The following is a 144,179-nucleotide window of genomic DNA, read 5'->3' as shown; positions in this document are numbered from 1 at the left end:
ATGGGGGTAAGTATAACAAGTTTTATTTTTTTTAAATACAATTAATTAACTAGGAGTGGGGGGAATCAGAGATGCACGGGGGGGATGAGAGATGCACATGGGGGGGGTGAGAGATGCACATGGGGGGGTGAGAGATGCACATGGGGGGGTGAGAGATGCACATGGGGGGGTGAGAGATGCACATGGGGGGGTGAGAGATGCACATGGGGGGGATGAGAGATGCACATGGGGGGGATGAGAGATGCACATGGGGGGATGAGAGATGCACATGGGGGGGATGAGAGATGCACATGGGGGGGATGAGAGATGCACGGGGGGTGAGAGCTGCACATGGGTGGGATGAGAGCTGCACATGGGGGGGTGAGAGATGCACATGGGGGGGTTATGTTTACATAACTTTGTTGCCTTATGAAGGGCAGGGGGGGCCCCCCAAAATTTCTTGCACAGGGGCCCACTACAGTCTGTGTCCGCCCCTGGTCTATATATACAGTGTGTGAGTGTTAAAGGTTCCCTTTTGCACCTGTTCTGTTGACCACATTCAGACCTGACTATATACTAAAGAATCAAGCAATGTATCTACAGTGCATCATAATCATGACTTTTCTGTTTGTCATAAGCACTTCACTTCCAGCATAAGTCGTCTAATTGGACACCGTCTCTTCTTACCCTGACACAACCATCTGTCTACACATCATTTCCCCAACTGCCTCCGTTCCACTAATACCTGTTCTATTACAATCCCCAACTAAAATTTCTTCTGTTGCTTTCTCGGCCGTGAACAATACACTTCATATCATGTGCTGGATACAGATGAAGTGGATCATTAGATGAACAGGTTTTTTTTTTTATTCTTTGGAAGTTTTATAAATGTGTGATAAGAGTAAAACTGGTATTCTGGATTCTGCAGAAAATTCAGAAAAAGCCTCAGAAAAATCAATGACATGTAGTCTGAATCCCAGTAGCCAATTCCCTGTCAGATCAGTCTTCGGTCTTTCTCTGTCCTCACCTAAATGCCCTTCAAAGCTCAATTCTTATTTGATTTCAGTTTAATTGAGCGGAGATTCATGTTCAGGAGAGGAAAAAGAAGGAACTGAAAACGAGAGAGGTGGCTATGAGGATTGAGACTGAATAGAATCGAGCTGCTTGCATGGTACTGTAATACATGCAAGCTGCAGAAGAGTCACTAGGTCAAAGTATAACGCATCACATTTTCATAATACTGCTTGGAAAGATTGTTAAATCAATCCATTCTAAATTTTTCCCAAGGTGGGGTTATACATAAATAACTGAACTCTTTCAATAAAGCGAACATAAGATTTGTTTACTATTCGGTGAAATATGTAAAAAATAAATAAATAAAAAAACACCAGAATTTCAGTGTTTTTGTTTCACTCTACTCTACAAAAAGTTTTTTTTTTTTTTTTTTTAATTTTCAATGCAGTATATTTAAATAGTGCCAATAAAAATACAATAAGTCCCTCATACAGCAATGGAGAAGTAAAAACACTATGGACCTTTGAAGGCAGGTCTGAAAAAAATGAAAGCAAAAAAAAAATGTCCGGAAAGGGTATAGAAAAGTTGGCATATATTGAATACTGGAAAAAAAGGTTACAAGTACAGTATATTGAATATAGGAAAAAAAGGTACTCCATGGGATATGCCATAAATTTATTCATAGTTACCAATTTTGGTGTTGGCAGTTTAGGAACGATTTACTTTCACCCTCAGGATAGCCCCAATGTTGCCTGGAAACTTCCATTTGTGGGATTGGAGGCTAGGTGCAGACGAGCGCGTATTCTCTCATCCGAGAGAATTGGGTCAATTATATTAATCACACTGATCATAGAATAATCCGATTTTTCTCGGAGGAAAAGATGGAGAAAAAAAAAAATTCGGTCTTCTGCATTCTGTCAGTCTGTGGAAATCGGAGTGCACTCAGATGTCATCCGAGTGCAGTCCGATGGTTTCCACGGACTCATTAACTTGCATGGCTGAGTGCAATCCAAATATTGGATTAAACTTGTACATGCTGCAACTTTTTACTGAGATAGGCACGGTCAGAGGAAATAAAAAACGGGCATGTGCACGGCCCCATAGAATAACATTGGTCCGAGTGTTTTGTCGAATCACAAATACGCTCGTCTGAACCTCACCTAAAACCAGCTCCTTTCTGGACCAGGACACCATAGATTTGTCAGGACTTTTTAAAAAAATCAGGATAGGCCTGGCAAAGTTGACATGTATGTGTATGATAATCTATCAACGCTCCGTTGCGTGCTGCTTTCATTGGAGAGATCAGGGCGGCCACTAGGAATTTCAGGGCCCCATACTGTCAAAATTTCCAGGCCCCCTTGAGACTCCGCCCAGGCTCCACCCCAGCTCTGCCTCCACCCCTCCAACCTTCCACAGTCCCACCCCCCACTCTTGGAAAATCTCCACCACGTCATCACCAATCACACAATAACAGTTCCCATTGAACCAGATCACTTACATAGCCAGCAGCTTTTGTTTTGGAAAAAGATTTTTTAAGCCGCCACCAGGACAAGGTAGACTTTTCTGGCCGGGACCTACTGTACTCTAACCTATTAAACATTTCTTAAAATATCCATAACTCTTTTTTTTGGTATATTTTATTTTATTTTTTTAAGGGAATGTGTCACATACATTTTTTTTTAACTAATTGTAACCAGATTGTGATAATTTTTTTTTTATAATCTGTATTTCTGATTGCAGATTCCATCAATCCACCGAAATGTACAGTACAGACCAAAAGTTTGGACACACCTACTTAACAAAAAAAGTGTGAAACAACTGAAAATATGTCTTATATTCTAGGTTCTTCAAAGTAGCCACCTTTTGCTTTGATGACTGCTTTGCACACTCTTGGCATTCTCTTGATGAGCTTCAAGAGGTAGTCACCGGAAATGGTCTTCCAACAATCTTGAAGGAGTTCCCAGAGATGCTTAGCACTTGTTGGCCCTTAGCACTTGTTGGCTGCGGTCCAGCTCACCCCAAACCATCTCGATTGGGTTCAGGTCTGGTGACTGTGGAGGCCAGGTCATCTGGCGTAGCACCCCATCACTCACCCTCTTGGTCAAATAGCCCTTACACAGCCTGGAGGTGTGTTTGGGGTCATTGTCCTGTTGAAAAATAAATAATGGTCCAACTAAACGCAAACCGGATGGAATAGCATGCCGCTGCAAGATGCTGTGGTAGCCATGCTGGTTCAGTATGCCTTCAATTTTGAATAAATCCCCAACAGTGTCACCAGCAAAGCACCCCCACACCATCACAGCTCCTCCTCCATTCTTCACGGTGGGAACCAGGCATGTAGAGTCCATCCGTTCACCTTTTCTGCGTCGCACAAAGACATGGTGGTTGGAACCAAAGATCTCAAATTTGGACTCATCAGACCAAAGCACAGATTTCCACTGGTCTAATGTCCATTCCTTGTGTTCTTTAGCCCAAACAAGTCTCTTCTGCTTGTTGCCTGTCCTTAGCAGTGGTTTCCTAGCAGCTATTTTACCATGAAGGCCTGCTGCACAAAGTCTCCTCTTAACAGTTGTTGTAGAGATGTGTCTGCTGCTAGAACTCTGTGTGGCATTGAACTGGTCTCTAATCTGAGCTGCTGTTAACCTGCGATTTCTGAGGCTGGTGACTCGGATAAACTTATCCTCAGAAGCAGAGGTGACTCTTGGTCTTCCTTTCTTTGGGCGGTCCTCATGTGAGCCAGTTTCTTTGTAGCGCTTGATGGTTTTTGCAACTGCACTTGGGGACACATTCAAAGTTTGCCCAATTTTTCGGACTGACTGACCTTCATTTCTTAAAGTAATGATGGCCACTTGTTTTTCTTTACTTAGCTGCTTCTTTGTTGCCATAATACAAATTCTAACAGTCTATTCAGTAGGACTATCAGCTGTGTATCCACCTGACTTCTGCACAACACAACTGATGGTCCCAACCCCATTTAAAAGGCAAGAAATTCCACTTATTAAACCTGACAGGGCACACCTGTGAAGTGAAAAACATTTCCGGTGACTACCTCTTGAAGCTCATCAAGAGAATGCCAAGAGTGTGCAGAGCAGTTGTAGCATCGGCGTCTCTGCCCCGTACTAGGCAGAGACGCCGTCCCTCTCACCTCCCCGCTCCTGGCGCGGCGTCCTCCAGCGCTTCTCTCCCCGCTGCTTCCGGCACGCGCTCCTTCCCCGGCAGTGTGCTTAGGGCGCGCGCGCGCTCCCCCTCTCTTAAAGGGACCGCGCGCGCCGTCCTAAGGAGTCCCCGGCCAATTGCCGGAGGACTTCCCATATTTAAGGCACCTCCTCCAAAATGGAGGTGCCCGAGCAATGTTGTTGCAAAGTCTTCACTCTGCTTCAGCCCTCAGGTCCCGTTACCAGTTACCAGCCAGTCACCTGCCAGATTCCTGCTTGTTACCTGCCAGTCACCTGCCGGATTCCTGCCTGTTACCTGCCAGTTACCTGCCAGATTCCTGCTGGATTCCTGCCTGATATCCGTTTACCTGCTTGCAAGCCTGCGGTCCGACGGTCTGCTTTCCGACACCTGTCAGTCTGTCTATGGACCAGCCTGCCCGCTCACCTGGGAGCGCTCATCTGCTACCTGCCTGCTAGCCTACCTGGAGGCTCCGCCGTCACTTGCCGTGACCACCTGCCTGTCCAGAGACTCTTGCCTGCTCACCTGGGAGCGCTCACCTGCTACCTGTCTGCTAGCCTACCTGTAGGCTCTGCCGTCACTTGCCGTGACCACCTGCCCGTCCAGAGACTCTCGCCCGCTCACCTGGGAGCGCTCACCAGCCACCTGCCTGCTGTCCTTCTACCCAGAGACTGTCCCTGTCACTTGCCGTGAGTACCCGTCCTTTTACCCAGAGACTGTCCCTATCACTTGCCGTGACTACCTGCCCCTCTACCCAGAGACTGTACCTGTCTCTTGCCGTGACTACCTGCCCCTCTACCCAGAGACTGTCCCTGTCACTTGCCGTGACTACCTGCCCGTCTTCCCTGGGAGCCACCCGCTTCCTTACAAGGACTGCCCCCTTGTATAGTTGCACTGAGGTTCCACCTCCCAGACCCGTTACAGTTTGCTCGGGCCATGGAACCCGGTGGCCCCCAGATCTCCGATCTGCACCAGGAAGTCTTACGTCAGAAAACTCAGCAGGAGGTGGTACTGTCCTATCTACGGTCCGTTAACTCTTGTCTAGGCGCATTGTGTGACTTGTCTATGTCTACCTCTGGTCCAGCCGTGCCCATTCCTGCGGTACCGCAATCCAGTCCCTTCATGGTACCCGACTATGGACCTCGGCTTCTGGCACCTCCACGCTTTGCCGGCGAACCTACTTTAGCTCGGGGTTTCATAAACCAGTGCACCCTGCACTTTGAGCTATTGGCATACCAGTTCATCTCCGACCGGGCCAAGGTGGCCTTCATCATGTCCCATCTTACTGGGTAGGCACTGGCATGGCTAAATCCCCTGTGGGAGAGAGGGGATCCCCTGGTGTCCGACCTGCCGTCTTTCCTCGCTGCTTTCCGGAAAGTCTTCGATGAACCTGGACGGAAAACCTCTTCTGCCTCCTCACTGCTACATCTCCGCCAAGGGAGTCTCACCGTGGGCCAATATGCCATACGGTTCCGCACCCTCGCTTCTGAGCTTGCCTGGGAAAATGAGGCTCTGGTGTCCGTCTTCTGGGAGGGTCTTTCCGGTCGGATTAAGGACGAGTTAGCTGGTCGGGACATTCCTACCACTCTGGATGACCTGGTGTCACTAGCTACCCGGATTGGCATCCGGTTCCAAGAACGTGCCAAAGAGACTACCTGGGAGAAAGACTTTTCTTGCTCTGCTCCTACTTCCCTGAGACCTGCCTCTCAATCAGTCACTCCGCGGGCGCCCTCGCCTGAACCTATGCAGATCGACCAGACCAAGATGGTCAAATCTCGCCAAGAATCTCGCCGAGCCGAGGGAAGCTGTTTCTATTGTGGCAGTATGGAGCACTTCATCCGTTCCTGCCCGGAGAAGCCGGGAAACGCCAGTGTCTAGGACCGCTCGGAGAGGTCGTCCTAGACAAAAGTAAGCCCTCTCCGTCTCTGACTTTACCGGTCTCTATTGCTTGGGGAGAAAACCGTCACTTTGAACTTGCCCACCTGGATTCTGGAGCTGCTGGAAACCTCATATCCCAGTCTCTGGTAGAGAGATACCGTATTCCCACCAAGTCCCTGGCTGAACCATTATCAGTCGCCTCCGTGGATGGAAGACTTCTCTCGGAGACCATCCTGCTCGTCACTGAACCCATAACCCTGCAGGTAGGAATGCTGCACTCTGAGGAAATCTCATTCCATGTGTTGTCCGGACTTTCTCACTCCCTGTTGCTAGGTCTACCTTGGCTCCAGACACACGAACCCGTATTGAACTGGCGATCCGGTGAAGTACTCCGATGGGGTCCAGACTGCCATAGGACCTGCCTGGTTCCGGTCCGCCCAGTTCGCCCTCCGCCTACTCCAGCTAATTTACCAGGTCTCCCGGCTCCTTACTGGCCCTATGCGGACGTCTTTGGTAAGAAGGAAGCAGAGACGTTGCCACCCCATAGGCCATATGACTGCCCGATCGACCTGGTACCTGGCACCACTCCTCCCCGTGGGCGTATCTACCCGTTGTCTGCAGCCGAGACCCGGGCCATGTCTGAGTGCATTGAAGAGAATCTGGCTAGGGGATTTATCCAGAAATCTACCTCCCCGGCTGGAGCCGGATTCTTCTTTGTCAAAAAGAAAGACGGCTCGCTACGCCCCTGTATTGACTACAGAGGACTCAATCAGATCATGATTAAAAATAAATACCCCCTTCCGCTCATCTCTGAGTTATTTGATCGTCTTAAAGGCGCCAGGATCTTCTCCAAGCTGGATCTACGTGGAGCTTATAACCTGGTCCGTATCCGTCAGGGAGACGAGTGGAAAACAGCATTTAATACCCGGGACGGACACTATGAGTACCGTGTGATGCCCTTCGGTCTCTGCAATGCTCCCGCCGTCTTCCAAGAACTGGTCAACGACATCTTCCGTGACCTTCTTTACTCCTGCGTGGTGGGATACCTGGACGACATCTTGGTCTTCTCTCCGGATCTTCCCACACACCGGAGGGATGTTCGTCAGGTCCTGCTTAGACTCAGGCAGAACCACCTCTATGCTAAATACGAGAAGTGCCTTTTTGAGCAGACCTCTCTTCCTTTCCTGGGCTATGTTATCTCCCAGACAGGCTTGCGAATGGATCCCGAGAAGCTCTCTGCTGTCCTAAAGTGGCCCCGTCCGGAGGGCTTGAAGGCGATACAGCGATTCCTGGGCTTCGCTAATTACTATCGTCTCTTCATTCCTCACTTCTCGTCACGGACTGCGCCCATATCTGCGCTCACCCGTAAGGGAGCAAATCCCAAGGTATGGTCATCCGAAGCTGAGGAGGCCTTCCTTTCCCTGAAACAAGCCTTCTCCTCTGCCCCTGTGCTGCACTGTCCGGACTGCAACAAACAGTTCTACCTGGAGGTTGATGCCTCCTCCTCTAGAGCCGGAGCGGTGCTCACCCAGAAGTCTTCCTCCGGGAGAATGGTAACCTGCGGCTTTTTCTCTAAAATCTTCTCCTCCTCTGAGCGCATTTACTCCATAGGAGACCGAGAACTGCTTGCCGTTAAATTGGCGCTGGAGGAGTGGCGTTACCTGCTTGAAGGGGCCCTATACCCGGTGATCATCTATACGGATCACAAGAACCTGGCATATCTCCAAAATGCCCAGAGACTTAATCCACGTCAAGCCCGGTGGTCTTTGTTCTTTGCCCGCTTCGATTTCATCCTTCATTTCCGCCCGGCGGACAAAAATGTCAAAGCTGATGCCTTGTCCCGATCCTTCCTGTCCTCCGACCAAGAGGAGGAGCCTATGCACATTATCGACCCCTCCAAGGTGATGAATGTGGCCCCCTTGGATTTGACTCGTCTTCCACCCGGCAAGACGTTCGTGGCGCCTCCAGACCGTGAGAGGGTTCTTCGCTAGGGTCATTCTTCTAAACTAGCTGGCCATGCCGGCCAAAAGAAGACCTTCCTACTCATTTCCCGGCATTACTGGTGGTCTACCCTGCGTAAGGATGTGGTAGACTTTGTCTCCGTCTGTTCATCTTGTGGCCGCAACAAAATTCCCAGACACTTACCAGCTGGTCATCTCCTGCCGCTTCCCATACCTGTTTCCCCGTGGCAACACATCGCTATGGACTTCATTACCGATCTTCCTGTCTCTGCCGGGTGTACTGTCATTTGGGTGGTCGCGGACCGCTTCTCTAAAATGGCCCACTTCATTCCCCTGCCTGGTCTTCCGTCTGCACCTGAGCTGGCTAAGGACTTTATTCGCCATATCTTCCGTCTCCATGGCCTACCCCTCCACATCGTGTCGGATCGAGGGGTTCAGTTTACCTCACGCTTCTGGAGAGCCACATGTAAACTGCAGGAGGTCACCCTGGACTTCTCCTCCGCTTACCACCCTCAGTCCAATAGTCAAGTAGAGCGGATCAATCAGATCCTTACCAGCTATCTCCGGCACTTTGTTAATGCCCACCATTCTGATTGGGTGGACCTCCTTCCTTGGGCCGAGTTCTCTTATAATAACCAAAAGAGCGAATCCTCTTCCAAGTCCCCGTTCTTTATTGTCTATGGCCAGCACCTCCGGATTCCGCTCCCTGTCTCCGTTTCTGTGGACAACCCTGCTGCGGAGTCTCTTGTCAGCGAATTTTCTACTATTTGGGAGAGTACCAGGTCCGCTCTTCTTCTGTCCTCTGAGCGGATGAAGAGATATGCTGATAAGAGACGTCTGGATCCGCCTCAATTCCGTCCGGGAGACAAGGTTTGGCTCTCGTCCAAACATGTGCGGCTCAAAGTACCCTCCTTCAAGTTGGGCCCTCGATTCATCGGTCCCTTCGAAGTCCTCAGGCAAATTAACCCTGTGGCCTACAAATTAAAACTCCCGGCCACCCTACGGATTCCCAACTCCTTCCACGTATCTCTCCTCAAACCCGTTGTCTTTAACTCTTTTTCCAATAATCCAGGTGCCCCTCCTGCTCCGGTTTCCGCTGATGACGTCTTTGAGGTAGAGAGTATTCTGGCCTCCAAGAGGGTAAGAGGAAAGACCTTTTTTCTGGTAGATTGGAAGGGGTTTGGTCCTGAGGAGAGAACTTGGGAACCCAGGGAGAACATCAACGCCCCGCTTCTCCTTGAAAAATTTCTTTCTGGCCAAAAAAAGAGGGGGCCTAAAGGGGGGGGTACTGTAGCATCGGCGTCTCTGCCCCGTACTAGGCAGAGACGCCGTCCCTCTCACCTCCCCGCTCCTGGCGCGGCGTCCTCCAGCGCTTCTCTCCCCGCTGCTTCCGGCACGCGCTCCTTCCCCGGCAGTGTGCTTATGGCGCGCGCGCGCTCCCCCTCTCTTAAAGGGACCGCGCGCGCCGTCCTAAGGAGTCCCCGGCCAATTGCCGGAGGACTTCCCATATTTAAGGCACCTCCTCCAAAATGGAGGTGCCCGAGCAATGTTGTTGCAAAGTCTTCACTCTGCTTCAGCCCTCAGGTCCCGTTACCAGTTACCAGCCAGTCACCTGCCAGATTCCTGCTTGTTACCTGCCAGTCACCTGCCGGATTCCTGCCTGTTATCTGCCAGTTACCTGCCAGATTCCTGCTTGATTCCTGCCTGATATCCGTTTACCTGCTTGCAAGCCTGCGGTCTGACGGTCTGCTTTCCGACACCTGTCAGTCTGTCTATGGACCAGCCTGCCCGCTCACCTGGGAGCGCTCATCTGCTACCTGCCTGCTAGCCTACCTGGAGGCTCCACCGTCACTTGCCGTGACCACCTGCCTGTCCAGAGACTCTTGCCTGCTCACCTGGGAGCGCTCACCTGCTACCTGTCTGCTAGCCTACCTGGAGGCTCTGCCATCACTTGCCGTGACCACCTGTCCGTCCAGAGACTCTCGCCCGCTCACCTGGGAGCGCTCACCAGCAACCTGCCTGCTGTCCTTCTACCCAGAGACTGTCCCTGTCACTTGCCGTGAGTACCCGTCCTTTTACCCAGAGACTGTCCCTATCACTTGCCGTGACTACCTGCCCCTCTACCCAGAGACTGTACCTGTCTCTTGCCGTGACTACCTGCCCCTCTACCCAGAGACTGTCCCTGTCACTTGCCGTGACTACCTGCCCGTCTTCCCTGGGAGCCACCCGCTTCCTTACAAGGACTGCCCCCTTGTATAGTTGCACTGAGGTTCCACCTCCCAGACCCGTTACAGCAGTCATCAAAGCAAAAGGTGGCTACTTTGAAGAACCTAGAATATAAGACATATTTTCAGTTGTTTCACACTTTTTTGTTAAGTATATAATTCCAAATGTGTTAATTCATAGTTTTGATGCCTTCAGTGTAAATGTACAATTTTCAAAGTCATGAAAATACAGAAAAATCTTTAAATGAGAAGGTGTGTCCAAACTTTTGGTCTGTATTGTATAAGCTCCAGAAGACTCCTGAGCGCGGCCGCCTGATGTTGTAATTCGTCATTTGGTTTTGCAGCAGCGCTCAGGGTCATCCAGTAGCTTATAAGTTTTGGTTGTGGGTTAGAAGAGGGAAGAGGAGGGAATGTTTGTGTGGCGCCCCTGAGGGTTCGGTCGCCACAGAGGTACTGCATCTCATCCAGAGGTGTGGTACCTCACTCTCAGGTAAGGAAGGAGTACAGCTCAGGACCCTAACACCAGCATTCACTATACCACATTTCCGGGGGGACAGGGCGAGATTGCTCCTACGGGAGAGCACAGTCCCTGGCTGGAGTGGGGGGAACCACCTAAAGAGGGGGAACCATGTAGTGGATGGGGTGGAGGAAGTAGATCCTGGGAGCACTTGAATAGGAGTATATAGAGGGAAGCCATCTTGGGATGTGGGTCCAGACAGTCTGAGGAGAAGTGGAGAGAGCAGGGGCTCTGTAGGAGCTCTGCTCCAAAAGCGGGCCTAGTCAGTGAGGCCCAAGCCTGTAAAGGAAGAGAAGTAAAGAGGAGAGGGAGCAGGAAAGGCTCCAGGAGTAGAAGAGAAGGGATCCTAGGGGTACGGGCAGTGCTGGAGGCCACCCGTACGCCCGAATCTACAAGACAGTGGAAGGATCAAGCCGCAGAGGGGACCGGCCCCTTAACTAGCACGGATACTTCAAGTCCATCTAGCAACCGGAGGTGGCTGTACTTTCAGGGTGCAGACACCCACTACCACAGTTAATACTCGCCGAAAAGGTGGCTACAGAGGGCCCAGGGGACTGCAGGTCGCCCGCCAAGACCCGAGACCACCCGATTGGGACACTGACTGTGAGGCGCAGGGCAGGAGGGAGACAGCCAGCGCAGGAAGACGACTGAGGAAGGCACATAGAAAGGGGTCCTGTTAAGTGCTCTGGAAATACCTGAGGGTGGACTGAGCCCCTCACTGAGTAAGCGCAGCACGCCGAGGGAAGTTGCGCTGGTACCTGTAACTTGAACTGCAATAACCGTGAGTAAAGACCCTGGGACTGCACTATACTGACTCTGTGGTTATTACTGACACCCTGCACAACCACCATCATCCACATACTGCCCTGAAGCTAACTCTTCCTGTGGGGAGTTATACCACCCTTGCTGCAAAACCACCAGCTTCAGAGGACTGTTCCGCAGTGGCAGACTCCATTAGCCGCATTCCACAGGTGGCGTAGTCGGACATTAAAACCTATACATATAAATTTCCCTTGGATTGACCGCCCTGGGTCACGGACCGGGTCACCGCCACAGTGACTACAACCCCCAGCATCCACCGACCCGGCACCGGGTACCCCACGGCCCAGGGGGCACGTCATTTGCATCATACAATCACATACTGAAATGATGGACAAATTAATACATGGACTTAAGTTAGCTACTCACATAGCCAGTGGCACCGCCACCGCGCCCACCGCCCAGTCAAGAAGAATCTAATGGCCGCCTCAGCTTGCCCACCCCCACCACCGCCTCAGCCTGCCCGCCGCCTCAGCCTGCGATCACCGAATTAATAAATGTAAACAGGGTATATTATTGCATTTATATTCACTGATTATACACTATTAAAAATATATTTATTGGTATTCATTAAAAACCTATAAATTCCAGAATATAAATACAAATACACCTCAAAACATGATAACTCAAAGTGATAATATAAAAAAATTATCAAGCAGTCAAGAGTAAAGGGGGAAGGGGGGGAATCCAATTTAGCAACTAGTCGTCTCTACCTGTCTCCCTTCCTTCATCAGCATCCCCTCAGCAGCCTCCCCTCCCTCATCAGCGTCCCCTCATCAGCCTCCCCTCCCTCATCAGCGTCCCCTCATCAGCCTCCCCTCCCTCATCAGCGTCCCCTCAGCAGCCTCCACTCCTTCATCAGCATCCCCTCAGCAGCCTCCACTCCTTCATCAGCGTCCCCTCAACAGCCTCCCCTCCCTCATCAGCGTCCCATCAGCAGCCTCCCCTCCCTCAGCAGCCTCCCCTCCCTCATCAGCATCCCCTCAGCAGCCTCCCCTCACTCAGCGTCCCCTCAGCAGCCTCCCCTCACTCAGCAGCGTCCCCTCCCTCATCAGCATCCCCTCAGCAGCCTCCCCTCACTCAGCAGCGTCCCCTCAGCATAGTCCCCTCAGCAGCCTCCCCTCACTCATCATCCCCTCAGCAGCCTCCCCTCCTTCAGCAGCCTCTCTTCCCTCATCAGGGTCCAGTCAGCAGCCTCCACTCCCTCATCAGCGTCCCCTCAGCAGCCTCCTCTCCCTCAGCAGCCTCCACTCCTTCATCAGTATCCCCTCAGCAGCCTCCCCTCCCTCATCAGCATCCCCTCAGCAGCCTCCCCTCCCTCATCAGCGTCCCCTCAGCAGCCTCCCCTCCCTCAGCAGCCTCCCCTCCCTCATCAGCATCCCATCAGCAGCCTCCCCTCCCTCAGCAGCCTCCCCTCCCTCATCAGCATCCCCTCAGCAGCCTCCCCTCACTCAGCAGCGTCCCCTCAGCAGCCTCCTCTCACTCAGCAGCGTCCCCTCAGCATAGTCCCCTCAGCAGTCTCCCCTTACTCATCATCCCCTCAGCAGCCTCCCCTCCTTCAGCAGCCTCTCTTCCCTCACCAGTGTCCAGTCAGCAGCCTCCCCTCCCTCATCAGCGTCCCCTCAGCAGCCTCCTCTCCCTCAGCAGCCTCCACTCCTTCATCAGTATCCCCTCAGCAGCCTCCCCTCCCTCATCAGCATCCCCTCAGCAGCCTCCCCTCCCTCATCAGCATCCCCTCAGCAGTCTCCCCTCCCTCAGCAGCCTCCCCTCCCTCATCAGTATCCCCTCAGCAGCCTCCCCTCCCTCATCAGCATCCCCTCAGCAGCCTCCCCTCCCTCAGCTGCCTCCCCTCCCTCATCAGTGTCCCCTCAGCAGCCTCCCTTCCCTCATCAGCGTTCCCTCAGCAGCCTCCCCTCCCTCATCAGCGTCCCCTCAGCAGCCTCCCCTCCCCAGCAGCCTCCACTCCATCAGCATCCCCTCAGCAGCCTCCCCTCCCTCATCAGCGTATCCTCAGCAGCCTTTCCTCCCTCATCAGCATCCCCTCAGCAGCTTCCCCTCCCTCATCAGCGTCCCCTCAGCAGCCTCCCCTCCCCAGCAGCCTCCACTCCTTCATCAGCATCCCCTCAGCAGCCTCCCCTCCCTCATCAGCGTATCCTCAGCAGCCTTTCCTCCCTCATCAGCATCCCCTCAGCAGCTTCCCCTCCCTCATCAGCGTCCCCTCAGCAGCCTCCCCTCCCCAGCAGCCTCCACTCCTTCATCAGCATCCCCTCAGCAGCCTCCCCTCCCTCATCGGCGTATCCTCAGCAGCCTTTCCTCCCTCATCAGCATCCCCTCAGCAGCTTCCCCTCCCTCATCAGCGTCCCCTCAGCAGCCTCCCCTCCCCAGCAGCCTCCACTCCTTCATCAGCATCCCCTCAGCAGCCTCCCCTCCCTCATCAGCGTCCCTCAGCAGCCTCCCCTCCCTCATCAGCGTCCCCTCAGCAGCCTCCCCTCCCTCATCAGCATCCCCTCAGCAGCCTCCCCTCCCTCATCAGCGTCCCCTCAGCAGCCTACCCTCCCTCATCAGCGTCCCCTCAGCAGCCTCCCCTCCCTCATCAGCGTCCCCTCAGCAGCCTCCACTCCTTCATCAGCATCTCCTCAGCAGCCTCCAATCCTTCATCAGCATCCCCTCAACAGCCTCCACTCCATCAGTGTCCCCTCCGCAGCCTCCACTCCATCAGTGTCCCCTCAGCAGCCTCCTCTCCATCAGTGTCCCCTCCGCAGTCTCCACTCCATCAGTGTCCCCTCAGCAGCCTCCACTCCTTCATCATCCTCCCCTCAGCAGAGCAACGCACCGCGCGCACACACACACACACTTACACTTACCACCCGCCGCCATCCCCACAACACATGTGGCACGCTGCTGCTTTGCTCCTGATTGAACATGAGTGCGCAGCGTGTCACATGACCAGGACCATGATGCACCCGACCGCGGATTAAAGGTACAGTGCTCATTTCCGTCCACCGGGTGCATCATGCGCCGAACTGCTGTCTCTAAGGGCACGATAAGCAGAAGCATAGATCTGGTCACAGGGCCCCATACAGCAGTAAGGGCAGTAATGCCCTGATGGCGGCCCTGGGAGAGATGGCCACGCAATGAGCAGCTAGAGAATTCTTGTAATAGATTCACAGATCTACAGTTTTTTACATTTTTGGACCTTCTCTGGTGCACTCTACTCCAAAATAGGGGACTTGAAGGATGAAAAGGAGGAGGTCGATGTTGTAGATCTAATTTTACCCTTCTTAATTTTTTTTCCTTGCCTCTAAGATGAGTTAATGACTCCTTGGTAAATTTAGAAGCTTTGTCTTCATGACACCAGTTTCAATTTGAATATTATTTTAGATGTTGTTCTCCATTTTTACAAACCCTCAGAGTTATTATTATCTTCATCACGTCAGTCTGAGTGTTCTGGAGAGAGTTTAAGATTTCATAAAAGGGGATTCCAAAACATGAAAGTACTAGCGGAAGAAGAATTATTGTTATTATTATTAATTTTCCATGCCTTGTATTTTTATGCAAATACATCTTACATTTATCAAAATTTTATGCGCCCCCTGATGAAACCTGAATTTCCTTTACGGTACATTTCCTCCATAGTCCTCTATAATATCAAAGAAAGTATCAAAATATCTTAATGGGGTTTTAATTTAGTCTTACAAAATTAACCACAGGGAAGAAATGGTGTTAAAAAAAATAACCTATACCCACCTGGAAAATCACCTGCAGATCCTATGACAGCCCCTTTTACCAACATGCCAGCTGCAGCCAATCACTGGCATCACCTGTGTACAGTAGAAAACTGATGATGCCACTGATTAGCTGTAGCAAGCATGTGGGTAATCAGGGAGATCATCAATGAAATGCAAAAAAAAAGTTTTAAAAAAAAAACAGTCAGAATTGCTGAGTTTATTTTTTGTTCACAAATGTTAAAAGAAATAAAAAAAGTATATATTTTTTTTGTGAAAAAGTAGTAAAGCGCCATGGAATTATAGTGCCATGGAAAAGATGGCACTATAACAATATTAGTAATAATAACAAAAATAATAATAATCATAAAATCGAACATTACAAAGCCACAGAATAATGGCAATATTGTGTCATTTATGCTACATATATAAATTATATATCACATAAAAAAAATCTTTTTTTTTTTCCAATGCCCCTTAAAAAAGAATAAAAAGTTATTGCTTATGATATTCTGTATGTACCTCAAAATAGTAGCATTGAAAAAAAAAGACTCGTTCTGTAAGAACAGTGATGTCAATGGAAAGATATAAAAGTTACAACTTTTGGAAGTTGGAGATGAAAAAAGAAAAATATCACCTCTGAATGCCAAAATAGTATAATATTGGGTCATCAAGACCACTAAATGCTTCTAACATGTAATGAAAAGATGAGAGTACCACCAGTCTGATGAAAAGTTTGGTGAATGGATGAAACTTTATTCCTCTGCATCTATGGAAGAATTTGGATATCTTACAATTCAGCTATGGATGTAAACACTATTGGAAGTTTTTTTCATAGTATGTTTGCGAGTAAGTCTGCCATATGCTCCACTAAAAAAGCATGTTAATTACCCAAGATAAATTACATCAAAAGGATTGCAAACTGCTACAGATTGACTGAGCTGTTGATCAACAGGACATTACTCTGGTGCTGAGGGAATATTCATTTCCATATCTGCCGAAAATGTACAATCATTTTAAGTAGACTTAATTTAGAAAGATAAATCAACAGATAACTGAAAAGTATAGCAGCATTTAAAATCTTTAACATCTTCAAAAATATATATCTTCAAAATGAGTAACAATGCCAAAAGCAGAGATGCCGCTATTGCACACTTGCCAATTCTCCTGGAATAAGTGGAGAGGCTTCTACGATCAGGCAACTCCATCTATCAGGTCCCAGGAGTGTTAATGCCTTCACCATTTAAACCCTGAACAGGGATGTCAAGTTACACAGAGTTCCTGGGTTGAGTCCTTGGAGTAGTTGCTGATCGATGGAGTGGGCTGGCAGAAATTGTCAAGTTGCTGGGTCAAAAACAGATAGGAAAAAATGTCTGGTGGGGCCCCTTCTTGCCACAAAGAAGAACTGGACAATTAGTCCATAGGCCTACCTACAAGTAATTATTTTAAAGGCCTACTAAAAATAACATGCTCATCCAGGGGTATAACTATAGGAGGGGCAGAAGATTTAGACACAGACAGACCTATACTATGGTTGATGTCTGATTGTTGCCTGGCTTTGTTACATATGTTGCATTGGATCTTTGGAAATGCCATTAAAGAGTATTTAGTGTCACATCAGCCTTTCATGGCCAAAATGGGACCAACTAGCCACTAGAAACGGGATCACCCTTAAAGGAGATACAAAAACAGCTAAGAGCAGCTGTGCTACTCTGTTTGCCTAACCCCATTAGTGAATGGGAGGAATCGAAACAGAACGGCAAAGGGATCTACGTTGTCGGCTTAACTCCCAAGTTGCAAAAACAGCATCGCTCACTGTTCTCCGCTGATTCTGTAAGTCCCATTAATTTTTATGGTGTTATGTAAATAGTGTAGCGCACCTGCGATCAACTGTTTTTGTTGCCCCGCTTCTGGTGGCAGGCACATAGAAGCTGGTATTCAAACCTTAGCCATGAAAGGCTGACGTGGGAAAGACCCTTTAAAAGGTTTCCTACTAAATATAGTTATTGCCTACCTATAGGATAGTTGATACATATAGGCTGTCTCGGGTTCCAAGCATTAGCTCCTCCAGCGATCTCCAGGACGGGGTCTCAAATTCCTCTGTGTGAATGGAGTGGTAGTGCGCATGATCGATTACTGCTCCATTCACTTTTATGGGACTCTGGGAATGACTATCATCAGTTCTATAGAAATGAATGGACTGGGGGACAGGCTTGAGCACTACTGCTCCAATCACACAAAAGACCGTCGTTCTCTAAATCACTGGAGGCCCACGAGCATGCATTTATCCTCTATACTATTACTGTTGATAGGTGGAACTAGTCTGTTGATACACTGGAGTAGGGTAATTATTAGAGTTGGTGAGAATCAATTTGCAGGAACATTGGGCTCTATAATCTGTGGCCACTGAGCAGAAGCTGTGGAAACCGCTTCCTACCTACGGTTCTTCTTCTGATTAACCAATATGGCGCCATGTCTTGTGCATCCCAGGCCGGCTAATCAAGGGAAGAACCACAGATGCGACAGATGTCGGGATGTAGGAGATGGTTTTCAGGGTTCCCTTCCAGCGGTCATGGAATACCGATGTGACCGATGAACCAACTCTTGCAAAACAATTTGCACCAACTCTAGCATTTATGAATAAATCTTTTAAGAACTGTCCTTAGAAGAAAGGGGTTTGCTTCAAATCAGATTCAAATAGTAATGTCATTCGCTAAATCTTTGGGACTTATTACTTCGCCCAAAGAAAGTTCATTTGGCACTCCGTTAGGCCACTCTGACCCTACAAATGACAATTGTGTATATGGAGATGGAGATCACGATATCAGATGTTGATAATTATTTAATTTATAATATCTACGGGATCTGTCCGGTGTGATGTCATCATAGACGACATACGACATAATCGGCGGGTAGTAGAAGGTTCTATAAGCTTTGCTCCCCTGTTCAAGATTACCTGGGCCAGACAAAGAATGAATCAACTAATAGGAAAATAACAGTCATGGAAAACATTCCAGCAGTAAAAAAAAGTAAAATTGAGATTGTGCTTGGCAGATAGAGGCAAGCAGCTGCTGAAGTGATAGAGAGAGCCATATGTTTCATGCTGTAAATGCTTCTACATTTTAGCTGACTGCTCTGTGGAGGAATTTACATATTAAAAGGTTGTTGACTTACTTTATACTCAGCGAGACATTGGGCAAGATTTATCAGCCTACTTAGGCTACGGTCACACATGCGTTGTACACTTCTGTGCGCTGTCCGTTTTTATTTCTCGAACAGTACATTGACCCATAGACATTAATTGGTCCATACACACGTCAGTTTTAAAACTGATCCCCAGTCTGTGAGACTCAGAGCAGGTCCTATTCTCATCAGTTTTACAGATCAGACTCAGTCTATAGGGATCCGTATAAAACGGATGGAACACTGGAGACATACATTGTACTTCAGCGTTCTATTCGTGTTCCAACCATTTTTACCTGATCCATTGTTAAGAGTCAATGGATAAATACATGTTTAGACTGTCTACCTGCTTCAGTGAAAAAAAAACGGAAACATCAAGAAGACAACATAGACGACATACGAGATAAAAAAAAAGATACATTTTCCCATGAATGTATATATCGACACAAATGTGTGAATGTAGCCTAACTCTGGTGGAAATACTTCAAGAATCAAAGAATAAAAACCATAATTAACAAGCCCTTAAAAAGCTGGCAATGCAAAAGATAGCTGTCTGCCAAATATTCATTCATCAGGCAGCGATCTCTAGTGACTCCCCCAGACATATGAGGGCTCAGATTGGCTGAGTCTTCATATGTTTTCAACGGGAGAAAGACCATGGCAAAAAAAGAGGATCGGCTGCTGAAGCTAACGGTCCGATCCTACTCTCTCCTAAGATCATCTGTAGTATCGGCGTCTCTGCCCCCTGTCAGGCAGAGACGCCGTCCCACTTACCGCGGCGCTCCCTGCCCGGCGTCCTCCGGCGCTCTTGCCTCTGTTGCTGCCGGCGCGCGCAGCTTCCCGGGCACCGTGCTTAGGGCGCGCGCGCTCCCTCTCTCTTAAAGGGGCCGCGCGCGCCGTCCTAAGGAGTCCCCGGCCAATGGACCTCTCATATAAAAGGCACCGCCTCCAAAATGGAGGTGCCTGTGCAAGGTTGTAGCTTTGTGTGTTAAACTCTGCTTCAGCCCTCAGGTCCCGCTGCTAGCCTGATTACCAGTCCAGCCCGCCAGCCTAACTACCAGTCTAGCCCGCCAGCTTGGCTACCAGTCCAGCCCACCAGCCTGACTACCAGTCCAGCCCGCCAGCCTGACTACCAGTCCTGCCCGCCAGCTTGTCTACCCTCCAGTCCGACAGTCTGTCTACAGTCCAGTCCGCCAGTCTGTCTATGGGCCCTGCCTGTTACCTGCAGTGCCTACCAGCCAGCCTACCTGGAGGCTCCAACTTGTTACCTGCCGTGCCTGCCAGCCCACCTACCTAGAAGCACCTGCCGTGCCTACCAGCCAGCCTACCTGGAGGCTCCTGCTTGTTACCTGCCGTGCCTGCCAGCCAGCCTACCTAGAAGCACCTGCCTGTTACCTGCCATGCCTATCAGCCCGCCTACATGGAGGCTCCTGCTTGTTACCTGCCGTGCCTGCCAGTCCATCTGCCCGGATCACCCGTCAGCCTGCCTGCCATGCTCACAAAAAAGACGTTTCAGCCTGTCCAAGGCTTTTTTCAATTGACAATTGAAAAAAGCCCTGGACAGGCTGAAACGTCTTTTTTGTGAGTTGTGGAATAAACCAACTAATTATCAACACGTGAGTGCCGGGATTTTCTTTTCCTATAGACATTGTTTTCCACGTGCACCACCCTAGCTACACGGAGTGCCGACTATTTTCTTTTGATACTGATTGCCTGCCATGCTCATCTGCTGTACCGGTCAGTCCCTGCCTTCTGACCCGTGGGAGTCACCTGCTCTCATACAAGGTCTGTCCCCAGAGTAGCACCTGGTCCCTCTGCTCGGTCCTTCCTTGATCATGGAGTCGATTGAGCCACCGTACGACCTTGGTTGGTCCGATTTGATACCTAGCTACGCCCCTCTTGTCCCTCCTTGCACCACAGCACAGCGGTTCCACCACCCGGATCCGTAACACATCTATCTGGGAAGAGTTAGTAAACCCCAAATATTTCATATGGTCATTGGATTCGGGCCACTTTCATCGAATGTGTATGAGAGCCTTTATTTTTTTCCACATGTCCATCCTGTCATTTGTTTTTATATCATCACTTCAATCATCCAAGGTGGAGATAATAGTCACCTATATAGTAATGTAGCATTTGGGTAACAAAATGTCGTAAGGATGAAAGAAAACCTGTCTCATGATCTATGGAGACATAAAGACAATATATGGATATATATATAGAAGGCTGGGTCCCCCACATGAACCTTTATTTTAAAGGTAGGTTCACACAACCGATTTCTCCACATCTGAGAAAAACGGTCCGATTATTCTGATCAAACTTTGATCGGAGTAGGATCAGTTTTTCTTAGACGTGGAGAGAAAAATGAAAGTTTCTCCGCCCTCTCCATTCTGTCAGTCACTAAAAATCAGAATATACTCGGATGTCATCCGAGCACGATCCAATCTTTTTTCATGGACCCATAGACTTGCATTGCCAATTTTTATCCGACACTCAGATCAAAATCAGACATAGCTCCGATTTTTTCTGCGGATCACTCGGTCTCAAGTAAAAAATGTGCATAGCCCCAAAGAATATCATAGGTATGAGTGCTATCCATAAAAACAACGAATAGTGCTTGGATGAGAAAATTGGTCTTGTGAACGAGCCCCAAGAGCCAGATCATAGAGGTAGAACTGGTGGACTCGCAACATCCATCTACTATAATGGGATCTATTAGGGAAATGTCAGATGATTCAACTTGGCAAGGTACCATGTTTAAACTGCACCTATCCAGGGCTATATGTCTCCTATTAACTCCAATGTGAAGTCCTCATAGGTTCCGAATAGGGATAGATACTTTTATCTTCAGATGCCTTACTCGTTGGAGGCCCAGATTATAATGAACAAACTTTGGTATTGTTGGCCCTTATGAACAATTTTGGATAGGAGCGCATACTGTGAGGTTTCTCTCGGAATATGTCTAAAGGCTGCAGATTCCTTTAACACTTTGTCCAATGTCATCATATGTGAAATCATCGGACATCCCAGATAACTCACAACTTATAGAGAAACCTGCAAAATGTTTTCTTACAAGGATGGACAGGGCAGAACCATGAATGAGTATTTATCAAAGCTGTCCAGTTCTGGGCACCACAATTAAAAAAAAAACATAAAAAAACTGGAGCAAGTTCAGAGAAGAGCTACCAGGATGGTGAGCGGACTGCAAACTATGTCCTATGAGGAACGGTTAAAGGATCTGGGAATGTTTACCTTGCAAAAAAGAAGACTGAGAGGAGACTTAATAACTGTCTACAAATATCTGAAGGGCTGTCACATTGTAGAAGGATCATCCTTATTCTCATTTGCACATGGAAACACGAGAAGCAATGGGATGAAACTGAAAGGGAGAAGATACAGATTAGATTTTAGAAAAAACTGTTTGACAGTGAGGGAGATCAATGAGTGGAACAGGCGGCAACAAGAGGTGGTGAGTTCTCCTTTAATGGAAGTCTTCAAACAGAGGATGGACAGAGATGGCTTAGTGAATCCTGCATTGAGCAGGGGGTTGGACCAGATGACCCTGGGGGCCCCTTCCAACTTGAACATTCTATGATTCTAAGGACAGTATGACTTCCGGTTCCCCATGGTTAGACGTTGCTTTTCCCAGTCTTTTCTCGTCTTTCCTCCCCTATGATAAGCCAAACTGTGACTTCACTGCATGAAAGGTCCCAGAAGGGCTCTAGTGAAGCTTCTTCTTTTGCAGAATCTGCTGAAATGAAGAAAATAGATGTCATGTTGTGCAAAATATATTAATTATATCATGGTAACCAACTTGACCTAAAAATATACAAAAAGAGCAATTTGAAGACAGATTAAGGCTTTTTTGGTTACAGTCTTGTGTTTTAGTCTTCAAGTTCAACAAAACTTGAAACCACAAACTTAACTAGATAGACTTTTTTTTATGACGATGTAGATATACAGAAATACAAATGCACAAACCAACCTTCCTCTTCTAGTGGTTTACCTTAATTTTCATATCCCGCATTGTGCATTTTACTTAAACTCATCATGTTCCTCTCCAGGGAAACAGTCGTATATTCTTGTGATGTAATTATCATAACAGTTACAATCCTCATGCATTTCTGTAGCGGTGATCTAGTTCTCTAACGATACATCTATCATAAATATATTTTATTTCCGCCCACTAATCCTTGGTGACTAGTGAATGCCATACATTGGAATGATGCAGGGAGCTCAGAGGTTTAGAGAGGAAAATCTGTCACCACCGCAGTAAATGGGTAAAATGTTATTGGAACAGGTGTGTTTTGCCTTTGAAAAAGCATTCAGGCATAAGAAGATGTTATAGCAGCTGCTAAATGTAAATGCTGAAATTATGCCAAAACGGGTTCTTTTTTTCTATTTTTTAGTTTTATTCTAATACAAAGTTACATTGACCAGATGAATATTCTGCTTTTCTCCATATCACTATCCATATTATCTATTGTCTCTTATTGTGGGGTGATCATGTACAGATTTTCTGATCCCCAAAAAAGTGCAAAAAGACAATATGTCGATTGGTAATCATTTACCTCCATGGGATCATTCATTCACATACAGTTTAATTTTATTTAATTGGCGGTCATGTTTACATGGGCCAATGGTCCCGGAACCAACATTCGTTCCCCCAATACTTCTGGAATCAACATTCGTCACCCCGATAGTTCTTTAATCAACATTCGTCCCCCCGATGGTTCTGGAATCAACATTTGTCACCCCGATAGTTCTGGAATCAACATTCGTCACCCCGATAGTTCTGGAATCAACATTCGTCCCCCCGATGGTTCTGGAATCAACATTCGTCCCCCCGATGGTTCTGGAATCAACATTCGTCACCCCGATAGTTCTGGAATCAACATTCGTCCCCCCGATGGTTCTGGAATCAACATTCGTCACCCCGATAGTTCTGGAATCAACATTCGTCACCCCGATAGTTCTGGAATCAACATTCGTCACCCCGATAGTTCTGGAATCAACATTCGTCCCCCCGATGGTTCTGGAATCAACATTCGTCACCCCGATAGTTCTAGAATCTACATTCATCCCCTCAATGGTTCTGGAATCAACATTCGTCACCCCGATAGTTCTAGAATCTACATTCATCCCCTCAATGGTTCTGGAATCAACATTCGTGCCCCCGATCTTTGGTCATTGTAAAAAGGACTTATGTTCAAAGAATAATCATTGTTTTAATTTTTATTTCATAAATCAATAATACACATGAAAACAAGCAACTTTGTAATATATCTTATCAGAGAAATCTGCTTCTTTCTCTGTCAGGACTGATATTTTCTCTCAATTCATGGGTAAAATCTGTATTTAGTGAAGACAGATTTCTCCATTACTGAGATAAGAGATGATAGCTGGTGCTTTTAAAAATCCATGGAGAGACGAGGAGAAAGGGATAGAGGCAAACACACATTCTGCTGTAAGTTATCCTGAAATAACAGTTACAGTTCTCCATAGAATCTTTTAAACACCAACTGTCTTCTCCTATCTCACGAGAAAGTCTCTATCCACCGAAGACAGATTTTACCCGTGAATTGAGTATTTTGGGAATTAACAATCTGTCGAGTAGGAGAAAGAAGACAATTTATTGAAAAATATATACTGTAAAATATATATACATATGTTACAGTTGATCAAAGAGTTTTGCACTACCCTGGTCTGGCATTTGCTTCGGAGGTCCATGGCAGTCGGGCTGTACTTCCTTGGCCAGCACACAAATGCTGGCATCAAGAAAGCCTCTGTATTTACTAAGCCTCCACAAGATCATGTCATTGTGGTGCATCCTACATCATGACATTGCAGGGTCCAGTGGTCACATGAGGCACCCACGGTGCTGGCATTCAAGTGTCAACCATATAGTAAGCCCGTACTGGGCCCTGTCATTAAAGGAGGCCGGCATGACAGGGTTTAGGTCGGGAAATTAAGTTAGGGATTTCCACTAAGGTGCAGGTGGGGTTAAAAAATATGTGGGTGAGTTGGGATATAGGGATTGGAGGGGTGGAATTAGTGGGAGGAGAGTTTGGAAGGGGGGCTTTATAAGGTCCTAACCAGGAAGGACAGGCAGCCATTTTAGGTTGACCTATTGAGAAGAGCAATCTCCCAGAAAATAAATCATCCACTTACCGGGCAAGATGGAAGCTGCACTCCAGTAGCTAAGGAATGCAGCAGTGGTCCTGGGTCCAGATGGCCTGCAGGCAGCGGTACAGAGCAGCTCCAGGGGGTTGGGGGTGACAGTGTCCAGTCACCCGTTGCTATTTGTCGACCACGGAGGACTAGGCCTCCGGCACTCCTGAGCCCGGAAGTTACCCCCAGGGTCCAGCGCCACGTTAGGAGCCCGTCCAGGGACCCTACAGCCAGGGCTACAGGCCAGCGTGCTGCCTCCCACCTCTCCAGGCCTGGGAGGAATCCAGGTATGCGGCGGGGCCTACAACAGGGGGAGGAGTCATTTTTGAAAACAAATTTTTTTTTTTGTTTCCCTCCCAAATCATGTGCTTAACTGTAAAATATCCCTTATATTCTTAGAGGGCTGGCTCAGCACCTCACTTTTTGAAAGTGTACTTTGCCAAATACATCATCGGGCACCGGAGTTGGAGCGGCAGGTTCTGAGGAGCCGCAAGGACTCGCTTGGTGAGGTGAGAGTGTGGCACCCCAGGGGTCTGGGTTCCACAGTAATAGCAATATTATGTCTGAGAGCAGGTGGGAGGTCTCTTGGTCAGGAATCCTATGCATGCCACACCTCCTGCCCAGTCCTGGGAGGGGAAGAACTTCCCCTATATAAAACTGGGGCTGAGGCAGGGTTAGAGAGTTAAGAAGAGGAGTCCCAGACAGAGACATAGTCTGGTCTGGAGAGGGGCAGCTATACGAAAGAGAGATCAGGAGCTCTGGGGAAGTCGCGCTAAAAGGAATCAGGGGCTGGCAGCTGTAGAGCTCGCCCTGATTGAAGAATTATCACCGGACCCGGAGTCCGAGGCTGTGGGGACTAATCCTTACCCAGCAGCAGAAACCGATCGGCAGGGGATTTCAGGTCCTCTGGCCAAGAAACCCGAAGGTACGGTCACACGCGTGGGACCAGCACCGCCGTCGTGGAGCGGAAGCCACTAGAAGGCCCCGAGTCACCGGCCATACGGGTGAGCACCACACGGTACACTCAGGGACGTGGGCTACTTTTACCCGCCTCTAGCAAGGTAGCCAGAAGAGTACAATTAGTTGGGGAGGCCTACAACTCCGCCTGGCCAGGGGAAATCCCATCTGCTCAAAGACTGACCAGGCCCCGATCGCTAGCCAGTACTCCGGGAGGGTCTATCTTTATCACCAGTAAAGACCCTGAACTACACCGCATCGTCTCTGAGTGGTTCCTGCTACCCCCATCATCCACGTCGGCTGCCCTGAGGCCATACCCCTCCCGTTGGGGGTTATACCATCTACGCTGCACAATCGTACCACCGGCCTCAGCGGTCTGCCCTGCAGCGGCAGCTCCATAGCTGCATTCAACGGGTGGCGTAGTCGTCCAACATCTACTGCTAATACTCAGCCACACAGTTTGACTCCCTGGGCACGGACCGGGTCACCGCCACGAGACTACTACCCCCAACAGGCCCGGCTCCGGGTAGTCCCCGCATGCGCAACGCTACACCAAGCAGGCCCAGGGGCGCGTCAAGAGCAGCGGTCTGCGCAGAGCTGGGAGAGAGCGAAGGTCCCAGTCGAGGGCCTCTCAGCTCCAGGAGGAGAGCAGGCGGTAGCCAGCCGGCCCCGCAACCAACAGCCTCACCTCGGCTGCATAAGCGCAAGGCCACAGTCCAGTGGTTGCACAGAGCAACACTTCTGATGGCCAATACACAGCTGGTCCCGACCCCAGTCACTACAGCGCTCCATCCCTGTCCCCTTTGCTTAGTCTAAGGAAAGAGAGAACTGGAAAGACACAAAGCGCAAAATAGGGTCTTATCTGGGTAACAATATTGAGAAAATAACTTATTAGTGCTCACCTGATCGGGTTGTGTGCACACAACCACTAATAACGCTTAGGTGGTTGTCCTGAGGAAGAAGTTTGTATATTTCGAAATGCGTTGACTAAATAAACCACTTAAACTCAGATTGGCATCCCTCATCCTTTCTACATGGCAGCACAGAATTAACCCATTGGTTTCTCCATTACCTGCCCTTTGCTTAGTCAGGCGGCGTTTCAAAATGCAATTTTAAGTGGGCAGCATCCCGCTGGCCCTGCACCCTCCAATGTCCCCTGAGATTATCAGTTCACCGATAGAAGAGGGCAGCATTCGGCTGGCTCTGCCCCCTTCATTCCCCCCTTAGATCTGCTCGCATCGAGCCCCCCCACTGGTAGTGGGGGCTCTGCTGGAGCTGCAAGAAGTCCTGGACCTGCGCCGGATTGAGGACGACAGCAACAGGCTTCCAGATCTGCAGCTGCTGGGAACACAGCACTCAGGCAGCTAGGTGAGAATCCACAAAATTTTTTCAATAGTCCTCCGCTACCTGTAAATAGTGGGTTAAGGGATATGTACGGGGGATTTGGGTCAGGGGTTGTTCAGGGGGGCATTGGCGGAGGCATTAACATGTTATTACAGTGGCTAAAAGAATTGGCGTACCTGGGGGGGATCAATAGTGGTGCTTCACCTTCAGCAGTATGGGTGGCCGTTCCAGGTTTATGTTTAAGTGGAGGACCAAGGACTTATAGTTCAGCTTTAGGGGGCACGGGCTTGGGGGTGTTAGCATCAGCACCAAATTCAGGATCGGGGGCAGGTACTACGGGTACAGCTTTGAGTGGCACGGGGTTAGGCGCGTCAACATCACGATAGGAGAGGCAGCAGAAAATAAAGATGGGGGCACTGCTACAATTTCTGTACCTTCAGGGCGGGGACTGAGAAGGATAACACAATTAGGCTTGATGATTCAGCAAAGGGCGAAGTGTACGTGTGTTTTGAGGGGCCACTGAGGGCGCTGGAGCGCTTTCATTTAGACAGGCTGAAGAAAGATGACTCAAAGAAAGAGGATGAGGAAAAGAGAATGTAACAATTAATTCCGCGTACCGTCTCTAATTGGTTACAGGCATATGCGATTTTGGCCAGCGTTATTAGGGAGAAGGCGCCAGAAAATTGTTCAGCACTGTTCTGTTATATGATTGATATAGGTGAGGCTTATAGGGTGTATGTTGGGCAGGGATGGTTACGGTACGACGAGCAATTTCGTCAGCGTAAGATGGTCGGTCCAACATTTGTTGGGACCATAAAGATATTGCCTTATGGCTAAAGGTTAATGCTCCCAGTAGGTCGGGTCAAGGGAACCAGTCCTTTCCAGGGAACACCGGGGGTTCAGGACAGTCTGGGCACTCAGCGGCTATGCAGAGGGGGTTGTGCTTCTCATTCAATGAGGGGGCTTGTAGATTCGGATCTAAGTGCAAATTTAAGCACGAGTTCTCCGCTTGTGGCTGAAATCATGGTACGTCAAATTGCTTTAGGGGAGGGAAGCAAAAAGGAGGAGATAGTTCTGAAAAAAGGGGTGACGCCAGTTCAGCTGGCAGAGATGCAACATTTTCTAAGTAGATGCCCAGATAGAGAGATGGCGGTCCTGCTTGAAGAAGGTTTTCGAGATGGTTTTAGGATTCTGTTTGTGGATCAAAAAGTTAGGTTTTCTTCAAAAAATTTGAAGTCAGCTTTGGAGTTTCCGGAGGTAGTATCAGAAAAATTTAAAAAAGAAGTTTTGTTCGGTCGCATGGATGGTCCTTTTTCGGTAGTTCCGCTTAAGAATTTTAGGGTGTCGCCATTGGGAGTAGTACCCAAAAAGGAGCCAAACAAATTCAGGCTAATTCACCACTTGTCCTTTCCAAAGGGCATGTCGGTGAATGACGGCATAGACTCGGAATTGTGTTCTGTAGTTTACACTTCTTTTGATGCAGCAATTCAGTGGGTGAGGTTGTTTGGAAAAGGGGCACTGTTAGCAAAGACTGACATTGAGGCGGCATTTAGACTGCTTCCGGTGCACCCCGATAGTATGCACCTGTTGGGCTGTTTTTGGGAAGGGGGATTTTTTGTTGACCATTGTCTTCCGATGGGATGTTCATTGTCGTGTGCTTATATTGAATCATTTAGTACCTTTTTGGAGTGGGTAGTAAAGGACGTTTCAGGGGTAAAATCCCTCATCCATTACCTGGATGATTTTTTGTGTATAGGCCCGGCAAATTCGGGGGAGTGTTCATTGTTGCTATACACTATGGAAGTAATAGCCTGAAAGTTTGGGATTCCGTTGGCAGGAGAAAAGACAGAGGGCCCAGTTACGGAGTTAAGTTTTTTAGGCATAGTTATTGCGCCATGGAATGTAGGCTACCACAAGAAAAGTTAATGGATCTCATGACGGAGGTTAGGAAAGTTAGAGAACTGAAAAAAATAATGCTGAGAGAGTTACAGTCCTTGCTTGGCAAATTAAATTTTGATTGTCGCATTATGCCGATGGGCAGGGTTTTCTGTCGAAGGTTAGCAGCAGCTACAGCTGGAGGTAGGGCCCCACACCATTTCATAAGGCTAAAAAAGGAACTGAGAGATGACTTGCGAGTCTGGGCAGAATTTTTGTCAACATATAATGGAAAATCTTTGTGGATGGAACCGGTGGTTAGTGCTGGTGAGTTGGAGTTATTCACAGACGCAGCGGATCACACCGGTTTTGGAGCATACTGCCAGGGCAGCTGGGTTTTTGACAAGTGGCCAGAAGCATGGTTTGCTCAGGGCCTTGTGAAAAACCGAACGTTACTCTGTTTCCCATTGTAGTCTCGTTGTCAATTTGGGGTGACAGATTCAGGAATAAAAAATTAAAATTCGTCTGTGATAATATGGCGGTTGTGTCCGCGATCAATTCCTTATCTGCGCCATCTCCCCCAGTTATCAGAGTCATACAGCGATTGGTATTATTGGGCTTGTCTTTGACCGTATGGGTGGTGGCAGAGTTTTTTCCAGGATTGCAAAATACGATTGCTGATGTTATCTCTCGTTCACAGTGGGAGAAATTTCGGAAGTTGGCACCTTTGGCGGAGATGTCGGGCTTCAAATGCCCAATGGAGTTGTGGGATCTGCCATTCGAGCAACAAGGGTATTGATTTCTTCATTGTTGGCAGGCAGGACATCGTCAGCGTATTCACTGGCGTGGAAGGTCTGCGAGGAATGGAAGGTATTCCTAGGTGATAGTGTTGGAGAAGAGGGTTCGTTATTATTACTGGTAGGTCACTGCTGTGAGGAAGGGTGGTCGGTACCAAAAATCAACAGGTTTGTGGTGGGTCTAGCATTTGGTTTCAAGCTCAGGGGTTTGAATGATTTGACAAAATCTTTTCTAGTTTTACAAGCACTAAAGGGATGGAGGAGAGGCTGGAAGGTATCCGATAGAAGACGGCCGGTGTCATATGAATTATTATTACTCCTGGGTAGGCAGGCGGAGGGAGCTTGTAGGTCACAGTGGGAGATTCGATTATTCAAACTGGTTTTCTCTTTGGCTTTCTTTGCAGCTCTGAGGTTAGGAGAATTGGTCAGCCCCTCAAAAACGAAAAAGTTGGGTTTGTTGAGAGAGGATGTGGGCTTGTATGAGGATAGGATTGAATTAGTGATCCATTCATCAAAAATAGACTAAAGTGGTAGAGGCCACAGGTTAGTGATTTTTCGTGTTGCTGGGTCAGCAATGTGCCCAGTAAGGTGTTTGAGGGAATTAGGTCAAACCGGTGGGGGACCTAGTGCTCCTTTGTTGGTACATGAAGATGGATCATTTTTGTCTCGCTTTCAATATGTCACCGGTGGCACCGGTGGATTATAGTGGTCACTCATTCAGAATTGGGGCGACTACTGAGGCTGCGAGGAGAGGGTTAGGTGAGGATGTGGTGAAGCGGATTGGCAGGTGGGAATCTGCCAGATTCAGGTCTTATGTGTGGCTAAACAGTTTGTCAGTTTTTTTGTGTTAAAAAAAAAAAAATTCTTGTTTTATTTTTCATAGGCTCAGGGCCCCAGTTAGTGTGGATCATGGGCCATTCCTTCATTTTTTGGGCGGTGTTGCGGGCGTCGGCATGGCCGTCGGACAGACAACTGGGGTTTCCCAGGGAAGAGGCTATTATCCGGTGGATCGGTAATCGGGGGATGGTCTGGAGTCAATTCCTTCCCGAATTTCACCGTTTTGTGAGGTTAGACCAGCCCCCGGATGTCTTGGTACTGCACATTGGGGTAATGATCTGGGTAGGAGGCTAGTACGCAAATTGATAAGGGATAAAAAATTTGATCTCTTAAGGCTGTGGGCAATGTTTCCCAAGGTAATCACTGTTTGGTCAGACATTGTGACGAGGAAGGTATGGAGAGGGGTGAGATCTGTGGTGAGGATCAATAAGGTAAGAAAGAAATGGAACAGAGCGGGGGGTCGGTTCATGGCCAGGAATGGGGTAGTCGCTATGCGACACGTGGAATTAGAATCAGGCGAGGGGGAATTTTGGAGACGAGACGGGGTGCATGTTAATGCGGTGGGTCTGGACATGTGGTGTCTAGTCATTCAGGAGGGCATTGAACTTGGTTTGAAATTGTGGAGGGACATAAATGTTTGAGGAATTCAAAACATTTATGTGGATGGCGTAAGGGGGAATGGTCCTCGAAGTTGGCGGTTGGTGGAAAAAATCGGTGGGGGGGGGGGACGCATAAGGTTCTGGACCCCCCAAGTGGACATAAGTAGTGGCAGGTAGTGGAATTCCCGCCTTAAGGCTGGAAGGGCCAGCCTTAGTAGACTATGAGGAAAAAGTTGGGTTGTTTACCAGGTGCCTCTGAGCTGGTGATATACAGCTAGAGGTAGAAGTCAGCCTTAAGCAGTTGTGGATAGGCATATGTGGACACTGCCCATTGCAGGTCTGAGGCTTCAAGGACCATCCTCCAATGTCAATAGGTTATATGCTACATTTTGTTTAAATAAATGGCTGCTGTGGCCAATTTAATCCACTTCTGGTGTCAGCCTATTTATTTTGGGTAAGGGGGGCAGGAACGGTATAGGTTTAAGGTAACCCAACGTATGACTCGCCAATACTCATTGTCAAGTGTTTATGTATATATGGCCGCAGTAGAATATATACACATCAGGGGTGTAATGATCGTGGTCACAGAGGGTGTGCCCGGTCCCGTGGGGGAGGGGGGCCCACTGAGGCCAGCACATATTTCAGCTGGATGTGCGTCCGAGTAGGTACATTCTGCTGAAGTAGACCCACCGACTTCCTGCAGTGTAATACACGCCACTGGCTAATTAGAGGCCAGCAGTTGACGTCTGTGTGCCAGTCTCGAGTGGGACGCATTGGCAGTGACATCATGAGCCACCCATGGCTAACACATCGAAGCCAGCTGCAGGTTAGAGAAGAAGACGCCGCACGTCATGGGAGTGGAGGAAGGTAAAAAAAATTTATATTTATTTTTTCATGTGTTGAAAAAGAGCAGCAGAATAGACATTATATCAGGAAGGGGCACAGGATGGGGGACATTATACAAGGAAGGGGCCCAAAATGGGTGTCATTATACCAGGATGGGTGTCGTTATACCAGGAAAAGGACCAGTATGAGTGACATTAAAGCAGAAAGGGGCCAAAGATGGGTTTCATTATACCAGGAAGGATTGTTACAGGAAGGGGTCAGAATGGGGAATAATATTATTTTAAGGGCCCCAGGACAGTGGACATTATACCAGGAAGGAACTAGGATGTGGGACATTATTACTGGAAGGGGAACAGGATTGGGGGCATTATACCAGGAAGAAGGTCATTATATCAGGAAGAGCCCGGGATGGGGGACATTATTATAGAAAGTGGCCCTGGATGGGGTTCATTATACCAGTAAGGGGCCCAAAATGGGGGTCATTATACCAGGAAGGAGCCCAGGATGTGGGACATTGTTACAGGAAGGGCTCAGAATGGGTAGCAATATTATAGTAAGGGGCCCAGGACAGGGGACTTTTTACCGGGAAGGGGCCTAGGATGTGGGGCAATATTACAGAAAGGGGCTTAGAATGGCAGACATTATACCAGGAAGTAGGTCATTATACCAGAAAGGGGCCTAGGATGGGGGACATTATTACAGGAAGGGGCCACTGCAGCCACTCAGCTACAGCCGCACTGCACTGCAGCCAGACAGCTACACCAGCACTGCACTGCAGCCAGACAGCTACACCAGCACTGCACTGCAGTCAGTCAGCTATATATCAGTACTGTACAGTAGCCAGTTGGCTGCACCAGAACTGCACTGCAGTCTCTCAGCTACACTGGCACTGCACCCAGTCAGTTGCACCAGCACTGCACTGCAGCCAATCATCTGCAGCAGTACTGCACTGCAGCCAGTGGCAGACACAGATGGAAAAGGGCCCCTGTGCAAGAACAGTATATGGACCCTTCCTAATATCTATGACAGGCCCTGCTTGCTGATTTGGAGATGGTGGTAGCCCCTTACCTCTTTCGCCCCTGTTTGGCTGCACACATTGCACCAATGATATGTCCGCTCCTGACTGCAGTCATTCAGCTGCACCAGCACTGCAAGCATAAAAAAAACACTAAAGGCACAGTAGTAGTTCTCAGAATCGGTGCAGTTCCCAGAGGTCGGACTCGGACCCCCAGAGATCACACAGTGGTGGCACATCCTAGCAATATAAATAAAGACAAAATGGATTCGCACGGACAATAGATTGTGCTCAGAGGGAAAAGTAACGTATATATATTAGATACCCTCGGCACAAAAAGAGATTACTAGTATAATGTCAAAAAAGTGGATTGCACTGTTTTCCATTTTTTGGGTCGCTCTGAATAAATTTTCTTTTTTGACATTATACTAGTAATCTCTTTTTGTGCCGAGGGTACCTAATATATATACATCCTAGCAATATGCCACCACTTTGTGAGACTGGAAAACCCCTTCTGTCTTCTTAAGCACTATGTGCACAGGATGCAGAGCTAAATTTTTGATTCAACTTCTGTTTTTACAGCCCAGAGGTAATATATATATACATATATATATATATATATATATATATATATATATATATATATATAATGTGGTACGTTTATCTACAGCCCTATGGTTAACCTCTAAGAACTCTTCGGTATGAAATGAGCCAAGAGCCAAGTGACAAACTCAGCTCTGCTGCATCTGTAGTTACAATTGCTGCCAAAAAAAATCAAAATCAAATCTTTTAAAGTCACAATGTAACAAAGAGGAAGGTAATGTGATACACGCCTTTACTTCTGCTCTAACTTTGCTAATAAAACTCAGTTGTAGGGTAATTTGGCCGCAGTCAAAATTTTAACATATTTGTAATATTAGGTATTCTAAGAAAAAAAAATGTGTATTTCTAAGAATTACACAGCATATTGGGCTAAGATACTGAAAGCAATTGGTTGATATGTGATACAAATAAGGAAGCTGATGCTGGGGATTCCCCCTGGAAGTTCCCAGACATTACCAGCTCTCAGCCTCTGCACAGGCCGGTGCACTGGCAGAAAGTACACAGGCACAGCAGCCAGGCCCAGTCCTGGATCCACATAGGAAGAATATTCTCACATGGAACCTGCGAAACACCGGATAATAAGGTAAATATCAAATGGAACACCTTCTTATTAAGTCGTCTTTACTGATCATTGGAGTCACTGACATCTTGAAAAGTGCAGTTTTGCATTTCGGAACTCACAACTGGGGCAGTGATATTTCATTATGGGGGTAAAAAATAATTAAACTATTAAAATAAATGGTCCCAGAATGAATTTTATATATTACAGCATCTGCATGCAAAAAAGTTTGTACTTGTTTTATTTACATGATTATATATATATATATATATATTGAAATCAAGTAAATGCATAAAGAATATATCAAAAATAAACTTCAAAATTGCAGGAAAAAAATAAAATACCGCTCAGAATTTTAAAAAGTGTTATTTACTAATATTGCAGAACTGGCCGATGTGACATCAAAAACATTAAATGTTATAGTGCTGCGGAATATGAGGGGATCATATAAATAGATATTATTATAACAAAAAAAGTAATAAGAGGATGTAATACGATGTCTGTAGAAATGTACCACACCTCAGTGTCACCAAATATCCAGAAATTCCTGGACAGTCCATAAAAATAGGGCACATTTTCCCCTCTCCAGAAAAAAAAATTGACACGTCCATGTTTGTTTTTTAACCTTGAGAAACTTCTACATATTGTTATAACTGTAATTATCAACATTTTACAGTGAATGCAGCTGATGTCTAGATATCAGAATAATGGGCTGTGGACACATGTCACTTATAATTCTATTGATTTATTAGGGTTTTGCAATGATTCCGTAAAACATATTGATGTCCGTGATTTTTTCACAAGCTGTCCAGAAATGGTAAAAAAAATCCAATTGACAACCACCTATTTCATATGTCGGAACACAGAGTGTTTTTTTCTGGATTCTGTCGAAATCTGACAATAAATTAAATGCCGTTTTGCTATGCTTTAAAAGTTTTTTTTCGGCCTAGGAAAGAAAAAAAAAAACATGCAGCAGATATGAGAAAAGTCATACAAACTATAATCAACTCTTCTCTCCCGGACAATCCAGTGCAGAAGCTTCGGGGGTCCCCTCTGCGTTGTTACAAGTGACGGGTATGAGATTTTTGCAGCCAATAAAGGCAGGGGAGTAATTATGATGGGTGCATGGGCTGCACTTGCACCCCCACCCTGGATCCTAGGGGCGCACAAAAGGTCCCTTAAGCCCATATAAGAAAACTAATATTAGTACAGACCCCATGATAGTTGAGAACACTATTGAAGTTTTTGCTCATGCATTGCATCACCGGGGGACAGAAAATGTGAGTATAGCTTACTTTGGTGTTCTATCATACCTTCGGCAGTTTTTAAATTTTTTTTGAAAGGCAAAATAATTCTTTAAACTATTTATGTAATACGGTGACATAAAGTGCCTCCTTATAGTAGCAGACAGAGAGTATCGACATAACCATCATAGGATTTTATATACCTCTGAACAAGCTCTGTACACAGCTCCACAGAGTACATAAGGATTTAACCCCTTCACACCACAGGCCTTTTCCATTTTTGCGCTTTCGTTTTTTGCTCCTCTTCTTCCCAGAGCCATAACTTTTTTATTTTTCGGTCAATATGGCCATGTAAGGGCTTGTTTCTCGCGGGAGTAGTTGTACTTTTGAACGACACCATTGGTTTTACCTTATAGTGTACTAGAAAACGGGAAAAAATTCCAAGTGAGGTGAAATTGCAAAAAAAAGTGCAATTACACAGTTGTTTTTTGAGGGTTTTTTTTACCATGTTCACTAAATGCTAAAACTGGCTCGCCATTATGATTCCCCAGATCATTACGAGTTTGTAGATACCAAACATGTATAGAATTTTTTTTACTTAAGTGATGAAAAAAAAATCCAAAGTTTGTTAAAAAAAAATTACGCCATTTTCCGAGACCTGTAGCAACTGAATTTTGGGGGGATCTGGGACCGGGCAAGGGTTTATTTTTTGTGCTTTGAGCTGATGTTTTTATTGATTCCATTTTGGTGTAGATACGATGTTTTGATCGCTCGTTATTGCATTTTATTGTTGCAGGGACCAAAAAAACATAATTCTGGCATTTTGATTTTTTTCTCGTTACGCCGTTTACCGATCAAATTAATTATTTTTTTATATTGATAGATCAGGCGATTCTGAATGCTGTGGTGCCAAATATGTGTATATTTGATTTTTTATTTTTTTTTATTTTGAATGGGGCAAAAAGGGGGTGATTTAAACTTTTATATTTTTTACATTTTTTAATATTGTAAACATTTTTTTTTTTTACTTTATACATGCTTCAATAGTCTTAATGGAAGCTGCGAACTTCAGATCGCCTGTGCTACACACAGCAGGGCCCCAGCCCTGCTGTATGTAGCAAAAATGCTCACATGCTGTGAGCACCGACCGCTGAGAGGTGCCCATAGCATCGCGGCAATGACAACCGCAGAGGTCTCCTACAGACCCCGGGTTGTCATGCCAACCCATCGGCGACCCGCGGTCATGTGACACGGGCGCCGACAGACGGGATTAGGGACGCGCTTCCAGTGCGGCCATGATAAATGCCGCTGTCTGAGTTTGACAGCGGCGTTTAACATGTTAACAGCCGCGGGTAGATCGCGATTCCACCTGCAGTTGTTTAGGGGTACATGACAGCTGATCAGATCAGCTGTCAAGAGCCGGGAAAGATGCGGGCTCAGCACCGGAGCCCGCACCAAAGGGGAAGACGCGCCATGCAGTACGGCACATGTCATAAAAGAGTTAAAAAGTAATCGCTGTTTTCATCTTTATTTTATAAATCAATAGTACACGTGAAAATAAGAAACTTTGTGATATATCTTCTTTCCCCTCCTGGACTCCCCTTCTGCTTCTTTCCCCTCCTGGACTGATTTTCCATTCTTAATTCATGGGTAAAATTTGTTTTCAGTGAAGACAGATTTTCCCATTACTGAGATAGGAGATGACAGTTGCTGCTTTTAAAATTCTATGGAGGCTGGAGGAGGGAGGAGCTGGAGGCAGACACGGGCACTCTCCTTAAACGGTAGCTGCACTTTAAAACAATAAATTAATCAGAATTATCAGATCCAATTTCCTTTTTAAATTGTTTTATTCATTGTAGAAAAAATACATGAAAACAATCTTCCTTTTAAAATGTGAATATTTTTATTTTTAATCATTATGAATAATTGTCATATACTTTAGGTATCATGAAAATATTACTATTATTAAAATTTTTACTATTATTATTAGTAAGTCATAGTAGAAGTAGTAGTGGTAGTGGAAATAGTAGTCGTAGAAATAGCAGTAGTAGTAGGCGGCAGTGGTGGCGTGGAATTAGTATTACAGTTTTATGTATTTTTTATGTGTTTTTATTTCCAAAATGCTTTGTTCCTATGTGCCCATGACATTATATATACACACGTGGTCAAAATTGTTGGTACCCCTTAATGAAAGAAAAACCCACAATGGTCACAGAAATAACTTGAATCTGACAAAAGTAATAATAAATTAAAAATCTATGAAAATGAACAAATGAAAGTCAGACATTGCATTTCAGCCCGGCTTCCACAGAATTTAAAAAAAAATTAAACTCATGAAATAAGCCTGGACAGAAATGATGGTTCTTCTTAACGTAATATTTTGTTGAACAACCTTTTGAGGCAATCACTGCAATCAAACGATTCCTGTAACTGTCAATGAGACTTCTGCACCTCTCGACAGGTATTTTGGCCCACTCCTCATGAGCAAATTGCTCCAGCTGTCTCGTGTGTGAAGGTTGCCTTATCCAGATGGCATGTTTCAGCTCTTTCCAAAGATGCTCAATAAGAATTAGGTCAGGGCTCATAGAAGGCCACTTCAGAATAGTCCAATGTTTTCCTCTTAGCCATTCTTGGGTGTTTTTAGCTGTGTGATTTGGGTCATTATCCTGTTGCAAGACCCATGACCTGCGACTGAGACCAAGCTTTCTGACACTGGGCAGCACATTTCTCTCTAGAATCCCTTGATAGTCTTGAGATTTCATTGTACCCTGCACAGATTCAAGACACCCTGTGCCAGATGCAGCAAAGCAGCCCCAAAACACAACAGAGCCTCACAGTAGGGACACTGATGTTCCTTGAGCTTGAAGTTCACCTTTTAATCTCTTTAGAAGTTATCCTGGGCTCTTTTGTTACCATTCGAATTATCCATCTCTTTGATTTGTCATCAATTTTCCTCCTGCGGCTACGTCCAGGGAGGTTGGCTACAGTCCCATGGATCTTAAATTTCTGAATAATATGTGCAACTGTAGTCACAGGAACATCAAGCTGCTTGGAGATGGTCTTATAACCTTTACCTTTAACATTCTTGTCTATAATTTTCTTTCTATTCTCCTGAGACAACTCTTTCCTTTGCTTCCTCTGGTCCATGTTGCGTGTGGTACACACCATGTCACCAAACAGCACAGTGAGTATCTGTAGCCCTATATACAGGCCCACTGACTGATTACAAGGTTGTAGACACCTGTGATACTACTTAGTGGACACAACTTGATTTAACATGTACATTTTGTCACATTATTTTCAGGGGTACCATCATTTCTGTCCAGGCCTATTTCATGAGTTTAATTTTTTTTCAAATTCTGTGGAAGCAGAAAAGCAATGTCTGACCTTCATTTGTTCATTTTCATAGATTTTTAATTTATTATTACTTTTGTCAGAGTCAAGTTATTTCTGTGACCATTGTGGGTTTTTCTTTCATTAAACGAGGGGTACCAACAATTTTGACCACGTGTGTATACACACACACATACATACCGTGCATATACACACGCTTAATACAAATAAATCGAGAATATATGTATATATATTATATTTATATATATATTATATGTATAATATATTCTATTAAATTACATTTAGATATTTATGTATATTTATATATACACTTATATGTACATTTTTATAGATAGCTTTTATAATTGCATAGCATCACTGTCTTCTACTGTATGTTTGTAGGGTTAAGGTGCATTTGCCCTGTCCACATCTGAGTTAGAGGCTTCTGTGCGGAAAACGACGGACATTATGCCAAAATCCAAACAGGCTCCATTATAGCCAATGGGGCCCATCAAGCGCTGTTGGCGTCCATCATGTGACCGATCCCAGACTACTGGTAGAGTTGGTGTTCTGCATCTAGAATGGAAGTATAGGGGGAGCGGAGACTGTAATTGCTCTTAGATGCAGGCGCCCGAGGGGACCAAGAGGCCACATAAGAAGATACTAGTATCAGGGGCGGACGTACCATGTGTGCAACCGCACAGGGGCCCAAAAAGTAAGGGGTCACTACCATCTCCAAAGTGGGTGCAATTGTACATTCTGATGAGATATTGGGCCCATATTTTTTTTTTGCACAGGCGCCCTTTTTTGTATATGTCCGCCAGTGACTTTTATTATAGATGGTGCTCGATAGGAGGGACTTTACAGTTACATTTTGGCATTTGAGACCCTAAAACTTCAAATTACATTTTTGGGAAGAGAAAATATTATTTTCTACATTTCCATTTTCGTTAATAAATTTTCTTCCTCTTACATTTTTTTTTTTTATCTTAAACACTATGTATTCCTAGGAATTCCTGCCGGTTCGGCTCACGCGTAGCCGGACTAGTTCCTGTTATCAGGATGTTGTAGTGACAGTAGGAAGTGTCTGGTTGTCACCTTTAAATTTCCTTCTGAGAAGCTGTAAAAATGTCACTTTTTGGCTAAGTTCACACATGAGCGTACGTGTGGTATGAGTGCTGTTCGGGAACAAACTGACGTCACACGGACAGCACTGGGACCGATGTTAATCAATTGGGCTGTTCAGATAAGTTGCCCAAATCTGCGCATGAAAAAAAATGCAGCCTGCACTATTATCTTCCATATTTCGGATAAGATTCACCTTTTCAAGACTACTTGTGCACAAAAAAAAAAAATCTACATCGATCATCCACTTTTTTGAGTTAAAAATCTGATTTTTTTTATACATTCACGTGAACTGAGGCTATTTCAGAAAGTAAAACAAATATGACCAGCGAACATCCCATTTACTAGTATATGATTGATAGGTCGACCCCTACCTGCTATACTCTCCTCGAAACACAGTTGGTAAATGCTGCTGCCTTTTTTCTGATGTTTTTTGAAAATTTGATGTCCTTTTAATGTGTTTTTACACCTTCCTGAAAATGGGAATTCCATCAGGAAGTGTAGCCCTTTGATCATAATAAGAAATTATGGTAAGTTGAGTGGATGTCACAGGTACAGTAACATATGGTCAACATCCAAAGGCTGAGACCTGAAATAACTCAAATTCTGGCCAGCAAACCCCTTAGATGCTGTAGTCAATAGCAGTGAGGGGAGCTGTATAATTGGCATAATATCTAGAAGTATAACAAAAAAAAAAGTATTCACATAAAATAAGAATAAAATCTTTTCTTCCATAAGGAGAAGACAAAGTATGGTGATGACGACAAGCAAGTCACAAAAAATGTGAACCAATCGTATTTTTGGCAACTTGTTTGTCATAGCCGCAGAACCATATTCATCCGAAGTAGCAACAGCAGTTACACCCCAGCGTTAGTACCAAAATAGGCTTAAACCTGAAAGAGTTAAAAAAAAAACATTAGCAAGGCTTGAAAGGGCAATGCCTGACATAGGGATTCTGTTTCTGGTGTTTTTTAATCTTTTTAATTTAATGAGTCATGCACTGCTCACTCTTCAGTTAGAAGAGGTGGTTATCTCTTTTGGGTTTCCCCTTTAGTTAAAATGAATAGCCTGGGTAGCTTTTGGCATTGGAGGAGTGCCGGAATGACTTGCATTTACATTCAATGTCTTATCTCCATCAACTATTTAAAACAAAAAAAAAAGCAAAATTAAAGTCTGAATGGTGTCATAAAAAACATAATCTTGGAGACCTCCAGCTTCCAAATGTATGCTTTAACCAGGCAGTTCTAATCATCCAACATTCCTCAGTCAACCATTGTTAACCTCATTATTAGCAGCCAAGGCTGTATATGCTGGGATTTCTGCAAGTGGCATTTAGACTCGATACTTAATTACGGTAATCAAAATGTTTAGAAAATTTTGTTCACACTTTTTCATCATTTGCAGATCATTAACTTGTCTATCCATCCTGTGATCTTCAGAATTCCACAACTTTTCCTCCTTGGTGTTGCAATTTCACCACTCCACACAAAAATTCCAGGAGTAGGACTGGTGAGACATTCCATCAGAAAAGCCTCTTCATGGCATTACCCTCATCGTCTCCAGACCAATCTCCGGCTATCATTGCATCTAAGACAATAGCGGGACTCATCGCTAAAGAGGATAGACCTCCATTCCAGCCTCCATTGCCGTCTTGCTCTGCACCACGATAGCCCTGGAGAGCGGTTGCTTGAGGTCAGTGAAGAAACCTTCACGGGAGAACATCACACCAGTCCTAATCCTGGATTATGGTGTGGTAGCTGAACCCCTCTAGTCTTCATTCCAAGTACGCTAGCAGATCAGCATTACATTGAATTGGTGGTAGAACTAGTGGTACGGTTATTTCTCCAAAGTGTCCCAGAAGACATAGTTCAACGGGACAACATCAGGCCACGTGATGCTTGTGCTGTAAAGGTGGAGAAGTCGTCTGAACATCTTTTCTGAAGACCTCATATATTATTGCATTGACCTGCTGTCTTATGCGATTTATTCTCACGTGGCTGCAGTTTCCTGGTTAATTAGAGATGAACAGGTTAACTGTTAAAGCTAGTCCAGATTGGGAGGAGTTAAGTGGGTATGTACAAACTTTGTTCATGTTTGTTAGGAGTTGGAGAGAAGCTGCTGAAGAAGAAGAAGGAAGTATTATGTTCTGTTGTCTAGATTATAGGCCACAAGTGTGTTAAGCAACAAAAGATCTAAGGATAGAAAGTACTAGAACAACTACTACTGCAACTGATTTCTTACATGGCCGGAGTGCAGAGATTGGGAAAAGTAGAGTAATCAGGTGATATCTGACACCCCTAGTGAGTATGGCAGCTAGCAAATAGAGCTGAGGGAGGGGCAATTTACCTAGGCAGCTAGAAGGAGTGGGCTACAAGGAGGCACAGTGTTAGCCAGTTCTGGAAGTTTAGAGAATTCCTACTCTGCCCAGGGGACATGTGGTATTATTGCTATTACACATGTTTTGTTATACACATTTTTATTCCATTTGTGTGTATTGGAACAACACAAAAAAAAAACTAGAAAAAAGGCAAATTGGAAATAATTTCACACTGAACCCCAAAAATGGCCCGTACTAAATTGTTGGCAGCCTCAACTCAAATGTTGCACCCCATTTGGAATAAATAACTGCAATCAATCGCTTCTTATAACCATCAACAAGCTTCTTACACCTCTCAGCTGGAATTTTGGACCACTTTTCTTTTGCAAACTGCTCCAGGTCTCTCATACAGTACAGACCAAAAGTTTGGACACACCTTCTCATTTAAAGATTTTTCTGTATTTTCATGACTTTGAAAATTGTACATTCACACTGAAGGCATCAAAACTATGAATTAACACATGTGGAATTATGTACTTAACAAAAAAGTGTGAAACAACTGAAAATATGTCTTATATTCTAGGTTCTTCAAAGTAGCCACCTTTTGCTTTGATGACTGCTTTGCACACTCTTGGCATTCTCTTGATGAGCTTCAAGAGGTAGTCACCGGAAATGGTTTTCACTTCACAGGTGTGCCCTGTCAGGTTTAATATGTGGGATTTCTTGCCTTATAAATGGGGTTGGAACCATCAGTTGTGTTGTGCAGAAGTCAGGTGGATACACAGCTGGTAGTCCTACTGAATAGACTGTTAGAATTTGTATTATGGCAAGAAAAAAGCAGCTAAGTAAAGAAAAACGAGTGCCCATCATTACTTTAAGAAATGAAGGTCAGTCAGTCCGAAAAATTGGGCAAACTTTGAAAGTGTCCCCAAGTGCAGTTGCAAAAACCATCAAGCGCTACAAAGAAACTGGCTCACATGAGGACCGCCCCAGGAAAGGAAGACCAAGAGTCACCGCTGCTTCTGAGGATAAGTTTATCCAAGTCACCAGCCTCAGAAATCGCAGCTTAACAGCAGCTCAGATTAGAGACCAGGTCAATGCCACACAGAGTTCTAGCAGCAGACACATCTCTACAACAACTGTTAAGAGGAGACTTTGTGAAGCTGGCCTTCATGGTAAAATAGCTGCTAGGAAACCACTGCTAAGGACGGGCAACAAGCAGAAGAGACTTGTTTGGGCTAAAGAACACAAGGAATGGACATTAGACCAGTGGAAATCTGTGCTTTGGTCTGATGAGTCCAAATTTGAGATCTTTGGTTCCAACCACCATGTCTTTGTGCGATGCAGAAAAGGTGAACGGATGGACTCTACATGCCTGGTTCCCACCGTGAAGCATGGAGGAGGAGGTGTGATGGTGTGGGGGGTGCTTTGCTGGTGACACTGTTGGGGATTTATTCAAAATTGAAGGCATACTGAACCAGCATGGCTACCACAGCATCTTGCAGCGGCATGCTATTCCATCCGTTTGCGTTTAGTTCGACCATCATTTATTTTTCAACAGGACAATGACCCCAAACACACCTCCAGGCTGTGTAAGGGCTATTTGACCAAGAAGGAGAGTGATGGGGTGCTACGCCAGATGACCTGGCCTCCACAGTCACCAGACCTGAACCCAATCGAGATGGTTTGGGGTGAGCTGGACCGCAGAGTGAAGGCAAAAGGACCAACAAGTGCTAAGCATCTCTGGGAACTCTTTCAAGATTGTTGGAAGACCATTTCCGGTGACTACCTCTTGAAGCTCATCAAGAGAATGCCAAGAGTGTGCAAAGCAGTCATCAAAGCAAAAGGTGGCTACTTTGAAGAACCTAGAATATAAAACATATTTTCAGTTGTTTCACACTTTTTTGTTAAGTATATAATTCCATATGTGTTAATTCATAGTTTTGATGCCTTCAGTGTGAATGTACAATTTTCAAAGTCATGAAAATGCAGAAAAATCTTTAAATGAGAAGGTGTGTCCAAACTTTTGGTCTGTACTGTATGTGAAGGCGCCTTCTCCCAACCGCAATTTTAAGATCTCTCCACAGGTGATCAATGGGATTTAGATCCGGACTCATTGCTGACCACTTCAGAACTCTCCACGCTTTGTTTCCATCGATTTCTGGGAGCTTCTTGAAGAATGTTTGGGGTCATTGTTGTTATGATCTGCAACATGAACTAAGGAAAGATAGGGGAAAGCTGTCCCTACAGTAAGACTAAGCTGAATCCCTACGATGTAGCGGGCTGCCTGTTCCTAGTGAACAGACCCGCCTTAGTCCTCGGCTAGTCTGAACTAAGACCTGTAGAATTAAGGGAGGGGTCCTTAAAAGAACTAAGGACGGACAAAATTGGGACACCTCCTAAACAGAAGTTGTTGTAGAACACAAAAGACAAACTGACAAAAATGTACTAGAGGTCCCAGAGGACCAAGCGAACTGACAGAGATAGGCACCGAAGCACCAGGCTAGCAAAACAGTTAAACAACACTGAAGTCCAGCAAAGCCAGAAGGGAGGAGCTGGAATATAAAGGCAGATGGTCACGTGACCGCAAAACACAAGATAGTAAAAACTAACAGGAGGGTTCTAACAGTACCCCCTCTTTTATGAGGATCCTCCGGATCCTCCAGGCCCAGGCCTATCCGGAAACCTCCTGTGGAAAGCTTTAAGAAGCCTAGGAGCAGAGACATCATCCGTCCTTACCCAGGAGTGGTCTTCGGGACCGAAACCCTTCCAGGAGACAAGATACTGTAATCTCCCTCTATGCCATCTAGAATTCAAGATATGCGAAATTTTAAATTCGCCGTCTTCCACCACAGGGGGAACTGTGACAGTGGCGTCCCTATCAGATACGTCAGCCTTTTTCAACAAGGAAACATGAAACACAGGATTACTCTTCCAGGAAGTAGGGACATCCAACCTGACAGCAGACTGGTTAACAATCTGAAGCACTTTAAATGGACCCACAAACTTAGGACCCAGTTTTTTAGAGGGAATCCTCAACCGCAGGTACTTCGAGGACAACCAAACCATGTCACCCACAGTAAACAAAACCTCTTTACGTTTCCTGTCAAAATACTTCTTGGACTTCTTGTTAGCCTCTTGAAGATTGCAATGTACATTAGTCCAAACTCTCTCCAAATCACCGGAAAAATTCTCCTCCTCCGACACCGTCGACCCTAATTTGGAGAACAAGCCAAAAGACGGATGTCTCTCAGTACAACAAAAAAAAGGAGAACACCCAGCAGAGGAGAATGTATGATTAAGAGCAAATTCTGTGAGAGGCAGAAACTCAGACCACACCTCTTGCGTGTCTGCCACAAAACAATACAAAAACTGTTCAACATCCTGGTTCTTTCTTTCAGTCTGTCCATTAGACTCAGAATGATTACCAGACGAAAATGACAAATGGACTCCCAACCTGTCACAAAAAGCACGCCAAAAGCGAGCCACAAACTGAGGTCCTCTATCAAAAACAATATCTGTGGGAACGCCATGGAGTTTGACAATCTCCTTAACAAACGCCTTAGCGAGTGTCTTGGCGCAGGGCAACTTAATGAATGGAAACAAGTGACACATCTTACTAAAACGGTCCACAACCACCCAGATGACAGTAAAACCCTCGGACACAGGAAGATCAGTAATAAAATCCATTGTGAGATGCGTCCAAGGCGCACTAGGAACTTCCAGAGGGCAAAGCAACCCCGCAGCAGGAGTATGTGAAGCCTTTGACCTAGCACACACAGTACACTGACGCACCCACCTGATGACTTCCTTATGCCATCCAGGCCACCAAAAACTGCGACTGATAAGTCTCTTAGCACTAGAACTACCGCATGTTTCATAATACCTAAAACTACCATTAGGGGTCATTTTGACCCCCATTCAAAAGTACTGACTCTGGAGTAAAAATAACTTTTTTTTGCCAACAAATTAAAGAACATTTATTTTAACTTAGTAGGAACAGTGTTAAGATCAAGTACAGCAGTTTAACGCATTTTCCTTTTACATGGTCATAGCATGCGGTGTCCAACAGTTAACACAAACAGTACTTTCTTCCACTTTCCCAGTGCATTTTCCACAAACTGGTTTGTTACAGCTTGCGCAACTTTTAATTGTTTTGTTTTCGTTGCATCTTCCAACTCCACATTTTCGACGCTTGCGGATTTCTTGTCCTTTTGTTTGTGGTTCAGACATTGCGGATGATGGGCCACTTCTTGATTCCAAATAATTCTTGCGAAGGTCTAATGCCAGCTGAAGAATGAACTCCCGTCTTCTAATTTGACTCCCAGTTGCTGTTTTATAGAGTATTGTTGCGTTTATAGCTGCTAAATCAAGTACATTACAAAACACCTGAACAGGCCATCGGCGGCTTCCAGATTTTGTGGTGTACTTTCGAGCCATCTGATCTACTGTGTCCACTCCAACCTTTGTTTTATTGTAAAATTTTACCGTTTCCATTTTTTTTTTCTTGTCGTTTCCAACTGCTACATCTGGGTGAAGACTACTGAGCAAAATGACATTCTTATTTGGTTTACCTTGGTAAACTGTAAGAGTGATGTCACCATTCTTCATCAGAGTAGTCTCATATGTATTTGTTCGTAGGTTTTTTTGCCAAACATGGAATCTCTTTTCTTGCACGGTTCATCGTTCCCACAATGCTTGTTCTCTTGGCTTTCAGTGTATTGGCAAGTTTCAATGAAGTGAAAAAATTATCTGTAGTAACATTTCTTCCCTTGTTCAAAAATGGATCCATTAGTTTGAGAACAATGTGTTGTGCAAGAGACCGATCAGCCGGTCATTGTTCATCTTTTCCCAAATATGGAAACCCATTGCAGAGGTATTTGGATTCTACGTCAGCTACCAGCCAGAATTTTATTCCAAATTTGTCCGGCTTATTGGCTATACATTGGGTGAAAGGACATCTTGATTTAGTTGGAAAAAGCTGTTCATCAACTGTCAGGTTTTGTCCAGGTTTGTAACACAGTATACAATTTCCAATGAAGCGATTCCACACTTCAGAAAATAAAGCAAACTTGTCATTCTTCAATGTATCAGATTGGGTGGATTTGATGTCAAATCGTACAAATCGCATCAATTCTTTGAACCTACTTCTCGGCATAGTGTCTTGAAAGAAGCGAGGACCCCAAGTACTTGACCACAAGGTTTTTACAGAAAGACCATTTGCATTATATGCGCCCCTCACATATAATATTGCAGTAAATGCATCAAGCTCGATTAGAGAAACTGTCCATTTATCATCTTCAAGTTTCTGACGAGCCTCCATTTCTGTACACTTTTTTATGTGGCGAAGTATAGGTTCATCAATTAGCAACCTCCATGCACTTGATACGTTCCCATTGATGATCTCCCGTTTGGCATAAGGGGTGGGTCCAGCTGTTTCTTGTAGAATGTTTTGTTGGGACAGTCGGCCAGTAGATGCTAAAGCAATTGGGACAACTTCCCACACAGTTCCATCGCGACAAGTCTCTTTATGACCCACAGCAGGTGGAATGTCCACTGTACCTTTATTTCTCCCTCCGTATCCAAAATATTGTGGTTGGGTCCCTCTTCCTCTACCTCTCCGCAATTGTGGTGTGGCCGTACATCTTGTTGACGTAGTAGGACGTCCATCATCCTCTCCAGAATCTTCGGTATCGTCAATTATATCACTGTTACTGCTTGAATCTGATTCTTCGGAAATATCACGAGGAAAATATTCTTCATCAGACTCTGAGTCTATTTGTTCCTGATTTATTTCTTCTGACTCATTTTCAGATAAATTCTGAAGACATTTCAAAATTTCATCACTTGTCAGACCCCTCTGCTTACTCATGCTTCAAATATACGTCGCAAAAAGGGACTTGTAAGATCGCAGAAGTAATAAAACGACACTGTACAAACATGCAGAGTTGTAGCTTCAACTGTAATGTTTGCTACTGAAGTGCAGACAGAAATCGCTAGAAGAGACATGGATCAAACATGTTCAGACAAGTTTAGACAAAACAAAATGCTGAATCATCCCTGATATGCAAAGACACAATTACACTCTACAACTAGGGAGAAGCACTGTGATTTTCTGTACTCTGTAATATTAGGTGACTTGCCTACTACTACTTTTATGTATGGGGTCAAATTGACCCCTTCAGTACTTATAGGTATGAATTGTAAAATCCGGGCCCCTGAAAAAATTACAATTCATTTTTGTGTCCTAAAATATACACTACCATGAATAAATAAAAGTCACAAAAACTCAGAACTCATTTGTCAAAATTTTAGAAATTATAGGAAAAATAAATAGTAAAGGGTCAAAATGACCCCTCCGGTAGTTCTAGTGTTAGTTTCCGAAATTCCTGGATGACCTGCCAACCGAGGCTCATGACACTCCACAAACAAATCTCTCCTAAAGGCTCTGGGCATGAACAAACTCCCATGGGGAGTGTTAGATGGCGCATCATCTTGAGCTTTCAGAATCCCATTCTCCAAAGCGGAGTCCAAAGCCGCCACCACAACTCCTTTCTGTAAAATGCTCTCCTCCTCCTCAGCACCGACCGTAGGAGAGAAGCTGCGAGATAAAGCATCGGCTTTAACATTCTTAGTACAAGGGATATAGGTAACAGAAAAATGAAACCGAGAAAAAAAAAGTGCCCACCTAGCTTGATGGGCATTCAAGCGCTTGGCTGCATCCAGATAGATCAGATTCTTATGATCTGTGAAAACCTGAATAGGAAATCTAGCGCCTTCCAAAAAATGACGCCAATGTTCAAATGCAAGTTTAATAGCCAGCAACTCCTGATTTCCCACATCATAATTCAGTTCGGTTTCCGAAAATTTCCTCGAAAAGAAGGCACAAGGATGTACTCCACCCTTGTTCTCCTGAGACAAAACTGCTCCGACCCCCACCGATGAAGCATCGACCTCGACCAAAAAAGGCTTGGTCTCATCAGGCTGCATAAGGATAGGGGCAGAACTGAACCTCTCTTTGAGATACTCAAATGCTTCAATGGCCTCAGTAGTCCACTGGGCCGTATTCGCACCTTTCCTGGTAAGATCGGTCAGAGGTTTAACAATTATAGAAAAATTCTTAATGAATTTCCTGTAATAATTGGCAAAACCCAAAAATCTCTGTATAGATTTCAAACCAATAGGCCTAGGTCATTCCTGCACAGCCTGAACCTTCACAGGGTCCATCTCAAAGCCCTCGCTGGAGACAATGTAGCCCAAAAAACTTATTTTCTGCACAGCGAACTCACATTTCTCCAGCTTAGCAAAAAGTGAATTATCACTCAATAACTGCAAAACTTCACGTACACTCTGCCAATGGGACTCCAGATCTGGCGAATAAATCAAAATGTCATCCAAATACACAACCACATTCTTACCAATCAAAGGTCTCAGGATGTCATTAATAAGGTTCTGAAAAAATGAAGGTGCATTGGTAAGACCAAAAGGCATCACCAGATTCTCAAAATGACCTACCGGAGTGTTAAAAGCAGTTTTCCATTCATTACCCTCCTTCACTCGTAACAAATTGTATGCCCCCCAGAGATCAATTTTGGAGAACCACTTGGCTCCCACTAACTGGTTAAACAAGTCAGGAATTAACGGCAATGGGTAGGAATTGCGTACGATAATCTTATTAATTTCACGAAAATCCAGACATGGACGTAAACCGCCGTCCTTTTTTTTAACAAAGAAGAATCCAACTGCCACCGGCGACTTAGAAGGTCTAATGTGACCAGCAGCCAGGCTAGTCTCTATGTACTCCTCCAAGGCCTTTCTTTCAGGGATAGTCAGATTAAATGAGCGACTCTTGGGAAGAGTAGCACCCAGAACAAACTCAATGGTGCACTCATAATCCCTATGAGGAGGTAAAACTTGCGACTCCTCCTCCGAAAAAACCCTCCAAAAATTTTGAATAGGTACAGATAATTCCCCTTTTTCCACAGCCGCAATGCGACTATTACAACATTTATCATAGCACTTCGGACTCCAAGACTTAATCACATTAGTAGACCAGTCCAGTAAAGGATTGTGCAGTTTTAACCAAGGCAATCCTAGAACAACTGGAGAGGGCAAATTATCCAAAACAACCAAGTCCAAAATTTCTTGGTGAACTCCATTGATAGTGAGAGGAAATGCAGCAGTCTTGTGAGTAATACATTTCAAAGGAGTGTTATCAATTGCAACCACAGAAATAGGTGATGACAAAGGTTTGGATTTCAATTTAAGGTTTTCGAAAAACCCTTTATCAATCACATTAAGTGTTGAACCACAATCCACAAATACCTGAAATTCAATCAAATCTCCCTGCAGAGTAGTACTCCCAGAAAGAAATACTCCTGCAGAGCGTAAACAAGCTATACGGGCGTAACTGACCTTTTTTTTTCTTTACTTAAACGACGCTCACAATACTTAATCAAATGGTCAGCTTTACCACAATAAAGACATAAACCCTTGGCGAATCTCCGGTCTCTTTCCTGAGAGTGGAGTGACATTGCCCCAACCTCCATTGGTTCTCCGCTGTCAGAGCAGATGTTCTGGGAACTAGGACCTGACGTTACAGGAGTTTTTACATCATTCACTCTGGACCTCAGTCTCCTGTCCACACGAACAGCTAACTGCATAGCTTCCTGCAGAGTCTCAGGAGCAGGGAATGCAATTAGCAAATCCTTAACCCTTTCACTCAGACCAGCAAGAAATAAACATCTCAGCGCAGAATGATTCCATTTAACTTCTGAGGCCCATCTCCTGAAGTGTGTGCAATAATTTTCAACATCATCTGACCCCTGATTCAAACGCCTAAGTTCTGATTCAGCAGATGAGATTCGATCAGGATCGTCATATAATAGCCCCATAGCAGAAAAAAATTCTTCAACAGACCTTAAACACGGATCATTAGGTTGGAGAGAAAAGGTCCACCCCTGTGGTTCTTTGCGCAAAAGTGACATAATAAAACCAATGCGCTGTGATTCATTCCCAGAGGATCTTGGTCTCAAACGAAAATATAACAAACAAGCATTTTTAAAGGAAAAAAAATCTTGCTGTTTACCATAAAAAACATAAGGCAGTCCTACCTTGGGTTCAACAAAATGCGCTCCAGAACAGCTACTCACATGTTGCTGGAGCTCGGCCACCTCCAGAGACAATCCCTGCAAGCGTTGAGCCAAATCCTGGACGGAAACCATACTGATCCCCGAATTTCTTTCCTTTAAGTTTTTTGGGCTGGACTTACTGTTATGATCTGCAACATGAACTAAGGAAAGATAGGGGAAAGCTGTCCCTACAGTAAGACTAAGCTGAATCCCTACGATGTAGCGGGCTGCCTGTTCCTAGTGAACAGACCCGCCTTAGTCTTCGGCTAGTCTGAACGAAGACCTATAGAATTAAGGGAGGGGTCCCTAAAAGAACTAAGGACTGGGACAAAATTGGGACACCTCCTAAACAGAAGTTGTTGTAGAACACAAAAGACAAACTGACAAAAATGTACTAGAGGTCCCAGAGGACCAAGCGAGCTGACAGAGATAGGCACCGAAGCACCAGGCTAGAGAAACAGTCAAACACTGAAGTCCAGCAAAGTCAGAAGGGAGGAGCTGGAATATAAAGGCAGATGGTCACGTGACCACAAACCACAAGATAGAAAAAACTAACAGGAGGGTTCTAACAATTGTCCTGCTGGAAGACCCACGACACAAACCCAGATTTCTGACACTGGGCACTACATTGCCACTCAAAATCCTTTGGTAATTTTCAGATTGAAACATGCTTGAAACAAAGTTGTTTACCCAGAATTTTAGTAAGTTGCCAACAATTTTGTTCGGCCCATTTTTCAGAGTTTCGTGTGAAATTATGTCCAATTTGCCTTTTTTTCCTCTGTTCTTTAGTGTTGCTTCAATACACACAAAGGAAATAAACATGTGTATAACAAAACATGTGTAATTGCAATAATTTTCTGGGTGCCAACACTTTTCATATATGTATATAGATGTTCCAAAGTAGTTATTTATGACGTATATAAGCATTTAGTATTAGTAAAACAAGCATATTGGCGGTGCTGACGGCGTATTTTTACGTGTTTAGTGAAGTTTGATCTTACCTGTTCTTAATATGACGCTTCGGCAATAAATGTGTCACTTGACCTAATTTCTTTCACGTCATTTAGATCTTTGTTGTGGAAGTTTCAAACTTTTTACGTTTCCTTTGAAGTGATAATTTACGTTGCCAAGCAATGTCGTAGTGAAACATCAATTAACAGCCAACAAATACAGTTTATATCTCTGTAATTATTTCCTTAGAATAGTTTCCTGTACTTTATGGGCATAGGTGGCGTTGGCACATGTAGCAATGGCATTGACTGTAAGAGGAAACAATACCCCATGTTTTATTTCTGTATACTAGACCTCATTACATTCATTCCATAAATCAAGTAGATATAACAAGAAAAAAATGTCTGTTTTTTTAACTCCTTGGACCTGCGCTACATCTGCGCATATGTTGTGATGGTATTCACTTGTATTGGGATAAGATATTGTACCAGACGCAGCCTGCGGACAGATGTGACGTTGTGTCTGGAAACAAAGCAGATCCTTCTTTTCTAAGGCTATGTGCACATGTAGCACCCTGAGGATTCGGCTGCTACAGGGGTATTGCACCTCAACCCAGAGGTGTGATATTCCACTCTCGGGTAAGGATGGAGTGTGGAACTGAGCTCGGTAGGCTGCGTGCACTACACACATCCCATTTCCGGGGAACAGACCAACGGTACTCCCACTTAGAAATGTGCAGGTACGACCGAGTCTGTTCCTGGCTGGAGTGGGAGGGGGGTGGTACATCCCAAGTAGTGTAGGGGCAGATAGGGGGAGCAGCCTGGGTAAAGATAGGAGCTCATTGGGTGCTGGTCGCCTGAGCTCACACATAGAGGGTGTATATAAGGTGGGCACCATCAAAGAACAGGGTCAGTCTGTCAGAGTCAGGAAGAGGAGCAGAGCAGACCCAGAGAGAGAGAGAGGAGAAAGCCAGAAAGACCCAGAGGGGGAAACAGAAAAGGAACTCTGAGAACCCAAAGTCCATCAGCGGGTGAAGAGTTGGCAAAAGGGTACCGGAACCCAAGCTGGTGGGGGCAAAAGCACACCCTAGCCAGAGACCGGAGGCCGTGGGCAGCGTCTGCCACGGCCACCCACCACATCCACCCCGAAGGCATACCACGTGGAGGGTCAGGGAACCCAAGGCCAAGGGTCTCCCAACAGAAGGCCCGAGGGAGCTGGACCTAGGTGGATCACTAGTGGGGACGGCCAGAGGAAAGGACAGAAGGAGAGCTCAGGGTCACGCTCCGGACTTGCTTGGGGGTTGGCTGGATCCAGGACCTGGTGGACGCAGCACGGCTCGGGTGGTCACTTGAAGCTGGAGTGACCGGAACATCAGCAGTGAGTAAATACCCTAAACTGCACAACCCGACTCTGTCTTCATTTTACATCTACGCTGCACCACCACAACCCGCATCCTCTGCACCTGACCCCCTGAGGCTATACCCCACCCGTTGGGGGTTATACCATCAAACGCTGCACCTACACCATCAGCCTCAGCGGACCCTGCTGCAGCGGCGGCCATAGTGACCGCAATACAACGGGTGGCGTAGTCGACAATAAAGAACTTAATAACATCTGTAGGACTGCCACATACAACTGAGTTTGACACCCTGGGCACGGACCGGGTCACAGCCACTCGGAAGACTACAACTCCCATCTGATCCGGCTCCGGATATTCCCCCTAAAGAATATGGCCCAGGGGGCGCGTCAACTTTGGCGTAGTCGGCAGGATTACGTGCCCGCAACACCCGGGTACTGCGTGCCTGAAGAAAAGAACGAGTTTACCTCAAAAAGAAGTCTCCTGCCGGTTCCGGAGGGTCCCCGCCATCGGACTCCATCACAGGTCGATTCCCGCCGGTTGTCCGCCATTAACAGCTTTTTCCCGCCATCTGCAGAGTTTCCCGCCACTGGGAAGCGATTCCCGCCATTTCCGAAGATTTCCCGCCTTGCCAGAGCGGACGCCATTATGGGCGTGCCAGAGGGTGGCGAGAGGCCACCTCCCATCGTGGGCCAGGACCGAAAATGGCGCCAAAAGTGGAAACCGCCCCCACCAACAGAGACTGTGATGCTAGAGGTGTCTGTCAGCGTGAAAGAACTGCCCCTGGAGCTGACAGTCACCAAGTGGCCCCGGGACCGCCCTCGAGGTGGGAGGAGACGAAAGGAGAGAACAAAGATGGGTGTCGCTTGGAGCAGTCTGGAGAGAGCGCACCCGGAGGCAAGAAGCCTGGAGAAGAGTATCGGAGGAGCTTACCCGGAGATGGCGAGAAAGCAGAGCAGCACCGGCCCGTTGGCCAGGAGCCTGCTAGAAACAGAGGAGGGAGAGCAGAGCAGCACCGGCCCGCTGGCCAGGAGCCTGCTGGAGACAACTGTAGGAGAGCAGAGCAGCACCGACCCGTTGGTCAGGAGCCTGCTGGAAGCAACGACCCCACTAGGCCTAGTGGAGGTCCTAGCACAGCTTCCCCGAGACCGGGAGTGTGCACAGACCGCTCTGGAGGGCCTCGCAAGGAGGATGGCCCGGGTGCAGCGAGAGACGTTGGCGGAGTGGAGCCGTGAGATGGCCCAGCAGACCGAGACCTGTCAGCGGAGCACGCCACCCGAGACGAGGAGACAGACCGCTTCTGAGGATGGCGCGGGAGGACTGAAGGCCGGAGACGGCGCCGAGAAGGGAGCCGAACGAGTGGAGGCAGGTAAAGGGGACGTCTATACCCCAAACCGGGAAACCGCGTACCTGCCCCAGCTCCCCGTCGCAGAGCCCGAAGTCTATCCTGCCGTGCCCGTCGCTGCAACGTCACCGCCGCAGACTAGGCCTCAAACGGGAGCCGCGACCCCTGTGACGTCACACGCCTCGACCCCGAGCGTGACCAAGCAGGAAGTACCACCAGCCTGGTCGCAAGGCCTAGTACCCCCGGGCGCCGCAATACCAACAGCGCCCCCTACCTCCGCGGAGCCCCCGGCCTGGTCGCAGGGCCAAGTAGCCCAGGGCGCCGCCGTCCTTACGGTGCCCTTTACCTTCCAGATACCCCAGGCCTGGCCGCAAGGCCCGGGCAACCCGGGCGCTAACACCACCGCGCCCATAAGACCAAGAGTGCCGCATCTGGGAGAGGACCTGTACGCCCAGCATACGTGCCCGGATGGGCAGCCATTTATATGGCCACCGGAGTTTCACCATCCCCGACTCCGGAAAGAGAGACCCCTGGATGAGCCCCTGATTCCGGCTCCGAAGCCCGTAAAGAGGATCTCGCCCCCGCTGGCGGAAGCGCAGTTTGAGTGGGACCCCACCGGAGAAGATCTCATGGGGTTCACTCAGGAGACTCGGGCAGCTGCAGCGGAGCGTGCTGAGTGCTGCCGCCAACAGCTCGAGGTCTTCGAGAGGGAGCGGAGAGAGAGGCGGGTCCGGGAACAGCAAGCTCAAATAAGGAGCGCGGAGCAGAAGAGCCGGGCCAGGAGAGACCCCCGTGCAGCGCATAGTCCCCGCACCACCGGGACTGTGATAAAGTTTAACATGCAGCATGGGTGGGGCTTCATCCGAGACCACCGCACCCTAGGCGACGTCTTCGTGACGAGGAGAGACGTTGAGTCCCACCTACCGGAGGGACACAGAGGTCGTGACCTTTACATCGGGGACGAGGTCACCTTCACCCGGCACAAGTGTGCCAAAGGACCCTACGCCCTCCATGTGCATCGCCTCACGGAGGAAGAGCTGCGGTGTGAGGAGGAAGAGCAAGAGGACCCAGACGGGTCTGAAGCCAAAGGTAACCATAAAGCAAGAGCAGGAGGACGCCGTCGTTAAGTACAGCGGAGCCGAAGCTGTATATAGTTGCCCGTCGGGGCACCGTGAACTGAAACTGTTACTGTTGCTAAATATAGTCCCCGTTGGGACCAGCAAGTGTGAACTGTTACCCGTATTTCCCTAAATCCCACTGACCGAGGACTGAGAGCGGTCATTCCTCCCTAATATCTGGCCGAGGTCTGAGAGCGGCCATATCCCCTGTAAATAGTTGCGCGTCCTAAAGCGCCCCTACCGGTTTTATAGGAAAACCATTTTTTTTCAAGAAAAGACTGTCGCACTGTACCCGGTCACACGTTGCACAGTGACCGGAGGAGGAGCCAGAAGCGACGAGAATGTTTTATATGAAAAGTTTTATGCTAATATATGTTGTTTTATATGTTTTATATGTTTATGCAAAAATTTGTATGTTTGGTGTTGTTTATGTCTTACAGCCCGAGGACGTGCTGTGATTTACCAGGGGGGAATGTAGCACCCTGAGGATTCGGCTGCTACAGGGGTATTGCACCTCAACCCAGAGGTGTGATATTCCACTCTCGGGTAAGGATGGAGTGTGGAACTGAGCTCGGTAGGCTGCGTGCACTACACACATCCCATTTCCGGGGAACAGACCAACGGTACTCCCACTTAGAAATGTGCAGGTACGACCGAGTCTGTTCCTGGCTGGAGTGGGAGGGGGGTGGTACATCCCAAGTAGTGTAGGGGCAGATAGGGGGAGCAGCCTGGGTAAAGATAGGAGCTCATTGGGTGCTGGTCGCCTGAGCTCACACATAGAGGGTGTATATAAGGTGGGCACCATCAAAGAACAGGGTCAGTCTGTCAGAGTCAGGAAGAGGAGCAGAGCAGACCCAGAGAGAGAGAGAGGAGAAAGCCAGAAAGACCCAGAGGGGGAAACAGAAAAGGAACTCTGAGAACCCAAAGTCCATCAGCGGGTGAAGAGTTGGCAAAAGGGTACCGGAACCCAAGCTGGTGGGGGCAAAAGCACACCCTAGCCAGAGACCGGAGGCCGTGGGCAGCGTCTGCCACGGCCACCCACCACATCCACCCCGAAGGCATACCACGTGGAGGGTCAGGGAACCCAAGGCCAAGGGTCTCCCAACAGAAGACCCGAGGGAGCTGGACCTAGGTGGATCACTAGTGGGGACGGCCAGAGGAAAGGACAGAAGGAGAGCTCAGGGTCACGCTCCGGACTTGCTTGGGGGTTGGCTGGATCCAGGACCTGGTGGACGCAGCACGGCTCGGGTGGTCACTTGAAGCTGGAGTGACCGGAACATCAGCAGTGAGTAAATACCCTAAACTGCACAACCCGACTCTGTCTTCATTTTACATCTACGCTGCACCACCACAACCCCCATCCTCTGCACCTGACCCCCTGAGGCTATACCCCACCCGTTGGGGGTTATACCATCAAACGCTGCACCTACACCATCAGCCTCAGCGGACCCTGCTGCAGCGGCGGCCATAGTGACCGCAATACAACGGGTGGCGTAGTCGACAATAAAGAACTTAATAACATCTGTCGGACTGCCACATACAACTGAGTTTGACACCCTGGGCACGGACCGGGTCACAGCCACTCGGAAGACTACAACTCCCATCTGATCCGGCTCCGGATATTCCCCCTAAAGAATATGGCCCAGGGGGCGCGTCACACACAGTTATTGTGAGGAGGTTTAGAAGCAGAAACTGAGCATAAACTCTACAAATCCTCCTCAAAAACTTGGAGGTTCTGCTCAGTTTCCACTTTAAAAAGACACTGTGTACACATATACACACAGCCTAATTTTGGACCACCCCTTTAATACTGTAGAAACACACTACATGTCACACAATACCACCAGATGGCGATACATTGGCATAAAGCAAAGGATCACTGCTGCTTTTTTCAGCTCCAAAGTACACCACCACAATCACTTTTTTTTAAACTTTATGGTTTGTCAATAAAATAGGACATAGCTGAAAATTTGGTAGAGGACCAACTTCTCAGACCAGGGGCGTAACGATCGCAGTCACAGAGAATGCGACCGCGACTGGGCGCATGCAGGAGGGGGGCTCGCCGACACCGGCACCCATTTCAGCTGGATGTGCGTCCAAGGGACCAGGATGGGGGTCATATATTGCAGAAAAGAGCCCAGGATGGGGAGACAATTATACCTGGAAGGAACCCAGAATTGGGGGCATATATACCAGGAAGGAACGCAGAATGTGGGGCATATAGACCAGCAATGGGGGCATATATACCAGGTGCTGGACATATATACCAAGAAGGAATGCAGGGTGGGGGGACATATATTCCAGGATGGGGAACATATACCAGGAAGGAATCCAGGATTGGGGGCATATATACCAACATGGCATATATACCAGGTGCAGGACATATATGCCAGGAAGGAACGCAGGATGGGGGACATATATTCCAGAAATGAACCCAGGATGGGGAACATACATACCAGGATGGGGAGCATACATACCAGGATGGGGAGCATATTTACCAGGGAGGGGACCAGTATGGGAGATATATATATCTGGAAGGGACCCAGGATGGGGGACATTGAAAAAAGGATGTGGGACATTACTACGTAATGGGGGGGGGGGGAATATATATGTCCTTTTAGGATTTAGAACACCTAAAGAGCCCATACATCTGACCAACATGCAGGTGGTGAAACGTCCAAATTTTGCATTGGGACACATTGGACTGTTGCTTCTAAGACCCCTGACTACTTTGAACCCCACAATTGCCCCAAATCTTTATGCCAGAAAGCATTGTGGGCATGGCCTGTTACCCTTTATAAACAGTAGCAGGAGCATCAGAAAGAGCTGAAGGTGAGTATTTGGCTCATTCATCTCTATGAAGAGGGACTGTTCTCACCTTGATGGGTTCTTGGCTACTCTTATTATCATCTAAAAATTGTCCACTAGATTTTTTTTTTTTAATAATCTCCAAAATTTATGCAAAATAAAACCACAATATAAGAAAGTTTTGTTCCATACAGTCCTCTGCAGTGTAAAAGAAAACACGCTGTATGAACAGCAATATGGTTCCATGTCGAAATCAATAGAAAACTAATTCAAAAACTATTTCAAACCATGTTTGAACAGTATCCGCTCTAAAATCCACCAAAAAATATCTTTGTGTAAATATACCTTTAGCGGAAGCCCAAGATAGACAATGTTAGATGATGCAGCCATAGTGGTGTGCAACTTAAAATTCTCTGTGCCCATAGGTTGCACATTCTGAACTCCTCTGTAGGACCAAAAAAACGAAAATCGTAGAAAAAAAAAAACAAAGGTAGAAACCAAAGTTAGCTAGCAAAACTCTACTGACCTTAAAAGGACCATAAAAAGCCACATACCAAAATATCATGGAGTCAGACTTTACCAAATTTTGTATACAATTTTTATTTGAGCCTTAAACTAAAACCACAGCGACTAATCCTTAATTTACAAGGTTCTGCGGAGTTGCTTAAGTTTGTTTTCAGCCACAATGTTGGCCCCGATTCATCAAAATGTTACGCCTGTAAAACACTTTGAACAGTTGCAAATTTTGGAGACTTGACATTTTTACGACAGTTTCGGCCAGCTCTGCAAAAATGGGTGGAACTGGGGCGAGATGGGGGCAGGACAGGGCATAGCGATGCCCACTCATCTAATTCATGACGAGCTGCAGCGTGCAGTATGCCACAAATCTTACTCCAGTCTCTGACTGGAGTAAGGTTTTTGACACTTTTAAAATGTGCCGGATTTATCAAAACCAGCATGAACAATGGCAATCTTAATAAATCGGGGTCAATATGTTCCATTTCCAGTAGGACAGTGGCAGGTCTGGTAAACAAGTAATTGAAAATGTGTCCCCAAAAACTTGGACCCCTGAAGTTCTGCTCTGCCTGATAACTGTCAGAAGAACATTCACTTCTTCATACCACCAACCATTCTGTTTTTTGTTTTTTTTTGCAAAATAGACAAGACTTATAAATTTGCATGAAATTGAGTGTTCCTGTGATCTTTTGTGGGTGTTCCAAAGTGGGGCTTAAAAGTGTCCCGTGAAAAGGAACACAAATATTGGGCTTTCTGTTTTATATAATGATTCCTGATTGCCTCTTTCTTCATTAATTCCAAATATTTCAATTGGGAAAAAAAGAAAAAACAGAATCCTTGTTTTTCTTTTAAAAATAAAAATACCTATAAATGGTGTTCTTCCCTAATCGGTGCCCTGGGCAACCACCTACACTGCCCAACCCAGGTCCTTCCGCTGTAACAGAAGATCACTGACACTGCAGTATACTGCTCAGACCTCCACCCGTTGCCATCTGCCCACATAGTTTCTGTGGTAAAAGGATAAATGACAGTCGCTATCACAAGACACACCAAGTCCCTTCTTCTTTTATCTTATCTCTGGGTCTTAAATCATCTTAAGAAACTAAGTATAACTTTGAAATTCTCAAAAGAAGAGAGTTTGAAGAGCGCTACTGAAATTGTAGAAGATAAAATTTGCATTTTACCTATTATATTAGAGCCCTGTGCTGAATCTGTGGTCATCCGGAGCTGAGCTGTGCTAGATCTGAGGTCATCCGGAGCTGAGCTGTGCTGGATCTGTGGTCATCCTGAGCTGAGCTGTGCTGGATGCTGTGCACAGGTTAGCCAATAAGTCAATATATATCCCCGGCCTCAATGCAAAATCATGGCATGTGCCATTAGAATATTTATATTGGGAAAGGACTGAAACAATGATGGTCATAGGCAAATGTTACACATGTTTTGACCAAATCAATGCCCTGTACCATATAGGAGGATGAGTGGAGAAAACCAGCTGGACGTGTCCTGTAAAAAATGTTGCATTTCATGGGCACTATGGCAGAGATCCACTCCTTGCAAAGTACCCGCTTTTCTGTATGAAATCTTAGGGTATATGCACATGACATCTTTTAGACGCCGGTGAACCTGCATTGCTTTTGAAGCAGAAGACACTTCAAGAAAACACCGGCGGCGTCCAGGCATTTTTTTTGCCCCCAGCAGCATTTTTTTTTTACTTCATATATAAAATAATGGCAGAAGAAGAATAGACTGACTGGTCGTTTCTTATTATCGCTTCAGAGGCTTTCAAAACCTGAAGCTGTTGAAAGAAGTGACATAGGAAAAGTGATATAAGATGGAACGTATGAACAGCACTTGATATTGGAGTGCATATGTTCATTATTTTTGTAACGTTTATTGAGCGTTTTTTTTTTGTGAAATTAGCCTGAAAAAATAAAAAATGCCATGTCCACGTACCCTAAAAGGCAATGCTGCCTAGGAGAAAGAGTGTGCAAATTAGCTCTGTTTCAGCAGGAAGCTCTCTGTCTAGCCCACATTTAAGTAGCTATGAGTAATCAATGTCTTATCCATTAAAAGAATCGTCCACAACTCTTAAACTTTATTAATTGGCCCAGGGTGGAGCAAAAGTAAAAAAAAATATATATATATATATATATAAATATATATATATATATTTATATATATTCTCCACTACCGGACCTGCACAGCTTCTCCATTTATCTGCCGGAGTCTCCTTATGTGTTCTGAGCTCAATGTCCATTTACACTGCACAATATAAAGCACTAAACGACCGCCCTTCAGATTTGCACTGAGCAATCAGTAATAGTTCTTTCAGTGCAGATAGGTCATCACTGTTCTCTGCAGCAGAGTTTCTGCTTACACAAGATGGTGCACTGCTGAGAACGACGATCTTTTGTGCAAACCAAAAGATCATTTCACCCAACGAACAAGCGTTTTGCTTGTTCATCGAGTGGTTGGCCGCCTATTAAGACTTCACGATGATCAGGAAACAAGCATTCCTAGGAATGATAATGAGATAGTATTCATACAACTTTACTCCCAAGGGAGTAAACTTCTGGCAATCATCCCCCCCCCCGAACTAGAAGAAAAGCTGTTTTCCCACTCGGATGGAATGTCAAGGCTGCAGCCGATCAGCGGCCTGAGATTTCTGCAGTGGTCGTGTGAAGAGTCCCTGCCGGAAGAGAAAGTCAGGAGCTCAGTAGGGGACGTTGGCAGCAGAATAGATGAGCAGTTTTAGTCCAGTAGAGGAGTATTTCTCTTTTGTTTTGTTTTTTTAGGCCACCCTGGGCCCAGTGCTAAACTGTTTAAATGTAATGGACAACCCCTTTAAAGATCCTTGATAAATAACTAGGTATATCAGAAAAAAAAAAAAATCCCTTCTATAGACAGCTGTTTCAGAGTTTTTGTTCCTTATTAGTACACAATACTGTCCTGGCTGGTTGAGTGAAATGCTTTTGAAGGTACTGCTAGGTACAACTATGGAGTCTTACAGGCAGTGCTCCATTGACAAAAAAAGAATTGCTCCCTTTGGAGTTTGGAGTAGTATTTGGCTATTGTTGTCTCCTTTCCCCTTTATATTCGAAGTATACACTTAGGAAGTCTCCTAATATATGCCCACTAGTGATGAGCACAAGTGCTCGTTACTCAGGTTTGCCGAGGGTGCTCTTGTATGCGGGTGCTCGAGTGACATATTCGTGTCCCCACACCCTCATGTTCTGCTGCTGTTAGCAGGGATTGCCCGTGTTTGTCAGGCAATCCCCGCATGTTTTGCAGCTAAAAGCCGCGAAACATGCAGCTGAGAGGACGCAAGCATCTCACTTGAGCATCCGCGATACTCTGTGCATACCTGAGCACCCTAGGCAAACTCAAGTAACGAGCACTTGTGCTCATCACTAATGTCCACTTACCAATATTACTGTTGGTAGTTTAGGGTTGTCTCATCACAACCCGCCCCGAAAGGCCCACTTTTGAGCTGGATTTGAGCACTTCCTGCCTCTTTTTTGGACCGGGACTTTACAAATTTTGCTTGACTGTGTTTGAAAGATCAGCAAATTCGGACTGATGGAAGCTATACATATGCAGTAAATCCATAGGGACCCATGAGACTTTGCTCATCGATGCCAAAGGGACCCACTTTTGGCATGTAGGACCTGGTCTGTTATGAGCTCTGCAGGACCTGTATTGATGGTCTTTTTGGGTGTCACCCTACTTTTCCAAAAATCTATATAAATGACTGAATATAATTTGTTACAATTAGAAGACAACTTTTGTTTTAAGTTCTGTTATCACTGAGATCTGACACCATCTGTGGATGGAGACAGTGTACGACTGGTGGATGAAAGAAACAGCATGGATGATACTGCTATGTGTAGGTGTCAGACAGTTGCTTGTACACCACAACCTCCAACAAACAGAAGGGTGAAACTTCCTCAAAAGTCCTGATGGTGATGGGGCTTGAGGATGCTTTTTACTATTCAAATGATTTCCATCCGACTTTGTTTGCAAACTTTGATTTTTTTTTTTTTTTTTTACAAGGTCATAATATATTAACGTCATATCTGAAGTCATGTGGTGGAATCGTGCATAATGTTATATTCACATCTGTCCTCAAAAGGACTGACCCGCTCCAGCTGCAGAAACACTACCAGCTCATTTCTAGATGCTAATCTGTAGAAACAGGATATTTATCATGAACTCTGACGCTCAGTTTCTCTTTTGATATAACTTGTTTTCTACTGTGTCAACGTGAGAAATTTTATTTCCCATTATATATAGCACTGGGCAAAAGTTATAGTCAGTTGTGGAAAAAATGCTGCAAAGTAAGAAGCTTTCAAAAGAAGAAGTGTTAATAGTTTATTTTTATCAGTTAACAAAATGCAAAGTGAATGAACAAAAGAGAAATCTATTGGAAAACTCCTTTAATGAAAAGAACAGCTGTTTTGGAGACTTAAAACTGGAAGAGAAACAACAAAACGTTGCCACAAAGGTGATATTGTGGAATACAGTGCCATATCATAGGTCATATACCATGGTAAGACTGAGCACAGCAACAAGACACAAGGTAGTTATACTGCATCAGAAAAGTCTCTCCAAAGAGAACATTTCAAAGCAACTTGTGGTTTTCAAGTTCTTTTGAAGAAACACCAAGAAATGGAAAACATTCTAGACCGTAGACGCAGTGGTCGGTCAAGGAAACTTAATGTAGCAGATGATCACTTCCCTTCGAAATTTCGAAAATGTCCAGCAGTGTCATCAACTCAGAAATGGTAGCAATCAGTGGAACGCAGTTATACCCATCTACTGTTCAGAGAAGTCTGGGCAGAAGTCCTCTTCATGGAAGAACTGTGGCCAAAAAAAAAGCATACCTTCAACAAGAAAACAAGACAAATCGACTCAACTATGTATGAAAATACAGGACTTGGGGTGCAGAAAAATGGCAGCAGATGCTCTGGATTGATGAGTCAAAATGTGAAATATTTGGATGGAACAGAAGAAGTTTGTTCACCGAAGGCCGGGAAAGCGACACAATAATGAGTGTCTGCAGACAGTAGTGAAGTAGGTGGAGCGTCCTGGCAAGTTTGAGGTGGCATTTTAGCAGATGGATTGGATATTTTGTCAGGATTGATGGTGTCTTCAATGCTGAAAAATACTGGCAGATACTTAGACATCATATAATACAATCAGGCAGTAGTCTGATTGACTCCAAATATATTTTGCAGCAGAACAATGACCCCAAACATACAGCCAATGTCATGAAGAACTATCTTCAGAGTAAAGAAAAACAAGTAGTCCTCGAAGTGATGATATGGACTCCCCAGAGCCCTGATCTCATCATCTTCGAGTCTGTCTGGGATTTCAAGATGCGAAAGAAGGATTTGCACAAGTGACATCCACAGAAGATCTGTAGTTAGTTCTCTGAGATGTTTGGGACAACCTCCTTGCTGAGTTCCTTGAAAAACTGAGTGCAAATACAAGTACCGATAAGAAGTAATGAAAGTAAAGGGCCGTCACCAAATATTCATTTGATTTAGATTTCCCTTAGGTTCTTTCTCTTTGCATTTTTTTTAATTGCTAAAAATAAACAATTAACACTTCTATTATTCAAAGTATTTTTCCTTCACAGCGCTATGTAATGTATGCATTATTCCCTTGTGTTGGCGCTGCAGAGGAATTGAACAATGACAACGAGGTTCCATCATAGATTACAGTTGATTGCTGGGGATAAAATCGGCATTAATAAAACTGCCCTAGTGCGGAGGAAGAGGAACCCTTGCTCTAGTGATCAGTCGGAGTTCTAGCAGTTGAAGCCCCAATGTAATTGACGGTAAATTCCTGAACTTGTCAGCAGATTCATGCTGCCTGATCTTCATGGGGTTCGGATTGTATGAAACACGCAGCTGGTTCTTTTTACTGGGTGGTGACACAAAAGACAAAATCTTATCATTAGCGGTCCCATCTTGAGAGCCCCAACTGATCAGTAGAACGGGGATCCTGACACCCCTGATCCTCTTCACTCTACGACAAAAGCGTTTGAATGTAGTGGTGGCCACCATGCATGCGCCCTGCTCCTCCAGTTATAGTAAGCAGTGAGAGTCCTTGCTGTCCTTTGGCTGGGTGATAAATGTCCTTTGTGACACTAATGCTGTGATACTAATTTTGACAATTTTTTCCTCTATTTTTTTTCCATATCCCATGAAAGGAATTTTCCAGAAATTGGATATACAGAAGTTGACCCATCCATACAATTGGTTATCACTAACAGATCGGTGGTGGTCCGACCTTAAAATCTTCTACCAATGAGTTGTTTACAGGGCAGCTGTGTACACGATATAGTGGCCATTCTCAGATGCTCCAGCTCAGCTCTTATTAAAGTGAATGGTAGCTGAGATGCAGTACCCGAGAAGGGCAACTTCACAGTGCCCCGAGCTATGGCAGCCTAGCTCTATACACGGTGTACATCCGGCCACCACGTGAACTGCAAACAGCTCATCGGTGGAGGTCCTGAGGGTTAGACCTCCAGCAATCTGCTACTGATGACCTATCCTAAGGGCAGCCGCAGACTGGCATATTTTTGATCCAGGTGCAATTCGACAAAATATTGGATCGCACTCGGACCAATGTTAGTGTCTGGGGCCGTGCATAGACTGTTTGAGGAAAAAAAAATCATTGCATGAACGAGTTTGATCCAATATTCAGATTGTACTCAGTCATGCAAGTCTATGGGTGCGTGGGAAACATCGGACTGCACTTGGATGACAGCTGAGTGCAGTCCTATTTCTGTGCACCGACGGAATGGAGAAGATGGAGACATTTTTTTCTCCATCTTCTTATTCGAAAGAATCTGATCACACTCTGATCAGAGTTTGATATGCATAATCGGATGAGAGGATATATGGTCGTCTGCACCTGCCCTTAGGATAGACCATCAGTATTAAAGTCCGGAACAATTTATATTGTATGAAGGCTCGTATCACTACAAAACAGTCCTCGAGACCCCCATTACACCCTTGACTTTTTATCGAAAACTGTAGCCCATTAAGTTTCCAGGAAGGGGGAAAAAATAGGTTAAAAATCAACTTATCGTGAAGTATCTGACACTGACAACCACTAATAGCAGCTACTTTATTGCCTGTCACTCAACTTTTCCAAAAGTCCCTGATAGTCATCCTTCTCTTCTACTGCTCTGAGTAAGGAGAAGACCCTGCGGTATCTATTTTCTGGGACTGCACATTGTCTGCTAAATGTTGCATAAGTGATTTCTGTGTGTTCAAAGTGAAAAGCGTGTGCAAAGGAGGTGTTCCTGCTGACGTCAGGGGGAGTGTGACTCGGCTTTCACTCAGTTTCCTCTTCCCATTGAAGCCTACAAGTTGTATTACTTAATCTCCTCCGCATACAGGCAGGTCTGGTCAGGCTACAAGCTACTCCTATGTGTCTGCTGCGTCCCAGGCAGAAAATTGCTTCCGTATCTCTGCCAAGTCTACGCTGGTGAGTAGTGGGGGGTCTTAGTAGTGAAACTATAGGGTTATCGGGGGTAATGCTAGCTGACTACTTTACCATAAGTTACGTTTCACACTTTTTAGCAATTTACTTTCACAATTCGGTTACATTGTTTCTCCGGTCCTTACTTTTGCTTCACTAGTGGTGGATTTTCTGATACTGAAATTTACAAATCTGTTCTTGGCTTGTGACGAGATGTCGCACACAATGGCTCCAACTCACACTTCTGCCTTCTTTTTTGGGGGTTTAAAGACTCGGGCAGAACATTCTGGTAGAGGTACAGGAGGCAACACATTGGCATATCAGGTCACAATGTAATTAGACGGCAGATTTCTCAGGAGCACAGACACCGTGAGGGCAAAGATTCACTGTATGGTACCCGTCACTAGGCCAGATCCTCACTAAGTATGGGCAAGTTACCCGTAGAGAGGAAAAAATCAATATGGAGTTAGGCCGATTTCCTACATTCACGATGTACGGACTTGGCCAAGGGGTCTCAATATATGCCCTTGAGGCTGATGAGTTTGGGTCAAGGAACCCGCAGCCGGCCAGGACATCTTGGTCCATACTCGAACCATGAAATATGGATATGTGAAGCCGGGCTAAAGGTCCATATTAGGGTAGGTTCACTAGATTGATATTTCCACATACGAGAAAAACTGTCCAATTATTCTGATCAGACTTTGATCAGAGCGGCATCAGATGTTCTCGTAAGTAGCGATAAAAATAATGTCTCTCCACCTTCACCTTTCTGACAGTCCGTGAAAATCGGACCTTAGTTACATTAGATGTCAAAGTGTGGTCCAATTTGTTTCACGGACCCATAGACTTGCATTGCCAATTTTGATCCAAACCCTCGGAACAAAATACGACATGTCTCCAATTTTTTCCACGGATCACTCGGTCCAAGGAAATAAAATCGGACATATGCACAACCCCTTAGAATATTATAGGTACTAGTGCTATGCGTAAAAATCATGGATAGCACTCGTACGAGAAAATCGGTCGTGTGCACAAGCCCTATGTGTTATTCCTTTAACAAATGACATAATGGTGTTATAATGGCAACCTTTTAACATATACATCATACAACACTCCGGACATACATGTTGATCTGATGTCTGCGACGGAAGACATGGTGGCATTCATTGCCCATAGGCTCCTATGTTAGAAAAACATGTATCACGCACATCACATTTTTACTGGATGCCCCTTTATACTGCTATTCCACTCAGCTAAACAGTGGCAACCCTCATGTATTCTGGCCGGATGGAGGTCAAAAGGACACTATTAGGCTTCTTCTGGTAAATCAGGGCCTATGGATCCGTTTAACACGGTCAACATAACATGAAAAAAGCGTAAAGATTTGTCGCTTTATACCCCCTCATTATAAACTGTATTGCATGACAGCCATTGTCAGACTGGACCACCAGAGCAACAGAATGTTCAGTGGGGAGCCACACATAATGGGCTACCAAGGTCCAGCAGAAGACAACCGACTTAGGAGTCTATCACTTACAGCTAGGGCAGGGATGTCAAACTTAAACACACAGAGGGCCAAATTGAAAAACTTGGACAAAGTCGCTGACCAACCAATATACAGTATAATGGTCACCACATGGTCCTTCATACAGAATAATGGGCCCCACATAGTCCTCCATACAGTATGATGGGCCTCACATAGTCCTCCATACAGAATAATGGCCCTACATAGTCCTCCATACAGAATAATGGGCCCCACATAGTCCTCCATACAGAATAATAGGCCCCACATAGTCCTCCACACAAAATAATAGGCCCCACATAGTCCTCCATACAGAATAATAGGCCCCACATAGTCCTCCATACAGAATAATGGCCCCACATAGTCCTCCATACAGTGTAATGGCCCCAAATAGTCCTCCTTACGGAATAATGGCCCCACATAGTCCTCCATACAGAATAATGGCCCCACATAGTCCTCCATACAGAATAATGGCCCCACATAGTCCTCCATACAGAATAACGGCCCCCACGTAGTCCTCCTTACAGAATAATGGCCCCACATAGTTCTCCATACAGAATAATGGCCCCACATAGTCCTCCATACAGAATAACGGCCCCCACATAGTCCTCCTTACAGAATAATGGCCCCACATAGTCCTCCTTACAGAATAATGGCCCACATAGGGGTGGTGGTTCTGGTGTCGCAGGCTAAATATAACCACCCTGCTGGCCAGATTTGACCCACGAGCCGGAGTTTGACACATATGCACTAGGGTCTATTTCTTAGGGGACGGTTCACAAATAACCTGTTAGATTTTTTCGATGATGCCTCCTATATTTACAATTTATTTTCCAATATTTCAGTCACAAATTCAGGTATATTTTCTGCTTTTTGAGAAAAAAGAAACTGTTCGGGTCAGTGCACATGGGTTGTGTGGATGGAAATCCGCTGTATTACAATGGCAGCATTGTAGATGAGATTTTATGAAAGGTCCCTCACATGCTACTGAGAAACGCCCCAGTGTAAATTGATGGTTGCTGCAGTTATCGGTCTTGGCAAAACCAAGGGTGAAATGTGCAGAAAATTTGCACCATTATTGCGACAAAATCCACAGCGGGTTTTTTTACAGATTTTTCCTATGTGAAAATTCGGCAGCAGATATGACCAGAATGCACCAATCCATGAGAGGTGAGCAGTTCTTCTTCACTCCTTCACGGCAAAAAAGACGCAGCACAGACAGTATGATTCTATTGTGAGAGTATTGGTGACATATGGACCACTACAAATATATTTTTATCAGCTGCAAAAAGTTTCACAGACTTGTTAATTTCCGAATGTCTCAAATTTGGTTTGGTGTCAACAGATGCATTTTATTGATAACTTGGGTCAAGTCGGACTTTCACGCATCCATTTTTTATGGTTCAAGAATGGATCTTAAAAGTGGCGTAGCTTGAAGCTTGTGGGCCCCAATTCAAACCCTCCGAAGGGGCCCCAAGCTATAACTGTTCTTTAATAGTTTTGCTGTTTTCATATAGGCCAAAAGAACTTTTTAGGACCTCCTAGACTCTAGAGCCCGGGTGTGAGTGCAACCCCTGCACCCATTACAGTTATGCCTCTGGACCTTAATTCATGGCCCATTCGCAGGTCTCCTAACCCGAATTTGATAGCCTCTTAGGCATATATGAGACTGTGTAGTTTGGGTTAGGGCTCATTCAGACGTCAGTGATTTTCTTGTGCTCCAAAAAACGGTTTGAGTTTCATCAATGTTTTTGATCATCTGATGATGGTCATCAGAGTTTGGTCAGGGTCGTTTTTTTTTTTCATCAGAGTTTCATCAATTTTTCTCAAATGAACAAAAAAATTTGATTTTTTTTTACTTCTCTTATCAAACAGTCAGTGCTAAACAGACGGCACATGGATGGCATCCGAACGATGTCTGATTTTTTTCGCCGACCCATAGACTTGCATTTCTGATTTTGATCCAACACTCGAATCGGTATCTGACATGTCTCCATGCTTATGTGTGGATCACTTGGTCCAAAGAAAAAATTGGACATGTGAACTACCCCATAGACTTTCATAGGTACATGTTCTATCCATAAAATTTCACGGACGTGTAAATGAGCCCTTAAGTGACCATTACGGTTTGTACATGACACATGAATGTGGCCTGACGATATGTTCACACAGAGTTTTTTTATGAGGAATTTGGAGCAGATTGTGCTTCAAAATCTGCATCAAAATCAGCTTAAAGAAGCCATCCAGGACTTTTATTTTTTATTTTTTGCAATGTGCCTAAGAGCTAACAGGCAGGTAGTTGCTAACTACCTGCCTGTTGTACCCAGCGCCGGCTCAGAGCATACACTGCTTCGGCCAGCGATTCAGCGGCTTCCGCTGAAGTTACGTCATCAGCGTAGCAGCTACTTTTCCTCTCTGCTCTGTTGACGGGGTGTGACTGCCGACATCATGCTGATTTGACATCCGGCTCCCTGCTTCCTAACTGCAGGGAGCCGGCTATCAATCAGCATGACATCAGCAGTCACGCCCCATCAGCAGAGCAGGTTGGATGAAGATCAGCTCCTTTGTTCGCATGGAACAGCGGAATCCCCAGCAGTAGTGGTCGGTGACCACTGTGAGCCGGGGCCTGATACAACAGGCAGGTAGTTTGTAACTGCCTGCCTGTTAGTGTTTAGGCCCATAGTAAAAAATAACTTCTTTTAAAGGTTGTTCACTACATTACTTTTTTCATTAAAGATAGGCAGATAGGTAGATGGGAGTATTAAACAACAAAGGACAGATACTCACCTGCTGGACCCTCACCGCACCGCTGCCTATATCGAATTACTGGTGATCTTGGAGTTCAGGTTAATTCTTTTCTTTCATTTTCGTATTTTGAAGAATTTCTAGAATGTAAAGTTGAAAAAACATCAGACAACCTTTTCATGGAGCAACGTTAGAATGGCTTCACATGACCGAGTTGCAAGATCCATTTCTAGACTACACGCAGGTCTCCTGATCCAAACTTAAAGGCGTTTTCCGGTTTTAGAAAACTTCTGTTCCCTGTTGAAAACGTCTTCAATTTGCTTTATAAACTCACTCACCCTCCTCTGGTTTAGCATTGAGTCCTGGCTACTGCTCCTGGTATCTGTTCTTGTCTGTAGCGCTGACATCACGTCAACAGAGCAGCAGCCAATCAGTAAGCTCTGCGCCTCTGCCAAAGTTGATAGCACAAGGCATTTAGAGCCATTGTTATCACTGATTGGCTGCAGCGTGATGCGCCCCCTGGGGCCGTGGGGTACTCGGTAGCCGGGCCAGTCGGTTCTATTTGGGGGAGTCACGGCGGCAGTGACCCGGTCCGTGGCCCTGGGTGGTCAATAAATGAAGAAAAGAGGGGAATAATGTTTTGGGGATAAAGTTCGCAACGCCACCCGTGGTATGCGGCTATAGGTGGCCGCCGCTTTTGTTCAGATCCACTGGGGCTATTGATGACGCAGCAAAGATGGTTCAGCTCTCCACGGGTAGAACTAGGCCCCAGGGCAGTTAAATAGGGGATTTAGGATGTTGGTGTTGTAGTGCAAGGCAGGTGACGCAGCAATTAAGTCAAGGACACAGCGGGGTGCAGTCTTCAAGTCTTTACTCACAGTTGTTAAGATGCTCCAGGTTACAGCGGCCAGATTATAACCGCCCACGTCGTCCTGCGTCCTCCGGGGAAGTGATCCAGCCAACTCTCAGATAATTTGGGTGCACTTGATCAGGACCCCCTTCTTGTGTACTTTTCCAGGTCGTCTCTCTGCGCTGGCTCTCGCCCTCCTGCCTTGCGCCTCACACACAGTGTCCCGAGCCAGTGGCCGTGGGCCTTGTTGGGCGACGTCTTTTCTGTCCACTTTGTCCTATATGGCCACCTTTTAAGCGAATGTATTTAGTTGGTGGCTATGGCACTTGAAGATACCGCAACCTCCGGTTTGCTAGCTGAGTCTTGTAGTCCTCCACTAGTCTGGGGCCGGTCCCCTTCTGCAGACTGATCCCTTCACGGTCAGCGTGAACTCGTGCGCACGGGTGGACTCCGCACTTCCTGTGCCCCTAGGATCCTTTCTCTGGAGCCTGTCCCACTGCTCCGGTCCTCTCTCCTCACTCTCCTACTGGGCCCCTCTGATTGGACCCCACTCCTCCACGGTCCTCACTCACTGAACTCCTGCTCCATGGACTGGAACCAGGAAAATGGCTCCTGATCTCCCTCTAGATCTTTCTACCCTTCTTTTATACTCTTCCTTCAGTGCTCCCCTAAACGACTTCCTCTACCCACCTCCTTTACTTAGTTCCACCCTCCAAACTGGGACTGGGTCTGTGCTCTCCCTTAGGAGCTATCTGGACCCTCCCTCAGGAGTGGTGTAGTGTTGGATGTGGGTGTGTGGGTCCCGGGTAGTGCTCCCTCTTTACCTGAGAGTGGGGTACCACACCTCTGGCTGAGATGCAGTACCTCTGTGGCAACTGGACCCGCAGGGGCGCCACAAGCGCTGTCGATGTGTGACATCAGATAATACTAGAACCTGATAGCAGCAGCTGAGACTTCGCGCTGGACCCGGGGAGGATCAGTAAAGTGCCATAGAAAGAAAAAACCCTAAAATAAAATACTTTATTGATATTTTTATAAAACATTTGTTGGACTCCCTTACTGTCGGCTGCCCCCTAATAAGCCCTGTATACACCCTACCACCAATACCGTGCAAATGAACACATTAATTCACAAAGCAAATTTTGCTATTGCATTTTTGCATTTTGCCACAGGCCTAAGGTCCATGTGCACATTGAGATAATATCTTTTCTTTTGATGTGATACTGTTTAGCTCTATTATTATTGCCCAATGGTCATAAACCAGATAGGGAATAACAGTGGAAAGAGCCACCTGATTGATTGGAAGTTGCTAAACATGTAACAAAAGTATTAATTGTGGTATTATCACTAAGAAGTGAAAATATATTGCACTCACCCAAAAGCCTATAAACAAATAAATCCTACATATATACCAACCGCCATCTTGGCCCAATAGTATATGGTCAGTTTCAGTTAACGTGCAATATGATAATATTGAGTGGTACTTATCCCATAGCAGGGTACTTGTCTTGTCCTGTCTCAACGTGTTTCTCCCCGCCAGTTGTTGGGCTTCATCAGAGGACTGAAGGTGATTAGAAGATCAAGTCAGAGACATCATCGTTGTGATATGTGATTCCCAGGGCTGCAGGGATGATAATAACAGAGCCTGACAGCAGCAGCTGAGACTTCGTGTTGGACCCGGGGAGGGTCAATAAAGCACAATTTGTTGTTTTAAAGCAATATCCACCTTGGAATAGGGGTTTTCTGAAACTGGAAAATCCCTTTAATGGCCTGACCTCATATATAGAACTAAAAGTCAAAGTGGAGATGACGCGCCCCCAGGGCTGTGGGGTACTCGGTGCCGGGCCTATCGATGCTGGGGGAGGGATATGTCACAGTGGCCGCGGCCCGGTCCGTGGCCCAGGGCGGTAAACAAAAAGGGGAAGAAATATTTATATGGGATTTGTAATTCTTAGAAAGTGTTCGTGACGCCACCTGTGGTTTCTGGTAATAGATACCAGCGCTGCTTCAGACCTCTGGGGCGGTTGGTAGGGCAGCTGAGTTGGAACGGCTCCCCACAGGTGGAGCGGGCCCCAGGGCAGTGTAGCATGAATGGTGGTGATGCTGGGGCTTGTAGTGCAAGAGAGAGATGGCGCAGCGGAAATAACTGACGGAGGCAGGGGAGTGCAGTCATCCGAGTTTACTCATCGTTCTGTTTAAGTTCCTCAGGTACACTGTATGGGTGTCAGCCTCCCGCGTCGCACTGCGTTCACCAAACAAGGGGTCCAGCACTTTCTCAAGTATATCAGGAGCACTTGATGGAACCCCGCTTTTGAATATTCCTTTCTAGACCGACTTCCCGCTCTGGATCTTCTCCCTCCTGCCCTGCTCTTCCCCACACAAAGTCCCGATCGGGTACTCTGGGATCCCTCTAGGTAACATGGACCTATTTGGTGCCCTTCATGGCGGCTTGGGTGAGGTTGTGGCAACTGCACCATGGAAGTGCAGAAGCCTCCGGTTTTCCAGCCGAGACCTGGAGTAACACGGCTGGTCCAGGGACTGGTTCCCTTCCTGCGGCCTGATCCCTCTGACGCTTGGCAGATTCGGGCGTACGGGTGCCGTCCTGCACTCACCGTACCCCCTAGGATCCCTTATGTTACCTGAGCCTTTCTCCTCTGCTCCCCCCCTGGGCCTCCCTTATGAGGCCCCAGTCATGGAGCAGAGCTCCTGAAGAGACTCTGCTGCCCTCCTCTCCTTACTACTCACTGACTGCACAGTACTGCACTGCCACCCTAAGATGGCTTCCCTTTATATAGACCTTCTATAAAAGTGCTTCCCTGTTCTGTATCCTCCACCCACACCCACTACTGGTTCCCCCTCTCTTTGGTTCCCCCCACTCCAGCCAGGGACAGGGCAGCAGAAGGAGTGCATAATGCCCTTCCAGCCAGCCTGGAGCAGTGTAGTGTTGAATGCTGGTGTTTGGGTCCCGGGCAGCACTCCCTCCTTACCTGAGAGAAGGAGACACCACACCTCTGGGTGAGGTGCAGTACCTCTGTGGCGACAAAACCCCCAGGGGTGCCAAAAATCCATCATGTGATTCATACCACCCAAACTGCAGACAGCACGATTGTAGCCAGGGGTATATTTCTCTGAAACGCTCAGGAATTTCGGAAAAAAATTTGGCCTGGGACTATGGCCAGAGATGAGACTAGTCCAGCACTACCCCCCAGCCGGCTTCTCCCAGCGCCCATCCAAAAGGACTGACGGATCTTTTGCTAAGGACACACATGGGAGAGACCTGTCAATCATCAGCTGCCTTGTCCCACCGGAGGCGGAGCTTGGGAGGTTACTGCATATTGTTTTTTCAGTCTCTGTTCACATCTTCATTACAACCTCTATTCGAGACTTCCATTGCAGATTTGGCCAAAAATACTGGACTAAAGAGCTATTTTGTCCTATAAAATGTCAAGCCCCTTAAAGGTACCTGATAAATGTCATTACAGTCAATGTAGACTGTTGAGTGCTGCGGGTGTCCAGCAGGTAAGCGGTCTGACACTGGCACTAAGTTACTAGTTCTGCTCCTATGACAGAGCGAAACAACAGAATTAAATAACGGCAGACAGCAGCCATAGTGTTCTCTCTTAACCCCTTACCTCCCTGTGCATTACTACTACATTGGAGGAACCATGCAGTTCCCACAAAATGACACAATAGTGACAGGAACTGCACCCATGCTATTTCTTATAGGTGCTGCCTGTACTATACAGCCGACACAATACGCTAACGGTCATTGGTGACTACCGGTCGAAGTGGGCTCATGCGTTGTGATCATGCTTACATGTGCCACCTTAAAGATAACGATTAATTTATCAGTCAGGTGATGGTCGCGTGACCATCAGCTGATTAAATGATGTCACCGCAGGTCCTGGCAGTACACCGCGTGCCGCCAAGGAGAGAGGACGCGGCCGGGAGGAGAACAGGGGCCGTCGGAGACGTGAGTATGAATATTTTTTTTTATTTTTTACTTTATATTCTTTTTTAACTTGCGGGTACGATGGTACCTGGGTCAAATGAGAGTCTCTTCTTCTCTAGACCCGGGTACCATCCGTGCATTGAACCGCATCAAGTCCACATGTATAAATCTATACATGTGGATTTTATGCGGTTCATTACAAGTCAATAAAAATTAAATTAACCCAATCAATAAATACTTTAAAGAGGGAAAAAATTAGAAATGCAAGAATTGTATTTTTTGTCTCACATCATGCCGCAAAAAAAATGCAATAAGAAGCTATGAAAACATCGTATCTACCCGAAAATAGCATAAATAAAAATGTCAGCTTGCCCTGCAAAAAAACAAGCCCTATAAAGCTCCATTGACGTAAACATAAAACCGCTGCAAGTCTCAGAAAATGGCAACACAAACAAAAAATTGGCTTTTTTTTTTTTTTTTTTTTTTTTTACAAATTTTTGAATTCATATCTTAAATATTAAAATATTTGAATTTATTCATTACTAATACAATGAAAAAAAAAACTGGACACGTTTGGTATCACTGTAATCATACTGATGTGGTGAATCATGATGCCAGGTCATTTTTATCATTCAATGAGTACTGTAAAAACAAGACATAAAAAAATAATGTAATTTTTTTGCAATTTCACAGCACTTATAATTTTCTTTTACGAACATTTTATAGTAAGACGAAAGGTGCCATTCAAAACTACGACTTATCCTGCAAAAAAATCAAGCCTTTGTACGTCTACGAGGAAAGAAAAATAAAAAAGTTATGGCTCTTGGAAGAAGGGAAGGAAAAAATGAAAACGCAAAAAACAAAAATTGGCTTGGCTGGGAAGGGATTAAAGGAGGATCCTCAGCCACATCATATGTGTATAAAGTAGATGGTCAGTTTTAGCCCTGTCCATAACGTGCTGTGTAATAATAGGGTCAGATACTGAATATAATTTTTGGACTGTTTTAAGGTCAATGGTTGAGTCGGCTGTCACTTCCTTTTCCCCGTAGTTATTTTGCAGGTCGCTCCGAGTTCATTACTCAGGCGATGAAGACAATGAACATAACTTGACTGACCGGTGATCTCCGCTCTCATTTACACAACTCTTTGTATAACCCAAATTTGTGCAATCTTGGGTTTGGCTTGAAAAATCTCCAAGAGCCGATAGGTGGATTTCATTGTAATATATCTTCTTACGTTCACTGTTCTTCCAGTTCAGAAAGGAAATAGAAAATGTATGATTCATCCAGGGAAATCATTCCTGTACTTATGCCCGCTGTCTTAGGAAGTTGCATAAACTTCTCGACACTCATTGATGACGTGTAACCTGCAAGAATCTCCTGATTTTTCAGAGTTCTTCTGTGGTTGGACACATTAATGAGCGAGTGTTCTTCACAGGCGAATATATTGTATATACTGTATGGTCAAGTGTTGCCTATAAAATTGTTCTTTGGAGGTGCAGCATCTTCAATTCTTGTCTGCACTAATTTTTATTCACGAGGCTTATAGTGAGCAAATACATGACAACCATGGTGCCTGGGCACAATTTCTCATAAGAAAAAAATGGTGTTTTTACTATCAGAATTTGGTCAAAGTTTCATCAGTTTTACTCAGATGGGAAAAAAAAACTGACGGAGGTTTCTCATATCATATAATCCCTGAAAAACAGACAGCACATGGATGACATTCGAATGCTGTCAGATTTTATTTTCGGAACCATAGACTTGCATTGAGGAGTTTGACCTGAGACTCGTATCAAAATCAGACATGTTTCCATGATTTTGTGAAGACCACTTGGTCCTCAAAATTACACTGACATGAACAGCCCCATAGACTATAACAGGTACGAGTTCCATCTGATTGAGCCCAAATTGGAAGCTGCAGCCCCTTGATTACCGCCATCGGTGTGGATCCTAATAGCCGAGCCTCCATCGATCAGCCGGTACTGAGAATTAGGTCTCATTTAGGCATCCAATTTCCTCATACGAGTGCTAACCATGGTGCTCACTCGTACCTGTCATAGCCTGTAGGGACATTCACACGTCCGTGATTTTTCACGGACCGAGTAGTCTGCAGAAGATCATGGAGGAATATACGATTTGGATTCGAAGGTTGGATCAAAATCGGCCATACAAGTCAATGGGTCAGTGAAAAAATCGGACCACACTCTGATGACATCCGATTATGGGCCGATATTCACAGTCTGTCAGAAAGAAGAAGAAGGTGGAGAAACTTTTTTTTTTATTTCTTCATGTAGAAGAAAAACGGACCACACTCTGATCAAAGTCTGATCAGAATAATTGATCTGTTTTTTTCGTGCATGGAAAAATCAGGCATGTGCATAAGGTCTTAATAGGAGGATTAGAATGGCACAATGAGAAGAAATTACCATGATGGACATTTTTAAGGGGAACCTGTCACCTTTGAAAATTCTATCTACCTGCCGATATAGGGGCAATCTGAAGGTAAATAGCGTTACAATAATGCCTAGCCACTAGTGTTGAGCGCATGTGCTCGCTACTCGAGTTTGCATCGAGTACTTGGGTATGCACCGAGTATAACGGGGGCTCGAGTTCCCGCCATGCATGTTTCGTGGCTGTTACACCATGTGGATTTCCTGCCATACATGGGTAATTCCCACATTTTTTTTGGCTGTCTAACCGCCGCAAAACATGAGGGCGGGGACTCGAGCCCCCGTTATACTCGGTGCATATCCGAGCACTCGATACAAACTCGAGTAGCGAGCACTTGTGCTCAATACTACTAGCCACCTCACTAAAAGTGCGGCTACCAGGAGAAAATGAACTTATTATCTCCCAAGAGCTACTGGCTTTCAGTCATGGAGATGTGCATGGAGCTCCGATGTGCTATACTGTGAGCAGCAGCTGTTAGCATTCACCAGCACTTTGATTGACAGCTCCCTCTGCAACGATGTGCTTCAGAGACCGGTTGTCAGTCAAAGTGCCGGGGGCGTGCTCACAGTATAGCGAGCGGTTTTGTGAGCAATGTCTGTGGCTCCCAGGAGGAAATAAGTTCTTTTTCTCCCAATAGCTACTCTTTCTGTAAAGCATTGCAACGCTATTTACCTGCAGATTGACCCTATATCTGCAGTTAAATAGCATTTTTCAAGGTGACAGGTTCCCTTTAACAGACTGAACTGTGTGGTTTTTTTTGGCATCTTCTTCCCTATAGGCTTCTATGGAGAGCCTGGAAACATGCACATAAAAACACAATTCCAGTGTTTCTGTGCTAAATAACACATTATGGCTGGGGCTACACAGCTAACGGGGCTGCAACAAAGGACATATGGCCAAAAATCGCTGTATGCCACTTCTACTGTGCAGCTAATTCAGGTTAGTGGAATCGCTTTGCCATCTGCAGGGAACCATGACTTCGATAATCAAGTTTCAAAACAGATTCTGACTTTTTGCAACTTGCTTGTTGCGGTATGTTGCTGTACATTGCAGTACGTTGCGGTCCAATGTGTATCCATTCACCTGCATTATGCTAGGACGTTGCAGCAACCTTTGGCCGTGCAAACTGTGTCATCGCCAAAGTTGCTATGTAACTCTCGGCTGACAGCATCGCATTGGGTTAATCTCCTGCAGATGCAGAAGAAATCCCAAGCAGATGGTAAATGTTATCTACTACAACCCCTGGCAAAAATTATGGAATCACCGGGCTCGGAGGATGTTCATTCAGTTGTTTAATGTTGTTGAAAAAAAAGCAGATCACAGACATGGCACAAAACTAAAGTCATTTCAAATGGCAACTTTAGGGCTTTAAGAAACACTAAAAGAAATCAAGATTAAAAATGTGGTACTCAATAAGGGTAATTTTTTTCAGACCAAGCAGAGGGAAAAAATTATGGAATCACTCAATTCTGAGGAAAAAATTATGGAATCACCCTGTAAATTTTCATTTACAAAACTAACACTTGCATCAAATTAGATCTGCTCGTTAGTCTGCATCTAAAAAGGAGTGATCACACCTTGGAGAGCTGTTGCACCAAATGGACTGACATGAATCATGGCTCCAACACGAGAGATGTCAATTGAAACAAAGGAGAGAATTATCAAACTCTTAAAAGAAGGTAAATCATTCAATGCTGCAAAAGATGTTGGTTGTTCACAGTCAGCTGTGTCTAAAATCTAGACCAAATACAAACAACATGGGAAGGTTGTTAAAGGCAAACATACTGGTAGACCAAGGAAGACATCAAAGCGTCAAGACCGGAAACTTAAAGCAATATGTCTCCAAAACAGGTAATGCACAACAAAACAAATGAGGAACGAATGGGAGGAAACTGGAGTCAATGTCTGTGACCGAACTGTATGAAACCGCCTAAAGGAAATGGGATTTACATACAGAAAAGCTAAACATAAGCCATCATTAACACCTAAACAGAAAAAAAAACTAGGTTACAATGGGCTAAGGAAAAGCAATCGTGGACTGTGGATGACTGGATGAAAGGCATATTCAGTGATGAATCGCGAATCTGCATTGGGCAAGGTGATGATGCTGGAACTTTTGTTTGGTGCCGTTCCAGTGAGATTTATAAAGATGACTGCATGAAGAGAACATGCAAATTTCCACAGTCGTTGATGATATGGGGCTGCATGTCAGGTAAAGGCACTGGGGAGATGGCTGTCATTACATCTTCAATAAGTGCCCAAGTTTACATTGATATTTTGGACAGTTTTCTTATCCCATCAATTGAAAGGATGTTTGGGGATGATGACATCATTTTTCAAGATGATATTGCATCCTGCCATAGAGCAAAAACTGTGAAAACATTCCTTGAAAGAAGAGACATAAGGTCAATGTCATGGCCTGCAAATAGTCCGGATCTCAATCTAATTGAAAATCTTTGGTGGAAGTAGAAGAAAATGGTCGATGACAAGGCTTCAACCTGCAAAGCTGATCTGGCAACAGCAGTCAGAGAAAGTTGGAGCCAGATTGATGAAGAGTACTGTTTGTCGCTTATTAAGTCCATGCCTCAGAGACTGCAAGCTGTTATTAAAGCCAGAGGTGGTGCAACAAAATACTAGTGATGTATCGGAGTGCTCTTTTGTGTGTTTGTTTTTCATGATTCCATAATTTTTTCCTCAGAATTGAGTGATTCCATAATTTTTTCCCTCTGCTTGGTCTGAAAAAAAATACCCTTACTGAGTACCACATTTTTAATCTTGATTTCTTTTAGTGTTTCTTAAAGCCCTAAAGTTGCCATTTCAAATTACTTTAGCTTTGTGCCATGCCTGTGATCTACTTTTTTTCAACAACATTAAACAACTGAATGAACATCCTCCGAGCCCGGTGATTCCATAATTTTTGCCAGGGGTTGTAGATCCAAGATCAGCTTATCATCACATGACCCTTTTAACAAAAATGCACTGTCCTAGTAGGACAACTCCGCTAGTTATTGTTTAATACAAAGTTGTGTAAGTTTCTACTATTCTTTGTGTTCCTATTCCTCCCTGATTTTAACATCTATGCTGGTTGATTATATCCAAAGGTTGAAAATGTAAGACTTCTCACAATTGACATAAAAATGTATTAAAAGGGTTTTCCAAAATCCTAGGAATTTTGGCCAGAGAAAGGGAACGGTATAAAAGACAAAAGTACCTATGCTCACCTGTTTAAATTAACAGCTCTCCGGTGGCTGCCATCGGTCTTAGTTTACTTGGCTGTAGTGATGACTTCCCCGTCTACTCATGAGTCCCGCTGCAGCTAATCACAATGATTGGCAGATCGGGGAATTTTTATCCACTTTATAAAACGGAGCAGCAGGTTGGATGCCTGACCACCGCTCCATTCATTCTCTATGGTGCTGCTGGAAAGAGCTGAGCGTAGCGCTCGGCAGCCCCATTGGGAATGATTGGAACGGCGGTCGAGCATGCACACTGCAGGTTTATTCTAGCTGTGTGGACCCCCAGTGAGCAGTAAGTTATCGCCTAATCTTACGATAGGTGATAACTAGAGATGAGCGAACCCGAACTTAAAAGTTCGGGGTTCATATTGGACAGTTAGTGTCCGGTGCTAAACGCCAAACAGACTTCTCCCAGAAGTCCGTTGCATTGTTCGGGGTGAGGGAGAGAAAGATTTTTCAGCTCTAACGTTTGGGTTTCCGTACATTTCCATGGGGTTCAAGGTCAGGTTCAAGTTTGGGTAAAGTTTTGATACCCAAACCAAACTTTGGACTAAAGTTCGGTCATGTACCAGAACCCGAACTTCCACGGGTCCGCTCATCGTCCGCTCATCCCTATTGATAACTTGTTTCACTGGACAATCCCTTTATACACTGTCCTCTCTCTGGACAATTTTTTTAAAATCTTGAAAAACCCCTAAAGCCAAACATTCAACATGAGAAGAACAATTCTCTCCCCTGCCCAGAAGGTTTTCTATAATGTATGGGTATGTGCACATGGCTTCATTTAGACTCTGGTGCAGCTGCCAAATATTTTCCAGGCGTATTCAATTCAGGAAAAAGTCGGCGTCTTTTTTTCCTGAAACTGCCCAGACAGTATTTTTGCTCTTAATTTCCAGGCGGCTCCACCACCGGCGTTCTTTCCCTGCATCGCCTCCTGAAGAATGGACTCATTACCCCTTTTAACAATTCCACGGTTTCCGAACCCTGAAGCTGTTAAAAGAAGTAACAAAAGACTGAACATGTGCACAGCAGTGTCGTTTTGACATTGCTGTGCACTATGTTCATTTTATGAATTGTTTTTTTCAGGTGGAATCCACCTGTGTGCACACAACCTATCAGTGGAAGAAACAATTGTTCAGCCCACACAACCTTGTCTAAGGGTATGTGCACACGATGCAGAAATGAAGCAGAAAATTTCTGCATCATTTCTGCATCTCCCTGGCAGAAAAAACGCATGCAGATTGTGAATGCGTTTTTCCTGCAGAATACATGCGGATCCACATGCGGATTCACATGCGTTTCCGCATGCAGATTGACAAGCGCTTTCCAGGCGATTTTAGCATCACCTGGAAAGTGCTTGACAACTAGGTCACACTATATAAATCCATACAAACAGCATGGATTTATATAGTGTGACCCCAGAGAGTGTATATACTTACCTCCGATGGCCCGCGCTGTCCTGCTTTACACTCCGTTCTCCCGGCAACTTTGAATTGAAAGACCTGCCGACGTCAGCGTCACGTGACCCGTCACATGACTCTGACGTCAGCGCAGGTCCTTGAACTCACTGCAAGTGCCGGGAACCAAGCAGGAGCGCTGCGCGGGCCGACAGATGGTAAGTATATATATATTTTTTATTTTATTCTTGTTTTACAGCTTTTTTAATGGTACCTGGGTGTGGATGAGACTCTCCTCTCCTCCACACCCGGGTACCATCCGCACATTAGAACGCGCCAATAACGCAAGTACAGATGCAGTCTTGCGGAATTGGTGCGTTCTAATGCCAGTCAATGGCGGCGAAAACGCCGCGTTTACGCAAAATTAATTGATATGCTGCGGATTTTTGAGCGCAGCGTTTACGCTGCGGAAAAATCCGCATCATGGGCACAGCACATGCGGATTTCAATTGGGGAACATTGCTGCCCTTCTACCATGCGTTTTTCATGCGTTTCCGCGGCGTTTACGCAACTGCAAAAACGCCGCGGAAACGCATTAAATACGCATCGTGTGAACTCAGCCTAAGGGTTCACTCACACTTGTGTAAAAATCTCATCCACGAGTGTGGGATGATTTTTCCTCACTTGTCATCCATGCGCTATCCGTTTGCAATCTATTTTTTTACTTAGCAGCTATTAATCGGATGCTTTACTGATAGTCCGTATGGCATGCAATTTTTTTTTTTTTTTCTTGCACTGACCGATTTCGGAGTGGAATCGCAGCATGTCGGATACAGCTGAGAAAAAATACGCAGATCTGCACGGCCTTATTGAGTAACATTGGTCCGAGAGCAATCAGATTTATCGGATCGCACTCGTCTGATTTATACACAAGTGTGAGCGAACCCTAAACTGGATATTTTGTGGCTGAAGTTCTGCTTTGAAAACATGACTCCTGCCGGGTTTGCAGCCTCTGAATGTTTTTTTTCCACTGACAGCAGGCAAAGATTTAATAGAGATTCCTGTTAGAAAATGGTGCAAGTAGAATATGGCAGAGTCATCTCCACGTGACCGTACACAGGAATGTTTGTGAATTATTCCCCATCAGTGTGTAACCACCTTCAGTGTTTTCTCTTCCTCATTCATGTTGTGTACAGGATGTAACCGTGAAAATGTTTTTATTTTTTTTTTTAATTAAAGAATATTTTGGAAAATTTCTATTTCACTTACGCACTGCTGTCAGCGCTGCACTTGTGCTACATGAAATCAATGATTTCTCGAAAGACAATTGCTGAAAAAAAAAGCTGTTTCTGCAACATTTTACTTCTAAAAAGAAGCAAGACAAAAATATATCTCATACCCTACCATAATTATATATAAATGTAAAGCAAAGTTGCATAATAAATATAGGGTACTTAGTGAACTATTTTTGATCAAAAAAAGTATACAAGCCGTCCCACCAGCGGCAAGGTGACCCTAAATTGGGACGGTACCTATACTGCCTATATTAAAAACCTTACTGTATATCAAAGTTGAAGTAATGCATATAAAAGGGTAGACAAATAGGACCGGGTCCCAACTCCAGACCACCTAGGCCCGTGGTAAGCTACATATATACCAATCAGCTCAACAAAGGGCATGCCACACCCTTAAATTGCACAGAATGCAAACAAGTCAAAAAACCAGACAATGTGAACTGAGGTCTAAGATGGCAGACATACAAGAAACAGAGGCATGTTCACACTAGCAAAAAAGAAGCAAGACAAAAATATATCTCATACCCTACCATAATTATATATAAATGTAAAGCAAAGTTGCATAATAAATATAGGGTACTTAGTGAACTATTTTTGATCAAAAAAAGTATACAAGCCGTCCCACCAGCGGCAAGGTGACCCTAAATTGGGACGGTACCTATACTGCCTATATTAAAAACCTTACTGTATATCAAAGTTGAAGTAATGCATATAAAAGGGTAGACAAATAGGACCGGGTCCCAACTCCAGACCACCTAGGCCCGTGGTAAGCTACATATATACCAATCAGCTCAACAAAGGGCATGCCACACCCTTAAATTGCACAGAATGCAAACAAGTCAAAAAACCAGACAATGTGAACTGAGGTCTAAGATGGCAGACATGCAAGAAACAGAGGCATGTTCACACTAGCAAAAAAGAAGCAAGACAAAAATATATCTCATACCCTACCATAATTATATATAAATGTAAAGCAAAGTTGCATAATAAATATAGGGTACTTAGTGAACTATTTTTGATCAAAAAATTTTACTTCTGTAAATTGAAGCTCCTGGCAACTGATGCCCCTTTCATTTCGAGGAAATAAGACCCCCTTACTCATGAATGGTGTGGGGTACCATCGCTGGTGAGATCTCCAGCAATCAGACATAGATTATGTTTGTAAAATGGGTCAACTACTGTAGGAGTTTAACCCCTAAGGGCTCATGCAGACGACCGTAATAATAGAACGAGTGTTATCCGTCGTTTTGTCGGATCGCACTTGGACCATTGTTATGGTATGGGGCCGTGCACATGTGCGATTTTGACTGCGATGGTTTCAAGGAAAAAAAATTGCTGCATGCCCAAATTTGATCCAATATTCGGATCGCACTGTAAATGCGTAGAAACCATCGGACTGCACTCGGATGGCGACTGAGTGCAGTCCGATTTTCACGGAATGACAGAATGGAAAGGATGGTGAAACTTTTGTCTCCATCTTTTCCGCATCTTGAGAGAATCGGATCACACTATGATCAGAGTGTGATCGGCATAATCAACCCCATTCTCTTTGGAAGACAAAAAATATGCTTGTGTGGCACCAATTTAATTTTTCTTTCTGAAGGAATGTAAAATAAAAATGACATTTTCAGACCTCAATCTCTCCATACTCTATGTAAAAGAGTTACACATTCAAAGCATATTTGTACAACATGTCGTTCTAAATGTAAACAATCTCAAGCCAAAATTTCCCGGCATAAGAATTGTTTTTTTTTTACTACAATGGGTTCCACCTGACTTCTTAAATCAACGCCTCTGGCTTCATAGTAACCTTCGTATTGTTTACAGATAGAAAACAACCATAACTTCATTACACCATCCAAGAATGACTTAAGGAAGGAAGATTCTCAGAACCGTCACTGGAAACTTTAGCTTTTACATACTTTTCAGGTGAGTTGACCTGGGGTTATGATGTGATAAGTGTCATAGAAAACTTCCCCGACTCATTCCTGTTCTTCTCTCGTCTTTGTAGGTCGCTGTCATTATCCACACCCTTTTTAGTGATGATACAGAACTGGGAAATATGGATAAAAACACAGGAGATCAACTTAATAGAGCCTACGAAGCGTATCGTCAGGCATGTATGGATAAGGAACGGGCCAGGAAGGAACTACAGCAAAAGGTATAAAGGAGCATTGCTTTGTGTGGGGATGGGGAAAAACCCAAGTTTGTTATCGGTGATTCCCCAGAAATATGTTTCATACAGGACATGTTACTTAAAGGAAATATTTTTACCACCTATGACAGCAGCATAGTGTAGAGACAGAGACTCTGATTCCAGCGATGTGTCACTTACTGGGCTGCTTGCTGTAGTTTTGATAAAATCACTGTTTTATCAGCTGGAGATTATCACAAGAGGACTAGTAGACCTGCTACCAGGTTGTCCATCCACTCCACCACACCTGATTGGTTGATTTCTGTGTATAATCAGAAATCTGACAATCAGTGGTGTGGGCGGGGTTATACAAAGCTCAGCATTTAGAGAACTGCAGCAGAGAAAAACAGTGATTTTATCAAAACTACACCAAGCAGACTAGTAAGTGATACATCATTGGAATCAGGGTCTCTGCATCTACATCATGTTGCTCTCAGATGGGGTAGCAAAAACATGGTGACGGATTCCCTTTAATGGGCTTTGTGCAGTAACATGATCGGCAGATACCCACAGCTCCTGGCCAGAAGAGGAAGCAAAAGAGAGAATGCAGACAGAACAGCATGGGATCCCAGCTGATTCTGTATACTCTTTTGCTTCCTCTCCTGCCCAGGAGATGTAGTATGATCAGACCATGTTCCTGCACGGTCAGACACAGCCATTACACAGTACACAGCAGGGACACATTTATAAGATTATCTCAGCACAGGAACATTTTATTTAAACACATCCAATTGTGGAACTTATAATTATTCCAATATCTATTGATTACAATGAACTTTGTTGGACAACCCCTTTAAGGGGTAAAACAACCAATTGTATTCATGCACACAATAAAGTAGAGGTGATCAATTTACTTAACCTTTACTTAAAGGGAACCTATCATAAAATTATCTAAAATAAATAATTCTGAATTCTTGCCGTTTTTACACTAAACATTGACCCTCAAAATATGCTGACATGTCCTGTTTTGTAGAGATTATCTTAAAATTTTTGCTGTATGCACTAAAGGCAGAGCAAGCAGTCATCTCACATGGTCATGCTCACAAGTTTAGCATTCTGTCAGGATTTAGGTGCAGATTCTGTGTCTAAATCCTGAGAACATCCACTGACATGATGCTAGCATTGCATTATTTCTTCTCTTGCATCGTTATGCTGCAGCGCTGTTTCAGTGCCCACCCAGTTTATACTCCTTTAGAAGCTGCTTTCAACTGCTGCTCAGTAAATATCCAAACACTGCATTCAAACAATTTGGGTACAGGACTTTCCCTGTCTGAGCCTCCCCATCCCTGTATACTGGGGAATTCCCATACTCTGATTATATGACTATAGTGTATGAATCTTGCTGAGTAGCAGTTGGAAGAAGCTTCTAAAGGAGCATGAATTGGTTATTAAATCAGCACTGTAGTGTACTGTTTGGGAGAAAAGCAAAATACGGTAATGAAGTATATTACAAAAAGAAATCATAACTTTGCAAGCCTTGAGAATAATTAAAATTAGAAAAAGTTTAGTTACTCTTTAAAATAGTAAAAAAAGGATACATTCTCCTTAAGGAGTTTGTATGAAAATAAAAACCATGGCTGCTTTCTTCTTGAAACAACAACGATCTTGTTAATGTGTTTTATGTGATATTTAGTCCCATTTATTTGTGGTTCTATTTCTGCCACCATGTTTTCTTATCCCATTACAACCCTTTTAGGTAGGTCATGAGACTTTTGGCTACTCTACCCTGATCATATAATGTCTTTCTCCTGTTTTCTTTAGACCGCTTTGTTTGAGAAGCAGTTACTTGATAAGGAGGAACAGATAGCATGCTTGAAAAACCACATTTCGGTCTTGTCAACGAGGCTCCCGTCATTTTCTGAAGCAGGTAAAACCTAAAACCAATATGATCTGTAAGAGCCTGTGCACACGTTGCAGATTTGTCACTTTTTTTCTGAGCAGTTTTGTCACAAAACCTGATGGGTTTTCCTGATACCAGCAAAGTGAGTGAGAATCTTAAAGTCTCATGCACACATTGCTTATATTTGACTTGAAGATTTAAATCTGCAGCCTGACAATTTTTTTATTATTATTTATTATTATAACGCCATTTATTCCATGGCACTTTACATGTGATAGGAGCATACATAGCAAACAACAAGTACAATAATATTGAACAAAAAAAGAGTCACCGACTGGTACAGGAGGAGCGAGGACCCTGCCCGCGAGGGCTCACAGTCTACAAGGGATGGGTGAGGATACAGTAGGTGAGGGTAGAGCTGGTCGTACAGCAGTATGGTGGAGCGGTGGTTACTGCAGGTTGTAGGCTTGTCGGAAGAGGTGGGTCTTCAGGCTCCTTTTGAAGGTTTCCACGGTCGACGAGAGTCTGATGTGTTGGGGTAGAGAGTTCCAGAGTAGGGGGGAAGCACGGGAGAAATCTTGTATGTGATTGTGGGAGGAAGATATAAGAGGGGAGTTGAGAAGGAGATCTGGTGAGGATCGGAGGTTGCGTGCGGGTAAGGAGACTAGGTCACAGATGTATGGAGGAGACAGGTTGTGAATGGCTTTGTATGCCAAGGTTAGGGTTTTGAACTGTAGTTTCTGAGCAATGGGGAGCAAGTGAAGGGATTGACAGAGGGAGGAGGCCGGGGGAATAGCGGGGGGACAGGTGGATTAGTCGGGCAGCAGATTTTAGGATAGATTGAAGGGGTGCAAAAGTGTTAGTGGGGAGGCCACAAAGCAGGTGGTTGCAGTAGTCGAGGCGTGAGCTGATGAGGGCATGCACTAGTGATTTTGCAGATTCTGGGATGAGGAATGCACGGATCCGGGAGATATTTTTGAGTTGGAGTCAGCAGGAAGTGGAAAGGGCTTGGACATGAGGTTTGAATGGGAGATCAGAGTCAAGGATTACCCCGAGACAGCAAGCTTATGGGATTGGGGAGAGTGGCCAGCCATTGACTTTGATGGATAGGTCAGATGGGGAAGTTGAGTGAGATGGGGGAAAGATGATGAATTCAGTTTTATCCATCCATTTAAGAAATCTAGCAGAGAAGAAGGATGAAATAGCAGACAGACATTGTGGGATTTTGGTTAGTAAGGAGGTGATATCGGGTCCAGAGAGGTAGATCTGTGTCAGCAGCATAGAGATGATACTGGAAGCCATGAGACTCTATGAGCTGTCCCAGGCCTAAGGTGTAGATGGAGAAGAGCAGGGGTCATAGAACTGAACCTTGGGGGACACCAACAGATAGGGGGCGAGATGAAGAGGGGGTGTGTGAGTGGGAGATGCTGAATGTCCGGTCTGTTAGTTATGAGGAGATCCAAGGCAGGGCCAAGTCTGTGATGCCGAGAGATGAGAGTCTGTAGTAAGAGGGAATGGTCCACTGTGTAAAAGGCAGATGATAGGTTCAAGAGGAGGAGCACAGAGTAGTGTCGCTTGGATTTGGCAGTTAGTAGGTCAGTGGTGACTTTAGTCAGAGCAGTTTCAATGGAATGGTGCGGTCAGAAGCCAGATTGTAAGTGGTCAAAGAGGGAGCAGGAGGATAGGTAGGAGGAAAGTTCAAAATGGACTTGTTGTTACAGTAGTTTTGAGGCATAGGGGAGAAGTGATAAGTGGCGATAGCTAGTCAGAGAGGATGGGTCGAGGGAGGGCTTTTTGAGGATGGGTGTAATTGAGGCATGTTTGGAGAATAAGGGGAAGACACCAGTTGTTAGTGACGGGTTGTAGAGGTGGGTTAAGGTTGGGATGAAGACTGTGGTAAGGTTAGGAATGAGGTGGGACGGGATTGGGTCAAGTTCACAGGTGGCAAGGTGTGATTTGGAGAGTAACTTGATGTTCCATAATGGTGGAGAAGTTGGTTTGGGAGGAGGAGGGTTAAGTAGATATGAGGAGGGACTGTGGGGACTTTAGGCAAAAACTTTGTCTGATGGTGTCAATCTTCTGTTTGAAGAATGAGGCAAAGTCTTCAGGTGAGATGAGAGGAGAGGGTGGAGGCGCTGGGGGACGGAGGAGAGAATTGAAAGTGTTGAATAGCTGTTTAGGGTTGTGAGACAGGGAGGATATGAGAAGTAGGTTTGTTTTGCTGCAGTGAGTGTGGACTTGGAAATAGTGAGGGACTGTTTGAATGCGATGAAGTGCTCATTGGAGTGGGACCTTTTCCATCTCCGCTGAGCAACCTTGGAAGCCCGTCTCAGTTTCTTAGTCAGGCTGGTGTGCCAGGCTTGCCTGTTGATTTTGCAAGCTTTGGTATGTGTGGGGGGGGCAACCGAATCGGGAGCTGCAGCTGTTGTGGTATTATATAAAGCGGCATCAACATCTGCATCATGTAAGGAACTTATGTCTGTAAGAGGGAGAAGGGATTCAGAGAGTGAATGTAGGTCAAGGTGTTTGAGATTTCTGCGAGGGCATTCAAGTTTGTGAAGTGGGTATTGTGGACCTGGAGAGGAGAGGGGAGAGAATGTAAGTAGGTTTGTGGTCAGAAAGAGGGAGAGGTGAGTTAGAGAGGTTAGATAGGGAACAGAGGCAGATGAAGATGAGGTCCAGTGTGTGGCCATCTTTGTAGGTGGCTGCAGTAGACTATTGAGCGAGGCCAAAGGAGGAAGTGAGAGATAGAAGCTTAGAGACAGATGAGTGAGAAGTGTCAATAGAGATGTTGAAGTCGCCCATGATGATAGTGGGGATGTCAGCAGAAAGGAAGTGAAGTAGCCATGTGGTGAAGTGGTCGAAGAAAGTGGTGGCTGGCCCTGGGGGGGCCGTAAATGACAACCAGTCGGAGCAGGAGTAGATGCGCACACAGTGCACCTCAAAAGAGGGGAGAGTAAAGGAGGACGGCAGTGGGATTTGGGTGAAGGTGCAGTTATCCGACAGGAGAAAACCAACTCCACCATGTTTGCCGCTGGGGCGGAGGTGTGGGAAAGGTGGAATCCAACGTACGAAAGTGCAGCTGGAGAGGCTGAATCAGAGGGTGTGAGCCAGGTTTCGGGGATGCAGAGGAAGGAAAGTTTTCTAGTAATGAAAATATCATGGATGTAGAAAGTTTGTTGCAGACGGAGCGAGCGTTCCATAGAGATCCTATTAGTGGGACTGGGGAAGCGGGAGCTGGGAGGATGGGCATAAGGTTAGAAAGTTTGCAAGAGTTTATGATCGATCGTGGATAGGAGGTGGAACTGACTGTAGGGATGTGGTGAGGAGAACCAGAATTTGGAGAGATATCGCCGGCAGTCAGGAGGATGCAGACAGGAATGGTAAGGTTTATCAGAGTTGGAAAGTTGGGTGCCATACCAGGTTAATGCAAACAGGAATTTAGTGTTGTTGCTGTAGATTTCACCCAAACTAATGAGTGGGGGAAAATTTGCACCAAAAAACGCATGTAAAATAACCGCAACAAAAACACGTCAAAGATGCAGCTATTTTACGCAGCGTCTCTTCCTGCCAAGAGATGCAGAAATGGTGGAGAAATTTCTGCACCAAATACTTAACATGTGCACATAAACTAAAACTTTGTTTCAAGTGTTTTGCTATCAATATTTATCCAGTATTTATACTATATATGTAAGGGAATGGACATACTGCCCACAATCCCCCTTGAAGAACACGCTTATTGTAGTATTGTATAATGTGAACTGTGAGATGTGTTAATAGTGTTGGAATTGTGTTCTGCCCTCCAGTAGGGAGAGTAACTGGCAATATTTGGGACTAGCCCAAAGTGGGAGGGATAAGGTGAAGGGACAGAGGCAGTTTCTTCTCAGGACATCAGATAGGGCCCAATATGCATCAAGAACAAACCTAAGGTCTGAAAAATAAGCAGTGTTGCATGACATGGGTGTCCCAAAGTGAGAGAGGAGACCAAGACAGTGGTTAGCTTGATCTAGAGCAAAGAAAGAGAGGAAAAGCGAGAAGTTACCGAAGGACAGAGTGATGCACCGGAGACGGGTCCTGGGACAGGACGCCGAGCAGTATGGACCCTGAGTTTATAAACGGTAACGGATCAGGACGAGACAGAGAACGTGATATGAAGAGAGTGCCCCGGGAGGGAGTTCCAAGGTGTCAGTAGCAGAAAATGCTAAGTACCGGCCATATTTACAAAATAATTCCCTTGAAGAGAAGAAGACGTGAAACTGCGGGTTGAGAATAAGACTCTTACTAACTGGATTGTCGTACCGAGCTAGGTTGTAGTGAAGGAAGATTAAACGGTGGAGATAGAGACCAAGTGAGTTAAGAGAAAGGAACTGAAACTGTTTGTGAAAATGCTCCGTATGGTGAATTAACATTTATCAAGCTGTATACCCGCTACCTACTGTATATAATTCCCACCAAGTTATCGTTCGGTAAAAAGTTTACTTTTGACAGGTGGTCTCCCTCATTGAACTGTTCAACATCTGGTCCTGGCCAACTCAAGTCATTGGTTACATGCGGCCTGTATGGACATAGTGCCCCCATAGCACAAGTCCACACACCCAGCCGAGATCCCCACCCTCATATAACGTGCCAGGGCAAAAGAGCTGAATACTTCGCCCACGGCTACCGCTCCATGCCACGTTACATACACACATAGTCTGTATTGTAAAATCAGTTTGATTTATGTCCCTCCACCCCAAAATAATAGCCAACTTTTCTGTAAACCTGTACAGATTCTTTCTATAGGCATTCATGGACTTAAGTTTTTAAATAAATGGCTAAGCCGTGCTTTCAATTTAAAGAGTTGACTTATGAAAATAGCCCCTTTTCCACATGACCCACTAGAGCATATACACGTCATACTGTGGGGGGTCTCCCACTTAAAGGGTTTATCCAGAACTATATTATTGTCTTTACTATGAGCCAAATACCTTATATGAGGGTGGTTGCTAACTACCTGCCTGTTCTACCTGGTGCAGGCTCAGAGTGGTCACAGACCGCTCCTGGCGGCGATTCAGCTGCTCCATATCAACAGAGCAGCTCTTCCACTTCTGTGCTGATCTGTCAATGTGGCGTGACTGCAGATGTCATTCCGATTGACAACTGGCTTCCTGAAGTTAGGCAATGTAGAGCAGGCTATAAATCAGCATGACGTCGGCAGCCACGACCTGTCAACAGAGTAGAGCGGAAGAGAAGCAACTGCTCTGTAGACGTGACGTCAATGGAAGCTACAGAATGGACGGCAGGAGCGGTTTGTGACCACTCTTTGCCGGCAGAGCTCAACAACAGGCAGGTCGTTAGCAAATGCCTGCCTGTTTGTTCTTAGGCCCAGAGTAAAAAAAATAAATTCGTCCTGGATAACTCCTTTAGGACCCCCATCTACAAGCCAAAATTGAAAGTTGCTCTGGAGGGTCTCCTGCGCTGGCAGACTCGAGCCGATTATCTAATGCAGGGGTGGGGAATCTCAGTCCCACGGGCCATTTATGGCCCACAATGACCCTTTCTCCGGCCCCCGGGCAGATTCCTAGAGACCACAGTGCTTGGGTCGGCAGCTGTGTTTTCACGGCCGCCAACCCTTTAATTTCTTCTTGCTCTGTGAGAACATGCATAAAGTGTTCACTACTGAACGCTGAGGTGGGTGCACTGTAAGATTACGTCCTGACTCCAGTGCCAGCGTCAGGACGTACTTTGTGGGTGGAGTTAGCGCATGATTTGTACGGCCCCCGAGGAATGTTATAAATATCAAAATAATGTCTCTGGTTGGAGTTACTTAGCCTCACAAAGTAAGTAATTTATTGGGAGCAGAAATCAGGGAAATTGGCTGATGTTTTTTCTAATCATATACAAGCCCTTTTAAGGAAACCATAAAACTAATACCACTTCATTCTCAGGAGGAGGGTTTAATGCGCCACCTACATCCCCCAAAATGGAGAATTCTGATGGTTGGAAAAGTGAGACGACTTCCATGGAGAGTCTGCAAGAACAGCTCAAAGTCAGTCAGCTGCGGGAAAAGCTCTTCAAGGTAACAAAATGCTATTAACACTGAGCACAATCTTAATATATATTTACCTTGTAATGTCTTCACATCCAGTTTCTTCCAGATGTGTCCGGATCCCAGAATTCCAAGCGGCGGAAGATCGACGACCACCATATTGGGACACCCAAGTGATGGGTGTCTCAATATGGAAACCGCTGGTGGTACCAGCCTCTTGCGTGGTACCACCAGCGGAACACCGTCGCGAACACGCCGTACACGACGCACATGCTGCCGCCGGGGTCAGCCGAATGATTCACTGACCGCCGCCATCTTTGAACAGGAGGAGCGCATGCGCAGTTTTAATGTGACCGCCGCTATCTGCCTGTACAAAGATGGCAGCGGTCTGATTTACTGCGCCTGTGCGAATTCCGCGCAAGCGCAGTGAATCATTCGGCTGATCCTTGCGGTGTTCTCAAACGAGAGAACACATGAGGGAAGAACACAGCATAGGGGTGGTATTGCCCTGAGGGGATTAACAAGAAAAGTGAAAAGTAAAAAAAAAGTTTTAAAAAAAGATCAAAAAAATATCAAAAAATCACAAATTCAAATCACCCTCTTTCCCCCCATTAAAAGTAAAGATAGTAATAAAAAAAAAATACACATATTTGGTAGTGACGTGTTCAAAAAAGTCCTATCAAAATATAAAAATAATTAACCCAATCGGTGAACACCTTCAATTAAAAAATTCAAGAACTCCAAAATTAAGTTGTTTTGCTTGCTGTAATTTCACAAAAAACATTATGTAACAATCAAAACTTCACATCTATCCCAAAATGTTATCAATAAAAACAGAGTCTCGCCCCCCAAAAATAAGCCCTCACAAAAATGAAAATGTTACGGATCTAGTAAAATATCGACACAACCCAAAAAAAAAAAAAAAATTTTGTTTTTGCAATCTTCTGATTTATCTTCATTACTAAATTTATAAAACAACTGAACATGTTTGGTATCACTGTAATCGTACTGATGAGCAGAATCATATTACGAGATCATTTTTTACCGCAACATGTACACCGTAAAAACAATTCCCAAAAAACAATGTTTTTTTTTTCACAATTACTCCCTAGTTGGAATTTTGTTTCCTTTTTACCAGAACATAATATGGTAAAATGAATGGTGTCATTCAAAAGTACAACTTGTCCCACACAAAAAAAAGCCCCGATATGTCATTGTGGATAGAAAGATAAAATAGTTATGGCTCTGGGAAAAAGGGGAGGAAAAAACAAAGACGTAAAAACGGGGGAAAAAACAAAGACGTAAAAATGGAAGAAGTTAGTTTGTCTCATAACTTTCAAGAACTCAGCCTTCTGTCATTGAGTGGAAACCTGACATTTAGTCTTTGGGATGAAGGACAACAAATGTTTCTGTTCACTGATAATGAGGAAGTAATTCATCAGCTATATAACAAAGCCGTACTTACAGAAAAGTGGAAAATCCCTGTATGGCTAATCCGTGCTCACAGCAGTGAAAGTTCCCACAGGGAAACAGCAATTCACTTTGCTTCATTTTTTGGCCTCTATGTATCACACAATACATAAACTGCAGAATGAGCGACCGGGGAATCTATCAGTGATCAAAGTCTTATTTCTCTCCAAACTCCTCTATTCTGATGTTTGACCTCATGTCAAAAAGTCACTTGGAAGATAATTAAGAAAACGAGAAAAACTCTGATCCACAACTCACTGATCGATTCACTGAAATACATAGAAGCTGTAAAAGCCAATTTTTATACCAAGATGAACATGATTTTGATCTCACTATGATAAATCGAGTTCTGTGGATACCTCTGGCACATGTTCCTTGTGTATATGTCAAACATGTGACTCAAACATGATATGAGGTTGGCCTAACCTGGGACCCAGGAGTAAAAAAACAAATACATGATACATTGAGCGACTATAGTACAGTGTAAAGGAATAAAGAAACATAAATACAATGAGGATTATCAGGTAGAACATACATTACCGCAAACATACCTAATTTATCCCAAGCCACTGATGTTTCCCTATATTCAACAATTATTTCTTAAAAAGACTTATAAACTTCAGCTCCAATTTTAAATAATAAGAAAGTCCCATTTTTTTCCCCAAAGAAAGAGATAAATCTACCTTCTCTTATTTTTCTATTTGTCTGTCTTTCTCCTATCCATCTCGTATCATCCATCCATCATCTCTTTTTATCTATCCATCTAACTGCTATACTATAACTATGGGGCTTGTTCACACATTCATTTAGTTTATAGTTAATTTGATGCTGCTGGATACACAGTGTATATGTATAGATAGATAGATAGATAGATAGATAGATAGATAGATAGATAGATAGATAGATAGATAGATAGACAGTACAGATGAAAAGTTTGGACACACCTTCTCATTTAAAGATTTTTCTGTATTTTCTTGACTATGAAAATTGTACATTCACACTGAAGGCATCAAAACTATGAATTAACACATGTGGAATTATAAACTTAACAAAAAAGTGTGAAACAACTGAAAATATGTCTTATATTCTAGATTCTTCAAAGTAGTCACCTTTTGCTTTGATGACTGCTTTGCACACTCTTGGCATTCTCTTGATGAGCTTCAAGAGGTAGTCACCGGAAATGGTCTTCCAACAATCTTGAAGGAGTTCCCAGAGAAGCTTAGCACTTGTTGGCCCTTTTGCCTTCACTCTGTGGTCCAGCTCACCCCAAACCATCTCGAATGGGTTCAGGTCTGGTGACTATGGAGGCCAGGTCATCTGGCGTAGCACCCCATCACTTTCCCTCTTGGTCAAATAGCCCTTACACAGCGTGGAGGTGTGTTTGGGATCATTGTCCTGTTGAAAAATAAATGATGATCCAACTAAACACAAACCGGATGGAATAGCATGCCGCTGCAAGATGCTGTGGTAGCCATGCTGGTTCAGTATGCCTTCAATTTTGAATAAATCCCCAACAGTGTCACCAGCAAAGCACCCCCACACCATCACATCTCCTCCTCCATGCTTCACGGTGGGAACCAGGCATGTAGAGTCCATCCGTTCACCTTTTCTGCGTCGCACAAAGACACGGTGGTTGGAACCAAAGATCTCAAATTTGGACTCATCAGACCAAAGCACAGATTTCCACTGGTCTAATGTCCATTCCTTGTGTCTCTTCTGCTTGTTGCCTGTCCTTAGCAGAGGTTTCCTAGCAGCTATTTAACCATGAAGGCCTGCCGCACAAAGTCTCCTCTTAACAGTTGTTGTAGAGATGTGTCTGCTGCTAGAACTCTGTGTGGCATTGACCTGGTCTCTAATCTGAGCTGCTGTTAACCTGCGATTTCTGAGGCTGGTGACTCGGATAAACTTATCCTCAGAAGCAGAGGTGACTCTTGGTCTTCCTTTCCTGGGGCGGTCCTCATGTGAGCCAGTTTCTTTGTAGCGCTTGATGGTTTTTGCAACTGCACTTGGGGACACTTTCAAAGTTTGCCCAATTTTTCGCACTGACTGACCTTCATTTCTTAAAGTAATGATGGCCACTCGTTTTTCTTTACTTAGCTGCTTTTTTCTTGCCATAATACAAATTCTAACAGTCTATTCAGTAGGACTAGCTTTACTTAGAATTTGTATTATGGCAAGAAAAAAGCAGCTAACAGTCTATTCAGTAGGACTATCAGCTGTGTTTCCACCAGACTTATGCACAACACAACTGATGGTCCCAACCCTATTTATAAGGAAAGAAATCCCACTTTTTAAACCTGACAGGACACACCTGTGAAGTGAAAACCATTTCTGGTGACTACCTCTTGAAGCTCATCAAGAGAATGCCAAGAGTGTGCAAAGCAGTCATCAAAGCAAAAGGTGGCTACTTTGAAGAACCTAGAATATAAGACATATTTTCAGTTGTTTCACACTTTTTTGTTAAGTATATAATTCCACATGTGTTAATTCATAGTTTTGATTCCTTCAGTGTGAATGTACAATTTTCATAGTCATGAAAATACAGAAAAAATCTTTAAATGAGAAGGTGTGTCCAAACTTTTGGTCTACTGTATATATAGTTAAACAAGCTAAGAGTAATAATCACCCATTCCCCATCAGGTGTCGGCAATGCCGCAGTCTGGCCCGGCATATACGGCAGGTTTTATGACATTTGCTTATCGAATGCCGCATGTTCTATTCCAGGATCAGCTGGATATAGAAAAACTTCATATCTTGAAATTGGAAGGAGATTGTGAGATGTTGGAGTCTGATCTTGCCAGTAAGAACGAAGAAATTCAATATCTAAAAAAGTCATTAAAGGAAACCAGAGAGATGAAGGAAAAACCGGAGCAAAGAGCGGTCCCCGACTCAGAAGTGAGTATAGAGGGACGATATTCTTCTCTAGGGTGGTGCTAACATTTCTGCAAGGCATATGGTATAAGATATATGTTGCGGTGTATCGGTGATGGCGAGCTTCCTATGATCAGGCATATAACCTGCCGGCTGTCATTGTCCAGTTTTCGGGTATGCATCGATCAGCCACTAGGAGATGATCTAACACTGCGGATTGTGGATTTATATCCATGAAACCTCCCGAATTACCCGCAGCTTCAGTATATATCTGGGCTCTATAATGACATATCCCCTCAGTAGTGTTGCTCACCTCAATGTCAGTGCCTGGGAACAATACCTGATCATGTTGTATAAGGCACCGTGCACAAAGGTACTGATTCAGGTTTGTGTCATTTTAGGACCTTTGTGGGTTTTTCCTGAGCCTTCACGTGCTCCACTGTATGTTATATTATAATACAGCAGCACAGACACATGCAGTGCCCGTGGGTCTGTAATACTGGCCCAGACAGACTCCATGCGCAGCCCTGAAGGTTCCATGTACTCCACAGTATTGTGTCCATGGGTCCTGATCGGTATCGTCTGCATCTTAACCCCTCTGTTATTTTAGCCTTTATCATTAAAAGGTGTAGAAAACCTTAAAGAAGACCAGTCTCTACCCAAATATTAGTCATTTTTTTCTTGATGTAAATGCCGCTGTTTTCCTGAATCCGACGTTGTTTTTCTTTTGTTCCTGCTCTTCTCCGTTCCTGAGATACGGACCTTTCTTCACTGTATATAAATCAAGTATTTTTAATACAAATGGGTGTGGTCACCAACTCTTCTTAGTAGGCATTTTCTTGGTGACCACACCCATTTGGATAACAAGACTAGATTTATATGCAGTAAAGACGGGGCCATATCTCAGGAACGGAGAGGAGCAGAAACAAAAGAAAACCATTGCCGGATTCGGGAGAACAGTGGCATTTACACCAGGTAAAAAAAATACATATTTGTGGAAGTGACAGGTCATCTTTTAGCTTAAATTTTAGCAAAACTTTTACAACTTTTTTTCATTTGTTGTAGCCCCTAATAAAGGGTTCATCTCAACTTAGCAAATTATCATTTTGTCCATGGGATACCTGATAACTTGAGGAGACCCCTAAAGATCCTTGGAACGGAGCTCTGAAGTGTCTGCACATACCCCCCACTACCCAATTCATTGTCTATGGACTATCAGAGATATCCGTGTGGTGGACAGTTGCTCCCCAAAAATAAAAACAATGGCTGCTCATTTGTTGCAGCGCATTAATCAGCACTGCTGTTCTCGGCGGGCGAAGTGACGTTGCATTACGCAACCGCTGTAGCTAATTAGCGTCAGCTCATTAATATTCTATCTGCTCAGATGAAATAGTAAAGGCTGCAGATGGTCAGCGGATACTGATTGGCTGCAGCCATCACATAACACAACAATGTCACATCGCCCACTGGGAACAGCAGCACCAATGTCGCTGGAACGTTGGCACTTTGGGAGGCGAATATCCTTAATTATTTTATTTTCTATGGGACACTGAATTGATTAAGCAGGGGTGGTCCAGTAGTGGATAACCCCCTTTAAAATCCACTTAATATACTGAAGGAAAGAGGACTAACGTATTTCCAATACTCATCATTACTATCCTCAAAATGTGTGAGTATCTTCTAATTTACTGCTTCATTGTATCAAGTGGATGTTAAAGATATTGATATTGATAGACCTCACCCCGACCCCTCCACGCGCGTGCACACACCTCATCATACTCAATAGAGGGCCCAAATAATACAATCATAACCATATTGTGCTGCCTTTTCTATAATCTGCTTTACAGAGGCGCGACTATGAAGACCATTGTCGTCCTATCAGTTATGACAGTTGATGTCTCAAACATTATACAATGATCCTGAGCCGTATTCACACTTGTGATTGTGCATTTATCTATTTTTATTCTTACTAGATGAGAAATGCGAACACAATGCAAGATTCTTCTGCAGCGATCAGTGACAACGCCAGGTACAGTATTACTGTCTGCTGCTATATATACACCGACAAACGGTATATATACATAAGTCACATGTACAATACTGTACTATCTAATATTTGTGCATCAAAAAAAAATAGTTCAATAATTAGATACTTATGAGATGTCATATTAATATTCCCACAATATTATTTGTCAGAACACCAAAGAAAGTTAAAACAGATTTGTCATCAGATTTAACAATACAAACTGCATACAATATTGAATAGGTCTCTTAGACCTGATGATGCTGGTGTAAATACATATAAAATACATATCAAAATGGCTGTATAATCCTTTTTTGAAAGTTTACACTCACTAGCCTGCTTGACAGCTCCTCATCGTTCCTCCTCCCTGCAGCTACTGAGATCTCAGACTGCTCAGTACAAGCCGCATCTGTCAAACTGGGTGGGCAGAGACTGAATACACTTGGACACAGGAGCTTGCTCATTCTATAGCTGGACTCATAAAATGTTAATCTTATTATCAGGATGATACAGCCAATCAGACATGTGTTTTCATCGTAAGTACACCAGCCTTATCAGGTCTGACAAATCTATTTATTAATGTATGCAGTTGGTATTGTGACAGATTCACTACAAGACGGTACATTTTTTATGCAATAATATAAAGTTTGCATCATGAGAAATATTCAGACAATTTTAGAAGCTACTTGTGAATTTTTGTGACCTATACAAGGCATCTGAATTTAATTATTCCCATTGATTCTCTCTACAGGACACCGCTATATGTGCCTTAATCTATAAGTGCAGGTCCACTAAGCCAAAACCAATATACACATGAAAGCCAATACATTACAATGTATATATGTACGGCAGCGTGTAAGTTCTCGATCGCTGCACCCTGCAACAACTACTTCATTAAGGTTCATTTCCTCTCAGTGCAGAGTCCGCACGGTATCAGAACACTTTTATCCTGCAGATTAACCCCATATCTGCAGGTTAATAGTGTTATTTTACATAACCGATTCCCTTTATAGGGTGCATGTTTCGGGTTTATGTTTGTAAACTTCATAAGGGTATCCAAGAAAGTTTTGGCAACTTTCTAATATTCTTTGTGTTTCAATTCATTTCTTCATCGTTTTACAAAAATCCTGTCCTTGTTATACCTGATACATGACACCTAGAGATGACCGAATCGATTCACAGGAGGACCCTGTCCTACGGCATTGTCAGGATTCCATAACCACTGGACGGGAGCCATGCTACCAATACTCCATTGATTAGCCTCAAAGTTGCACCAGATTGGTTAATCAAAAGAGTACCCGGAGATGCCGGCATGTCGAGATGGTTCATAGGACTCCAGGGCAGTGATCATAGAATTCTGACCAGGGTCCTGGGAACCGATTCGCTCATCTCTAGTGCCAGCAAGCACTCTCTGCCAGCAAGCAGAATTCTTCATAATTGTTTAAAAAAATAAAGCCCACATTTATCAATCAGTTTAGACAAGTTTTGGGCGTAAACTGCAAGTTAAAAATTGCAAATCATGATGTGCTCTGACTTTTGCACAAAAAAATGGTAATTTTTCACTCCACATGCCAAAGTTTAAAAATGCAAAAAAAAAAAGTGGTTATTGTCTTTGAGAAGCAGGAATGTCCTCAACATTTAAAGCAGAATTGATGAAAGTCACAAAATGGTTCATACTATTTTGCAAATATAATCCTGTTCATAGCAAACGTAGATTTCATTTTATTTTATTATTTTACTTTTAGAAACACCATAATGTGTCAAAACGTTTTAAGAGGCGCCCACCTTATATCTTTGGCACAATTTACTTTTAACAAACTGAAAAGTGAAATGCCAGTCGTAATAAATCTGATAGAAAGTCTCATTATAATATAAATTAAGGTTCATTACCGTAAAGATGAAAACCCTGATCCGTTCTTGTCAACTACAGTACAAAAAATAATTAAAATAAAACCCAAAAATGTGTATTAAGTGCAGATTTGTTCTTCTTTATTGAATATTCTTTTTTTTTTTCCCTAAATAATGTATCCATTTTTCCTTAGACGAAAAGCTTTAATTAACTGCAGTCACAGAACATCCGCCATCATTAACATTCAGATATTTTTTTCCTTTCCAGTTGGGTTCTTTGTAGCTAGATTGCATATGTTAACACACATCAGTGTTCTGCTTTTTCCTCTGGCTTTTGTTCGCATATTTTGTCTTCATATTCTATAATTAGCGTTCCCCAGTAATGAGTTTAGCACTAACCAGCCACCGGTAACACTAATTAGTCTACGTTGCGCTTTGTTACTGTCCATTAATACTTTACTAGTTTTTTAATAGTTTTCATTAGCATTCACTAGTATTAGTTGTTAAGTGTAGTCCTTTGCTTTTGTAAGCATTTATTAACACTTTACTCCATTTTTTAACAGTTCGTAGCATCTGCTGGTTATATTTGCAAGCATTTATTAGTAATCATGTCATCCATAATTAGTTTCCATTAATGTGTGCTCTGTATTCTTACATTCATATTTATCCACTTGAATAAATATCATTAACACTATTTCCTCTTGTAAGGTTGAGTATTTGATTATTACACATTTATTTTTACCCTTTTTATCACCATGTTGTTTTTAGGTCCCAACATTTTGCACTGATTCATTTTATTATCTGCGTTTACAGATTTTGGATTTATTTTCTCCATCCAATACAAAACTCAAAATCCCCTGTAGAGAGCATTTGACAAAATTCTGTCTGCTTGTAGCCACCACTAGAGGGAGCATAAGAGCTTACTGAATACAGCTCATACGGTGAGCTCCCCCTGCAGGTAGACAGTGATATGTTACTAAGCACAATAAAAGGTTAAAACTGATATTTTCACTTATCTATATTAAAATGGGAACCTGTCACCAGTTTTATACCCTACAAACTATGGCCATCCCCTTTTAAACCATGTAAATGAACTTCCAACAACTTTTATATGCATACCTCCAAAAAAATATTTTATTTATGCCTTCCGCCTGCATGTGTCATGCTAGGTATGGGAAGAACCCAGCGTACGACAATGGGAAAAGGGGGGAAGCCCAACAACTAGGGAAAGGGGTAGTGGAGACCCCTAAGCAGATCTAACAACAACCTGACTCTCCTATCATCCCTAAATAGGTTCCACACCCATCGTCGAGCAGGATACCTTAGCCCTGGCTGATCCTAGAGCTAGGCCCTAAGTAGGGAGGGGAAGGGGTGAGCACTAGTCAGCCCCTTCTGCAACTAAAGACAAACAAGGGAAACAGACAAGGTGATACACTTAACTTTGAGTAGACTCCAGAGAGATGACAACTACAATCCACAAAGGAACTCCAAGGATAATCTTAGCCGACTTCCAGAATTCCAGACCTAAACAGAGGAATTAACTCGATTACCAGCAACTCTCTGGAAAAACCTAGTGTATTTAAAGATCCAGCAAGGGTGTGTCAATTAACAGCAGAAGGTGGAGATCACAGCTGGGTCCTAGAGAGGTAGGGGTGATGAAAGGATCATGAAGGTGTCTGCAAGGCCAAGCGCAGTGACCTTCTACAGCCGGATCCAGAATGACTGTCTGTCAAACTTGACACAGCCGTGACAGCATGTAAATGCCATTATCCGATCCAATGGGTGTCTCCAAATCATGCTCAGTGCTGCCCCAGTCCTTTCAAACACCACCTCTTCTATCTTGATGGAAGTGGAGGAAGTCTCCTACGTCATCCACACAGTGCTCAAAGTTTCGCGTCTGCAAGGTCTCTGATTCCACTGCGCAGGCGCGAGACTTCGAGTGCTGTGACCACACCGTGCAATTTGTATGCATCGCGGGACATAAATAAAAGAGTCTTTCAAAAGTATGCAAGGGCACTAGTGATCTTATAAATGGGTTGTAGGAACCCATTTTACATGTTTTAAAAGGTAATGGGCATAGTTTATAGGGTATAAAATTGGTGACGGGTCTCTACACTGGAAATTCAGCCATACTTCTAGATGTAAAATATTTTTAATAGTAAAGCAGATCTGTTATGGCGAGACTCTTCATTTATCAACCCTGTCCTGATATGTGACGTAATAGTACATCCTATGTCAGGTCCCCATGTAAGAAGCGTTCTCAGGAGCTGAGGCAGCACCATTTCTAACAGATGCTGGCTGTATTACACAGCTGGCATGTGCCTGTAAAAGCAGCAACCGGAGCTGCGACAATCGCTGCTGCTTAACTCTTTCAGTGCTGTTGTCAATTACTGGCGGCAGCCTTTTAGTGACGCGATTGCGGGATACCAATGAGTAGTCATGGCAGTCAGGGGCCCGCAGAAGATGCTCCACAGCTGCCATCTTAGTCATTTTGTGAAGCCCAGTCCATCAAAGGAATTTTCCCAGAGAAGTTGGTTTGAAGCCAATTAGTTGACCGCAAATCAAAAGTAATGCAAAACCTCCAATTGCCGCAAAAACTGTATAACACTCTGGTCTCCTAGGACAATATCCAACCCCTTTCAAGCATTTTTGTGCAAACACAGTAATGCCAAAGTTATCTCCATATAGCAATACATAATTTGTGTTTGTATGTGAAAGAATGTGGAAAAGTTCAATACTTTTTCAAGGCACAGTGTATAACTGTGGGTAAATGGGTGGTAATTGTTCTTCACTGCTGTACAGTTTATTCAGTGATTAATAGCTTTCTCTTCCTAGCCTTATCACTAAGCTGTGAGCTGTGACTTACTCTCACTATCCAGATTCACCGCTAAATTTCTGTTGCATTCCCTGCCTTGGCTTTTATACAGGCTATGATAATACTTTCTGGCTATACAATACAATGTGATGTGATAACTGCTGGGCATTATGGGAAAGACTTCCCAGCCACTCCAGAGGTCATATGATCCTCGTCTGGCTGATGTGATCTAATGCAAGGAGTGAGATGGTGGCGAATGAGGCAAATTGCTGATTGTTAAAATGCGGCTGAGGTCAACAAATTCTTAAAAATTCAACACAATTTTGGTTCGCATTGAAACGATTTGCTTTTTCCATCAAACTGTCACAATTATAGAATTAAGAGATTTTGTAAATATATTACATTATTTATATTACAGTGCATAGCACTTATTGTAGAGAAGTCTTAACCTTTCTAGGGGCTTCAGAACTGACATTTCCCAGTATTCCTCATTAACCTGCTCTGGTTCTTTGCAATTTGGGTTGTATTGCTTTTAGATCGGACAACAATGTGCAGATGTTTAAAGTAGGAAAAATAAATATTTCTTATGCATTATATATATATATATATATATATATATATATATATATATATATATATATATATTTATTAACGGAGATATATATATATATATATATATATATATTTATTAACGGCTCAGCTGTTAGGGGTGTGTCTGCTATCAAGCTCGTCTACTATTTCTAATAACAAGCTGAACTGTGAGTGCAGCTCCTGAGCATAATACAGGCTGTAAGTCAGGATGAGTACAAGATCAGAAAAGCAATGTATATAGAAAATTTTTCAACTTTCCAGGTATATTGTATCTATTGAGAATTCTGCTAAATTGCTATATTTTCAATGTATTTGTTGCTAAAGGGCATCTTTTATTTTCAATCTTCTGTTTATTTTCACTCCACAGCTTTCTATGGGTATTTTGTGGGATATTGTTGTTGTTTTTTAAGTCTGTAACTCAACAACAGTGATGGGTTATAAGTTAATTCTCCGAGGAGATTTGTAAGTCGCAGATCTGTGTATTTCCATCGCTGCCTCTGAATGATTCTCAATGAAATGTTCTGCACGCAGGCTAGGTGTTGAACGGATTTTCTCCGATCTAAAGGAAGAATTCAGCCGGATTTGCAAGTTAACGAGGGAACAAAGCAGCCAACTGAATACATTTCTTATGAAGAAGGAAATGGCATCTGGTAATGGTATGATGTGTTTTACATTTTACTGGGATTGAAATGCATTATTCCAGCTCTGGTGATGTAATTTGTAACACTTCCATACATACGCCAAGCATTACAGTCCGCAATACACATCTCAGCTCCTGGGGCACAAATGTATAGCTTTATGGATGAAGAACTTATTGTTGTGAGCAGTGAAGTTTATGCAAAATTGTGTGTGTACTATATATATATATATATATATATATATATATATATATATATATCTATATCTATAATCTATAATATATATATGTGTGTGTGTGTTCTGTGTGGATATATATGAAGGGACGTTTATGTGTGTACAGATGCACACACACATGTGAATGAATGTATATCTAATTAGGTATTTTGTGTATATATATACTGTATTTAAACATTTGCATATATTTATGTTTAATGGGCTTTGTGCTATATGTAATGGGGGGGGGTGTGTGTGTATGTATATATATATATATATATATATATATATATATATACATACACACAGTACAGACCAAAAGTTTGGACACACCTCATTTAAAGATTTTTCTGTATTTTCATGACTATGAAAATTGTACATTCACACTGAAGGCATCAAAACTATGAATTAACACATGTGGAATTATATACTTAACAAAAAAGTGTGAGACAACTGAAAATATGTCTTATATTCTAGGTTCTTCAAAGTAGCCACCTTTTGCTTTGATGACTGCTTTGCACACTCTTGGCACTCTCTTGATGAGCTTCAAGTGGTAGTCACCGGAAATGGTTTTCACTTCACAGGTGTGCCCTTTCAGGTTTAATAAGTGGGATTTCTTGCCTTATAAATGGGGTTGGGACCATCAGTTGTGTTGTGCAGAAGTCAGGTGGATACACAGCTGATAGTCCTACTGAATAGACTGTTAGAATTTGTATTATGGCAAGAAAAAAGCAGCGAAGTAAAGAAAAACGAGTGGCCATCATTACTTTAAGAAATGAAGGTCAGTCCGAAAAATTGGGCAAACTTTGAAAGGGTCCCCAAGTGCAGTTGCAAATACCACCAAGCGCTACAAAGAAACTGGCTCACATGAGGACCGCCCCAGGAAAGGAAGACCAAGAGTCACCTCTGCTTCTGAGGATAAGTTTATCCGAGTCACCAGCCTCAGAAATCGCAGGTTAACAGCAGCTCAGATTAGAGACCAGGTCAATGCCACACAGAGTTCTAGCAGCAGACACATCTCTACAATAACTGTTAAGAGGAGACTTTGTGCAGCAGGCCTTCATGGTAAAATAGCTGCTAGGAAACCACTGCTAAGGACAGGCAACAAGCAGAAGAGACTTGTTTTTGGCTAAAGAACACAAGGAATGGACATTAGACCAGTGGAAATCTGTGCTTTGGTCTGATGAGTACAAATTTGAGATCTTTAGTTCCAACCACCGTGTCTTTGTGCGACGCAGAAAAGGTGAACGGATGGACTCTACATGCCTGGTTCCCACCGTGAAGCATGGAGGAGGAGGTGTGATGGTGTGGGGGTGCTTTGCTAGGGACACTGTTGGGGATTTATTCAAAATTGAAGGCATACTGAACCAGCATGGCTACCACAGCATCTTGCAGCGGCATGCTATTCCATACGGTTTGCGTTTAGTTGGACCATCATTTATTTTTCAACAGGACAATGACCCCAAACCCACCTCCAGGCTGTGTAAGGGCTATCTGACCAATTGTTAATTCATAGTTTTGATGCCTTCAGTGTGAATGTACAATTTTCATAGTCATGAAAATACAGAAAAATCTTTAAATGAGGTGTGTCCAAACTTTTGGTCTGTACTGTATATATATTAATATAGGCAAGCCTGTAGCAATAAAATATTTCCTTTTGCAATACTCTTGTAACATAATTTAGATATTCATGGAAATGAGATTGCATAAAAGCCTGCTCTTTAAGTGTTTTATTATTATTATGTACCAAAATCCACTCCTACTGTATAATAATATTCTAGAAGGGGAACCTAGAAGAGTCTACTTGTCCTGCACTGTAGTTACCTAACTGGACACCAGAATCTACTCCTCCTGCGTTATAGTTTTCTATCAGGACACCAGAGTCTGCTCCTCCTGCGTTACAGTTTTCTATCAGGACACCAGAGTCTGCTCCTCCTGCGTTACAGTTTTCTATCAGGACACCAGAGTCTGCTCCTCCTGCGTTATAGTTTTCTATCAGGACACTAGAGTCTGCTCCTCCTGCGTTACAGTTTTCTATCAGGACACCAGAGTCTGCTCCTCCTGCGTTACAGTTTTCTATCAGGACACCAGAGTCTGCTCCTCCTGCGTTACAGTTTTCTATCAGGACACCAGAGTCTGCTCCTCCTGCGTTATAGTTTTCTATCAGGACACCAGAGTCTGCTCCTCCTGCGTTATAGTTTTCTATCAGGACACCAGAGTCTGCTCCTCCTGCATTACAGTTTTCTATCAGGACACCAGAGTCTGCTCCTCCTGCGTTACAGTTTTCTATCAGGACACCAGAGTCTGCTCCTCCTGCGTTACAGTTTTCTATCAGGACACCAGAGTCTGCTCCTCCTGCGTTACAGTTTTCTATCAGGACACCAGAGTCTGCTCCTCCTGCGTTACAGTTTTCTATCAGGACACCAGAGTCTGCTCCTCCTGCATTACAGTTTTCTATCAGGACACCAGAGTCTGCTCCTCCTGCATTACAGTTTTCTATCAGGACACCAGAGTCTGCTCCTCCTGCGTTACAGTTTTCTATCAGGACACCAGAGTCTGCTCCTCCTGCGTTACAGTTTTCTATCAGGACACCAGAGTCTGCTCCTCCTGCGTTACAGTTTTCTATCAGGACACCAGAGTCTGCTCCTCCTGCGTTACAGTTTTCTATCAGGACACCAGAGTCTGCTCCTCCTGCGTTACAGTTTTCTATCAGGACACCAGAGTCTGCTCCTCCTGCATTACAGTTTTCTATCAGGACACCAGAGTCTGCTCCTCCTGCATTACAGTTTTCTATCAGGACACCAGAGTCTGCTCCTCCTGCGTTACAGTTTTCTATCAGGACACCAGAGTCTGCTCCTCCTGCGTTACAGTTTTCTATCAGGACACCAGAGTCTGCTCCTCCTGCGTTACAGTTTTCTATCAGGACACCAGAGTCTGCTCCTCCTGCGTTACAGTTTTCTATCAGGACACCAGAGTCTGCTCCTCCTGTGTTACAGCAGGACACTGTCTTCTGCATTACAGTGACCTAGCAAAAAATCCAGAGTCTGCTTCTCCAGCAATATAATAACCTGACTGTAAACCGAATTTTTGCACCTTCTGCATTGTACAAGCCAGTAACCGGCCACCAAACTGCTTCTCCTACACTGATCTAAGAGGACACACGCATTATCTTGTCTCAGACTGTTCTTCAGTCTTCCGTTTCCCATTATATCATCTAAGAGATGTGCATATAGAATTAGGATTTACATTTACTGACCCCCCCCCCTCATTGTGAACTTGATATGATTATTGGGGGGGGCTTCGAATTTTGTAAAACTGATTTATTTAAATTTAAAGGGGCTGTGTCACCAGGCTTATGTTTGAGGCCTTTAAAGAGTTAAACTAATTGCCCCTGTGAGCACAAAATTCTGGGTGTGAATTGCAGTTGCAGTTTTTGTTAAAGAGGGGCTCAGTGCATTAGTGGGTACCTGTCACTAGGTCATCAGTGGCAAGATTTTGCTTTTTGTTTCTGCTCCGCTGATTATTACATTTTTTGTTCTTTTTAAATTCGCCATACAGTTCCGGAGGTATGGGCGTTTTTATTTAGTGCTAATTTTTATTTCCAAGGAGGCATGGTTCACCGGATCCTCTTGGGTGTGTCTTTAGGTTGCTCTACATTATTACCCTGAAAGCCACACACACTTTGTAAAGACCATAAAAATTAGCATTAGATATAAAAGAGACATATGTCCGGAAGCAGATGGGGGATTTAAAATAAATGGAATCCTCAAGGGAGTAGCGGGAATGAACCAATTAAAACTGACAAGGGGGATCACATACAAGTAACATCACAATATGAGAAAGGGGCAGTTGAAGCACCCATTGCTGTACCCCTAATTAAAACATTACATTACATACAGTAAACATGTATATTACTTTAAGAAGAGGTATATCAATTGTTTGCCTACAAACTGCATGTGGGTTTAAAGCCTTTTTTGCCTCATTGTAGCTATATATGCAAGCAGTGAACATTAATGGTACATATGAGCAAACCTCCAGGCACATACATTGAATACACAGACCCCCATTCACATGACTTTTAAATTACCAGACTGGACTATTGCATACAATGACATCCAATCTTGTTTTTCCAATGGGAAACGATAGGCGATGCCACTGTATGGCCTCCATTTCAGATTTCCGTAAATCGTGTACATTGAGAGCTTTCCTATTTTGTACAGTTCAATGGAAGACAAAAATATAGTTTGAAAAAAGTCTAATATATACAAGAGTGACAGATACTAAAAGAATAAAGGAGGGAAGAGAGTGGAGGGTAACCAGAGGGTTCTACCGCTATGAATTAAAAAGGGATGACTTTAGAGTGTAGTTACAACTCCTTTCCTTATGAAGATCAGCTCTGGAGCACAAACTGCTCTTCTTCCTAGTGAAATATTATGGGAATGCGCAGAATGTACCATTTGTAATATTGTGTTGGACATTCACTTTAAATATTTTTATCCATTCCATTCGATATCTTTTAGGTGCTCAGCTACAGTTTTCCATGCCAGTTCAGTGCACTGAGGAAGAGAACGAAGAAGCCCAAAGTCTACATAAACCAAAGAATAAAACCATGAGTTTGCGATTTCCACCAATTACTCCTCGTGGTCTGGGACCGGATGATGAACTAAGCGTCTCTGTGGAGTCTTTGTCCAACCTGAGCATTAAGTTTCCTCCGAGTACTGACGAATCTGATTTTTTGGAGAGCTCTCCTGGAAAACCGCCGATTTTTCCTCCCACTCCAGAGCAGAAATCGAACACCAACAAGCAACTTCCTGACGCCACTCTAAAGAATTTGAGCACCGCCCTATCCAGTCCGCCATATTCTCCTCGATCACCAAAGACTGTCTGCCACCAAGGACTGCCTGCCAATTATAGGGGCAGTGTTTTACCAACAGAAGAGGACAGTGGCCTCGTTTTGGCAGCCAACAGCTCAGGTGGTGATTGCAAAAACACTTTCCATATTCCAGATACTCCAGATGTGGATAAATCTATAGAGATCACTGAGAGGACGGTGCGGGGACCTCAGCAGGTAACACATATGAAGGATTTGCTCTTTCTTACTTTTCGTGCTCTGTCAAGTAGCATATCGACAAGTTGAGACCAAATTCTCAACCTGGGGTACATCTCATGTCTCTAGAGGGTACTCCGCAAGTGATCATGTTGTGCTTGTACTAGGCAGAGTATGACCATACACGTTGGGATGTACCTTGGTGGGATTTGTTTTAGTTGGGGATCCTTGGTTTAGGAACAGTGAGGAATACCCCAGAAAAGAAGTTTCTAAAATAGGATGTCTACTGGAGCACATGGACACCAAAAAGCACGGTCCAGGGTGGGAACGGCTCCTGCTTCTATGGTCACAAATTTGATGTGATTTGTGCCCATTAACATGTGATTTAGATGTAGATGTAGATCCAAATAAAGTCAACGCTGACCAGCGGGAGCAGAGATATGAAACAGCTGTCATTAAAGGCGCAAGCAGAAACACTGAGGACATCATACTTATTAAAGGGGTTTTCCGATTTCGGAACATCCTTGTTGTCTTCCGGCTGTAGTTTATTTTAACAAATGCTTATCTTACCCTCCCCGGGTCCAGTTCTGAATCTCCGCCACTGCTTCTGGTGTCTTATTGTCTGATGTCACATCGACAACTCTGCAGCCAATCAGTGGCTCATGCCATCAACTTATTAATTGCACCGCTACTGACGTGACGTCATTACTACAGACAATAACAGACACTGGGAACATCGGCGAAGACTCACTGTTGGACCCGGGGAGGGTGAGTAACGGACAGTAAATTTTTTAAAACAAACTGCAGCTGAGGGACAGGGGCTTTCTGAAACTAGAAAACCCCTTTAATTATATCTCTGTGTTAGACTAAAAAAACTGAAAATATATACAGCATGTTAAAGGGGCTTTTATATAATGCATTTGCATGTTATGTCAGACATAATGATATAGAGCATGAGGAGGGGGGTCAGATTGATATACGGTTTAATAGAAAAAGATTCAGTATAACTTGTATTTTTTTTATTTAAATATTTGCTCTTTAGGAGTCCAGTGGGCGGTCCTATTAAGCTATCGACAGCCATAAGGGAGAGGCCACTGAATGGGACCGCCCAGTGGACTCCAGTACAGTCAGATCAGGGATATAAATGTATATAATACCAGTGAATTTATAATACTGAATAAATTCTGATCAGCTCCTTCTGCTCTGTAACTTGCTACCTGCAAACAACATACTGAACGCGATAAGTTCCCTTTAATAAATGAGAAGGGTAGCATTTGTCGTAGAGGTGCACAACCTTTTTATATGAGGATTAGATTGAACTTCTTAAAGGGGCCACAGCAATATTTAAATATACTTTTGCTCAAATCTTAAAGGATATTTGGTACTTAGTTATATCAGCCTGATTCATATATAACTGGACAGTTATTGTTTTTATTCTCTGATTTTTCTGTATGCCGAATAATCTGCCAGTTACTATAACGAAGTGCCAATGCGACCTACAGACAAAGCAGAAAGGAGAAAAAGCGGCATGGCACTTTCCTTGCCCCACTGCTACTTTGTGCTAAGGATCGGCAGGGAACAATGTGGTTAAATCCCACTGATTGAATACCGATTACATTTACTAGCGGTAGGCTATCAACTTTAACAGAGAAAAGGGGGCACATATTCCCAGTTCTCCCTCTTACAACTGGCCTTACAGAACAGTGATGTTGCATTAGATAAAGACATTTGTAAAAGAGAAATAAATAAGGTACAATAAAGATAAAGTTGCTTGTACTTTTTTGCAAGTTTTGAGCTTTGACCTGTAGTGTGCAGTTTCACCACAAGGTGGCAGTCTGCATTGTATATTCTTCCCTTACCAGACCATAAGAAACAGCTGGTATGTGATTACAAGTTGATAGGAAAAAAAAGCAGCTTTATGAAAAAATAAAAAAGGGAAAAAAATGGTGTTGAGCTGTCAAAAGGCACAGGGCAGAAGGTTAGATAATTGACTTTCGCACCAGGGTGAAGGGGGAATCTTGAGTTGACTTTGGCTTGTGAGATTTAGAATCGTTTACAAAAGAAAATTCCGTTTCTTTCTTCATTTTGTTTTTTCTTGTTTTCCTATAACTTTTTTTTTTCCATTTGCCTCAACTTAGCGAGTTAAATGCTTTTTCTCTAAACTTACTTTTTAAATGGTGAATGGAGAATACACTGTACACAAAAAATTGTAAAACGGCATTTTTCTTTGGAAACGGATAGGAATAGAAAAACGGTGATTGAACGTATCATGTTAACTAACAGTACTAATTATTGTAAGTCCTGCAAACCTTACTGGAAAGGAGGCAGAATAAGAAAAAGGCCTTTCTATGGGGAATTTAAAGTTTATATACCCTAGGGGGTTATGCAAGATAGAAATAGTAGGAAAACACTATGGCTAAATAAAGCTGTAAGGGGCGCAATAAAAATCAAAAAGAGAAGTAAAGCAAGAAGGGAAGGACAAGGTATTAAATAATAATTATGGGTTAAAAAACGTATAAAAAGACAAGTCAGGGCAGCAAAAGTTGAGACAGACTCATTGTCAAAGAAAGCAAAAATAATCCAAAAATATTCTTCAACTACATAAACAGTAAGAAACTGAAAATGATAGTGTTGCCCCCCACAAAAATAATCTGGGTAAAAAGGGAGGAGAGGAGGAGGGAATGGCCGATCTGCTAAACGCCTCTTTCTCTACAGTATTTACACAAAAAATCCCATGATAGAGGACATGATCAGGGAGACCAGAAATTCTGCATTAAATGTCACCTGCTTAACGCAGCAAGAACTACGGAGCCGCCTTAAAATTATAAAGTAGACAAATCCGCGGGCCTGGATGGCATACACCCCCCCAAGTACTGCAGGAATTAAGTACCGTGATAAACGGACCATTATTTGTAATATTTAAGGATTCGATAATAACAGGGTCTGTACCACAGGACTGGCAAATGTGGCGCCAATATTTAAAAAAGGGGACAAAATCTGAGCCTGGAAATTATAAGCCGGTAAATTTAACCTCTACTGTGGTCGAAATCTTCGAGGGACTTCTAAGAGATGCGATCCTGAGGTATCTCACTAATAATAACCTCGTGACCCAGTATCAACATGGGCTTATGAGGCAACGGTCCTTTCAAACTAATATGATCAGCTTCTACGGGAGGTTAGTTCCAAACTGACCTTTATCTGGATTTTAAAAGGTGTTTGATATGGTGCCACATAAAATCTTGGTACATAACATGAGAGTAATGGGACCAGGGGAAAATATGTGCAATTGGGTTAACAAAGGGTGGTTATTAATGAAACACAGTTGGGTTGGGTCACAGTTAACAGTGGGGTACCACAGGGGTCAGTATTGGGCCTCTTCTTTTCAACATATTTATTAATGACCTTGTAGTGGGCATACAAAGTAGAATTTCAATATTGGCAGATGATGCTCAACTCTGCAAAGTAATCAACAAATAAGATAATTTAATATTACTGATTTGGGGAAGCTGGAGGCTTGGGCTGAGGAATGGCAATTAAAGTTTAATGTAGATAAATGTAAGGTTATGCACTTGGGTAGAGGAGACAAAATGGAAATGATGTTTTAACTGGTAAAACACTGGGTAAAACTAAAAAAGACTTGGGTGCAGGGGTGTATAGCAAAGTCAACTTTAGTGACCAGTGTCAGGCAGCTGCTGCCAAGACAAATAAAATAATGGGAGGCATAGATGCTCATGACAAGAACATAGTTTTACCTCTGTACAAGTCACTAGTGAGGCCACACTTAGATATTGTGTACAATTTTGGTCTCCGGTGTATACGAAGGACATTGCTGAACTAGAACAAATGCAAAGGAGAGTGACCAAGGTTATTAAGGGAATGGGTAGACAGCAAAACAGGTTATCAACATTGGGGTTATTCTGTTTGGAAAAATGAAGACTTAGGGGCAATCTTGCTAAAATGTACAAATAAATGAAGGATCAAATCTGTATTATGATCTTTCTATACGTAGGCCTGCGATAGTGACAAAGGGGCATCTTCTACGTCTAGAGGAAAGGTTTAATCATAATCACAGATGCAGATTCTTTACTGTAAGTGCAGGGAGATAATAGATTATTTACTGTAAGAGCAGTGAGATTATGGAACTTTCTGCCACATGATGTTGTAATGGCCGGTGCACTAAAAAAAAATTTAAGGAGGGCTTGGATGTCTTTCTTGAAAAATATCATAATACTGGTTATGATGAATACTAAATTTTAGAGATGAGACATTGATCTAGGGAACTGATTCAATTGCCGTTTGTGGCCTCGGGAAGATATTTTTCCCCTAATATGGGGCAATTAGCATCTGCCTCATCGGGTTTTTGCCTTCCTCTGTATCAATATGTCAGGCCAAAACCAGGAGTGGGTGCTAAAAACCAGGAGTGGGTGATAAATGCAGAATTGGTGACTTGTTTCTATTATACCTTTTCTCTGATTGCTCCTCACCTGGTTTTGGCTCCCACTGAAAAAATACTGACCGAATACTGACCAAATACTGATAGTGGGGCCGTGGCCTTACAGGTTGAACTAAATGGGCTTGTGTCTTTTTTCAACCTTAAAACCATGAAACTGTGTCCTGCAACCAAGTACATTCTAATCACACGTCCTGACCACTTCATTTCACCTTAATGTTGCTTTACCATGAAAGAACTGTGTCATCCAGTACCTGATGTTATTTATATTTTATTGTCACTATTGTGTAATCTAATATAATTACCTCCGACATAGCAATATTTTTCAACATTTTGCCTATTCCTAGGCAGCCAGCTGCTTCCTACACAAGCCACATATACTGTATGTGATGTCTGAGGGGGTCCTAAGGCCACTAAGCCACTTAAATGGAAGATAATGGTCAGAAGACCATAATACAGATTTAGCCGTATTTTTTCCACTACAGATCACTGCTGCAATATATCCCTTAAAGAAGACCTACCACTTGCCATAAATGTTTAATTATTTTTTTATCCGCTATAGATGCCGCTGCTCTCCTGAATCCGGCATGGTCTTTCTTTTCTCTTTGCGCCTCTCCATTACTTATCTATATATATTTATCATTTTGATAAAATCCCTGTTTTCTCTGCTGCCGATCTAGCAGTTGCTGAGCTCTGTATAACCCCGCCCACATCACTGATTGGCAGCTTTCTGTGTACATGGGTGGAAAGCTGCCAATCAGGGGTAGGGGCGGAGTTGGACTACCTGACAGCAAGTTTACTAGTCCTCTAGTGATAATCTCCTGCTGATAAAACAGGGATTTTATCAAAACTACAGCAAGCAGTCCAGTAAGTGACACATCGCTGAAATCAGGGTTTCTGTCCCTACATTATGCTGCTCTCAGACTAGGTGTCAAAACCTGATGACGTAATCCCTTTAACTCACTTGCAGTGCCACCACAAGATACATTAAGTATTACATGTAGTCAATTAATATCAGTTGACTGCCCTTGTAATACTTGGGTCGTCCCCTATCATTATCCATAGCTATAGGTATACTTTATACATTTTTACATAGTCTAATAGTCTTTACACAGCATAATAGTCTTTCTTGTTTTACGGGGTCTAACCTGAGGATGATGTTTCACGCGGTCTAACCTGAGGATGATGTTTCACGGGGTCTAACCTGAGGATGATGTTTCACGGGGTCTAACCTGAGGATGATGTTTCACGGGGTCTAACCTGACGATGATGTTTGATGGGGTCTAAACTGATGATGATATCTCATGGGGTCTAACCTGATGCTGAATGTTTCACGGGGTCTAACCTGATGATGATGTATGATGTTTCACGGGGTCTAACCTGAGGATGTTTCACTGGGTCTAACCTGAGGACGATGTTTCATGGGGTTTAACCTGAGGATGTTTCACGGGGTCTAACCTGAGGTTGATGTTTCATGGGGTCTAACCTGATGATGATATTTCATGGGGTCTAAACTGATGATGATATCTCACGGGGTCTAACCTGATGCTGAATGTTTCACGGGGTCAAACCTGATGATGATGTATGATGTTTCACGGAGTCTAACCTGAGGATGTTTCACTAGGTCTAACCTGAGGATGATGTTTCATGGGGTTTAACCTGAGGATGATGTTTCACGGGGTCTAACCCGAGGATGATGTTTCACGGGGTCTAACCCGAGGATGATGTTTCACGGGGTCTAACCCGAGGATGATGTTTCATGGGGTCTAACCTGAGGATGATGTTTCACAGGGTCTAACCTGAGGATGATGTTTCATGGGGTTTAACCCGAGGATGATGTTTGCCCGTTATTGAATTTTCCGACCTGAATATTATCGGCGACTACACTGCTTCATGCAAAAGTAGCAACGTTGACAAAGCAAGAAAGGTCATCTAACAGTAAAGTTATTATGACAGCTGAAAACACAATTGGGAACGACACACATTGATAATGGAGGTCCATGGAATTCTTCAACACATAGTCTTCACGTTAACACATTGCCAAAGTAATTCCCTTCCCGAATCTCAATATGCTCTAATCAGGGTCTTAAAACATCCAATTTGGACATCTGTACACAACTTCCTTCCACTCTTGAGGTTGGCGTATTAGCATGGACATCTCAAGTTATGTTCAAGAGATTCCATATGGCCCGTATGTTTGTGCCCCAACCAAGCAATGAAGGAAGAGACGAGCGGGCTGTTATCTAACATGGCTATTTATAAAACTCAGCAATGCAGATTGTTTAGTTGTAAATGATCAGAAGACTTAGCAGCTCTGGTGGGCTGTGAAACTTTACTTCACAGTATTGTAAAAAAGATCCTTAACTGTTACTTCTTTTAGATCTTTTAGAAAAAGTGTTGGAAATCATCATTTTGTTCTTCATAACCATAAACATAAAAAAAACTATAATCCCCTCTTTTAATTAACATTTTCTACCCCTTAAAGGAGTTGTCCCCTTTCACAGATTTTTTTTTTCTCACTGTTAGTATTAAAAAAATCCCTTTCTCACCCTTCCCAGGTCCAGCATTGAGTCTCTACTGTTGCTCTCGGCATCTGTTATTATCTGCAGCGCTAACGTCACATCCACAGTTCTGCGGACTGACCTGCCGATGTAGCAAGCCTCTGGGTTCACTGATTGGCTGCAGAAGTGGCGGAGGCTCAACGCTAGACCTGGGCAGGATACGTTTTTTGGGGGGGGGGTGTTTAGTACTAACAAGACTTATAGGAAAAAAATTTCTGAACGAGAACAACTCCTTTTAAAGACACAGCCAAAATTAATTTTTGTATTTTTATTTTTTCATTCATATTATTATTTTTGTTTGTCAGTATAGCTGTTGTGATCAATAGAGGGAAACCCACTATTTAGGACAATCTTCATCTATTTAGCCATAGTAGAAAAAAAGCTATACAGTATGATTTTATTTTCTATTTTTTTGGGTTTTGGGGGACCCATCATATCCATACATTACATGGACAACTGAGAATGGTGTAATACTGCTTTTACCCTGTAGAGGCGCTGCAGAGAATTTGAACACTAGATATATTTAGCACAGTAGATGCTACATCATAACAAACCATACAGTTATATGAAAAAGTTTGGGCACCCCTATTAATCTTAAGCTTAATGTTTTAGAAAAATTGGTGTTTTTGCAACAGCTATTTCAGTTTGATATGTGTAATAACTATTGAACACAGTAATGTTTCTGCCTTGAAATGAGGTTTATATGAGGTTTATTGTACTAACAGAAAATGTGCAATCTGCATTCAAACAAAATTTGACAGGTGCATAAGTATGGGCACCTCACCAGAAAAGTGACATTAATATTTAGTAGATCCTCCTTTTGCAAAAATAACAGCCTCTAGTCGCTTTCTGTAGCTTTTAATGAGTTCCTGGATCCTGGATGAAGGTATTTTTGACCATTCCTCTTTACAAAACAATTCCAGTTCAGTTAAGTTTGATGGTCGCCGAGCAAGGACAGCCCTCTTCAAATGATCCCACAGATGTTCAATGATATTCAGGTCTGGGGACTGGGATGGCCATTCCAGAACATTGTAATTGTTCCTCTGCATGAATGCCTGAGTAGATTTGGAGCGGTGTTTTTGATCATTGTCTTGCTGAAAGATCCATCTCCTGCGTAACTTCAACTTTGTCACTGATTCTTGAACATTATTGTCAAGAATCTGCTGATACTGAGTGGAATCCATGCGTCCCTCAACTTTAACAAGATTCCCGGGGCTGGAATTGGCCACACAGCCCCAAAGCATGATGGAACCTCCACCAAATTTTACTGTGGGTAGCAAGTGTTTTACTTGGAATGCTGTGTTTTTTTGCTGCCATGCATAACGCCTTTTTGTATGACTAAACAACTCAATCTTGGTTTCATCAGTCCACAGGACCTTCTTCCAAAAAGAGATTGGCTTCTCCAAATGTGCTTTTGCATACCTCAGCCGACTCTGTTTGTGGCGTGCTTGCAGAAACGGCTTCTTTCGCATCACTCTCCCATACAGCTTTTCCTTGTGCAAAATGCATTGTATAGTTGACCAATGCACAGTGACACCATCTGCAGCAAGTTGATGCTGCAGCTCTCTGGAGGTGGTCTGAGGATTGTCCTTGACTGATCTCACCATTCTTCTTCTCTGCCTTTCTAATGCTTTTCTTGGCCTGCCACTTCTGGCCTTAACAAGAACTGTCCCTGTGTTCTTCCATTTCCTTACTATGTTCCTCACAGTGGAAACTGACAGGTTAAAACTCTGAGACGGCTTTTTGTATCCTTCCCCTGAACAACTATGTTGAATAATCTTTGTTTTCAGATCATTTGACAGTTGTTTTGAGGAGTCAATGATGCCACTCTTCAGAGGAGATTCAAACAGGAGAACAACTTGCAAGTGGCCACTTTAAGTAGCTTTTCTCATGATTGCATACACCTGGCTATGAAGTTCAAAGCTCAATGAGGTTACAAAACCCAAAAAAGTGCTTTAGTAAGTCAGTAAAAAGTAGGTAGGAGTATTTAAAACAAGAAAATGATAAGGGTGCCCATACTTATGCACCTGTCAAATATTGTTTGAATGCAGATTGCACATTTTCTGTTAGTACAATAAACCTCATTTCAAGGCAGAAACATTACTGTGTCCAACAGTTATTACATATATTAAACTGAAATAGCTGTTGCAAAAACACCAATTTTTATAAAACATTAAGCTTAAGATTAATAGGGGTGCCCAAACTTTTTCATATAACTGTATAAACACCCAAAAGCCAAAGGACAATATTGTCTATTGACGAACATATAGACTTATTTTAATAATTTGAAGACCTTTGCCCACACATAAGTTATCATAGGGCTTTCTGATCATCTAAGGTCTTGCTGTAACATGGACATTACATTTGTAATATCCAATCATTTCTAGAAAAATTATCATCATTGCTAAAATAAAAAAAGAGAAACTACCAGAAAAAAAATTATATTCTTGTTCTTATGCAGTAAAGTTGAGTATGTATTAAGGCATAACATATTATATTTATTCATATTATATTTATAATATATTTTTTGTAACTGAACTTAAACCTGTTCATATGAATAATCAAAAAATGGAATTTGCAGAGAAAAAAAAATAAAGAATTTGGGGTAATTTAAAATGTAAATAATTTATTAAAAATGTGAGTTTGTTCAAAACTGTTCTGAAATAGTAAAAAATATATATATAAATTATACAATATTTTTGTGTTTTTTATGCCCATTTTTGCAATATCTTCTCTTAAAATGCTGCCTACTTATTATATACTATAAAGAAATATGTTGTTTTTTTTCTATTTTAGCCAATTTGGAAGCCATCATCGTCTCCTGACAATGACCTATCAATTCTAGGAAGTGAGAAATGGGATCAGGATAATGATCACAGATGTGAATTTTGCCAAGCTGTTTTCCCACCGTCATCTGCATTAGGAGGAGATTTTCTTAGACATCTTAACACACATTTTTAAAGGAAGGTCCTAAAAAAAAATTCTACCCTGAAGATTATGGCGTCCTTACTTTACGTTATTCTGTCTTTCTCCTTTATAGACCATTTTCACTGATGAATAATTATCTGGATGACTTGATTTTATTATATTGTTCGGACTGTCCCCTCGTGATAATATCTATTATTATTACTTACCCCCAAATTAATTGCATTATTTTTTTAACTTGTGCATTATCTGCATATATTGTAAGTTGTAATAAATTACATTTTAATAGTTACCATAAAACATAAGTATGTGACAATATTGGACAATTTACTCTGTGTGTTTTTTTATGTTATTTGCAAATTTTTGTACAAATTTTTTTTTCTCAATTTTTTTTTTTTAATTAGACTCAGTGGGTGAGAATTGATCAGACGGGCATTTAGAGCGTATAGCCGGCTGGAATAAATTACACACCTCCTAATAAATCTGGTATGTTTTGGGGCTGTCCGTGTGCCAGAAAATGAAATCTATGCAGGCCAAGAACTAGCGTAGAGTTCGACTACAATGTACAACATTTTTTCTGCCATACATTATAGTAAACCTGTTGCTAGACCACACCCCCTTTAAACAAGCTCCACCCACTTAAAAACATGCTGGGGGGGCTGACGCAAAAAAAGTCACTAGATTTGTGGCAAATACCACTTGCTACAAGTTTTGTTACTTTTTGACGCCACAAGATGATACATTTCTTCCAGTATGTTTGTTGCTCCCACAAAAGTTACGCTTCTTCAGAATTTTTCCAGACTTTTTTTGTTGCATTTTTTTGTTTTGTTATATATATTTTTATATATGTTTTTTTTTAAATAGATGCATGCTTTTTTTTTCCTATGGGAGAATTTAGTGAAAAAAAAGCCACACCTAGATCTTGTTGCGTTTTAGAGCAAAAAAAAATACGCCAGGAACCTAAAGACGTAAAAAGAAAAAAAGCTGCAGAAAAACATTGTGTATTTGAAGTGTTTTCTAAAGTTTTCTATTGATTCTGGCTGCAGCTTTTTGTGCCGCATCATGTAAAACCGCATGAATCTTTTCCCTAAAGAATAAACACATCTTCTTAACCATTTACAAAGGCAGAATCCTATTTTTTTTCCCATATAGAAAAATGAAAAAAAAAAACATGAAGTGACAAACCCCTTAAGCAACAAGCTCACAGCATCCCTGCATTTTAGCACTCGCCGCTACGTCATATACTAAGCTGAAATGCGAGTAGATGCTTTCCTTTATTATAAATATGTCATACAAATGTAATCAAATGTGTAAATGAAGAGAAAATTAGATAAAGCGACTTATATCCTGCAGAAAACATCTTTCTACCCTCTTAATACATGGAAAATATATGTATTTAAACAGTATACTATATGTATTATATTCTACAAACATTGTATAAAGCTGTATGTTTTACCTATTAATGCTACACCTCAGAAAGGAAAATGAAAAATGTCATATTTATATTTTCAGTAACTATTTACATGTACTGTTATTTTAAGCAATGCATTAAATTGGAATTTTTTTTTAAATGACGAAGAGAAAAATAATATATATTTTTTAATTTTTATTATTTTACTTCTGCCAATACTTTAATTTACCATTATTAGACACAAATATTTCTTTAAGCAATTAACTTTTTTTTTTTAATACTCGATTGACAAAAAGAGAAATATTTATACAGGATTTTCTATATTTAATCAATTATGTGAATGTATTTATCTCAGTATGGATATATTTATAATTTTATTATCTTGACTTTTGTATTTTTTCTTATTTGTTCTATGTTTATTATATTCTTTCTATCATTCATTTTAGTACATAAATATATTAGTATTTTTAACATTTATGTATAAACACATAAATATACATATATTAAATATACATATATACACACATATATATATACACTGCTCAAAAAAATAAAGGGAACACTTAAACAACAGAATATAACTCCAAGTAAAGAAAACTTCTGTGAAATCAAACTGTCCACTTAGGAAGAAACACTGATTGACAATCAATTTCACATGCTGTTGTGCAAATGGAATAGACAATCAATGGAAATTATTAGCAATTATGAAGACACCCTCAATAAAGGAGTGGTTCTGCAGATGGGGACCACAGACCACATCTCAGTACCAATGCTTTCTGGCTGATGTTTTGGTCACTTTTGAATGTTGGTTGTGCTTTCACACTTGTGGTAGCATGAGACGGACTCTACAACCCACAAAAGTTGCTCAGGTAGTGCAGCTCATCCAGGATGGCACATCAGTGCGAGCTGTGGCAAGAAGGTTTGCTGTGTCTGTCAGCGTAGTGTCCAGAGGCTGGAGGCGCTACCAGGAGACAGGCCAGTACACCAGGAGATGTGGAGGGGGCCGTAGGAGGGCAACAACCCAGCAGCAGGACCGCTACCTCCGCCTTTGTGCAAGGAGGAACAGGAGGAGCACTGCCAGAGCCCTGCAAAATGACCTCCAGCAGGCCACAAATGTGCATGTGTCTGCATAAACGGTTAGAAACCAACTCCATGAGGGTGGTATGAGGGCCCGACGTCCACAGATGGGGGTTGTGCTCACAGCCCAACACCGTGCAGGATGCTTGGCATTTTCCACAGAACACCAGGATTGGCAAAGTCGCCACTGGCGCCCTGTGCTCTTCACAGATGAAAGCAGGTTCACACTGAGTACATGTGACAGAGTCGTGGAGAGCGATCTGCTGCCTGCAACATCGTTCAGCATGACCGGTTTGGCAGTGGGTCAGTAGTGGTGTAGGGTGGCATTTCTTTGGAGGGCCGCACAGCCCTCCATGTGCTCGCCAGAGGTAGCCTGACTGCCATTAGGTACCGAGATGAGATCCTCAGACCCCTTGTGAGACCATATGCTGGTGCGGTTGGCCCTGGGTTCCTCCTAATGCAGGACAATGCCAGACCTCATGTGGCTAGAGTGTGTCAGCAGTTCCTGCAAGATGAAGGCATTGAAGCTATGGACTGGCCCGCCCGTTCCCCAGACCTGAATCCGATTGAGCACATCTGGGACATCATGTCTCGCTCCATCCTCCAACGTCACGTTGCACCACAGATTGTCCAGGAGTTGGCGGATGCTTTAGTCCAGGTCTGGGAGGAATCCCACAGGAGATCATCCGCAACCTCATCAGGAGCATGCCCAGGCGTTATAGGGAGGTCATACAGGCACGTGGAGGCCACACACAATACTGAGCCTCATTTTGACTTGTTTTAAGGACATTACATCAAAGTTGGATCAGCCTGTAGTGTTTTTCCACTTTAATTTTGGGGGTGACTCCAAATCCAGGCCTCCATTGGTTAATAAATTTGATTTCCATTGATGATTTTTATGTGATTTTGTTGTCAGCACATTCAACTTTGTACAGAACAAAGTATTCAATGAGAATATTTGATTCATTCAGATCTAGGATGTGTTATTTGAGTGTTCCCTGTATTTTTTTGAGCAGTGTATATATATATATATATATGTATATATATATATATATATATATATATATATATATATATATATATATATATATATATATATATATATATATATATATATATACACAAACATATATATATATATACAATATATATGTTTATATAAAGTTACATACGGTATATATCCAATATATGTGTACATAAATGTGTGCGTGTATATATACAGGTGCTTCTCACTAAATTAGAATTTCACCAAAAAGTTAATTTATTTCAGTTATTCAATATAAAAAGTGAAACTCATATATTATATAGAGTCATTACAAACAAAGCGATCTATTTCAAGTGTTTATTTCTGTTAATGTTGATGATTATGGCTTACAGCCAATGAAAACACAAAAGTCATAATCTTAGGAAATTAAGATAATTAACAAAAAACACCTGCCAAAGCTTCCTAAGTGTTTAAAAAGGTCCCTTAGTCTGTTTCAGTAGGCTCCACAATCATGGGGAAGACTGCTGACTTGACAGATGTCCAGGCAGTCATTGACACACTCCACAAGGTCCCAGAGTCTGGAGGAAGAGTGGAGAGGCCACAATCCAAGCTGCTTGAGGTCTAGTGTGAAGTCTCCACCATCAGTGATGGTTTGGGGAGCCATGTCATCTGCTGGTGTAGGTCCACTGGGTTTTATCAAGACCAAAGTCAGCGCAGCCATCTACCAGGACATTTTAGAGCACTTCATGCTTCCCTCTGCTGACATGCTTTTTGGAGATGGAAATGTCATTCTCCAGCAGGACTTGGCCCCTGTCCACACTGCCAAAAGTACCAATACCTGGTTTACACACAACAGTATCACTGTGCTTGATTGGCAGCAAACTCACCTGACCTTAACCCCATAGAGAATCTATTATAGAGAATCTATGGGGTATTGTCAAGAGGAAGATGAGAGACACCAGACCCAACAATGCAGATGAGCTGAAGGCTGCTATCAAAGCAACCTGGGCTTCCATAACCCCTCAGCAGTACCACAGGCTGATCGCCTCCATGCCACATTGCCGCATTGATGCAGTAATTGATGCAAAAGGAGCCCGACCAAGTATTGAGGGCATTTACTGAACATACATTTCAGTAGGACATTTCGGATTTTAAAAACATTTTTCAAGCTGTTGTTATAAAGTATTCTAATTTACTGAGATAATGACTTTTGTGTTTTCATTGGCTGTAAGCCATAATCATCAACATTAACAGAAATAAACACATGAAATAGATCACTCTGTTTGTAATGACTCCATATAATATATGAGTTTCACTTTTTGTATTGAAGAACTGAAATAAACTTTTTGATGATATTCTAATTTAGTGAGATGCACCAGTATATTACACATATATATATATTTTATATATACAGTACAGACCAAAAGTTTGGACACACCTTCTCATTTAAAGATTTTTCTGCATTTTCATGATTATGAAAATTGTACATTCACACTGAAGGCATCAAAACTATGAATTAACACATGTGGAATTATATACTTAACAAAAAAGTGTGAGACAACTGAAAATATGTATTATATTCTAGGTTCTTCAAAGTTGCGGCCGGCGGTCACGACCAATCAGCAGACCGGTATTTAAATTTGGCGCCAATAATGGTGATTGGTCACGGCCGCAACCAATCAGCAGAGCGGTGTTTACATTTGTCGCCAATAATGCTGGTTATTCGTGACCGGTAACCGCGACAAATGAGCAGAGCGGTGTTTAAATATGCCGCCAATATTTAAATTTGGCGCCAATATCGCTGATTGGTCACGGCCGGTGGTTGCGACTAATCAGCAGAGCGAGGTTTAAATTTGGCGCCAATACTGCTGATTGGTCGCGGCCGGCGACCGCGACCAATCAGCAGAGCGTTGTTTAAATTTGGCACCAAAATTGCTGATTGGTCGCGGTGGCCGGCTGCGACCAATCAGCAATTTTGGTGCCAAATTTAAACAATTCTCTACTGATTGGTCGCGGTCGCTGGCCGCGACCAATCAGCAGAGCGGGGTTTACATTTGGCGCCAAAATCGCTGATTGGTCGTGACCGCCGGGCGTGACAAATCAGCAGAGCGGGGTTTAAATTTTGCGCCAATACTGCTGATTGTTGGCGACCGCGACCAATTAGCAGAGCATTGTTTAAATTTGGCGCCAATCTCGCTGATTGGTCGCGTCTGCCGTCCGCGACCAATCAGCAGAGCGTTGTTTAAATTTGGCACCAATCTCGCTGATTGGTCGCGGACGCCAGCCGCGACCAATCAGCAGAGCGTTGTTTAAATTTTGCGCCAAAATCGCTGACCGCAACCAATCAGCAGAGCGGGGTTTAAATTTGCCGCCCATTTCGATGATTGGTCGGGGCCGGCGGCCGCAACCAATCAGCGTCGTATTAGTGAGGACCGGGAAGCGGCGCTGCCTATGCGGGTACTTCCGCTGCGAGCAGCTGGGAGATGAGCGGCTGCGAGCAGCAGAAGCATCCCGACTGACGGCGCCACTCCTCGGTCCTCCGTTCACACTTGCCGTTGGGAGATCATAGCGCTGTTTAAATTGATTGATCGCGGTGGGCAGGCGGCCGCAACCAATCAGCAGAGCGTTGTTTAAATTTGGCGCCAATCTCGCTGATTGGTCGCGGTCGGCTGTCATCCGCGACCAATCAGCAGAGCGTTGTTTAAATTTGACGCCAATCTCGCTGATTGGTCACGGCTGGCAACCGCGACCAATCAGCAGAGCTCTGTTTAAATTTGGCGCCAATCTTGCTGATTGGTCGCGGCTGGAGTCCGCGACCAATCAGCACAGCAGTGTTTAAATGTGGCGGCAAGATCGGTGATTGGTCGCGGCCGCTATTTAAGTGTGGCACCCAAATCGGTGATTGGTCACGGGCAGCGGCAGCGACCAATCAGCAGAGCGGTGTTTAACTTTAGCGCCAAGATCACTGATTGGTCGCGGGCGGAGAGCGCGACCAATCAGCGAATCGTATTGGTGAGGACCAGGGAGCGCCGCTGCCTGTGTGGATACTTCCGCTGCGAGAAGCCGGGACATGAGCGACTGCTCGCAGCAGAAGTATCCCGACCCGCAGCGCCGCTCCCGGGTCCTCCCTTGACACGCTAGCCGCTGATGTCCCCACAGTATCCGCATGGTGTTACAAAGGTCCGGACATTTGTGTTAAAAATCGCTGATTGGTCGCGGGCGCTGCCCGCGACCAATCGCTGATTTTGGCGCCACATTTAAATAGCGTCCGCGACCAATCAGTACAGCGGTGTTTAAATGTGGAGCCAAGATCGGTGATTGGTCGCGGCCGATATTTAAATGTGACGGCCAAATCGGTTATTGGTCGCGGGCAGCGCCAGCGACCAATCAGCGATTTTTAACACAAATGTCCGGGCCTTTGTAACACCATGCGGATACTGTGGGGACATCAGCGGCTAGGGTGTCGAGGAAGGACCGGGGAGCGCGCTGCGGGTCGGGATACTTCTGCTGCGAGCGCCCGCTCATGTCCCAGGTTCTCGCAGCGGAAGTATCCGCACAGGCAGCGCCGCTGACATCCATGCGGCTAGGGTGTGAAGGGAGGACCGGGAAGCGGCGCTGACATCCAATTGGTCGCGGCAGCTATTTAAATGTGCCGCGCAAATCGGTGAATGGTCGCGGTCTTGGCCCGCGACCAATCACTGATCTTGCCGCAAAAGTTAAACACTACTGTGCTGATTGGTCGGGGACGCTGCCCGCGACCAATCACCGATTTGGGCGCCAAATTTAAATATCGGCCGCGACCAATCACAGATCTTGGCTCCACATTTAAACACCGCTGTGCTGATTGGTCGCGGACGCTATTTAAATGTGGCGCCAAAATCGGTGATTAGTCGCGCCCGGCGTCGGCGACCAATCAGCACAGCGGTGTTTAAATGTGGAGCCAATATCTGTGATTGGTCGCGGCCGATATTTAAATTTGGCGCCCAAATCGGTGATTGGTCGCGGGCAGCGTCCCCGACCAATCAGCACAGTACTATATATACAGTACAGACCAAAAGTTTGGACACACCTTCTCATTTAAAGATTTTTCTGTATTTTCATAACTTTGAAAATTGTACATTCACACTGAAGGCATCAAAACTATGAATTAACACATGTGGAATTATATACTTAACAAAAAAGTGTGAAACAACTGAAAATATGTCTTATATTCTAGGTTCTTCAAAGTAGCCACCTTTTGCTTTGATAACTGCTTTGCACACTCTTGGCATTCTCTTGATGAGTTCAAGAGGTAGTAACCGGAAAAGGTTTTCACTTCACAGGTGTGCCCTATCAGGCTTAATAAGTGGGGTTTCTTGCCTTATAAATGGGGTTGGGACCATCAGTTGTGTTGTGCAGAAGTCAGGTGGATACACAGCTAATAGTCCTACTGAATAGACTGTTAGAATTTGTATTATGGCAAGAAAAAAGCAGCTAAGTAAAGAAAAACGAGTGGCCATCATTACTTTAAGAAATGAAGGTCAGTCAGTGCGAAAAATTGGGCAAACTTTGAAAGTGTCCCCAAGTGCAGTTGCAAAAACCATCAAGCGCTACAAAGAAACTGGCTCACATGAGGACCGCCCCAGGAAAGGAAGACCAAGAGTCACCTCTGCTTCTGAGGATATGTTTATCCGAGTCACCAGCCTCAGAAATCGCAGGTTAACAGCAGCTCAGATTAGACACCAGGTCAATGCCACACAGAGTTCTAGCAGCAGACACATCTCTACAACAACTGTTAAGAGGAGACTTTGTGCAGCAGGCCTTCATGGTAAAATAGCTGCTAGGAAACCACTGCTAAGGACAGGCAACAAGCAGAAGAGACTTGTTTGGGCTAAAGAACACAAGGAATGGACATTAGACCAGTGGAAATCTGTGCTTTGGTCTGATGAGTCCAAATTTGAGATCTTTGGTTCCAACCACCGTGTCTTTGTGTGACGCAGAAAAGGTGAACGGATGGACTCTACATGCCTGGTTCCCACTGTGAAGCAAGGAGGAGGAGGTGTGATGGTGTGGGGGTGCTTTGCTGGTGACACTGTTGGGGATTTATTCAAAATTGAAGGCATACTGAACCAGCATGGCTACCACAGCATCTTGTAGCGGCATGCTATTCCATCCGGTTTGCGTTTAGCTGGACCATCATTTATTTTTCAACAGGACAATGACTCCAAACACACCTCCAGGCTGTGTAAAGGCTATTTCACCAAGAAGGAGAGTGATGGGGTGCTACGCCAGATGGCCTGGCCTCCACAGTCACCAGACCTGAACCCAATCGAGATGGTTTGGGGTGAGCTGGACCGCAGGGTGAAGGCAAAAGGGCTAACAAGTGCTAAGCATCTCTGGGAATTCCGTCAAGATTGTTGGAAGACCATTTCCGGTGACTACCACTTGAAGCTCATCAAGAGAATGCCAAGAGTGTGCAAAGCAGTCATCAAAGCAAAAGGTGGCTTCTTTGAAGAACCTAGAATATAAGACATATTTTTAGTTGTTTCACGCTTTTTGTTAAGTATATAATTCCACATGTGTTAATTCATAGTTTTGATGCTTCAGTGTGAATGTACAATTTTCAAAGTCATGAAAATACTGAAAAATCTTTAAATGAGAAGGTGTGTCCAAACTTTTGGTCTGTACTGTATATATATATATACACACACACACACACATTTATTTCATTTACCCACTTATATAGCGCCATTAATTCCACAGTGCTTTACAGACATTATCATCACTGTCCCCATTGGGGCCCACAATCTAGATTCCCTATCAGTCTTTGGAGTGTGAAAGGAAACCGGAGAACCCGGAGTAAAGCCACACAAACACGGGGAGAACATACAAACTCCTTACAGATGTTGTCTTTGGTGGGATCAAACCCAGGACCCCAGAGCTGCAAAGCAACAGTGGTAACCACTAGTGTTGAGCCACCCCCGTAGTGTTCGAGTTCGGTTCGGTTCGTCGAACACCCGTGTGTTCGTCGAACTGTTCGTCGAACACCTTCGAACACCGTTAAAAACAATGGCAGGCAAACAAAAACACATAGAAACACATAGAAAACACCTTCAAAGGTGTCCAAAAGCTGACAAACTTCTCAGAAGACATAACTAACACATGGAAAAGTGACAAGTACATATAGTCATGCGAAAATAAAAGAGGTGGAGGAGTAAAAGGAGGGGGAGACACAGATATAGGCATGTCATGCCCTTCTAAAATCCAAAAAGTGAGAAGCCGACACGGCCATTCCGCTCCTGCCCGTGCCACCTCCGTGTCGCCGGGTTTGTGCCAGAGCCGCGGTGAACCCTGACGGCCAGCCCCCCTCTCCCAATACTGGTGCCTGTCCGCTGGTGGGTCGAGCGAGCCCCCCTGTGGTGGAGGCAGCTCTAAGCTTTTTAATTTAAATTGTCTCTCTAATTTGAATGAATACACTTTAAATCCATTTACAAGGATCTATTGGAGGGCAAGTCTCATGCCAGCAGCCGCGTAATTCCAGCTCCAGTAGCGTCCACTAAAGCTGCTGCAGTTAAAAAGCTTTTATAAGGATCGAGCTCGGCTGTCCACCGCAAGGCATCCTAATGCCAGTCCCAGCCCCTATGCCTTGGGGTGCCTCCTGATGCTCTTCACTAAGTATCCCATGGTCCCGAATCATTTCCTTTGAAAAAATTAAGTGTCTAAACTACAGGTGGTGTAGCTTGCTTAACAGCCGGGATAATCCGCTGACTAGCAGACACTGCTACTAGGCACAAAGTATTTCCTGGGCTAGATGCAGTTAAAAATTTGTAATTAGATACTCTCGTTGGATGCTGAGAAAGCATTCCATAGAGTCTCCTGGCACGCCATATATGATTCTCTTAAAAAGCTTGGGGTAGGGGTCTAGGGGACCCTTTTATAGCCAAAATCACGGCCCTGTATCGCAATACGTCACCTAGGCTGAAGATAAATGGAACTGTAGCACCCTGAGGGCTCGGTTGCTACAGACGTATTGCACCTCACCCAGAGGTGTGATATCTCACTCTCAGGTAAGGATGGAGTGTGGATCAGGACCCGACACCTGCATGCATTACACCACATTGCCGTGGGGCAGGGCGACCAATATGCCCCTGAGATGGGCACGACAGTCCCTGTCCCTGGCTGGAGTGGGGGGAGGGAACACTGAGGAAGGGGAACCCTGTAGTGCAGGAGCAGGGAGGAAGCAGTTCCTGGGTGCATTGAGAAGGGAGTATAAAAGGTGGGCACCATCTTAGTTCAGTGCAGAGAAGTCTGAGCAGAAGTGGCAGGGAGCAGGGGCTCTGCATGAGCTCTGCTCCGGAGGCGGGCCTAGTAACAGAGGCCCAGGCCTGGAAGAGGGAGAAGGAAGGAAGAGGAGCGGAGAAGGCTCCAGGAACGAGGAATGAAGGGATCCCAGGGGTGCGGACGGGCGAGTTGCCACCGCACGCCCGAATCCACCTGCGTGGAGGGGTCAGGCCAAAGGGGGAGACCGGTCCCCGAACTAGTGGAGGCAGGAAACGACCCTCAGCTAGAAACCGGAGGCTCTGACATTTTATGTGGCGCAGCCCCTCGCTACACCCGCTAGGAAGGCACCACATAGGGTCAGGGAAACTGGCGCCAAGTTTACCAAGAGGAGGCCCGAGGCAGCCGGACAGAAGTGTTGGTAAGAAAGGCCAGACAAAGGACACACAAAGGGGGTCCTGTGAAGTGCTCCAAAGTTATCTGGGAGTTGTCTGAGCCCCTCACCTGGTGAGCACAGTACGACGTGGGCAGCCGTTACCTGCAGACGTGATCTGGATAATAAGAACTGTGAGTAAAGGCCCTGGACTGCATCACTGACTCCGTGTCGTTACTGCTGCTGCCCTGCACCATCACCCCCATCCTCCGCATACACTGCCCTGAGGCTATACTCCTCCCGTGGGGAGTTATGCTACGCTCTGCTGCACCCACAACACCAGCCTCAGCGGTCTGCCCTGTAGCAGCGGTTCACTCTGACCGCAATCCACGGGTGGCGTAGTCGGACATTTAAACATCAAAACCACATAAATAGTTCCGCCACTGGTTTGACCGCCCTGAGCCACGGAACCGGGTCGCCGCCACGAAGACTACAACCACCAGCATCCACCAAAAAGGGTCCGGCTCCGGGTGTCCCAAGGCCCAGGGGGTGCGTCAGAACATTTTCATCACCTTTCACAATCACCAATGGGACAAGGCAGGGATGTCCTCTGTCCCCTCTCTTATACATCCTAGTGACGGAGCACCTGCTCTCATCAATTCGCCATAACCCCAATATTAGGTGGATTGAGGTGGGAGGCACCGAGTACAAGTGCTCTCTATTTGCTGATGATGTCCTAGTATATATCACTCAATCACATATATCCATCCCTGCTGTTATGGCTGAAATAGATCACTTTGTTACATGGTCAAATTTTAAAATCAATGCAGCGAAGTCTGAGGCCCTCGATGTCTCCCTCACCAAATCCATATAGGATTCCATCCAGTCCAACTTTCCCTTTGCCTGTCCCTCACAGGGTATCAAATACTTAGGAATTCCTATTCATAGAGACCTCTCCCATCTATGTTATCTTAATTTTGGGCCCTTTATTGAACAACTCCATACAGACCACGGTTGGCAAGTTAGAACTGTAAGATTCACTACGTGAACCGCTGGTGTTTTGTGGAAAAGCACATGTACACTGCGTTCCAAATTATTATGCAAAAAGTGTTTAGGAGTGATAAGGGAAGAATTTGTTTGTTTGTCAGTTAAACTCATTGATGGTGATGTGTGTCAGGGCTCTTTATATCACTGTAAGCAATTGCAGACACCTGTGCTAATTAGTTTGGCAGGTGTGTCCAATGAAAGGCAAGACTACTTAAGAAGGCTCTCTCACATTATTAAGCAGCCTACATTTTCTGCCAAAATGGGAAAGAAAAAGGATGTGTCGGCTGCTGAGAAGCAACAAATTGTGGAGTGTTTAGGTCAAGGCATGACTACAATCAACATTGTGCGATGCTCAGGATGAAGTGTCTTGGCAATCAAGAAGTATGTAGCTGATTCACAGTACACACGTGTGCGTGCTGATAAGGGCAAATTGAGGACTCTTTCCTAGAGGCAATTACATCAGGTTGAAAGAGCAGCGGCAAAAAAGCCTTGTCATAGCAGCAGACAAGTTTTTGAAGCTGCTTGTGCCTCCAACGTCCCCCGAACAACAAGATGCAGGGTCCTTCAGAGGTTTGCAGCTGTGCATACGCCATCCTGTCGACCTCCTCTATCCACTTCACACAAGCAGAAACGGCTCCAGTGGGCCAAACATTACATGAAGACTGATTTCAAAACAGTTTTGTTCACGGATGAGTGCCGTGCAGCGCTCGATGGTCCAGATGGATGGAGTGGAGGATGGCTGGTTGATGGACACCCCACGCAAACACGGCTACAGCGCCAACAAGGAGGAGGTGGAGTAATGTTTTGGGCTGGAATCATGGGGAGAGAGATTGTCGGCCCCTTTAGGATCCCTGAAGGCGCTAAAGATGAACTCCATAATGTATGTGGATTTTCTCAAACAGCACTTCCTGCCATGGTTCAAGAAGAAGAACCGTGTATTTCACAGCAAGATCATTTTTCTGCATGATAATGCACCATCTCATGCTGCACATAAAACATCTGCATCTCTGGCTGATATGGGCATAAAAGGGGACAAACTTATGGTGTGACCCCCATGCTCCCCTGACCTCTACCCCATTCAGAACCTTTGGAGCATCATTAAAAGGAGTGTCTATGATGGCGGGAGGCAGTTCACATCTAAGCAACAGCTCTGGGAGGGTATTCTGTCCTCATGCAAAACAATTGAAGCAGAAACCATCCAAAACCTGACAAATTCAATGGACGAGAGAGTTCAGAAGCTCCTTTCGAACAAGGGGTCCTATGTGAAAATGTAACATCACCTAGAATAAAGTTTTGAGTTGAAAACTGTTTGATTTCAGTTTCTAACAACCTGCTAATGTTTATAATTTCAAAAATGACCATTTTTTTGGTCTTTATTAAAATGAAAAGGTTGATCGAAAAGTTTGGGGGATCTAAGAGTGTGGCAACCCAGTAGTCATGATTACTTCGAATTCTGACAATATGAGGGTCATGCTGCAGGTAGTGCAGCAAGAAGGCACTTATGTGTCTTGCGCATCTCGGAGCCCCAAAATTATTTTCCGGGCTAGATGCAGCTAAAAATTATTTTTAATTTTAAATCTGGTGAAGCTTTAGTATAGATGGCCTAATAGGATCAGTGCTGCACACTGCTACAAAGCCCAAATTATTTTCCAGTCAAGATACAGATAAACATGATTAGTAATTTGAAAGCTTAAAACGGTTGGTAGGGTGATTTTAACCAATCATCAAGCTTTTACTCTCCCCAGGATGACACAGGGGTAGAAAAGTCGTTTCGGATCCATGATTTGTTCATCTTTATGAACGTGAGTCTGTCTACATTATCAGTGGAGAGCCGCGTGCGCTTATCTGTCAGCACACCACCAGCAGCGCTGAACACACGTTCAGACAGAACGCTGGCTGCGGGGCATGACAAGATCTCCAAGGCGTAAGTGGCTAGCTCCGGCCATTTATCCAGATTGGAAGCCCAAAAAGAGCAAGGGTCCAGTGACACAGTCGTGGCTTCAATGTTTACTTGGAGATACTCCTGTACCATCGTCTCTAGGCGTTGACTATGTGTCAGACTTCTTGTCTCCTGTGGCCTTGCAAAGGATGGGCTAAAAAAGTGGTGAAATGATTCCGCAAAATTGATGTTACCAGCAGATACTGTGGTTCTGTTACGGTTTGAGTGCTGAACACTTGACGGTCCCACGGTTGGCAAGTTGGAACTGTGAGATTCACTACGTGCACCACTGGTATTTTGTGGAAAAGCACATGTAAGATTCTGCAACCGTCTCTGCTGATACTCCTGCATGCGTGCATCCCTTTCTATGGCAGGAATAATTTCTGCAAATTTACTTTTGTACCGGGGATCTAACAGTGTGGCAACCCAGTAGTCAGGATTATTTCTAATTCTCACAATTCGAGGGTCATGTTGCAGGTAGTGCAGCAAGAAGGCACTCATGTGTGTTGCACATCCAGGAGCACCAAGTCCCTGTTGTGTTGGTGGCGAGGTAACAATCATGCTTCCTTCCTCTGTCCTCTCCCCCCAACCTCGCACAACAGAAATGTGATCAAGGTCTCCCTCATCTGATGAGTCTTCCATCAGTTCGTCCTCCACTTCTTCCTGGGCTCCTGCACCTTCCTCACTAGTTTGGCTGCTACCATGCGCCCTGGTAAAACCATCTCCCCCACCCTCACATGCCTGCCGCCTTGGTGCTGCCGACCGTCTGGACCTTGCAGATGTTAGCCCTTCCGCATACAACTCCTCCTCCTCTACTTCCTCCACCTCCTCTTGTGCCACCACCTGACTCCGAATTCTGTTTAACATGTGCTCCAGCATGTAAATCACCGGAATAGTCATGCTGATAATGGCATCGTCAGCACTAAACATCTTCGTCGCCATTTCAAAACTGTGCAGAAGGGTGCATAGGTCCCTGATCTGAGACCACTCCTCCAGCGTGATTTGCCCCACCTCTGAATCTCGTTGGCCCAGGCTATACGTCAGAACGTATTGCACCAGGGCTTGTCGGTGCTGCCACAGTCGCTGCAACATGTGCAGAGTTGAATTCCACCGGGTAGGCACATCGCATTTTAGCCGGTGAAGTGGCAGGCCCAACGACTTCTGTAGAGATGTAAGTCGCTGAGCTGCGGGATGCGAACGGCGGAAGTGAGCACACAGCGACCGTGCCCTCTGCAGAAGGCCATCTAGTCTGGGATAGTGGGCTAAAAATTGCTGGACAACCAGGTTCAACACGTGAGCCATACAAGGCACGTGTGTGACATTGCCCCGGCGAAGGGCCGCACCCAGGTTTGCAGCATTGTCGCACACGGCCTTCCCTGGTTTCAGGTCCAGTGGAGACAACCATTCATGAAATTGGTTCTCCAGAGCTGACCACAACTCCTCAGCTGTGTGACTCACATTTCCCAGACATTTCAATGTAAAAACCGCCTGATGACGTTGAGCCCTACTGCCAGCATAGTAAGGAGGTGTGCAGGATCCCTTCTGCGCAGTTAGAAAGCTTGTGGCATGACCAGACAGGCTTTGGGTGCAGGTGGAAGACCGAGAGGAGGTTGAGGAGGCAGAAGCAGTGGAGGAACTTTGACATAAAGAGGATTGACGCACAACTCGTGGGGACGGCAAGACTTGGACAGCAGCCCCTTGTCCTGCTGTCACCATAGTTACCCAGTGCCCAGTCAGCGACATGTAACGCCCCTGTCCATGCCTACTCGTCCAAGTGTCTGTGGTGAAATGCACCCTGTCACACACAGAGTTTCTCAAAGAAGCGGTGATGTTGTGTGCGACATGCTGGTGGAGCGCAGGCACACCTTTCTTTGAGAAGTAGTGCCGACTGGGCATCTGGTACTGGGGCACTGCGACGGACATAAGGTCTCGAAAATCCTCTGTGTCCACCAGGCGGAAAGGCAGCATTTCTGTAGCCAAGAGCTTGCAGATGGTGAAATTCAACCTCTTAGCTTTCTCATGGCTAGGAGGAAATGGTCTTTTACTTGTCCACATCTGAGGGACCGAGGGCTGGCTATTGTGCTTAGACGGGGTTGATAAGGGTGTCCCCGGCAAACTGCCGGTCTGTGAGGAAGATGCAGGCGGACATGTTAGGTTGCCTTGATCCAAAGGTGGTGCTATCGATGTCGGACAGCGCTCAACACCAGCTGGTGTTCCCACCTCCAAAGAAAATGATGACCTGCCAATCACGCTGGCTGTTGCGGGTAAAGAGGTGGCAGGTCTGCGCCCCAAAACAGGTGTGACTGCTGTCCCCCCAGTCACAGAGGATGAAGAGGCCGCGGATGCACAAGATATGGCAGACGGTGGTTGGCCCGGCCGGCTAGGCCGCATTGTAGCACACTGAGCTTCCCACTGCAACTTATGCTTCATGTCCATGTGCCGGTTCATGCATGAAGTACTCAAACTCTGTATTTTTTGGCCTCTACTTAGCTTTTGCTGACAAATGTTACAGATAACACGAGTTGGGTCATCTTTATCGATCTGAAAAAATGCCCAGGCTATGCAAGGCTTAGCACCCATGCGACCTGAAGAGCCACCACGACTTGTGGTGAGACGCAGAGTTGTGTTTGAGGATGCAGTTGTTGACGTGCTTCCAGTACTACGTCTCTGTCCAGGAAGGCGCAACCTGACCTCGTCGTCACTAGCATCTTCCTCCACCTCCTCTGCTGACCTCATCTCTTGGCTGACTGTGGGTTGACAGTAAGTGGGATCTCCAACCTCATCATCATCACCCTGTGCGTTATCACACCCGTCGTCCTCAGAGCCAACCTGTTCCTGTCCTGACAAAAAACTAAAGTTGTCGCTCCAATCAGGTATTTGAGTCTTATCATCGTCTTCCTCATTGTCTCCACCAACAGGAGTTACAGTTTGGGAATGAGGGTCTACATTATGGTCAGAACCTTCTGCGTCTGGTCCTGGATCCGACTCATAAAGATTCTGGGCATCAGTGCAGATCATTTCCTCGTCTGGATTCACAGAAGCGCTGGAGTCGACCTCTGATTCCCAGGCTATAGTATGAGTAAACAGCTCTGCAGACTCAACCATCTGTTCTACCTCATACTCAGACGGGCAGCTGGAGATTTGGGAGCTGTGAGGAAGCAAGTGCGATTTGGGTGACACCTTTGAGGACTGGAGTATTTGTGATGTTGAAGTTGATGTGGAGGAGAGCCCACTTAAAGGAGCACTTGATATCCGTTGAAGCACCTGCTGTTTTTGTGCCTCATCTGGAATTTGTAGCGATTGGCGTGGCCGTAAGAAAGGGATCTTATCACATTGTCCGCTAAAAGAAGTAGACATTTTAGTTTGGCTGGAAGATGGTCTTTCTTCTGCAGATGTTACTGTTGCTTTAACACCTACCCCACGGACACAACCTTTTTTCCCCTTCCCAACACGCCTATTCCCCTTTCCACCAGCAGCAGGCCTTTTTCCACTCATTTTGGTGGTTAACTAATTCACAACTCTGGAGTTGTTTGCACAAAAAAACAATGGATGGTAACCGAGCAGAGCTGAGTGGCCAAACTGTGGTATTAGGCCAAAACTATTGGCTGGGTTAGATGCAGAAAAAAATTATATTCAATTTGCAACCTGATGGAGGTCAGTATAGATGGACTAATACAACAAGTCCCACACACAGCTAGAAGCCCAATATTTTTTCAGAGGTAGATGCAGAAAAAATTATATTCAGTTTGCAACCTGATGGAGGTCAGTATAGATGGATTAATAGAACAAGACCCACACACAGCTAGAAGCCCAATATTTTTTCAGAGCTAGATGCAGAAAAAAATTATATTCAGTTTGCAACCTGATGGAGGTCAGTATAGATGGATTAATAGAACAAGACCCACACACAGCTAGAAGCCCAATATTTTTTCAGAGCTAGATGCAGAAAAAAATTATATTCAGTTTGCAACCTGATGGAGGTCAGTATAGATGGACTAATACAACAAGTCCCACACACAGCTAGAAGCCCAATATTTTTTCAGAGGTAGATGCAGAAAAAAATATATTCAGTTTGCAACCTGATGGAGGTCAGTATAGGTGGACTAATAGAACAAGTCCCACACACTGCTAGAAGGCCCAATATTTTTTCAGAGCTAGATGCAGAAAAAAATTATATTCAGTTTGCAACCTGATGGAGGTCAGTATAGATGGATTAATAGAACAAGACCCACACACAGCTAGAAGCCCAATATTTTTTCAGAGCTAGATGCAGAAAAAAATTAGATTCAGTTTGCAACCTGATGGAGGTCAGTATAGATGGACTAATAGAATGATGCTATGCCCAAAAGATTTTACTTCACTAGGTGCAGTAAAAAAATTGGTATTCTATACACAGGTGGTATATCTTGCAACACAGATAGGCTACTCCACTGACTAACACACTCTGCAATAGGCCAAAAAGGATTAGCTTTGCTAGATTCAGCCAAATGCTGTGAAAAAAACTTGCACAGCACTGGCACAGACCTGCCTGGCAAAAACTGATAGGAACTGATGTAACCTAGTCCTGAAAAGGACTCCAATTACAATTAGTCTTTACTCCCACAACCTATCTATTTAAGAGCACAGACCTGCCTGATAAAAGTCGTAGGAAATGCTGTAACCTAGTCCTTAAAAGGACTGCAATCACAACTATTCCCTACTCCCAAGCTATCTGTATATTTGTGCGAAAATTGGCTTGAAATTAACAAGGTATAGCGCACACAGCAACAGCGGTGCCGTCTAACACGCAGCTGCAGCAGTGAGAAAATGGTGGCAACGGGGAAAATGGCTTGGTCTTATAGGGCAAGGACATGTGACATACACTGCCAATGACACATGCCCTTGCTTGTGTGAAAAAAAGCACTTCGCTCCGTGTGTGCGCTGCTGATAGGCTGACAGATTGCACCTCCCCACTGTAAATGCGGGAAAGAGAAAAAAAAATGGAGATCTTCATTGTTCCTGCAGAGATCCAAACCCTGCCCCTCCCCCCACCCCGCTGTACACTCAAACTGCGTATTAACATTAATTTTCATCATTACTGAGAAAAAATCCAGTTATGATTTTGGTGCACGAACAGTTATCGAACATAACCTCGAACAGCCGAATTTTTCTCAAATTGTTCGTGTTCGCCGAACGGCTCGAACACCGCCCAAAACAGCTCGAATTTGAGATTGGCGAACAGTTCGAGTAGAACAACGCTCATCTCTAGTAACCACTGAGCCACTGTGCTGCTCAATATACTGTATATATGAGAGAAAATGAGAAAATACCCTGCAGTAAGTAAATAAATGGTAATAGTGTATGAAAATTACATAGGACACTTAGTTAATATAAGCCATCCCACGACGTCAAGGTGAACCTAATCGGGACAGTCCTAACCTCTAATATTAAAATATTACCATATGTCAAATGACGTAAATGTGAAAAAGTGCCGAGAGGGATAACGTTATCTATAATATAACCGGCCAAGCGTCCCTCTGTCTGAAGCCTCTACAGACTGCGCCTGCGCAATGCGCAGTCTGGCTCCAGACAGAAGAACGCTTGGAGCCATTACAGGTAAGAGGAGTGTATGGCGCCGGAGATCGCGGTATGCGTAGACACTGAACGCATACCGCGACCTCCGGCGCCATACTTACCTGACCAGGAGGAGCGTTGCCGCGGCGCCTCTCTTCTGGCCAGAGACCGGGGCAGGAGTGAGGCATCGGAATCGGCGCATGTGCATAGCGCTATCCGGCGCCATTTTACTAAAGACACATTTGCAGTGTGTCTTCAGCAAAATGGCGCCGGACAGCGCAGTGCTCTGGCGCCGCACTCCTCCCCCGGCCTCCGGCAGAACAGGACACAGCAGCGCTGGAGCACAGGGAAGAAACGTGAGTATAAGTGTTTATTTTTTTTGTATGTGTGCAGAGGAGTACCATGCATACCAGGATTGGGGTGTGAGGGGGCCACACATATCAGGATTGGGGGGTGAGGGGGCCACACATATCAGGATTGGGGGGTGAGGGGGCCACACATACTAGGATTAGGGGGTGAGGGGTACAATGCATACCAGGATTGGGGGGTGAGGGGGCCACACATACCAGGATTGGGGAATGAGGGGTACCATGCATACCAGGATTGGGGGATGAGGAGGCCACACATACCAGGATTGGGGGATGAGGGGTACCATACATACCAGGATTGGGGGGATGAGGGGACCATGCATACCAGGATTGGGGGATGAGGGGTGCCAGGCATACCAGGATTGGGGGATGAGGGGTACCATGCATACCAGGATTGGGGGATGAGGGGTACCATGCATACCAGGATTGGAGAGTGAGGGGACCATGCATACCATGATTGGGGGATGAGGGGTACCATGCATACCAGGATTGGGGGATGAGGGGTACCATGCATATCAGGATCGGGGGATGAGGAGTGCCATGCATACCAGGATAGGGGATGGGGGGTGCCATGCATACGAGGATTGGGGATGAGGGGTGACATGCATACCAGGATTGGGGATGAGGGGTACCATGCATACCAGGATAGGGGATGGGGGGTGCCATGCATATGAGGATTGGGGATGAGGGGTGCCATGCATACCAGGATTGGGGGAAGAGGGGTGCCATGCATACCAGGATTGAGGGGTGAGGGGTACCATGCATACCAGGATTGAGGTCTACCATGCATACCAGGATTAGGGGATGAGGGGTACCATGCATACCAGGATTGGGGATGAGGGGTACCATGCATGCCAGGATAGGGATCTGGGGGGGCCATGCATACCAGGATTCGGATGAGGGGCCATGCATACCAGGATAAGGATGAGGGCTACCATGCATACCAGGATGAGGGATGAGGGAGCCATGCATACCAGGATGAGGGGTGCCATGCATGCCAGGATTGGGGATGTGGGGTGCCATGCATACCAGGATTGGGGATGAGGGGTACCATGCATACCAGGATTGAGGATGAGGGGTGCCATGCATACCAGGATTGTGGGTGAGGGGTGCCATGCATACAGGATTGGGGGTGAGGGGTGCCATGCATACCAGGATAGGGATGAGGGGTGCCATGCATACCAGGATAGGGATGAGGGGTGCCATGCATACCAAGATTAGTGGTGAGGGGTGCCATGTGTACCAGGATTGAGGGTGAGGGGGGCCACACATACCAGGATTGGGATGAGGGGACCATGCATACCAGGATTGGGGGATGAGGGGGCCACGCATACCAGGATTGGGGGATGAGGGGTACCATACATACCAGGATTGGGGGATGAGGGGTACCATGCATACCAGGATTGGGGGATGAGGAGTGCCATGCATACGAGGATTGGGGATGAGGGGTGCAATGCATACCAGGATTGGGGGAAGAGGGGTGCCATGCATACCAGGATTGAGGAGTGAGGGGTACTATGCATACCAGGATTGAGGGGTACCATGCATACCAGGATTGGGGGATGAGGGGTACCATGCATACCAGGATTGGGGGATGAGGGGTACCATGCATACCAGGATAGGGATCTGGGGGGCCATGCATACCAGGATTCGGATGAGGGGCCATGCATACCAGGATAGGGATGAGGGCTACCATGCATACCAGGATGAGGGATGAGGGAGCCATGCATACCAGGATGAGGGGCGCCATGCATGCCAGGATTGGGGTTGAGGGGTGCCATGCATACCAGGATTGGGGATGAGGGGTGCCATGCATACAGGATTGGGGGATGAGGGGTACCATGCATACCAGGATTGGGGGATGAGGGGCTACCATGCATGCCAGGATGAGGGATGAGGGAGCCATGCATACCAGGATGAGGGGCGCCATGCATGCCAGGATTGGGGATGAGGGGTGCCATACATGCCAGGATTGGGGTTTAGGGGTGCCATGCATACCAGGATTGGGGATGAGGGGTGCCATGCATACCAGGATTGTGGGTGAGGGGTGCCATGCATACAGGATTGGGGGTGAGGGGTGCCATGCATACCAGGATAGGGATGAGGTGCGCCATGCATACCAGGATAGGGATGAGGGGTGCCATGCATACCAGGATTAGTGGTGAGGGGTGCCATGCATACCAGGATTGTGGGTGAGGGGTGCCATGCATACAGGATTGGGGGTGAAGGGTGCCATGCATACCAGGATAGGGATGAGGCGTGCCATGCATACCACGATAGGGATGAGGGGTGCCATGCATACCAGGATTAGTGGTGAGGGGTGCCATGCGTACCAGGATTGTGGGTGAGGGGTACCATGCATACCAGGATTGAGGGTGAGGGGA

The 144,179-nt window shown here is 44.5% G+C and overlaps 1 protein-coding gene across 4 annotated transcripts; it reads left to right on the top strand.

Annotated features, from left to right (window-relative positions):
- The first annotated feature begins 33,951 nt into the window (after positions 1–33,951).
- TANK (TRAF family member associated NFKB activator) lies at positions 33,952–122,115 on the top strand. Of its 4 annotated transcripts, none has more exons than XM_073647064.1 (10): positions 33,952–34,102; positions 86,098–86,199; positions 86,282–86,431; positions 88,226–88,331; positions 94,232–94,362; positions 98,527–98,697; positions 100,647–100,702; positions 106,482–106,606; positions 111,323–111,870; positions 121,657–122,115. In XM_073647064.1, exons 3-10 carry the CDS (start codon positions 86,333–86,335, stop codon positions 121,819–121,821), a joined length of 1,401 nt encoding a protein of 466 aa, XP_073503165.1. In that variant the 5' UTR covers positions 33,952–34,102; positions 86,098–86,199; positions 86,282–86,332; the 3' UTR covers positions 121,822–122,115. The 4 variants fall into 4 exon arrangements, with proteins under 4 accessions (XP_073503165.1, XP_073503167.1, XP_073503166.1 ...); XM_073647066.1 differs by lacking the exon at positions 33,952–34,102 and adding an exon at positions 66,651–66,826 and having other exon boundaries at positions 106,482–106,600; XM_073647065.1 differs by lacking the exon at positions 33,952–34,102 and adding an exon at positions 66,654–66,826 and having other exon boundaries at positions 86,102–86,199.
- Positions 122,116–144,179: the final 22,064 nt, after the last annotated feature.

This window comes from Phyllobates terribilis, unplaced genomic scaffold (assembly GCF_046119375.1).
Source record: "Phyllobates terribilis strain yellow unplaced genomic scaffold, ASM4611937v1 Scaffold_9__5_contigs__length_417890890, whole genome shotgun sequence".
NCBI lineage: Eukaryota > Metazoa > Chordata > Amphibia > Anura > Dendrobatidae > Phyllobates > Phyllobates terribilis.
The sequence above is the reverse complement of the archived record's forward strand: the minus strand, read 5'-3'. Positions and strand labels throughout refer to the sequence as shown.

Bases quoted from the DNA above. Each gene is read 5' to 3' on its own strand.
- TANK (XM_073647064.1), top strand. From the start codon at position 86,333: ATGGATAAAAACACAGGAGATCAACTTAATAGAGCCTACGAAGCGTAT. The intron at 88,332-94,231 runs GTAAAACCTAAA...CTTCATTCTCAG, and splicing joins CCCGTCATTTTCTGAAGCAG to GAGGAGGGTTTAATGCGCCA. The intron at 100,703-106,481 runs GTACAGTATTAC...TTCTGCACGCAG, and splicing joins GCGATCAGTGACAACGCCAG to GCTAGGTGTTGAACGGATTT.